We start from the raw sequence: 122,338 nt of genomic DNA, 5'->3' as shown, positions 1-122,338 counted from the left end.
TACAGCATAGTAAAGGCGCAAATATAAAACTGTACCCCACCACCACCACTCTACAAGTAGCTGAAAAATATGTAAAAATCTGAAAGAATCTCCCACCTATCACTTACCACCCATTACTGCCAATGAAGTGTAAGTCTCCACCCGAGCACACAGGTAGTCAATAAACACATAACAATATCTCATATCACAAAACAAGTTTTTTCAATTGTGAAATTAGCCACCTACTTCTAAAATTGGCAAACACATGATACATAAGTCTAAGACAAGCCTGTTTTCACAGTTTGTAATTGCAGCAAAAAACTAAAACTGATAAGACATTAGCAAACATTAATCAACAAATGGACAAAGTTAACGTCTTGTGTGAACTATACAAAATAAGCTATATCTCTTGGAACAGGTTTATTAATTTCAAAATCACATTTGTTTGTGAAGATAACTATCTGTAAAAGAACGAAATTGAATTGGTCAAGAGGTCTGTTTAAACGGTTGAAAACAAATAGAATTGCAACAGATTACACAGTCATATGATAACTGAAGGCCAGACTGAGGTTGTTCTCATTGGACATAGGGATATGTGTCAAATGGAAACACATAAAACTAATCCCATTATTTGATATACTAAGAGATACGATATAATTTAATCTTTCTCATTCTTGAATTAATATTTTCTTGATTTAAAGAAGCTATGACTGCTACCAAAAACTGTATAATAGAATAGAATAGACCAGAATCTTTATTGCCACATGACCGAAGCCGGTGGAAATTGTTGTTGGTACAGCTTTGCTACAGACATTTTACATGTGACAATAACATACAGAATCTAAATACAGGACCAGAATGCATAATATACAAGACAGATTATTAAAATACAGGATGACGAGAGACAGTACACAATACAGAACATAAAAAGTCACTCTATAATCGAATATGCAAAAAAAGCCCAGTTGATGCCCTGCAATGTAAACATAGACAAATGTAAACACAGACAAATCAGTACAATTTAAATGTGATACAGATTATAAAGCACAATACTGAGTTTTTGATGGTTGGGGGCACGTCACTTGTTGAGCAGCCTAACAGCAGTCGGGAAGAAGCTCTTGAAACATGAAGTTTTGGATGTCAGTGATCTGAAACGTCTACCTGAGGGGAGCAGCTGAAATAAGTTGTGCGCGAGGTGAGGTGGATCCGCAATAGCCTTGTTAGTGCATATGGTGGTACGTTGGGTGTACAAGGATTCAACTGAGGAGAGGGCAGTGCCAGTGATCTTAGAGGCCTTCGTAACAATGCGTTGAAGTCTTTTCTTTGTTAGGATGTCCGTGCTTCCGTACCACACAGAGATAGAAGATGTCAGAATGCTCTCTATAATGGCTGTGTAGAATCAGACAAGGAGGTGTTGACTGACTCCAAACTTCCTTAATTGTCTGAGGAAGTACAATCTCTGATGCGCCTTCATGATGAGATGGTCTGTGTTGATGTGCCATTTTAGAGAGCTACAGATATAGGTGCCCAGGAGTTTAAATGAGTCATTATGGCTATTTGTTGACCACTTATAGAGATGGGGGATTTGTGATCCTGTGAGTGCCTGAAGTCTACAATGACCTCAAAAGTTTTGGATGTGTTAAGTTGTAGGTATTTGTAAGCACAACAAGTGACAGCTCTAACTACTTCCAACCGATATCATGCTTCATTGTTTCCAGTAACGAGGCCGCTGATGGTGGTGTCATCTGGGTATTTGAGGATCTTGACAGTACTGTGCTGTGATGTGAAGCTGTTTGTGAACAAGGAGAAGAGAAGCGGGGAGAGTACACAGCCTTGTGGCGCACCTGTGTTGATGGTCAGAGGATGGGAGGTAAACTCATTCACCTTGACTGATTGACGTCTACATTGCAGGAAATCCGACAGCAAGTAGCACATGGCAGGGTTGATGCCCATATCTATTATTTTATTGAAAAGTTTAAGAGGGTTCATAGTATAACATTTAAATATACCATTTAAATGGAATCAGAACGGGATCAGATCCACTTGCTTTATCTCAATGGATTAATTAATTAAATTACCTTATGCACTTTAAAAGATTATTTATAATCTAAGAAGGCTCTCCATATCTGTTTTTTTTAAAACATGGACCCCAATGTATTTATACTCATGATGATATTAAGCATACAGACCTGGTGGGTTAATTATTATCATGGTATATTATTTAATGGATGGCTCTTTCCCCCTTGCTAATTGCTTAAAAGGAACATAGACAATATCAAAATGTCAAAGAATATTTTGTTGCATGTTTGTCATACGTCTGTAATACTTTCTTTTAAAAATCCCAATATATTGGCACAAAATAGATTGTTTCAAAGTGTAGGACCAACCATTATTTGGAGACATAAATTTTAAAATCAACAAAGTAGCAAAGGGACTAGTAGTCACTAAGGAACAAGTAATAGGTTTATTCTATGCTGAAAAGAGAAGAAAGAAAACACAACGTTTCGGCCTTGGAGCCTTCTTCAGGTGTGAGCAGGTGAGGTGCTCACACCTGAAGAAGGATCCGAAACTTTGTGTTTTCTTTCTTCTCTTTTCAGCATGGAATAAACCTTTACTTGTTCCTTAGTAGCCACTAGTACTACTAGTGACTGAAATTCAAGCAGTGGTTGATCAAACTTGGCTTTGGTCAGCAATGACCGCGGTTTCGAGCAGAAAGGTAAGACAGCTGAATTCCTGAAATAGAAAGTGAGGAGGGATAAACACTTCGTTGCCTGATCAGAATTCTATTCAAATGTTATGAGTAGATTTGCAGGAAGCCTTAAAGGCAAGGAAACCCACCAATATCCATCAATCCATTTCCTAACAGCTATATTCAATATGTCGTTGTGGGGAAGCTGATGTCCATCACAGAGCACACACAGACACAAACACAGACACACACTCACACCCCGTCACAGACCCACCAATATCGATGTGCTCAAAATTCAAGAAAAAGGAAAATAATCCTTTGTAAACAATTGATCTTCTCCTACATGGAATCAAACTCGTATGTACAGTACAGTAGTTTAAAATATATACTGTACAACTCATTCTTTTAATGTAAGTTTCCTTTAATAATGTAAAATGTTACGTCTTTTTATATAATATACTTTTGCTTTTAGTTTCATATACAATTGAAACTACAGCTACGATAAATTAAACAGTAAGACTGCCTTCATCATTCTCTAATAACATTAACGAACTTCAATATTGCAACAGGCTAAGCAAGGTTTATTAGCACGGTGGATAGAATTATTACAATCTAATAAAAAAATTACACTTTTGAAAATGAGGAAATAACATATTTCAATATGCAAGGTAGATGTTTGACTGGTTAGTTCTAAAAGTAAAAATGAAGAATTTAAAATTATTGAACATTTCTTGAAACTAATAGACTTCGAAGTAAAAGATTCATTCTCTGTTTATTATGCAAAATGTATCTAAACTACAAAAATGTTCCATATTGAAACACATTCCACAATTCTATGATTTCAGAGGAATTATGTCTATTAATTGGAACTGTAACTTTTCTTCTCAGGAACAATAATCAGACCAGGTTAACTGTACTAATTTATCTTTGTTTCCTTGTACACATTTAAATATTTTCATAAACAAGATGATCTTCAGGTACTGTTTATTGCTGATTCTCAAATAAAAGCAATAAGCACTGTAAAAACAATGGATTTCCTTCAAATGGATCTCAGTGCTGTTTGCTGTCATGACCCACGTTATCTATTCCAGACCTTTTCACATACAGACATGTCTGTTAGTGACCTACACGATGTCATGCAATCTGCCTGATTAAGAAAACTCTCTAAAACCATTCATCTGGTGATTGTATTAGCAATACTCTCTATTTACTGTACATATGTTCCTGAGAAACCCTCAAAAGTCTTCAAATTCAGAAAGTTTTTTTTTAATCTCCGCAGAGTCACTAGTACAGAGGAGAAACACTCTAAGCAAACTGCTGTAACACTAAAGCAGACCATTTTTCACAAAATATTCGCATTTTTCTCTTGTCTGGCATACTCTAGCATTGTTAGGATCTCTAACTAAGGTGCTCTATTTGCATTTTTTTGTGCACAATTCTCTTTTATTCCAGCAGACATAGCAAACATAAACCTGAAAAAAATCAAACTACAGTATAACGTGGAGCCATCTTGTTCGATGAGCATGAGGGGGCCGTTGTAACCATGAAAAGTATAGCAACCATTTTCAAATGGAATGAAGTTGAAGTTTTTATTATATGCATTTTGCTTTTGCATCTTTTCAGTGCTGTGGACTACATCACATATAGTATTATATCTGTCTTGCGATTCTGTATTAGAATCACTCGGCTACCTGAATATTCCAGCAAAAATACTTTCTGGAAGGATATAGCAAATGAAGACTGATACCAGTAGTAGTTTGGCCTGACTTTTCTTCCCCTTTAATCTTTTTGGGGATAGGCTTTTGAAAGTCTTTTGAAAGATGATTTTTTCTGGAGCACTCAGTTGGTGGGACGGATTACATATTGCACAGCCAAACATCCCAGCAGAGGAGTAAAATAATCCATAACTAAGAAACTTAATTACTCAGAAATTCTAAGGATAAAAGTCTAGGTGCATTCAGAGCAAATTCAGATTTCTGTCCTTCTCAGGTTCACTGGCTCGGGGGCACTGATGGGTTGTTCACAGGAAACATTTACCACTACACTAAATTCATACATTTGTTTGTTAATAATCAGAAATAAATCTGTGAAACTAAAATAGTAATATCATTGTTTCAGTGCACCCAGGTAAGAAATGCATTAGGCAGATAAGTAAAACTATAAAACTGAATAACTAAATTATGGCCCAGATACTTTCCATACTTTGTTTTATTTGATAGGGTAGGTTTCCGTGCAACACTGTTAATTCAAACCACATTACTCTGAAGTGTTTTTTCAACCTAGATTTGTGTGTACAGATTTCCTTTTCCTAAGATCCTCATCTTAGATAGAATGCAAGAGCTGAAGACAAAAACAAAAGGTCCCATCATGTCCTATGACAAAGGAGCAATATTTCAGTTCGTTAAAAATAAATACTATACATTATGAGCAGTTACTAACCTACCCACATTAACTTCATTGCCAAGTTCTCTATAGTGTGTGTCTCTTGATGGGAAGTAATCAACTCTCATTCATGTGAAGAGTAATTACACAGTCAAATCTGTTGAGTACCATTCGTACTTCTGTTTCTGTCACATGGTTTCATTCAGCTCTAGCATGAGAATGCACTGAGACGAGTCAGCTGTTTTTCATCGAGTGGGAAAATCTAATCGGCACACATCTCTGTATGAAAGGTAATTATAGGTACTTGGTGAGGTCTGAAAAAATATCCAATGAGTCACTTGAGCTGTTTCATTAAAATTAGAAGAAAACTTTGAAGATAAACTAGTGACCTTGATGAATTCAACCCCAGGCCTCTAGTCAATGTTTTCAGAAAAAGACATTTTTGTGTCAGTGCTTCTAAAAGTCCCAGTGCTGCTATTTTTGGAAGGTCCATTACCTGTGCAGTTCTGCATGCTTTGGCCGAATCATCAATACTGTGCCTGCTGTGTGATCCTTCACTACCAGACAGCGTGTCAAGAATTCCTAAACATGGAATTTTGGCTCGAGAGTTTTCTTTAAGACACTCATATTACTTACTGACCCTGTGCCGAATCCACGAGGTAGTGCGGTTTAGGAACTGTGAAAGAATTAGCAAAATTACAAGTTTGAATTTTAAGCATCTCGGCATGGAGACGAGACGTATTTTTCTCAGATTAAAATACTGCCTATAACAAGTTAAGCAGTCTTTGCATGAAGCAGTCTTTCCATCACGCTTTAGTAAATGGATCTTTGTTAGAATGAGAAACAAAAGGGGCACTGGGAAAATGAAAAGATGGTTTGAGTTTCTTTACTAAAGTGCTCATAAATTTGTTTTATTATTTGTACTCCACTTTCTGGGCCGCACACAGAACCCTTCTGACAACTTAAATTGTGTTTTCTGTACAGAGTAAACAAGCTTGTTTCAGTGATGGTGATAAAGTAAATACATAAAACAAATAAAATCTACATTTACTTGCATAATTGGCTTTCCTTTTTAAAAAAAAACTAAATGTCTTGGTCTATATGTACCTCCTGTTTTCTACCCTGAATTCTTAAATTATACTTGTGTTCCCAGAAAAACTGTAAATTTTGCCCTTCAAGTCTTGGGTAATTGCACTGTTTAAGCATTTTAACTAAGGAGATTTAAAAAAAACACACATCCATAAAATTGCATGCACTTTAGCCCTCACAGTTATGGTAGCACCTGGGATTATTAGTGAAATCCAACATACTAAAGACGAAAACTGTAAATTTGTATAAACATATTAACCTCCAAAATGTTTTTGTGGATATTTTAATACAATCATTTCTTAATGGGATTTTTCTCATTATCAATTACTTCTGCTCTACTGCTGCATATACTGTAAACATATCATTCTTGAAAAAGGCAATACCTTTGTCTTTTCCTGGTCTTTCCCACTTTTGTTACTCTGCTGTTAAAGTCCCTCTATACAGTGTTAGCATTCATTTTAAAACCTCAAAGTAATTTAGGTTGTCTTCTGAGTGCTCATTTTAATGCCAAACTCAAACTCTCTACTGTACCTATAAGTCACTCCCCTTCTTGATGGTGTTCCATGAGTCCAAAGAGTAGTGACCGTCCCTTTGAAAGTTCACCTATTTTTAACATTTTAATTTTTAATGTGTAAAAATAAACATACAGGAAATTGAAAAATAACTAAAATGTCTGTTTTGTTTGGTTACATCTAGGAAACTTGAGGCATTCATAGCTTTCTTTCCGTATCCAACCTAATCATCGTCATCATAAATATTAGCCATGGTTAGAATTGCTATCATGCAGTGCTGGGGCCCTGGGTTCAATTACGGACCTGGGGTGCTATCTATGTGGAGTCTGTATGTTCTCCCTGCATTTGCATGGGGTGTCCTCCCACAGTCCAAACACATACTGCTCGATGAATTGGCTTCTGGGTGTTCTGCTATGAACCGTTGTGCTGTTCCGTGTGAAACCTTGCACCCATTGCTTGCCAGGATAGTCTCTGGTTTCTACACAACACTGCATTGGATACAGCGGTTAGAAAACGGAGGGCTGGACATTAATCATTTGGATAAGCCACTGGTTTTTTGTTGTTGTTTCTTCTTTGCAGGTTTTCAGGAATAACTCTAGTGTGTCATTGAGTTTCAGACCAACTCAGAACTGTGCCAGCAAGAGCAGAAACAGCAAAAAAAAAAACCAACATACTAATATACTATGAACCTATTAACTAAATAGAAAAGCTGGAAGTTCTGACTTTATATCACAAGATGTAAGGGTTTTTTATAACCTTTTTTATGTAAATAAATAGTATCACTGCATTATTTTAGCCACCAGTTTTAGTTGTCTCAAGTAGCAGGAACCTTCTAAATGAACCAAGTAATGCTGCACTGAGATTATATCTTCACCAATCTTTAAACAAGATAGTTGCATCATTTCATTATTTGTTTTTTAAAACCTTTATTAAACAAAAAAAGCAAGAGCCTTTGAAAAGGGATAGAGCATTTACAGAAATTGAAAGCTTTTCTCACACACATACACACACACACACCTTGGCGACTGCATCTTTCATAGATGGGCAGTCACATACAGTTCATAAGCGAGTCTGACATGAGATGTAGTGAGTTTCCTGTTACTGCCAGCCCCTTTGATGCTGAAGGTATGCTGTTGGAAGGAAGAATCGGCTGCATATTTGGATTTGTGTTCTCTGAATCATCCATTTTCTCACTGCTATCATCCCAGTTAATGTGGAACCTAGTGACACGGGGGTTTGAGGCCAGGATGTTTCTCTGGAGCTGGAAAATAGGAAATAAATGGATACTTCAGAAGGAAAGTCTATGACTGTTCTAGTTAATTTACTATTGTCTGCAAGTACAATCAAATACTCTGGAAAAATGTCTGCAGGATATACCAGTTTTGTTTAATACAAATCAGGCAGGTACAATATGAGTATAGAAAATAAACAACCCAGCTGTGATTACTCCCATTTCTACTGTATATTAAACTTAATGATGTTTGCCTTGAATCTCAGAGTAATAAAAACAGTGGAATTTCATGACCAGCACAAATTCAATAGCACATTTTATTAAAATTGAACAGGACAATGCAGGTGGAGGTGATTCTTTACTATTGACTTAAGTTTGGTATTCTTTTAATAATAATAATAATAATAATAATAATAATAATTGCTTACACTTATATAGCGCTTTTCTGGACACTCCACTCAAAGCGCTTTACAGGTAATGGGGACTCCCCTCCACCACCACTAATGTGCAGCATCCACCTGGATGATGCGACGGCAGCCATAGTGCGCCAGAAAGCTCACCACACATCAGCTATCAGTGATGGAGTGGAGTGGGTGAGCGCCCCCTGCTGGCCCCACTAACACCTCTTCCAGCAGCAGCCTTAGTTTTCCCAGGAGGTCTCCCATCCAGGTACTGACCAGGCTCACACCTGCTTAGCTTCAGTGGGTTGAACTGAAGCTAAGCAGGTGTTTTTTTTAACTTTTGAACTGCTCTCAGGTCACTGTGATCAGAAAGAACTATATACATCTAACTTTTTTGGATAAGTGGAATTCTGTCACTACGAAATATTTTATTAGCAGTTGGCTAGTGATATTAATTATACTGTACCTATACTATATATACCTAAGTAATTATACTTGTCTTTTTCCAATATAATCCATTGGTAAATATTTTAGATCTGCCTTGTACAATATGTGGCTCTGTAATGAAAATTAAAACACTTTAAAAGTTCATTTGAGGTTTTTTAACAAATAGGACACTGAACTTACTCAATAGTCTTGGAATATTCTATGTATCATGTTAGCAGTTGAAGTTTGATTTTTACAACTATCTTTGAGGAATGAGAAACAGTCTGAGCCTTCCACCTTGGGAAATTGTTTTTGGGAATTGATTTTTAGTGCATTAATATGAGCCTGTTTATATTATGGAAAATGAAGATATTCTTATGAGTCTTCATTATGTAGCAATAAAGGTTTGCAAGTTTTCTTCAGTGATTCTGTCCAGATAAGGGCACAAACGTACTGCTATTACACCTCCTTCACTGCATTAGATTCCACTCCTTGTATCATTCTGCTTACACCATGGATATGCCACTTACATAAAATACCTGTGCTTCCATGTCTTCCATTTTTATAATAAAAACATTATTTTATTATATAACCACTCAATTTGTAATCACCAGTTGTTTGAGACTCAGCTTTCCAGCAATGGATCCTTCACCCTTTGAAGAGAATGAGAGCTACAGCCCTTCCTCTTTTGACACACTGCCAGTGCCACAGAACCTTAGAGGAGTGGGTTAAAGAAGCAGGACATCTGTCTCTCAAGGATATCGCTGCAGGTGTCGCTGTTCTGCACAACCCAGAGGTGACCCACTCTATCCCCAGTGCTACTCTGCCAGTGATGCTCCGCTGAATGGGGTATCAGTTGACTATCAATATTATCCAGATTTGAACCAGCAATGTGTGAGTCACCCAAGACTAGCTTTAACATACCACTTTCACTTGTACCAGGTTGACACTATTCCATTTCATATTAGATAGGATAGGCATGAGTGTACTAAAATCTGAACAAATGGATATTTAACTGCCCCCGAAAACCTTCAGACATTTTTGATGGAATATTTTCTTTCCAGTCCAGGTAATAACGACTTATCTGTCAAGCCACTGGTTTGCTAAAGTGTGTGCAGCTCCTCTCTGCACTGCTGCAAATGTTTAGGCGCGTTTACCTTTGTGAAATCAGGCTTCACAGGCGGGTTTTCTCTCAGCTCTGGGTCTGTGTATTCATTATTCACATAGTACCCCACTCGAATGAACTCCTGAGCTCGGTATGTACAAGTTATTAACACTACAGTTACACCCACGGCATCTGCATCAGGAATCAGTCCTGGATTTGCTGCGTCAGCCTGAAATAAAACAAAAGAAAAACATTTTTAATCTAGAGCAGATAACTGATGACATGTGCACAGATTTGTGACTAAGATGTCTCATGCAAGATATAAAGGATTCTAACAGGAGAGTTTGACAACTTCTTTTTTCACCTTAAATTAAATTCATGTGATCATCTTCCACAGTGCATTAAGTGATTAATTAGAAAAAAAAGCACCTAAAGGTTAACACAAGGATCAGAATTGCAGTGCTCAGCTCTGTTGACCAGTTTTCAGATGGTAGTAAGCACATACACACCTGCAAAAACAGTCAATGAATGTTAGAGATGCTTTAAGTTTTTAAAAAGAAAAGGTTCTAGTAATTGCAGTGCATATTGCATAAAGTACACACTAAGAAGCAATAAAGGCCAAGCTAGTGAATCTGAGCAGTGCAATGTGAAGCTCACAGAACTGCAGTGTGAATGATATCTTTCCATCTATCCCAGCAGTGCACAGCTTCGTGAATAATGAGGTAAGAAGAGTAACACAATCCTCATGAAGTTTAAACTGTGCTGTAAGTGGAGCATGCGGTTTCTATTTTAGGATTCCCAGCAAAGCTCATTTTACCTGGCATTGTTGGTCAGTTTCACTTGTTGGCAATTCTGGTCTTCTTAGAGAAGGGGTCTGCTCTTTTAACACAGCTTTTATTACCATATGGTCAAATCTGACCTTTAACCAACTAAGAATTCTTTCAGAAACTTTTAAACAGACTATTTTATAAAAATTGTCCAAACTATAATGAAGCTAGGACACAGTCAGACATTTCTTGAGCAGCTATTTCTCATACTGTATGTTGTAGGCCCATAAATGACAAATGTCTAATACTACTATGTTTTTTAAATGCAAATATTACAAATTCATATTTGTATATTTGTCTCTCACAGTTAAAAGTACATTTTCAATCCGAGTTGTAATTCTGAGAACATTTTGCTATATTAATATTTCAGGTACTGACAAACTAACAAATGTGGACACTGCTTCAAACCCAATACCAAACCGCAAAAGAAGGTTCTGGATAAACAGCAGTTTAATCCACCACAGGTTGTAAAAAAACCACAGGATCTTGTATATAAGCAAAAACCAGACCCAGGGTGTTCACTTGTTAGCGTTTTCTGAATAAATCTGCATAGCTGCAGTTAGAATAAATAAAAAACTGGGATTCTTTATTTCTTAAAAAAGGAAAACTTGAAATTGTGAATTATCTTCTATCTTATACCCACTGAATTTGGACCCGCCAGCTGTTCATGACTTGGCTTCATAGCTACACCCTCTGTATCGCACGGCAAGATCCATGGTGCCAGACAGAAGCAACGTTGTTCTCACTGATGTCCCAGGACTCCCAGAAGAAAAGTTCAACTGAACACCACCCAACACCTGTGTGCCAGTAGCACACACCTGCTTGACAAAATCCAGGTTACGCCTGGAACATTAGTGGATCATTATTTTTATTCCCAGACTTTCACTCCATCAATAAATCACTAAAATGCTGTGCCACACAATTCAGTAGCCCAAGGAGTTCTTGAAATAAGCTCTGAAAACTTAGAATAAAATGGAGTTAGCCTGTGTTCTGGACTTTTTCCAAATAAAACAGAAAACAATTATTATAATATTATAAAGTGTGTTTGTGTTTCTGTAATTAAGAGTACTTAAAAAATTAAAAATGCACTCTGGAAATGAACAGTAATGAAGTGTTAGAAAACACACAACACTTTATCATGCTCAATACAGCAAAAATGTTATCAAGATTTATAAACGCTTAGTAACTGTGAGGCAGCATGAAAATACAATTATTTTGCAAAAGTAAAATATTTTTAAAAATCATTAATTTAAAAATACTGCAACATTAGAGGTGAACAGATGATCAGTACTGTAAAGTAACATACAACAAAGATAAAAAAGTCAGACAGAATATCACATATGTTCAAATAATATATTTTTCTATCATGCTGCCTTTTTAAGCCAAATACCAATTTTATTAAACATTTAACACTCTATTCACTTCTGTTTTTGGTTTTGCATAGCTTTAAATTGACATCTCTGTTTATTATTCAAGGTTACTTATCCTATTTCATTGTTTAATAGTACAAGTAATAATAACAGTAATAACACTACATATCACTTAGCTTTGTTGTTAAAAACAGTGATTCCAGAATCAAAAATTACTTTTCTTTATTCCCTGTTCTGGTGTTCTTGGCAGCAGGTTCCAATCAATGTAATGAATTATAGAAAATTAACTGCCACTCTTGAATTTTTGATAATTTTAACATTCTTAAGACTGGTACTTTCATTCACTTGACAAATGTTCTGCGCAGCTCAAAAATACAGGCTTGCTCTGACAGCATGCAGCACATAGATATCAATGCTAACCAATAGGAGCTCAAAGAATTAGTATGTTGCTGGTAGAAGCAAGGAACAGCCAATAAACAGGCTTAAAATCGCATCTCTGTAGTGCAAACATCTGCCACAATAAAGCTGCTCTGTGTCATCATAAAAGGTGGAAGATGTGCATATTTGAATACAATATTTTAACACAAATTAAAAATATCTCAGTGCATGTGAGGAGGCGATAGGATCTTCTATGCCCATAAAAATCCTTCTGGTAACCATTATTAAAAAATGCTGCATAAAACCAATATAAGTCACACAAAAGGTATATAATGGTCAGCCAGAGACGGAAGTCATCCTGATGTTGATGTACACTCATCATCAATACACTTTAGAAGTGCACACTATTAGATGTGTGTGAATAATGACACCAATAGCAGTCAATATGACATTGTCAATAAACTGAATTTACAGTAGAAAATTACCTGAAAAACAAACATGTGTCTCCCAGCAGGCACAGGGCCTACCAGCACAGAATCCAAGACCTGGTCGTACTCTTCACTCTCTGCAGATCCTACGTAAATTATTTTCCACTCCAGATCTGTAGAAACATAAAACAAAAGGCATGAGGATTTATAATAACCATTCAGTCTGATAAAGAGGGAATATCGGGGTAGTTCTTTAGCAAACAGTATAAGAATTGTGTTCCATGTAAGGTACTGATCTGAAAGACTCAAAATAAAGTAATAAAAGATCTTAGGTCTTCAGAGTGATTTCAAAGTTGGACGTTCATTATTTGAAAGTTCAGATTTTGACTGACGTGGCAGGAAAGTGGACTGCAAAGGTCGTGCAGACCTCAAATGCAACATTTGAAAATAACCATCACAAAAGAAAGGAAGAGTATTAAGGAAGATAATACAGGCTTGCATGTTTTAAGAAATGTACATGTTATTTACAGATTTTAAAACATTTCAAATATCCTTCAACCCCCCACCATTCCTGCTCTACATCAAAGTGGATGAATACATCAGACTTAGTGTGAGCACTGTAACTTTGCTGCACTTTGTATTACACCTATTTCATTTCATTGACACCAATTTGTATGGATTCATACTGACAAGAAAAGAAACCAGGCCACTTTTTATCAATTGTTAAAATTGATAAAGCAAGAACTTTGATAAAATTATTATTAAGCTATGCAATGCTTTGCATATTTACAGTATTCCTAATATGTTGAATGTGACCTATATATAGGTTGTGGTGTACTGATCATCTGTTTTGGCAGCCAAAATATGTGAGCACTCAGGGGCTCTTCTATCGATATCTGAGTGACCAAGCAGGAAAACTAAATCATGTTAAGAGACACAAGGCCCTCACAGAGACCACTCTGCACTTACAGGCACATGGTGAACCTGAAAACTCTTGACTGTACTGCAAGGTTTTATTAGATTAAAGCTTAACTGAAGGTCTGCATTCCAACAGTGCTTCCTGTACATCCTTCTTTCGGTACATCAAGAAACACCTACAGGGAACTGGAAATGAACAAGCTGTTAAGCAGCAGACTTCCATGGCAACGCCTGACAGAGAATTTGTGGTATCATTAGACAAACACACAACACCGTGCCATCTGACTCCTGCAACACAGTACAGCTACTCTTAAATCTCTAATCAATACAACAGCGGAATCCGTGATGATACAAGACACAGAACTTTTCAGGGGACACATAAGAACTTGACCCATGATTTAAAAACATAACAAATGAAACAAGCAAATGGCTGACCCATAAAACACTTTCAAATATAGATGAATGAAGTGAAATGAACTGGGAAAATGTGGCCTGCACAAACCACCTGTACAATCAGGCGAAAGGAAAGCTCCTGCAATTGAAGGACGCCTGCGCTTGGTCTGTAAATTTCTTTTACTGTTGGGTACTACTGTGGCACTTTGCTGTTTATTTTTCCAATTCCATAACTGTATCCTCTGTAATTAAGGGGGAGGGTGGGAAGACACAGCCTTTTCTCTCCTTCTACATACACTTGCAGGCTTTTTTGCAGTCCAGAAATACAGAAAAGATTCACCACCGATATAATTTATTTCCAAGACAGCAATCTTGTTCTTCTGCCTTTTCCATCACATGGCCACTGTGTCACATACATGTTACACACGCTACAATGAGCCTAAATTAACCCACTGTAGGGAGCAAAATTTAGTTCAATTTCAGGGGAAATCTGACTTTTTTTTTTAGAGGTGAACCTCTGTTTTCTATATTACAATAGCTACCTAATGAAAGTATAGCTTCAGCACTTCTAATAAAAGACTGGATACCAAATAGCAAGGAATTCTATTCTATAATTCTATCGGAATTTCATAACTGAATAAGAGTTCATAATTTGCATTGGTCTTTTTGATCCATAAGCTGTGCGCAGCTCCTAGCAGCTGCTCTCACAGTGTCCTGTGGCTGTGATTCGAAGAGTCCCTTTGCATCAAGGAGGTCACAATGTGATATTACAATGTGTTCCTACCTCCCACCACTCTCCTTCTGCTCTTCCTGCTAAATATCAAACAGTTTACCAAAGGCTACAGTTAAACTTATTCTAGCAGGCTTTCAGAGTAGGCAAAAGAGTAGTAAGAGAAGGGTCAGTTCTCTACAAACAAGATGTTAAAAAGTTCTTTACATCACCAAAAGATGTAAACTGAAAAAATATCTTGATAAAACAAAGTTGAACTTTGAAAGGTTGAAGTTGACATGGACTCTTTTCCCAGAGTTCTCAGCAAATCCTATGGCCACCTTGTAAAATGTCTGCACTGAACTGACTTGAAACACTGCATAGATAATTTTACCTTCCACATATTACGTCACGCTTTGTAATATTTTAATTGCTTCACATTATCACATGTCACAGTTACACTGTGAACACGTTTAATCTTTATCGTCATTACTAATCATGAAAGGGTTAAAACTGGCTTCTTTTTTTTGGCTATACAAACCTAGGACAAAAAGTTGTGCATGCTAAAAAAAAGCCCTCAAACTAACACAGAAGCAGCTGTGCATACAGTTTTAACTCTTTTCTTTGCTATGTGATTAGAATAAGCTATAACAGCAAGCAGCAACGACAGCCCATTAATGCTTTTTTAGTTATTCAGTTAATCTGCGGGAGCTGAATGTTTGCAGACATAGATATTTTAAACTGTAGTAATGAATCTTAAAAATGTGATGAAGTGGGAACCAAAATCAAAATGGTTCATCTTCCAAGATGTAAGTTGCTTATGGTTTTCAACCAAGTAGCCATATAAAAAGGATAAACACGTAAAAGAGCTGCTTATTACAAAGAGGAATTTGAACCGTCTCAGAGTTGTGCGTGGCACTTATTTTCAGAATTCAAATGTCCCAGTTTCTCACTCTGGAAATCTGGTAAACTGAAGCTTGTTTTGGAGGGAAAAAAAAGTTATGAAAATGGCAGTGCAGCTTATCCCATAAGGTCTCGATAAAGCTCATGTCAACAATACTGTAAGACAAATTCATGATCAACCTCCTTCGTGGTTTGGGGCCCCATTATCATGCCTGACAGATGACTTGTGAACATGCACTGTCACGTCTGTGAATGGCATTGTGTGACAACACCCTCCCAGGAAATCACCAATGGGAAAAACTGATATTGTTCTCTCCATCTTTATCTACTTTTAAAGCAAAGAGCTTTTTTATGTTTCAAAGTGTTGCTATGTAGACAAAAAAGCTTTACAATACAGTTTAATGCCCATAATCTACTGTCGACAGACAACAGAACAAAGGACTACTCACCACACTAGAGGACAGCAAGTCATTTCTAGCAATGATTATCACTTTGAACCATCCATTATTTTCAACATCTATTTCTGAGGTCTGTAATTATGCAATATCTTGTTAAAAACTAATTGTATTTTGAAACAAGATACAAGATAAAGTGAGACCTAGGTACACTGGCCAACTGGTTGCATTAAAGGTAAACAGATAAATGTATTTCTTTCTCTCTTTGACACCACCTTAGTTCTAATTTCCAAATTATGAAAAGCAGTTGGCTGCTTTCAGCACCTAAGGCACTGGAAAGCACCTATAAAATTTACTGCAAGTAAGCATGCAAATAAACCTAAGAGATGTGAAAATAGTTTTAATACTTCTGGATTGTGGGATTGCCAACAAGCTATTGATAACCTCTTAAGGTATTCATCAGTCCCCTGATTGGAAAGCATAAGACTAAGCCTATGACCTTAAAGTATAAGGCTGGTTTTCTCAAACACACACGCAAATACAGTACTCACAAGATTTCTATCGTCTCAGAAAATCATAGTGGTTTGTGTCATTAACCAATCATCTCGCATAACATGGAATTTTAAGACGACCCTCTGGTAGATACACATTATTGTAACGTATTGTAACTTTTGCTGAGAAAGGGTACATTTTGGAGGTTACATAACAATGTCTGGTTCAAACACTTCTAGCTTTCATTTAAATGAAGGGACTGTGAATGTGTCGCTGTTTACCATTAATCAGTACTAAGAAATATTATTAGACTATCCATAATGGGTGCTACAAATTCCGTATTAGCCTAAAGTATAAGCAAAGTGACATTTAAAACACTCTCAATGCGACTGCCCACGCCAACGGTGAATAAATATAACGAGGTGGAAAAAATGTTCAAAGGAAATATTTTTCCCCACAGAAAAAAAATGCTGCCCCGCTCGCGATTTGACACATACTGTAACCCGCCGCACTGACTTCACCCACGCCAATTACAGCGAAAAACGATGATAGAGAATAATATTACTTCAAAAACGTGGGGCGACTAACTTTTACTGTATTATTGTTTTTGTACTCTTACATACAAAAAAGTTTAAAACTGTGTTAATTGGCATGGCGATTAAGGAATCCTATCTGACAAATTGAAAAATTCCACTTACACCAAAAGCGTGATAAAACTAAGCTTTCCATCGGACGCATAAAGATTATAGTAACTATAAATATACACAGCCAATTTAGACAGAATACGGATTATTGGCTATAACTAGCATCAATCCTGGTAGGAGCCTAGCCAAGGATTGATGCTAGTTATAGTTACAGCCTACTTCCTTCCTGTGGCGAAACATGATTGAGCACTTCATACATTAACCAAGATAGTTTTAACAGATTCATTTTTCGCAAGTTTATATTCAAATAATTTTATTTTAATGTTTTTAGTTACACGCTTTATTTGTAAAAACAAAAACTTCTATAATTAGACGTGGTCATGCTCTCCATACATCTAGCTAACTACGATTGTCAGTGGGTCTACTGTCACTTTGCTTTTATTATACAAAAGAAAAATACATATTTTTAAATGCACTCATACCATACTGTCCAACAACTAGAATATTCCTGACAACATGGCTACCTTATCCGTAATACAGAGCCTAAATAAATCGATTACCTGAGTCAATGATAACGCGACCCCTCGGTGATAGAATACATTCCATTACAGAATTTCTAGATATCCGCGTTAGAGTCATTTGAAAATAAAAATAAACACCACTTACTAGTACTCCGTTATGCACAATTGTTAATTACAAAACTGTTACATATTTATTAGCAAATCCAGGCCTCGCAACCTCCAATCAATTGTTTTCTCTCTACCTTCTTAGCAATTTACAGTTTTGAAACAGAAGTACACTTACTTACCTTCGGGCAAATCTTCAATGCACTCGAAAGTAATCTCAAACTGAAAAGGATTGAAAAAGGGAGATGGGTTATCCAACACTACTACATTGTTCACCTGAACCTTTGCCATATTTTGCTACACGAAAACTATTAAGTGCGGAGTCAGCGCTACAAAACACGGCGCTTTCTAGTAAACACGCCACCCACGTCAAATACTAAGTATCGCACAGCGCAGCCAACTAGTAATCCAGTTTTTTAAATAGAAGTAACGCCGTCAAATACCGAATATCTCCGTTTTTCTGTGCCTACGGGTGACATTAAATTGTACATGACCGGCTGCACAGCTCAGAGCTGCGAGAGCAGCCTTCAGCCCAGCAGATGATCCTTGGGAAGGCGGAGGATTTGGATCTTTTTGCACACACAGTACAGTAAATTATTTGTAACTTTTATTGTGGGCGCCACCTGCTGGTTAAATAAGTGATGCATGCACATTTTCCCGAAACATTGTTTTTCCTTTGCTCAGCTTGAACACAACCAAACCTATCTTTCACTTTAAGAACTACTTCTCTCACAATAATAGTTTTAAAAAAGGCTGTTTTTTTAGCCCGTAAACTTCGCAGTTGTTGCTGTATACTATCTAATGATTTTTCTTCCCTTCCCTCAAGGAACAGGCTAATGGAAGAACTGCTAATACAGACTTTAAAATCCCTTTACAGTAACAGTGATACCATAACTGTGTAGGATGTGAACATCTTAATTAGGTAATTAGGCACTTGTTAGACCAAAACTCTTTTTGCATGCACCGGCAGAGCAGGTAAATCCAAAATACCATTCCCGCATCTCTGAATCGTATCGTTTGCAATGTTTCTGGTGCAGAAAATGCTCTAAAATGACTATTGTTCCCATTATTGGTCGATTATAAAATGGCTATAAATTGTTGACCCATAGCACACACCACAGGGCTCACCCATTTACAGACAAGATTCTAATAATTAGTTGGTCTGCTCTAAGCCAATATCTGTTGAACAACTATGAGAGAAAATGGCAAAAATGGGTGAATATATATCCAAAGTCCATGATACAATGAGTACCTACATTTACTTTCATAGCAGGTAATGATGATACCCCTCATCAATATATAGCTAGATCCTATGGCAGTGACAATAGTGTCATATATCATAATTATTGTGGAAAAAATGTTTTTTGCCTTAAAATGAAAGTATTAGTTATTATGAAAGTATTAAAATGTGGACTTGAACCCTGAACTCTAAATACAACAGTGATAGAGAAGCTACTAGGCACCCCCCAAAACCATGGACAAATGTGTGCTTGGAATGACAAAACCCTATATTAAAAAGAATGAGTTAGAGCACAATGTGTCATCACTGTCAAAGTAAAGACACTAAAATGGTGATTAATTGGACCAATGGATCATTGTTGGACCAAGGAATTGTTGGACTAGAATTCAATCGAGTGATACAAAATAGTTATGAAGAGGTCCTGCTTTCAGATGGCCACGTGAAATAAAAAAGTTTGGAAGAGCAGGTTGCATATAGAAAGATTAAGGCAGATTCTTTGAGTGCAAAGTCAACAATAAGGTAAATCTGAATATTATTGGAACAGTACAATAATGTGTGTTAAATGTATTAATTATCATACTTTTGCCCTTCTTTAGTTTGGAATATAAATGATTATGATGATTTCCATACAATGATGAACCTCTCCTTTTTATCCCAAATCACAGATTTCTTAATATTTAATGTCATTTGCAATTAATATATATATAAATGGATTGACAAAATGTACTTGTTTGAATGAAAAATACAGAGTATTGCATCAGATTAAATTCATATTATATTAAATAAAAATGTCAGTAAAATAAACCTATCATATCACTATTACCCATTTCCAAAATTGAAGTAGACTTTCACAACTTGTTATTTTAAAAAAAATACTGTTGTATCTTAGGTCTTCAATAGTCAGAAATGTTATTCTCCAACCAACTGTGAATTACAAACACAGCACTTCATTGTGGGAGTCCATTTGATCAAATGAAGGAAAAAAATACTTTGCCAAACAAGTACCGGGGTGTTCTTTGTAACTGGCAGGTAGATTGAGGCTTTGAAATATATTGCACCACATTTCTTTTGAAAAATCCAGGAGGAGCATACTTTTATCAAGTGTAATGTCATCCTCTTTTAGTCAAGGTTCTTGAAATCAATGAGTGCCTTATGTGCTTTGAAAATTCATTCAATGCCCTGATATTTGCAGTTGGCCTCACAATAAATGAACCTGTTCAAAGAACCTTTGCATAAATTTGTCTTTTTTCTGCAGATAAAGGTGGAATCGAAATAAACAACTGTCAATGTTTTTAAGCTCTTAGGCACTTCTAAGCTCTTCTCTGACTTCTAAAGTCAGAGAATTAGATAATATTACTATAAATAACAGACGATATTAACAAAATATGTATCTATATTAATTAAATATGTATTTAATAAGGCTGGCATGGTCATGCAATGGTTAGCATTGCTGCCTTGTAGCACTGGGGCCCAGGGTTTATACCGAACATGGGGAGTTATCTGCATAGAGTCTGTATGTTCTCCCCAAAATCATGTGAGCTTCCATCCACAATCCAAGGACATACTAGTAGTTAATTACTGTAGATTCTGGGAAAACATGCCCTGGTGCAAGTAAGTCCAGGTCTGTGTTTGTGTCTGTGTGTGCCATGTGAGGGCTCGGTGTCCTGTCCAGGGTGTACCCTGCCCTGTGCCTGTTGCTTGCTGGTCTAGTCTCCAGCTCCCCTGAAAACATGAATTGGACACAGTAGTTAGAAAATGGATGGATGGTATCAAATAGAACAGGAATCAATGATACATATTTAAACAAAGTTTCATACATGTTTATGAATATTTGTGATTGCAGTGGTACAGTGATATCAGGGGGTAATAGAGGTGCAATTATTATTGTTTGTTGTAATAGTTCTAATGCACTTTGGGCACCTAAACAGTTCTTTGCAAAAGCTTAGATGTCTCTTACCAAGTTAAATATTTTGAAATTTTTAAATATTCCATGTTCATTTTACTATTGTAAAATATGAAACTGTAGCAGTTCTTTTGTGTGTGCAGACAACCTGCATGAATTTTTATTGGAATATTCGTTTTTAAAGAGGACACTAGGCAAAATATAATCATTTATTTAAAGGGGACTCAAACATGCTTCAAGAGAACTATTTTTCCTCAGTAACTATAATTTAATAGTGTGGATTAGTGATTAGAGATCCTGAGTCTTTTTCCCCAGTGGCTTTAGCAAACCCATACACATGTACAGTACTAAGATGTGTATTTAAACAAAACAGATCATTGTATAATATGTAATTTGCGTTGGAGAATAATTGTCAGCCAAATTAATATTATTGTTATTAATAATAATAACAGCAACAGCTAATTAGGCTGGATACGGAATGAAAGATATGAATGCCTCAAGATTATCAGTTACACCTAATCAAAATACTAATTTTAGCTATTGTTCAGTCATGATACTTAAACGTGAGCTCTTTCTATTAATACTGTATTGAAAAGAAGCAGACTATTGATTTACTTTGCATTCCCTTACACATGGGTCATAAAAGACGTGAAATGAATCTAGGAAAATAAGTTTATGTTTCATTTGCCCCGAGATTTTATGTGCCGGTGTTGATTAACATGTCTTTTTAAAGTCTTCTATTATTTTTTAAAATGATTTTAAACATAGGACATTTAGAAGAAAAAAATGTCAAGCTGATTTATAATAGTGTAGTTCTGTTTAGGGTCGGTTTGATCGTATAATTACAGTAACATAATAAGAAAAGTTACTCTTGCCAATGAGAAAATAGCTTCTGCAGCACCTATTTATAACTTTGGATAATTCACTCGACAGCAGAAGAGAACCATGTAACAAAATATGCACGAAAAGGACCCTGAAAAGTGTATTCTCCAGAACATCTAAATTAAGGACAATATTATTGAAAAAAGCTTAATAACATGGAGCGTGTCATCACCACCATGTAGTGTGGTCAAAGTGCCTACAACTCCAGCTAACCAGCCAGGGCAGGCTGGTAAACTAGTGTGTTGCTAAGTCTCTGTTTGCATTGGAAACAGCAACGATAGGTAGGAAAGGGGTGAAGCTCTTTTGTACAGAAAATAAATATGCCTAACTGCTATTAAATACTATAGTGAGCATGCATTTTTCTATTGCTAAGTAATATAAAGCTATTTTAAGGCATTAATGGAAACCTGGTTTATTTAATTTCCACGAACGATATGAGGCATAGAATTAAACTTCCCTACAAAACGAATGGTTCAAACCAGGGTGCTTTAACCCTCGATATACATGGAGCGACTATAAAGAGCGAACAGGGCTGTTCATTGGAGGAATTCCATATCATCACTTGCATTCAAAAATAAATTCGTTATCTCACATAAAATTAAAAAAAAAACGGTATTAAAAGCGCTTGGAATCAGATATTGAAATGCAGTAAAAGAAGATTTGTTTCGGCAAAGAAAAGGCGTAGGATAACAGGTACAGTGCTATATGTCTTGTGATTTGTACAATAGCCCTTTATTTTCTACCGTGTATCCACTTATATTAAAAACGACTGGCTATACTGTACACTGGCATTGTATGTGCACGCCCTTTGTTATTGTTCCTTGGTATTCTCAGGAGCAAAAAAAAGGCTGAACGTAGCGGATAATTTGTAATTGTGTTTAGTTTGAATTAATACTGATGAAAATGTCCTTAGTTCTGTAACACGTCATTACGTCAAGAAAGCCGTAATATTCAGACAATACACAACGCTCTTTGGTCGTGTGCTTATGCAGGTTCACGCAGTACCAGCGCAGGTAATGTTTAACAGAATTTATAAATGCCAGAGAAAAGCTAGGATTTGCTAGCGAGGGTTGCGGGTTGTGCTCATTTGCTCAGCATCACTTGTAAAGCAAATACAGTGAACTGTATTCTTCCGGGATGGGGTCTGGCATCACTTGTTTTTTACTACCAGCAATATTGCCATCTGAGTTTGGTTTGCTTAATTTGATTTGCACACTTTGTGTTTACATTTATATAACCTGGGTTTGATTTAACTTTAATAATTACTTAAGTAATACCAAATACTAAAGGCCACTGCATCATGTACTAAAAGGCTAATTCTAGTGTCGAGCGTTTTCTAAGGACACTGCAGTACCGATAGCTCCGGTCTATGTTGTCATGCATTACAGAGGCCTTATTTCCCAATGACTTGCCATTAGTTAGGCGACAGTGCCAGTTTACGTGAAATATTACTTCACAACTAAATCACAAAATAAATCAGTGCGCTCAGCTGGTAATGTAAAGAACGACCAACGAACGACTCCTGCGAAAGTGATGAAAGTACATAAATACTGCTTGATGTTATTTAGTGTCAGTTCACGTTGCTGGCTTTTCCGAATCATTTCTTGAAAAGGCCTAGCCGGATGACACTGACCGGGGGACCAGCATTTGATAATCACTTTAAACAAGATACTTCTATTAACATATTGACTTACTGTATATACAGTATTGAGGTAAATTAAGATCTCAAAACGGGACGCTGGGTATCATAACTGAACAGTTTGCAGTATTTTGTTCTTGGTGATGGTGGAATAATCTCAGTAAAATTATAGTTTAAATTGGCTTTATAAGAGCAATGAAGTTGTTCCTGCATGCAAAGGATTACAGATAACTTTTAAAATTCTTAAATGGCATCCCAGATCCCATGTGAAATAAGATATAAAACCAAAGCAGACAGACAAGATTTCATCATGCTGACATTCATAATGTAATGGTAGAGAAATTTAGCCCCGAGACAATTCTTCCGTACCTTCCAAGGCTAATACTGTTATAGTATTGTCGTATGTGATATTGTGAGGACAAATGAGGTTGTGACTGTCATTGCAGAATTATACAGATAACAAAAAAGAATGAATCCCCTGCTGTACAGGCCTAAAGAATTTCAGAGCATCAGCTCACCATATTTTTCTCTTATTAAACTAATATACTATATGTGGCACAGTAGATGAGAATAAATTATGAAGCACTACACTGTTTGCTTTGCTATAGCATGTCCAATTTAAAAATAACCAAGCAAGTTATTCAAATAATAGCATATGTTTTACATTTAACAATTCTTTGTACAAACTAGTATAAGGACCAGATCCATCCTATTCTTTCCTTAATAATGTATATAGGTGCACATCATAAAATGTAATCAGTACAATTCTAAAAACATTTTGTTTCATATTTTAAATGCCCATTAATTCAACTTCCCAAATAACACTTTATTTTAGGGGTTATCTGTAAACCATGTATTATTCTTTATTAGTTAAACACAGCTTGTGCTAGCAAAACATGCCATATTAGTGAAACATGAAGGGTATGTATAATTTATTAGTGATAAAAGGTAAGAATTATTGAGCAAGTCTTTCAAAAGGAGTTGTCCGTCATCTGTTAAGTTCTTGTATGTCACTCATAAATAACTTAACAAATAACTCATAAATAACATGACTTATAATCTGACTCTTAGATTAAAGTATTACCCATTGTAGGTATTTTGTGCAATAATCACAAGCTAACTTATCACTCCTGTTTCAAATTCAAAACCTCCTCCTTGAGGAAATGTTTAGTAAGAATGCAAATCTACATAAAAGTGCCTGCCTGAAATATACAGGTCTTCAAGTCAAATTCAGAGAAGTACCGAAGAAAATAGTCCACAGACATACTACTAACATTTGGGCAGTAATAAATATTCTCCTAAATTACAGCCAAAATAAAGCCTTGGCTTTCCTTTTGACATTGAAGCAGAGAGCTGTGTTTTATGAGATGAAATGAGAGTTTTATGAGATTAAAGACTTTAAAATCCATACACATTTAAAAATGAACAAAGTGGAGAACTAAATTGAAATTATTGTTCAATATAGGTTAAGATTTGGCTTGTTTCACAGATGTAGCTTTTTTTTATATGATGAAAATTCTCAGCACTGCCTCGTGCTTTGCAATACCATATACCTGGTACTTCTTACTAAAATGTTAGAGACTGAGCAGTTCTATCTCATTGTTATAATAACAATTTATACTGATACATACCTCCTATTGTATGTGTGTACCACCTATTTTGAACAATATATTTTTTCTTTTCCTTTAATGTTCAGTGGAAGGCATTATAATTAGCTTAAAAAACAAAACAAGACAATGTAAATTGTTGTAAAGCATTAGAAAATGCTGACTCACACACTTTCAGAGACAATGCAACATTTCTTTCTTTCAAAAACAGTGCAAAACATCACATGAATTCTTTTTTAGTGATGTGAGAGTTTTAAGAGTGTGGAATTGTGCAGGACATAATTCATTCAAGTGAAATTTGTGCACAAAAAGGAGTACTAATCCTAATTTATTTTCAACACCTCACAATATAAAACAAAAAACAAAATTTTGACATTCACTGTTGAACTTACGAGTATCTGATTAAGCCAATAAAAACATCTGTCAGAGCGGCTCTTTTTAAACATCTGAGCTTGCAGGTTTTCATTGCCAGTGAACAAAGCAGTGTGACTAGAAGAAGGAAATGTTGTCTGGTTGTATTTTAAATGAAGACTCATTTGTTTGAAGCAGTAACACTGTGAGTTCATATTTAATTTAAGGAATAGGCCATGAGCTGCAGTTCTACATTTAATCTCAGAATCCTTAATGAGGGTATGTTTTAAACTTTGCCATTCATAAATATCCCCTTAAAAGTGTCACCTAAGCCAGTGTACACAAGGATCTTGTACAATTCAACTAAGATACACCACAAAGTTCCTCTAAAAAGACCCACATGCAGATCTGTTTGAGTGTATGACAGATTCTTACATACAGTACAACAAAAGTTTAAGGGAAACAAATAATTTGTACATACAGTATATCTGTAAAAAGATGGCTATACATATTTTACGGTTCATCCTTACTATGTTGATGGCATTAATAGTTGTAAATTAGCTGATAATGTTTGTAGTGAGGAATTCTGAAAGGATTTGAGTTCTACTTCTAATCTGAAGAAAAGTGTATGCGGAAGTTATTTTACTCAAGGTAATGCAAAACAAGTTGAAAAACTAGGAACCTCAAGTTAATTAGTTGTTTGCCTTAACCACAGGAGCACTTAAATGCAAGGATTTTTTTACAGAGCTGCAGCACCTTTTAGAAGGTGTTTAATGTGCAGACTTGAACTTTTAGGGCATTTACTGCTTTATTCTACCATTTTAAACTCAAAAAGTGCCTTAGCAGGAAGATAAGGAGAAGTTTAACAGTTTGTTTTGCACTGGGCTATTGGTCCTTACAGATATTTCTTTTGTACAGAGAAGTTGCACTTGTTCATGTAACTTGAAGAACTGTTCTTTGTCTTGTCTTTCCTGAAGAAGCAGAAAGACCACTTACATGTTGGTAACAAACTGGATAAAACTATGTGCAGAATTCTTGTATGTAGTTGTACCATGGTTTGCTGTAAGGCCTGACATTGACATATTACAGTGATCTGTACCTATAGGTGTCATACATACGGACAGTAACAGTCAACTGTGTTATCCCTTTCAGAAAGCATAGCCATCTTTATTCAGCTTTAGAAGTCAAAATGCTTAATTTAAAAATAAATAATTATCATAGGAAGATCCTGGTTACCATGGTGGTGCAGTAGTAACCGTTGTGGCCTCACAGTGCTGGGGTCTTGGGTTCAGTTTCGGGTTATATACTGGGTTTAGAAATTAGACATAAGCACATCTATTATTGCCTTGCAGCGCTGGGGTCAATTCTGGACCTGGGGTGCTATCTGCATGGACTTTGTATGTTCTTCTTGTGTTCACATGGGTTTCCCCCAGGTGTTCCAGTTTCCTTCCACAGTCCAAAGACATACCAGTAAGGTTAATTGGCTTCTGTGAAAATTGGACGTGTTGTGAACGTGTGTGCGTGTGAATGTCTGTGTGTGCCCTGTGTCGTACTGTTGTCACACCCAGGGTGTACCCCACCTTGCTCCTGTTGCTTGTCAGCATAGGCTCCGGCTCCCCTGCGACCCTGAATTGGATGAAGCAGTTAAAAAAATGGATGGATGGAAGATGCTAGTTAATAAGGTACATTAAAAAGGTTTTTGATATTGACAGAACAAGCAAACATCCACCAGCTCAAAGAAGTTTCCGTAAACATGTGTTGCTCACAGTGTGCTACATAATGTTTTTCAATATGGGAACAGAGTATACATATATATTTTTTCCAGAAAATGACCTTAAACTACCTCTAAAATGCACGTTCTCTCAGATAAGTAGTAGCTATTTTTAAATTGGTCGGTCACGTTTGCTAGGCTAGAAAAAAAATCTGACAGGTGCTTGTTTCCAACAGTTTGGTTTCACAGTATCCAATTATATGAGCCTATTACGTAGCCATACAGCAGTGTCATTAGTTTAATTTTAGATTTAGAGTAAACATAAAGCCTTATGTCAGCCAAGGAAGAATAAATCAGTTATAAACAAGCCAACTCTAACTGGTCTTGTGGCTTTCTTCTGAAAGTGAAACATGACATGTATGAAATATGTCAGCATGTCAGTCATAGAAGTGAAGAGTGCTATAGTTCATATAGTTCAATTTCTATCTTTCATGAATTTGTGATGTACTTGCATTGTAACTTTGGAAATGTTTATTATTTGTATTGTTTGGTTAACAAATGCCTTTCTGTAGGCATCTTCCAGAAAAATTACACTGGACATAAGCCCAATTATTGCTGCCTTGCAGTGGTGGGTTCAGTTCTGGCCCTCGGATGTTATCTGTTTGGAGTTCAAATGTTCTCTCTTTGTTCATGTCGGGTTTCCTCTGGCTGCTCCAGTTTCCTCCCACAGTAAAAGACATACTGGCAGGTAACTGGATACTGTGAAAATTGTCCCAAGGTGTGAATGTGTGCATGTCTACGTTTGTGTCTGTGTGTTTGTGACTGGCATCCCACCCAGGATGTATCATGCCTGCACCCATTGCTTGCCGGGATAGGTTCTGGCTCCCCTGTTACCCTTAATTGAATTAAGTGATTAGAAAATGGATGGATGGAGACATACAATTACTTCATTATTGTGTTAATAACTGGAGGAGAAGGAAGATATTGAGACAAGATATTCTTTCACAGCATCTGAAACTATACGAAATAGTAATCCAATGATCTACTTAACATTTCTTAAATAAGTCTTATTTTTAATGTTGTTTTATGCCATACATCCAAAAAAACATTTCAGTATAATAAACAGCTGATCAGAGTGACTGGTTTCTTTAAAATGGTTATTTCAGGTTCTGTTTTTATAGAAAACAGGTTTTATTGACCATGACTGTCATTGCTGAGTCAGGTGCAAAACCAGAGTTAACACAACTCGTGTCTAAAATGCTCTTGTGGGTGGTGAGTGTTTAAGTTTTTATGGGAGAATGTGAGCTGTAATACTTTACAGCTGGACAGTTAGGGTTACAACATGAGTGAAGGTCTGGTGGATTAATTAAAAAAAACTGACATCTCAATGAGAGTCAGCTTCTGTGCTTTGTGTCACTAATTATTTCACCAGCACTGTGATATAAAACACAATAAAAGTATGTGAATGATAATAATAATAATGCTTGCATAGGCAGTGTTTGACAGGCCATCTACAACAAAGGTCATTGTAACATCTAGAGCACAGAACAGTCCTACCAATAATACCCTTAGGGGCATAACCTTGGTAAAAGGCAGTAAGCAGAGATCTCATTCACTTTGTCACTTCCTTCTAGAAAAGTTGTTGATCTCCAGTTTTGACAGGAATGTGGCAGTGGATACTGTGGTGCTCAGGCCAAATCCAAATTGCTGTGATTGTAATTGAACAAAATCTCAGAGTAGGATAAATTTTTTTATTGAATATGTGCTTAGTCATGCCAAAATCTGTGGGGGCTTGTGCCAATTCATTTCATTAACAGCAGTTAGAAATGCCTTGCGCCAAGTGCAGTAAAGACCTCTCCACAACCTTTCATAAGATGCAATTTAAATTGTACTAGTGCTGACAAACAAGAATAGACTATTCCCACAAGGAGACTGATATGTTTCATTGACTGAAAAGTGAAGTCACTCTGTTTGGGACAGAGTACTAACCATTATCATGAGTAATTTCTAATACGTTATGTCCTCTACATAGATTTAATATATGAGACAGTGCATGACAATGGGAGTGATCAAATACATTTTTGCTGTCTTTTGAATATACAGTGGTATGAAAAAGTAAGTACACCCCATGCAAAGGTTTGCTTGTTTTACATTTGTGGACAAAAGGATATTTGATCATCGTTTCAGCAATACTGATAGTAAAGGTGATATAAATTTAAAAATAACATTGAAAAATCACAATTTGCACTCATTTGTACTATTTAAATCAACAGAAATGCAGTTTCCTTTGTTAGTACACCCCTACCTTTATCATTGTATCAAATGCCTAAAATTAGAATCAGGTGCACCAAAACAGGTGCAAATGGTTTGGTCTTAAAAATTGAAGTGTGTGGCACATCCTGCCAAGGCCAGAAGAGCTTCAGGGAGCAAAGATTGTTTATGGTAAGGGTTTTAAAGCCATTTCCAAGCAATTTGTAGTCAATCACTTCAATTTCAGTGGTTTGAAATGTTCTCCCTTTGTAGATGATCTTTCAGACAATCTATCCAGGCCAGGTCGTCCCACCAAATTCAGCTGAAATTCAGCTGACCGAAAGATGCTGCAGGAAGTGTCCTAGAACCATCTGAAGTCAACCATCTGAAAGAGACTGCACAACTTTGTCCTACATGCGAGGTCAGGAAGGAAGAAGCCTCTGCTGTCAAAAAAGAATATAGACTCACGACTGAAGTTTGCCAGACAACACCTAGGTTAAGATCAGGACTGTTGGAACAGTGTGCTCTGGATGGATGAGACAAAGGTAGAGCTGTTTGGCCACAATGCCAGATGTCATGTTTGGTGAAAACCCAAAACTGCCTTTGACCAAAAGAACCTCATACCAAATATAAAGCATGGTGGTGCAAGCATTATGGTTTTGTGCTGCTTTTCTGCCTCAGGGCCTGGCCAGCTTGCCATCATAGAGTCAGCCATGAATTCTACATAGTACCAGAGAATACTTGAGGAGAATGTGAAGCCATCTGTCAAAAAGCTGAAGCTGAACTGTAAGTGGACTTTGCAACAAGACAATGACCCAAAACACTCAAGCAAATCCAGAAAAAAATGGCTCAGAAAGACGAAATGGAGGGTTATGGAATGGCCAAGTCAAAGCCCAGATCTTAACCCCATAGAATTGCTGTGGGGGGACTTGAAGTGGGCAGTACATACAAGAAAGCCCTCAAACATCACACAGTTGAAGGAGTTCTGTAAGGAGGAGTGGGCAATAATCTCTCCAAGTCGATGTAGGCGACTGATAGACTGATAGACAATTGCAAGAAACGCCTACAAGAAGTGATTTCTGCCAAAGGGGGCAACACCAGCTATTGAAGCTAGGGGATGTACTTATTTTTTCCACAGCAGACAATTGCATTTCTGACTTTGTTTTGTTAAATAATTTTCATTGTTATTTGTTAAATTAGATCACTTTGATTAATATTGTTGAAATACAGATCAAATATCCATAAATGCAAATATGTTGAAAAACACACACCTTTTCATGGGGAGTGCCTGCTTTTTCACAGCACTGTATACAGCTGTGCTAAACTGTAGAGCAGATAGATTAAGATAAGCCAGTTAAAAAAAGTGCTATAGGCTCCTGTTTGTAATATTTGGTTTGAAGAAATCCTGCCGTACAGTAGCAGTCAGCAGTGAGGACACATATTTAGAGTATCCTTTTAGCTTGGTGCTGCAGTCTTTCAGATTGATTTTTCTGTTGAAATACAGAATGCAGGTTTATCCAAATACCTCCTACTGTACAGTAACGTGATCAGAGTCATTTCGAATTAATCCAGTCCAGATGGTCCCAGATGATGACAGCTGAGAGAGATCGGAAGAGATGATTTGAGGCTTCCTTGCAATGAATGGTTTTTTGTCATTTGAATGGTAAAATTAAAACATTATTGATGATGACAGAATCTAATGCATTTCTACCAGCTTGTTTGTGCACAGGTCAAAATGTAGTCAGGTAGCTCAGGATATTTCCATTCCAGAATATAAAATATAGCTCCAAACTTCATAAAGCTTCTGAAACTGGTAATTTATTTGATATGACAGGATGTGACTGTGGTACACTTTGATAAGGCACTGACTGTTGTGACTACGCAATCAATGAAAAGAGTCAAGTGCTTATCATTCTTAACATGATGTTTACTTACACTAAATCATGAGCATTATGTTTTATCTCATTGCATATATGGAAAGGAAAGGAGTGATTACTATTATAAACAAAATACATAGTAAAGATGGTTTATTTCATTTCTCCTTTTTTTCTTATGAGAATTGAGCTTCTGTTTTAACTCGCGTTATAAAAACATATACAAATTTTGGTTCAGTCGCCATATGATTTTTCTACATTCACAGTATTCCAACACAAACAAGATGTTGTACTGTCAATCACTTAAGTCTGTATAACTTTAAACTGTACAGTTTAGTTATTTTAGTTTTATTTTAAAAAATTGACCACCAGCACTAATTGGTGTCACGCCCTCTGCAGCCAGAAGGCGCTCCTTCTCTGTCCTGTCCCTAGTTTCCTGCCTGCTGTCCTTCCGGTCCCTCTCTTTCCCTTGGGCTATATATTTCCGGGTCTTTCGCTCTGCCCTCGCTCAGCATTGACGTTCGGATGTCCTGAGACCCGCCTAGCACCAGGTTGCCCCACGTCCGCTACCTGAGGGCATAGGTTTCAATATGGCATTCCTGAACTCTCTGCACTATGAGCCTGGGCCTTTTTCCCGTTCTGCCGCTACGCATATGGGTCTTTTTCCGCTCTCCTGCTCTCCATGGTTTGTCCCTTTGGACGTCCGTGACAATTGGTAAAGATATTTGAACTATGATTTCTATATTGAAGGCTAATTAATGTTATGTTTCTTAATCTCAGTCATTATTAAAAACATATTTAGGCCCTTCACATTGTGTAAGGTTGAATACCTGACTCATGACTCACAGAAAAGCAGAGGCATGGTGTTATAACTCAGAAAATGCAAAGTAAAGCAATTTACCTACTGTACACATTTATCTTTTGCTGCAATGGACAGTCAGACTGTATGTGTCTGAACTATGGCTATTGTCTGCAGAATTAGGCTGAGTGATGGATGATGTGTTTTCTCTGTTATGTGTGGTCCTGAGTTTTTTTATTAATTAAGACATGTTACTTTTGCATTTCTATAAACTAAATATTGGAACCAATGGCATTTGTTTCATTTCTAAGCATGTAATAAATAACAAAGATAATAGACAGATAGTCTTTTTCCCTTCGAAACTCATTGCCAACTCCTGCAAAAATCTATTTTATGTCTAAATCTTATAGACAAAATATATTTCAAGTATGCACAGTTCAGCATTTATTGCTTACAAAACCTGTACCTGTGTAGTGGTTAATTAGCTAGCCCATATTATTAACTTTTGTTTTATTGAATTGCCTTTTCTGTCTGGGAGTATTATTCTCTTATTCGTGAGCAATCAGAGAGATTATCTGGATATTTCTCTTTGCTGAACGCAACATATAGTACTAGTGCTTGTAATAGAAAGAAGTCTCCCCAGATATCTGGCCACAAAATGCAGTAATAAAGTGGAACTGTCCATGCCGTTTCATTCTAAAAAATTACATTTCCTTTTGTCATTGTGTTTTGTATGGTCAAGGCAATTGCTTGTGCTTTTCAATTTGATTAAATGTATCTAAGAGAAGATTTAGTTTAGGTGACTATAGCAGATATACAGGTAGTAATAGGTTTATTCCATGCTGAACGAAAGAAGAGAGAAAACACAACGTTTCAGCCGTGGAGCCTTCTTCAGGTGTGAGAGACAAGGCAGTAGGCAAAGGTAGATCTAGAAAAAGATTTGGAGGAAGGCATAGTGATCTATAGCAGATACAGTTTGGAAGTTAAAATTAAAACTGCTGTCTCAGCCACACCAGGAAAAAGCTACGATGTTCAAATACCAAATCCAGTTCTCCAAAGTGCCAGTCTGTTTACAGAGATGATTTGTGCTTCGAAGTCTCAGGGAAGTTTCAGGCTCATTATTCTTTTCATTTCTATGCTAAAATACCCCAAATTATGTTAATCTGAAACCTGATGTTAAACAAGCAGTATCTGCCTTGTCAAACTCTTTAGATGTTGTTAAAGTACAATGGACTGCACTGAGCTCCAGGGGATGTAATGGAACTTTTTACATAACTCTGACAAGACCAAAGTTATGCATATTGTCTCTCCTTGTCAGCTCTGCAAATGTGTCAGTCTTAGTTTGACTATGGATGGTCCTGGAATCAGGCCAAGGTGGGAAGTGAATTCTTCAGATCAGGAACCTTGGTGTCATCTTTGATCCAAGCTGTGCATTTGAATCTTGTGTTGGCAGTGTTGTGAAAGTCTTTATCACTACTACATTACTCACACCCGTTTATATCACTGCCAGTCTGATGCAGAAAGTACTGCAGCAGTACTTACTGGCGTTTCTACACCCTTTCTTAACACACCGATTCTGTTTGCTGGTGTTTCCAAACATGTTTTCAACTATACTGTTTTTTTAATGCACAGTTCACTCCCTGTACTCCTACATGTCACTTGCACTCTTTGGACTCTGGCCTTCTTTCAATTCCTAAAACAAGGCTGCTGTATGAGTGTGTGTAATCATATGCCAGGTCACCTCAGATCTATCGTGTAAGTCGGTACTTTCAAATCCAGCCTTAAAACTTATTTTTCTACTCTGCCTGATTAATTTAGTGTATTAATGTATGCACAGTTTTCACTTGTTGAGTGTTTTATTGTGAAGTGCCTTAAAAGGATACAGTATGTCTGACCATGACAGGTGGTAAATATAACAAAGTTTGCTGTTATTTTCCAACTATTAGCTGTATCACAAGGCCTTATTAAAACATTCACAATGACATCTTATGTATGCAATGCATTACCAGTACAGAATGGAACTGACAGTACCTTGTCTGTATCAGGTAGCTTGGACTTGTACAATATACAGAATCCATATATATTATCCTGGGAACAGGAAGGTTGGAAAAAAATAGAGAATCATCATATAGCTGAGGAGGAAGGTTTAAAATATTACTGTATGCAAATATTATGTATCATTATACAGAGTGATTCTGAAGTTAGTTGCCTGTTAAAACACCTGTGTCATGAAAACAGTGGTCTTGTCATTCCATATTTAGAAGGTGTTCCCATGAACACGAACAGTACCTACCACAGAATTCTTCATCAGCTCATGTCAACCATCATTAACGTCCATGAAACCTGGATGAATTGTATGGAGGTAAAGAACTGCACAAAGCTGTTCAGGCTGTTATTAATCCATTGGTTTTCGCTTACAGGCTGCCTCCTGTGAGTCTCAAATAGAACCATTTTGTTAAACTAAGGCAGTTTAGCAATGTAAAGATCAATAGGCTTTGCAAGTTTATGTCACCGAGTTAGAGAATTGCCAGTCTTTGCACTGGCAGCTTGGTCTTTGTGAAAGAAGAATATTATTCTCCAAAACGTATCATAGAACACAAAATATATGTGAGACTGCAGCACTCTTAGCCCCTCTATATAAATTGATAGTATGTTTGTGTATATGACTAGTGTCTTAGAACTTATGCCTTACTGTATACCTTTTAATTCTGCTTGAGAAAATCCCTGAATATCTACAAGCCATGATTTTTAAAAGGTGTAACCCACTAGAGAAGTTCACTAATGAATTTTAAAATGCGGCATCTCTAAAGAGAATGTAGAGCTCTGTGCTGTCTGTGCCACACACTGCTGCTCTTGGGATTTGGCAATGAGAAAGTGAGAACTTGAAACTAGAGGCTTTTGGGTTTGAGCGCTGTAGACAAAGAAGACATTCTTTACAGAGTAACAGGGGGCAGACTTTTGCACAGCAGCTGCAGGAACAGCACTTGTACAGCTGTACCAGCTTGTGAGTGCCAGTAGAGAAGTTTCCTCCAGAGTGAACCACTACAATAGACAGACTTACAATGTGCTCACAGCCACATGCCCAAAACACTATTCTTTATTGCAGGATTACAGAATACATTACGTCACAAAATAACGCTTGTTTTGTAAAACCAGTGCTGCTATTAGAGATAAAGGCAATTTCTAAACATTAAGCCTTAACATTGATAAATATTTGAAGTAAATGTAGGGGATCACTGGGTGTCTAGTCACTTAGCAGTGATTTGCTACCAGACAGTGAGATTAAACAATGCTGCTCCAAAAATGTGCATTTCAGTCAGATACAGCTGCTGAAAGTTCAGTTTAGGTGTAAATGTCTTTTGTATTTTTCATTTTTGTCACAGAACTCCCTGGCCTGTTCCTTATCTCGACACTCTCCAAAGATAATCTTGTCCTCTTAAAAATAGCGGACAAAGCTTGAATGAAAACATTATCTGCTGAAATATCCTCCACTTCTAGGAAGGGAGCTGTAAAGTGAATGGGCCACTTGTGCTTGGTAAAGCCTCTTGTGCTAGCATACTAAATATCTGCTCATCAATTGTTTCCAAGTAGAGCACATAAATTGTTTCAATGATATGTCCAGCAGAAAATAGCTACAATAAGCACAATACAATATACAGTTGTTTGGTGTAACTGCTATTGTGTAATTGTGTAGATTGTAATTTGGATGCATTTATCTTTATAAAAAAAGCTTCTTTTGTTTTTTTCCTGTCCTTTTTAAGAAAAAGTCTCTCTTGCTTTATGAACAAGGTGATAATGCACACTGATATACAAACCATTACTTTTGAAGAAGAAGCCATTTATTTTCTGCATTTTTATTTTGGTCTCAGTGTGTTCTGTTTTGTATAGTGTTTTCTTTTCACTTTTCTCTCAGACTGTACTGTTTTTTGCCATGATGAACATCTCAGCAAAATGAGCTAGAGCAGAGGTAAGAAACTTTAAAGTTAAACTACTTAAATCACACAAGACGGCTCTTTGGGTGTGTGGAGCCCCGAGTCTAGAGCTTGAGTGGTATTCCTGGTCTGTAAGGTTGCATTACTGGTCTTTTGGCTCCTGAGTTTTGGTCGCTGGCCTGTTTGCAGTGTGACTTTGGGGTGTTAAGTGATCCCTGAGAGACAGCAGAATGAACCCTTTCCTTGAATGAAATGGACACGTGTCAGTATTTGCTATGTTTTCTCCCTTTTTTCAGGCTTGAAAAAGCTTTTCTGAAGCTGTTTATATTGGATTGCTAGTAGCCTATGTAACTTAAAGCTACAGGTTAAAAATTACAACAAAGTACACACAATGTAGAAATTAGGGAAACATTCAGAGAAACACTGTTAACATGTTGTTTATTTATACTGATTAATAATGCCACTATATGTTTTTCTGTGTTTTATACATAATACTAGTTTTGTTGATTTATGTTGTATTTTATATTTGGTATTTGTACTCATTTTGTTTGTCTTTCTATTATTTAAACATTCTCAGTGACAGTGAAGTGTCTGAAAACAGCGATTTAAGCATCTCAAGAAAGTAAAACATTGTTAAGATTTCAAAATAATTAGTAAAATTAAAACAAAAAATAACAGGTCGAGATGTCCTGAAACTGAAGGCTTTGTTAATGTTTTATTGTTTAATAAATAATGAAAACAAAAACTAACTACCAAATGTGCTGAAACTGAAGGGCTTAGCACAGTATGTAGAAACACTCCACAAAGGTGCTATTCTGGTGCAAGTCCTTCATCACTATCTGAAATCTTAATATAGCTCTTTACACTTGCCAAGTAGGAGTGTGTGAAGTCTTAACCCTACAGGGCATGGCTATAACAGTCACAGAATAATTAACAATGCTTCTCTACTAACAGATCCCTGCAAAACATAAAACAGGAGCTCAAGGTACAGCCATACGGGGTGTTAAGCACAGAATGTGTAGATGTGACGGAATTGTGATGAAAGCCTACAAAGAGCAAACAGGTCTTTCGATTTGAAATTGTTGGAATGAAAGGAAAAAAAGAGCCAAGTACAACAAAGGCTGATAGATATTCAAATAAGCTTGTATTTCTGTGTGAGATGTAAAAAAGGCATGTTTCCTGAATGCTGCTGGGGGTAAAGGCAGGGCTGTGATTGGAATGTTTGTCACCGAGAGTTGCAAGCAGGAGAACGTGAATGAAACCCAGTGTAGACACAAAAAGCTACTCTAACTCAGGGGTGTTAGTGTCATTGATGAAAGTAATTTCAGCATTTGAGTCAATTACTATGGGAAGTGTGTTATAACTATACAAACTTAGCAAGTGAAAACATAGTTAAATATTTAAGAGAAAATCTGCATACTTTTGTGCTATGTGATATTTATGTATTTATGTTATGTATTATATAATATTTTTTTTAAAGAGAAACAGTATTTTACAAGAATTTCATTGAAAAGGGTTAAAATGATTAGCGATGTTGTTTTCTATTTTTTTTATCCTAGGTTTGAGTCTGGCTTGGAGCAGATTTTCTGTGAAGTTTGTATGTTCGTGTTGTGGGTATTGTATTGTGTTATTCTCCCACAATCCAACAAAATGCAGTCTGGGTTAACTGACATCTATAAATAGTGCTCTGTTATGTACTGATGAAAGGACCCCATCAAAGATGAGGTCCTGTCTTTCTGCCTTTGTCAATTAAGTTAGGATCTAGCTCACCAGGACAAAAGATGAAAGTATCAATTTAGTTGCTGAGTGTAATTCAAAGATGTGACAGACTTTACAGTGAATACCAGTTGTTACAGTACAGATTTGGAGTTGTTATTTCAGTTGTTTTATTTAAAATGTATTTTTTAAATAACTATTAAGACAAAGGAAAAAAAGATGTACACTATGTGCTGGTACAATACTTGAAAACTTGTTTTCAATTGCAAGTGACCTATGTTTGTGGTCTTAAGTCTTAGTGTTAAGTCAGTAAATTCAATATTTAAAAAAATGCTAAAATGATGGTAACTTAACAGTTTTCTAAATCCTTTTTGGAACTGGTCTGAAGAAAAATCTGGAAGATATGCAAGAGGTAGCATATCCTTGTTTTCAATAACTTGCAAGTGTCACTATGCTATTTCGAATGCAGCAGCCTTCCTGATCATGTAGCAGACTGTATCAAAGACGCCCTCTTGTGGTGAAGTGTGGAGTTGCCATATCTCTTAAGCCTTAAAGATTAACTGCCCTTCTTTTATGTATTTAAAAATTCAAATCTCATTTAATAAACATTGTGCACTACTTCAGAAGGCTTCTAGTAAAGTATTTCAATCTTATTCCCACTGAACTAGTAGGAAAGATTTAAGATTTAGATTAAAATTGAAAAGATAAAAGATTAAGATTCCTTAGTTGTAGAACAATGGAAAGTTTTGAAAAGAGAAAGTTTTAATCCTGTTCAAAAATGTTATTCTTTGACATCCTAACTATATTGAACAGAACTCTTCTTTAATATATTACTAGCCGACTATGCAGAGCTGTTCTGAATCATGAGATCTACTAAAATTCATATTTTGATTCACAAGAAGTATTAGGGAGAGTTTAATGTAAAACAACAGGACACTTGCAGATTAAACGAAGTCACTCATAAGAACTATGTGGTTTTCAGAAGACATTATGACATCTTATGACAGGCTTTTAAGGCAGAACTGCAACTCTATTTTTATATTTGGAGGTTAGAAAGAATCAGCATTGATGAGTGCATTTCAAACCACAGTAAAAGTCAAATGTAGACAGTGACTTAGAAAACCTCAGGTATGCATGGCACTATATTGTGTGATTCAGAACGAGACTTCCGGGGATGTGAAGAGGCCCTATTACGTTGTCTACAAGCCGGCTTGTGAATATATCTCTTTTAATCCAATAGAAATATTGCTCTCGACTTCAAGATGGTTTTGCCGATTAATCGAACTTGCTTGTTAACTCTGCATGCAGATCACTTTGGAAACTTTCTGAGGTGAAATATCTTCTTCACAACCTGTACTTATCCTCTCTTAAGACTTAAGACTTACAGTACTTTCATAGAGTTCACGATTTTGTGCTTAATTAGAAATTTGTATTTTTTTTCTATTAATTATGAATTATTTTATATGATTTTTTCAGTTATGTGTTTTGTTGCTGAGTTTTAATAAATGGTCTGAGAAAAACTGTAGTTCCCTCCTAACACTGAAAATGTTCTCCTTGTATTTGCTTGCAGAATTTATTTACATTGAGGATGCTGTCCCTGTATGTAGTCTTGTACAAGATGTATTGCTTAACTTGGAATGCATGACCTGAGATGTATCCTCATTCAGAAACTGTGGAAAGTTTGCAGTTTTTCCATTATTTAACTATGTTTACTGTATATCTCATGTTTACTTTCTCAATTTTTTCATACTTTACCATACCTTGCTATGCTTTTTAGAGGATAACATTGTGCTTTGCTACAGTTTGATTCACAATGGAATACCACAACACAGTTTTATAAGGGCTGTAACTATGCATGTTCATAATAACTATTCTGGTCTGTTGGTTTTTCTTTATCCCAATCTAGGACAGCTACAGGAACACCTGGAAACATGTCATTTTCCATTTCAGAAATTTCAGATCTGCAGTGTAATTTGTTACAAGTCTCTGAGGATAAGGGTATAATATCCCTAGGGATTCTAAAACCGCACTAGAACACTAGTTAGCACTATACTTACTTCTAGTGCCGTGTAGAATTAATTGACCCTCGTGGACAGATCTTTAATGTGTGCCGCACTTCAAATGACTTTTAAAAGCCATTGCTGAACAGAAGATCACCCAGGGGAGCAATGACCCAGTCAGCTGCAGTCCTTTCAGCTCTTCCTGCTCTTTACCACACCACACAGCCTGCCCCATGTTTCTGTCGAAGTTATGACCTCAGTGAAATAATGGGTACAGATCGCACTGCAGAGTCAGCAACAAAGGCTGCGGTTTGCAAGTACAGGCCTCAATCCCACTGTGATGAACCTTACTATTTCATTTTGAGCTGCCATTATCATGAGACACTGGGCGTATGCACTAGCTTCCAAATGTATTCATGTCTGCGATGAACTGCAACTAAAAGAGAATTTAGCATAAAACTCGAGGAATGCAATAAGCAATTTTGGCGAGAAATGAATCAAATCCTAAAGACATGAATTTTAATTTTGCTTGTATAAGCAAAAGATCTCTCCGAAGCAGTTACGCATATTTATAAATGCGTAATGCTGAAATATATTCATACTCCAGCAATCAGTGTTTTGTAAACAGTTCATTGGCTTTGATAACCTTGAGGAAGCACTTTCTGCAGCTTTTTAATAGGTTATTAAAATACTCATGAGGGATGTTTGACTTCTCCATTAACAACTACTCCAGCTGCTCCAGTTGGCACGATCTACACTTTTGATCTGATTTCCTCAGCTCAGATTGTAAGGTTTTTTTACTATTCTGTGATATCCAATCAAGAGCTGTGTATACCCCTTATCCTTTTGGTCATTGAGGGTGAGGTGTGTTTTGTACTGTGACCTTATTGTCAGGTTTGAAATGTTGTTTGATCTGACAGGAGGCATCAATTCTTGACAAACAAATCCTGGTTGATGTTGTAATCTTTCTTTTCCTCAGTATGACGAGAGGACCAGAAGATGCAAACCAACCCTAATCCAGAACAGATCCATATCTATTCTTCACAGAAGGGATGACATTATTTTTCAATATGTATTTCAGCACACTCTGCTACTCATAATCCTGGTGAAATCATCCAGACACTCAATCTGGGTTTCATCCAATCCTGTGGTCCCATTTAACTGGAGAGACAATTAGTTGTTGTTTGGTAAAAATCACTTTTCTCTTTATGTTGCCATGTAACTCTGCCACAGACCCCAGATTCATGTGGTCTGACTTGACTTGTAGTCTTGGAAACATTATATTCTCATGATGCTAGCACTTTCTGAAAGATTCCTAACTGTTGACCTTGTGAGCTATCCTCCCAAACTAGTTTTCTGACTGCACGTTTGAGGACCTCTCTCTTTTGTCCTATTCTAGCTAGTATAGCAAGCATTGTGGTATTTAAACCTGTTGATGAAGGCCACCACAGTAGACATTGGAATCTCATGTGAATTTAGCAATTTTTCTAGTTGTCACCAGAGTTGATACTCATTTACTTTGGATTGTTGAACAATTCTATCCTTCCTCCTTGATTCTCTGGTAGGAAATGTGACTGAAATAACATTATGAGATGAACTTTATTTTCAGCATTTTTACAGGGTATGAATACATTTACATAGACATACAGTATATAACTATTTTCTGACACTAATGTTAGTGAATTGTCACAAGAACAGGCCTCCTGAGACTAGTCTTCTAGCTCAGGAAGAAGGGCTTAAGTACAGGAGGAAACTTGAACCCAGGTGGGGTGAATTTCATGATAATGAAATCAACAAAAATGCATATACATCTAACTGTATATATGAAACCTGACTAGGCTCTATCAGGTTTCCCTCTACTCCGTCAGGCAGTTAGTATACTTCTAATCTCTAATATGAAACTTAAAGAAGTACTTTTCCTTTATTTTTTATGTTTCCTTTTATGGTATGTTTCGAGTAACCGCCCAAATAACTCTTGCTAGTCTTGGACTTGAGGCAGCTGTCTTTTTTCTCCTAGAAATTCATCTTCTACATACAAAATATGATCATTAATGGATTCTGAGTTCCATTACTATTTTTCCATATTTTGCTTGGCATCTGCCCTTACTTTCCATACATTTGTGAATCACAATCCAAACCCGCACCATTTAACTCTTTTTTCATTTCTTCTTGTTATAAATACTACTGGAAAATGTATATTCCTATTATTGTGTATTTGTATATTCATACTGATATTCCTAGTTCATATAAGAAAATAATACTAATAAAAATACAATATAATCCTCTTGCAAACAACAAACTCAGACTACAGAGTGACTTCATGTATAAGAGTCATATGTCAGGACACAGGGTGGTCACACTCTCTTTTAGAAAGTATGTTTTATTAGTCCTGTATGTTTTCGTGACATTTTTTTGTATCAGTCATTCTATACTAATGCAGATGCTGGTACATTCCAGTATTCATAATATTGATAAACTGAAACATCCAACGATTATCAGACAACTGGTTATTCATAGTAAACGCTACACAACCTGTAGCCTAATCTGGAAGCACAGCACACAAGGTGGGACTACACCAGGGAAACACGTTGGAATGTGTCAGGGTGTCTCACCTTGTGCTCTTTGAATCCGAGATGGGATCTGTCTTGCAAAGAATAAGCTGTATTTTGATGATGGATGAAATGAATATAAGAGCAGTCACATGCTTTCAGTCCACTTAATGCTATAGTAACTTGGATATGTTGTGGCCCAGTTAGCCACTATGCACTGGTATGGCTTTTGCCTTTCCCTTGCTGTTTTGGAACTCTTGTCCTGGAGAGTCATACAGTTTATCCCGTCTAATTTTCTTAAAAACTGTTAAGAGTATGGAAACAGTTATGGAGGTTCTGCATCTTCAATTAAGTGCAATGGATTTGAAAGGCTTTGAGACTAAAAACAAGTAAAATAAATCTGTCAGCTGAGAGTTTAAGAAAAGCATCAAGGTACACTAAACACTTAGTCTGACATCCCATGTCTCCCCAAATTGTCACATGATAACTGAACTGTAAAGAGCAGCCACAAATATATGCCTAAAGTGGGCAGAATTGAAATATCTGGTAATGATAACGGTAAATGCTAAAGAACTATTCCGTGCATACAGTGATAACGTAATGTGGTAGTTAGCACTATGGCCTCACAACTCACAGGTCTCGGGTTTGATCCTGGTTCAGGGTGACTGTCTCTCCATGTTCCCATGGAATTGTACTGGGTGCTCCTTTTTCCTTCTACATTTCAAGGACATGCACTTTAGGTCTGATTGACCATCCTAAATTGGGCCTAAATTCTGGGGTGTTTTTTTGGGGGGGAATCTCATTTGTCCCAGTAAAACGGATATTTCTTATAGAATGAGAGAGAAACAGAACTGAATGGGTATTCTGAACTGAATTGCCTCCTCGCATTTTTAGCCATTCCGAACTAATCCACTGAGTGTAAATTAGTAGGAAAGAGGACAGGATGAACAGCAGGGTTCCTGGTAATAGAAGAAAGAGCAAATCTTAGCTTTAGGAACTAGGAGGTCAACACCATGAAAGAGCAAATCAAGTTTGCGTGTAAAATATTTTGATTTTTTCAAAGCACAGATTATCCTCTAGAAAACTACATATACTATATTTCCTGTGGTTAGACATGAAATACAACAGAAGAAGATATAAATCAGAACAGGCAGTACCAATTTAAGACCTCAGGATAAGTTTTTATTCAGCTGAGCTTTCAGCTACATGAATCAACCATTGATATAATTACATTTGATTTGAACTCAGTGCTGAACCTTGAAAGATTTTCTCTTAAGAATCTTATTAATTCAGTGATTTTACTAGGTAACTGAGAGCTCCGTTGTATTGAAAACTACACGAACTGGAAAAGCTCTGCTCGATTGTACCTTGCTGTGGAAATGCACTTTATAGAGTTGCCACTAGGGAGCAGTGTTGATCCCTGTAACACACAGTAGCTCTGCTCTAACAATACAATTTAAAAAAATACTTTGAATTTGCAGTTGTGAAGATACACCTGCTATAATTACATTTTGGTACATTTCTCTAAATATCTTAATATATTGCATATCTTGCTATTCAAGAATCAAGAATGTCTCCAATTATTCCCAATCCAGCACTTTGATTTGGTATGCTTTGTTTCACCTTTTTCGAAACTTGAATTAACAGCAGGACACTGTTCTGCTTTTCTTCTCAAAGAAGAAATACACTGCCTGTTTCTGCAAACTGAGAATAAAATAATGGTTCAGTAGCAGGCTGTTAACTCACACCATTCCTTTTTTAACCACTTCTTCCAATTCAGGGGAACAAAGGAACTGGCATGCCAAACACACACTCACACCATTGCTATTTTTTCCAGAAGCCCATTTACCTACCAGTATGTTTTTGGGCTGTGAGAGGAAACCAGAGCACCCAGAGGGAAGTCCCAAAAATGCAGGGGAAACATGCAAACTCCACACAGATAACATCCCAGGTCCAGAATTGAACCCAGGACCCCATCAGTGTAAGGCAGCAATGCTAACCATTGCACCACTGTGCCACCTGCGTGATAATGGTAAAAGATACTGCATATGGTTTAATTCAAGAAATGTTATGTTACATTTGTACAATTCATCAATAAGATCTCAATATATTTTGAACAATTGTGTTCATTATTGTACCAAAAAAAACTGTGACTATGGAATCAGTTCAAAGCAGGGTAACTAAATATATTCCAAGCTTAGAGGAATATCCTTCACTGATAGGCAAAAATATCTGAATCATTTTAGTGTTGAACAGAGAAGACTACCAGGGGACTTGATTCAAGTATTCAAAATCATCAAAGGCAATGGAAATGTTAGCCCAGTGGAATCCTAAAAAAACAACAGTGAAATGTGAGCTATAGGACACAAGTGGAAACTGTAGCAAAGTGCTTTCAAAACTGAGAACAGGAGGGCTGTGAGAGTCTGCAACAAACTACTGTATGTCAATGCCAGTATCATCTTCAAATCATATAGAAAAAAAACCCAAAACCAAAAGGACTGTACCCATTCTTACCTTTGCCTATCTTTCATATTTTCATGAACAAATGAGTCAATTATACTGTGCATATTATGAACTAGAAGGATTTCTCAAGTTACTTATTAATAGTAAGCAGGCTTGTCCAGGATTACATACCATGTAAGACACCTATCAAAGCACCAGGCTAGAAAGAAAAACACATGATCTAAGCAACATGTTTTTATTTGATCATTAATATTACTTTAAAATAATTTCTGTTGAAAGCTAGGTGTAATGATGGATCAAGACGTTAATAATAACATGTTTTACAAATTGTAATGTATACATTTTGTTATAGACCATGTTTTAAACTTTTAACCTTTTATTTTTCCTCGGTCTTACCATACCTGCAAGCCTGTTCAAGTTCCCTTGTGCCTTTCTTTCACTACACATCTTCCCCCACTCCCACATTCATCACGTCTCCTTCTACATGGGCCAAACAGAGGATACAGTCAAAGCTAATAAAGTTCAGTCACCCCAGGGCCAGTTCATCACTCGTAATCAGTGGGCAGAGATGATTGCTGTCCAAAGTGGAAAGTAAAGGGCTCCCACCTAATTTGTCAACTGAACCCCTTAGTGCAAACTGTAATTTTTCTAATCTTATGAAGAACATGTTATGTTTAATCCTAGGAGAAACTGAGGAATGTGAGGGAGATATTCCAAAGAGCTAATAGCTTCAGAAATGGGAGTACTTCAAATGCCATTTCACTCATTCAGACAAACCACTGATGGGTCTGGGTTCACAGGTCTTATTTTTATTAAATGGAATATTTTGTAAGTGTCATTGTCTTCATAGATAAATACTGTGTTCTGTTTAATTTGGGGATTAGGGATTCATTTGGCTTGATGCTTAATTTGACAGGAACTGAATGCACATTGCAGGCTGGGAACAGACGGAGACCATCACTGTTCCAGAAATACACATAAATATTTTACCAAGGAACAAAAGCTGCAGTTGGGCAGTGCGTGTGCATTATCGTGCAGGTGTGATTATCTGCATTTTTGAAAAAATCTACAATAGTTTCAGAGTTTGTAGCCCACAGCCAAATAGACTGCACACAAACAAAAACTCCTCTCTTAGAAACAGTGTTCGTCATATTGATGGCGGACTCCACTGGGAGTGTGTCATTCTGTGAGCATATTGCGAGTAGCCTGAAGCAGCCTGAAGCAGCCTACAGCCAGGATTAGGGCCCAATAAGGAGCAGCTTTTCCTGGGCAGCCAGGAGGCTTTTCCTAGTCCTGCAATTTATTGCTTTTGCGTTTTGTATTATAGTGGTATTTTTCCCCCTTCCAGAGGTTGTAAAGAGATCCACTGAATCCTCCTGCCACAATGGTGTTAAAACACAATTAAGATAGAGAAGAAAAGAGAAGATTCGAGGAAGACTGCCTGGATTCCCGAGAGCCTGGCAGAAAATTCAGACCCTGCTGTTCACTCTTCAGATCCTGCGATGCCCTCCTTCCCAAATGATGGAGGTGAGTAAGAAATTTGGAAAAAAATATGAACACAAGACTGACATGCAGGTACTTTGTGTAATTGACTGTGAGGTTTGTTGTAAGGCCTGCAGATGTGTTAAATCAGAGGTTAGCAGTCATATCCTCTGTGAAATGTGTAAGAAGCTCAACCCATAGCACAGTGAACAGGACAATGCAACTCTAGAGTGACCTTAAGCCTCAAGCAAAGAGGAAGGATTTAATGATAATGATAATGATTTAATTTAATGTAAATTAACTTACATGATCTCAATTATACATTTTATATAATAACCCCCTCCCACCACTGTGTACTGTTCTGCTATCAGGTTTTTATAGTTCAATGAAAACCCACTTTTTGCATTTCCCCGGTAGAGGCACAGTACCTCAATTCCAGACACAGTACTCTTCCTTCTCCAACAATAATGCCCTATCAATCCCAGCTCTGCACCAGATGGACCCATATGCTCTGTGCTTACCAGCCTCTTCCAACACAATAGCTGTCGGTCTAAACTAAAATGAGACCCTAGCTTTTATGCACCAGGCTTTTTGCACTATTCCAAACGGGCTTTTGCTTATTTACTTTTAGCTAGATTTTTCAGGAAAGGGGCTGTTTTTGAGATAGAATTGGGTTTTAAATATTTTCTTATACCAAGAAATTATTTGGCCCACAGATGGTAGTCATGGAAACAATCCCATATGTCAGTTTCCCAGAATTAGAATACAAAGAAGTTTTAACTAAATTGCAGGAAATAAGTTTGATACTACTGTTTCGATACTGTAAACTATATTCATAAATCCCGGAAAAGCTATGAACTTGTATTGGAGAGCAACTCAATTGGTTTTTGTTTTGTTTTCAGCAAGTGGAAAAAAAAGAACCTGGAATTTATAAATGTAAACAAAGTAGGCTTAGAGAAGGAGAAACTAAAAAAAATATAGAACTACAATGGGGAAGATTCCAAAGAAAATCTGCATGGGAGATATACAGAAAGTTGAGCCATAAAGAGAACCCTAGGGAAAAACAAAAATATCAAAGGACCAAGTAATTAAAAGCTCATATGCTCTGCTGGGAGTATTAGGACCAAAATTCAAGAAATAGAAGCTACTGCATTAGGAGGCCATTATAATGTAATTTGAGCCTCTAAGCTGTGGCCAACAGAGTGTGATGGTGATGGATACATTATTAGTGGATACACTAGTATTTTGAAGAGATGGGAAAGATGGAAGAGGTGTAGGACTATTCATCAAAAAGAGCATTCAGGAACAGGAAATTTACTTTGTCTCAGAATCAACAGTACATCGGTCAGACTGATAAAAAACATTCAGAGGACATAGTGTTAGGTGTATGTTACAGACCACCAAATTCAGATAAATTAGAATGCCATCTTATGTAATGAAATCAAAGACTGTACTGTCTGTGTAAGTTATCATGGAATATTTTAGTTTTTCTCACAGAAAAAACAGCTGAAATGTCCAGCAGTTGGAACTAGAATGGTAGAAATAGTTAATGATAGCTTCCTTACTCAGTTTACACTTAAGAGAGAAAATGGTGCCCTTGTTTAGTGCTTTCAAACAGTCAAACAACAATGTAAAAAACAGGTGAGAGAACCATTAAAAACTGTGATCATAAATGATCATAATAGTCTACTATGAAGCTCTACAGTTAGAGACCAAGCAAAGAGCTTAAGAGAAGCATAATGAGGCAAAATATGTATACAGTATATATAATAATAAGAACTGGAAACCTTTAGATGGTAAAATGGAAATGGCTGAAGCATTTATTGAATATTTAACTGAAGTGTTAACTACTGACTTATAATAATGTTTCTCATAAAATGTTAAGGCGGTACTGTAGGTGTTAAAGGCAATGTATGCATTTGGTGTGAGAACTGGTTAATCGATAGAAACAAAGGACACATAAGGGTACTGAAGGGATACTTCAGCTGGGATGATTAGATTAATCTGACAGGAATCTGCATTATGATCACTGCTCTTCATAATTTGTATTGATTTTCTTTGGGAACTGCCAATATACCCATAAGGTTTGCAATACCAAAAGAAGAGAGTTAACAAACCTGGTCGAACATGTGATAGATTTGAAAACAAATATTAGATTGGATCCAACATAGTATTATGAATATTGATGATAATATTTAATGTAGACAGGTGCAATGATACATGCAAGCAGCAATTACAAGCTATAAATACAATATGGGAAACATAGAACATGAAGACGTTGCTCATAAAAATACTTAGGTGTTTATATTGACACATCATTTACATCTTACATGCAGTTTGGGGTAATAAAAAAACTGAATATTAGGAAATACAGACCGAAGTGCACAAATTAAAATTGCACATTGCACTACTAGGAGGTCATTTAGAATATTTTATACAGGTTTGGTCACCAAAAAAGTTTGCTGCTTTGGAATCAGTCCAGAGAAGAGCAACCAGATACATTCTTCATCTTAAAAGAATGCCCTTATCTTAATCTGAATGGAAATCCTCAAAGGCATTGACAATGTTAACCTAATGGTTGTCTTTATAATCAACAGTGAAACACAACCCCAAGGATATAAATATAAACTATGGGAAGGGCATTTACAGCGGACAACAAGAGACATTTCTTTACAGGATTGTGGGAATCTGGAAAAAGCTACCTAATCACATTGTGAAAACTGATACCCTGGCTTCTTCTAAAAAATGGCTGGATGTGAGCTTTGGATCAATTAACTGCTAATAACCAAATCAGCTAAATGCACCAAATGGCCTCCTCTCATTTGCAGGTTTTATTGTATTGTTATCTGACTCACCCAAAATTTACTTGTAATACATTCCTGATCTATTAACTATTGATGTTATTGCTTAATAGCAGTAAAGCACTGGCAAAATGCAATATAATTAATGATGTCAGATGGCCCCCTCATTTCTGAACTTTAGAGAAATTTAAGATTTTAAAAATGTTTCTCAATCACAGCAGCCGCAAAAAGCACTAAACATTGTGAAACAAACATTTTTTTTTTGCAGACAGACCTGTTTGAGTTTTGTCAATGTTTTAGAATTTGTTCCATCAAGCAGAACACTGGAACATGTCTGCTCAACTCAGTTGTTTGAAGAAAATAACAATATTCACGATGGTTTTTATGCCCACTTCCAAGATAGCAAAACAAGAGAATACCAACAGGTATGGAATCAGAAATAGTTGTGGATCTATATCTGTATATATACTTTATCAGTGACTTAAAATAGCCCCCTTAAATCCTCAAGTCTGGGTTTTACACTGTGATGTTTCTGAACTGTGGTTTCGGCAGAGGATCAAGGAACATCCCCCGTGAATGTGCAATCCGAAGTCCCGTATCAAAGCAATGGGAAGAGGAAAGTCAGAACAAAGAAGAAGAAGGGAACCATCACAGCCAACGTAGCCGGAACAAAGTATGAAATTGGTAAGCAAAAATAGCTTTAGACCTGAACTGTCAAACAACAGTCTTTGAGACATGAGACATGGTGCTGTGAGTTAGATTCTTCCTGTGCTCACAGTAATTGAACCTGTTTTGTTTTTTTGCACAACAGTGCAAATTCAACAATCCTTCCAGGCCCTTAGCATCTGGGGATATGAAGAAAAAATCTGTAAAACCTACTTGCAGTTCAAAGCCTGGAGTTTGACACCTCTGCCTCTGACATTTCGTATGCTCAGCAGTTTTCATAGCTAATGCTACGTAATTATTCTGGAGTGTTTTTGTTCTGTTGTTGATTGAATAAGACGCAGGAGGAGGACATTAGATGCTACTTTAACCTGTTTCTCTATTATTGCATAGAAAAGAATTACAAGTGTATTAAAATGTCTTTTGAAAAATACCACTCTTTTCCCTAACATCTCGGGAGTTTCATTCCAATGTGGATCATGTCAAGAATTTAGAGAAGTGCTCCCCTGACCTCTAGTGGGTATCCCTTTATCTGTATGGGATTTTGGTCTAACCAGCAGCTGTACGTAACAACCTGTAAGTGTTGTAGTTAGGGCATTTCTGTGTATTATTCCAGCACATCAACATGTTTTATTTTATTTTAAAATGTAAAAAATATGATTGTTAGATCTGTAATGTACAGCACTTGATGGAAATATATTGTGCATGATCATGTTCTCTTAGTGCTCCTGTATGGGGAGGCAGGACAGGTTTGGCAAACAGAAATACAGATATGAACACATACAACATACATGCTCATGTGCAACGATTTTGCACTTAATATTTTTTTGCTCTGTGTATTCCATCCATCCATTTTCTAACTGCTTTATTAGTTGGAGTGAAAGCCTATTCCCGCAAGCCAAGGGCACAAGGTGGGATGAATCCTATCCACGGTATCAGTCCATCACAGGGCACACATCGTCACAAACACGCAAAAACACTCAAAAACACTCACACCAGGTGATAGGGCCTGTTTCCCAGAATGGGAGGAAGCCAGAGGACCCAGTGGAAGCCCACGTGAACACAGGGAGAACATAGAAGCTCCACACTGATAGCACTCCTGGTCCGGAACTGAACCTAGAGCCTCAGCTCTGTGAAAAAGCAATGCTTACCACCGTACCAGGCTGCCCTGCTCTATAACATTTTAACATCATTTTATTAGCCCTACAATTTCTTGCATTAGGAATTCATCTTTTCACATGCCACAACTTGCTCTCCATGAGACACACAGAGAAGCTTGGGGTCAAAGTGCAGGGTCAGCCATTATACAGCACCCCTGGAGTAGTTGGAGCTAAGGGCCTTGCTCAGGGCTCCAACGGAGTAGGATTCCTCTGCTGGCTGCAGGATTTGAACTGGTAACCTTCCAGCCACCGGCACAGATCCTTAGCCACAAAGCCACTGCTCCGCCCCGATATATTCAAGTAATAACTTTCAGACAAAAATGTTTTTTAGTCATTAAAAACCTATTATACTGTGTTCTTCGGATTTACCATTTTAGTACTATAAATTAGAAGACTATGCATCAGATGCATAGTGTATTTAGCAAGTTAGAGTATGGGAAACATTCACAATGAAAGCCTTTGGGTGGTTAATGCAAACATTATGTACAGTAACTACATAATGTATTACCCATGGTTATCATAAGAAACCTACATATTACACAAAGCAGATGCAAATTTGTAATAATTTATCCACTGTAAGGTACATACTGTACAGTTACCTTGAAGAAGCGGCTTTTAATTAATTCCTTTATCTTCATTAAAGTCTACCCAGAACATCACACTGCACTGAACACAGATGTTTCGGACATTTCTTATTGAAAAAAGGAGTCAATTTTTGCTACAAAGAGGTGTGGTTATGTGTTTTCAACTGCCAAACGATGTTCTGGATGGAGATAAGGTATGGGTTCAATAACCTGCTCTTACTAGCCTGGCTTAAAATCTACTCCTTACTAACCTTCACTGCATTCACTTGGACAGTATAAAGGAAAGATTGGTCTTATTTACAGATTTAGATATTTTTTTCATAAGACCTTTGTTCATAAAGTCTAAGGTTTGTTAAACTAATCCTAAGGGACTACACTCTTGAAGCTTCATCACACATTCTGGCATTACAATTGACTGTCCCTGCGGCTCCAGAACCATTGAACCATTGAAGTCACTCATTTGGAGTGCAGACCGAAACAGAATGTCCAAACACAAAGGGCTTGGACTGTATTTTAACTGACTGTGACCAGGATTCCATAAACAGGAGAGCACAGCTGCCTGAACACTTCCAGGGTTCAGTGGTGCTGAATGCCCTCACTGACTTGTGCGCTGTGGGTGTGTGATTGACAACTGCATAACTCTTACACTTGAAGCCATCACAGATTCTTGGCTCACAAAAACAACCAGTTGGGCAAGTATTCCGTTATGTATGTATTTATTCCTTTATCACTTTTTCCATAGTAATTTGCAGATTCAATATGCAAGTAGAACAGCTAGAGGTCAGTAATATAATTTTCTGTTCTGATTTTTATTAAAAAAACATTACTGGATTACCAAAATGCAAGTAAATATCTGTGACAGGAAACATTCTCTGGGCATTAAATATTTAATGGGGCAATTATCCTCTCCAATTGGGGAGACAGATAGGGAGAAATTCTATCTTAATGTGAGATTAACTGCAAAAAATCAGAATATAAGTTGTTCATGTGGTTAGGTAGTAACAGTTATCAAAACCAATTTATTGTGACCATATATTTCACAGGACATGGACCCTATCCAGAGAACTTTTTTTGTTGGGCTTAGCTGAGCTATTAAAAGGTTCTTTTACCTTTGTCTTTTCAAGCACGTTCACATTGCAATCTTCAACCTGGGGCAAAAAACTCTCAGCCCGGGGCGAAGTGCTGCATGCAAGAAGATTTCAAAATTTTGGAACACTTCACATTTGTCTCTTCTATGTGCTTTTTTTATCATTGTTGGTGATGCCATAAGTGTCATTCTAATGTAACCTCAAAAAATGGGCCTTGCACTGTGTGTCTGTGCTGATAGCAAATTAGCTTTTTTTTGCAAAAACAACACAACTCTGTACAGTATGCTGTAAAACATAAAGAGAAAGAATAATCACTCTTGATGTTGGATATCAGTACACTGACTTATTACTTTTGCTACTTGTGCCTTTGTAACTGTGCTCAACCTAGGATGAAAATAGTAGCGTGAAATTACTCCCAGTCGCAGGATAAACTCTGTATGTTGTAGTGCAAGGCAAAATTCGAGCAGGGGTCAAATCAAAGTAAAGACCAACCCAGGGAGATTTGACCTAAGATTAGAAAGACATGTGTAAAGAGAGAAGCTCAGGAGGGAGCAGCATAATCTCCTACAAAGTTAAAAAGGAAACTAAAATGAGATGTCCTCACAGAGCTATATCAGGGTAGCACCCTCCTGGTGCACTTACAAAATATCGATATGTTTTGAATTTCTCAGTTATGGAAACAATTTGGGATTTTAAGACGACAGTTTAATTTTTAAATCCTTCTAGGATTTAAACACGGCGGAGTGGTACAGATATACTGTGGCTTTGATGAATCTGTTTGTAAGATTGTTTTAAAAAACAAAGCTGTCTCAATTTGCCAAAAATAAATCAGTTTTAAGTTTAATTTAATTTCAACCATTACATGCCAAACAGCTGTTTAAGCATGGTGACTAATCTCAAGGAAACATCTGGTGATGGAATTAAAATGGACCAAATTATTATTAAAAAAATTAAACACAAAAAAAGACAGTTTGTTAATGGTAGGATCACACTATCTTGAAAAAGCTAAGGACGACAAATAAGCCTTTAGCCTTTAGTTTTAACGAAGCAGTGGGATACTGTTTCATTGAGTGATTGATACAATAACTTGGAAAGTAAGAATTTAGCTAGATTAGATTGAGTCCATAACTCACATCATCCAGTTTATAACAAGTTCTGCTGAACTAGACCTCACACAGCCATTCTGATTGCAGAGTGAATAAAAAACTCTTCACAGTTCTCATCTAAGAAAGAGTACAAGCATGATATGAACGTTAGGACCAACAGTGAAGCAGACATTATTTACAAGAATTTCGGACGGAATCCTTAGAGTGTGCAGGGCCTTTTAGACTTGCATTGAAATAATTCAATTCTCAGACCACTGAAAGGTTCCATGAAATATTCCAATTCATGAGATCCAAGTATATGAGCTGTTAAATAATCAGTGATTTGTGCTGTACATCCATCAGCTTTTCTGTAAAGAAGGGCCACTGGGTCATCTTGGTCAGACACAGAGTTTCTGTTTTACGGTGAGCGAGATAAATACAGTGAAATGTGCCAGAGTAATTTTAAGCATCAGAAATTGATCAAGTGAGGTACTGGCACCAGTGTTAACAGACTGCAAGACTAATGAAGCAATATTTGTCCTATTTCTTCTATGGAAGAGAAGGCACAGCCGTGATACAGGATTTATAGTTAATTGGGTAAGGGAAATGAGCTAAAATTTATTACAAATGGAGTGGAGAGCTAACTGTTACGTCATCTAGGAATAAGGTGGGCGTCCAGGAAAGTATTGTAAGGAATCTCCATTCCTTTTTAAAAATGTAAGTATTTAGCAGCAGACAGAATTATATCTGCAGGTCAACAAGATATTTTAATAAGTTAATTAGTAGCTTGTTCATTAGTGTGTACATATTTTACATTAAAGTAATTTAATAATGAATGCCATTTTGATTAATGTCAAAATGAATGGTGTGCCTGTCTCTAATACCTTCAGTTTCCATTTGGGATTTACAGTAAGTGCATTAGAAGCTATTACTTCATCTCCTAAGAAAACATTCTATGAAGTACATCTATGAAGGACTTACAAAGAGATTAAGACCCATAATGACTGAGACTTAGGCTAATTCAAGATTTCCTATTCAGTCCAGTAGGATTAGTGCTGTACAACTGCAATTCATTAAACTTTATCTAGAGTATCTTTTTTTAAACTTCTTAATGTCAGCTCTGGCTCAGAATTCTTAAGACTTCCTGAGAAATCCAAAAGAAAGATTGCTTCTGATTAAAAGGAGCAGTAAACAAACATGAGTGATTTTAATTATATAATTAAGTAAACTGTTTTTTTTACAGAATTTCTGTTCAGAAGAAACAGATAACAGAATACATGTATTGTAAGAGCATAGTCATAGTAATAATGACTATTTTTACACACATGTGTCTTGTTTTGTAGTTCGCATTGTTATCAGTGAGATGGCATTCATGAAAACCAGGGATGAAGATGAAACAGCCAATCTTATCTGGAATGACTCTGCTGTGCAGCATGAGAAGATTGCTGAGCTCAGGAACTACCAGGTATGTAACATCTGTTTACATCAATTAACTTCCTAGTATGATTGCAGTATATTTTATTCAGTCGCTTCTGTCCATGTGATACATAAGAGGAAGAAGACCGAGTACAGTATCTTATAAGTAATGTAATTTTATAAGTAATAATGTTATAAATAATGTATTTTTAAACATTTTGTTTGCCAAATATTATGAAAGAGAATGCAATGACTTAGGTATTCTGCATTTACTTTTGTATGAATATAGTTCATACCATACAGTTCATACCAAGTGTTTGAACTGAGGAGAACGGGTGTTCTTGTTAAAAAAAGTGTTCACCTTCTTACAAGAAATGATTCCCCACTTTTATGCTCCAGGTTAGCAGCCTGTGACACTGCTTTACCAAGCAGCTCTGATGATGTGATGATTTGTGTTCAATGTTTAAATATGTTCCTCCATCCTTTTTTACGTTTGTGACTAAAACACTGTAATGTTCAGTGTGTATCTCTACAAGAAGTGTATGTACTGTATGTGATCTGTTTTGTTCTGTAATTGCTCAGAAGATAAGATCACTTTATTGCCCATATGTAATTTTTTGTATTAGGAATTTGTCTTTTTGCATACCACACCTTGCTCTCCACAAGACACACAGACAGGGAGAGAGAAGCTTGGGGTCAGAGCACAGGGTCAGCCATTTATACGACGCCCCTGGAGCAGCTAGGGTTAAGGGCCTTGCTCAGGGGCCCAACAGAGTAGGATTTCTCTGCCAGCCACAGGATTCGAGCCAGCAACCTTCCAGCCACAGGCGCAGATCCTGAGCCACAGAGCCACCTCTGTGGCTACACTCTCTCTGTTGTAGGGTGGGGTATAAATACAAATTAATCACATAGTTGTTAAAAAAGCATTACAAAGATAGTTCCCCTTTAGCACAAATTCTCATAAGGACAGAATATTGTTCACAAAATACTGCTCTGAGCAACCCATTACTGCAAAACAATGATTTCTTTCTGGAAGAGCAGTATTTAATGGCCATTATGAGGGATTTAGTGCTAACATGTAACAATAGAAAAGAAGAATGTCAGTTTTTAGGGGACATTTTTGTTAGGCCTCTGTCAGGAAGTAGTGTGTTGAGAAGGAGTGTGTAATTGAGAAAGCTAGGCCAGGCATGATTGAAGACACACGATGTATACTTCAGTCTGCTGGGTGTTTAACCTTCAGTTGTTCCACAGACAAACTAGAGATTCAGAAATAGAAACAAAAAATGCTGAGTGTTGAAAACAAAATGAAGATGTAGCTATTTTTCCAAAAGCTTCCCTTGTAACTCTGATATCTTCCTGACAGTCTGAAGGTAGTGCCTGACAGCCTTGGAACGCAAGCAAAGTTTCACCATGTTTACCAGTACCAAGATTTCTTATACAGTAGTTTCAGCACATCTTCACCACTAGAATTTTATGGTGTGGCCAGTTGGAAAAATGAAAAAAGTCACTACATGAATTAAAATTATATAATAAAAAATGGAAAACATCTTAAACACCCCATTGTTGATGAAAATCACTTTCAGAATAATCCATCTAAATTGCCTTTAAAGGTGAAACATCAGTATGAGTATGATTCACATTTGGTGCTAGAAATGAATCCTTATACAGTAGGTACATGGATGGCTTTTATGGACATGTAAAGTGTCCTGCATAACTCATCGAGACCTGTGGGGTTTCATTAGTTATTATAGGTGCAGAATATATTCTGTGCTACAGTACAAGAACCTGGATAGAAAGTGCTATTAGAATTTCTGTCTCCCCTGCCCCTGCCTGAATTGCTTGCTGCATCTGTGTGCCTTATCAATTTGGAAGGTATTATGATTTGGCTAGACTTGGATTGTTCCCAATTTAATTTAGAATTGCAGTGTCAGCTGAGATAAAGCATCCATAGCTCCTCCCAGCTGTCCATTTAAAGTCATTTCATCTGACAGATCTTTTGTCAACTATGCTGAGCAACGTGAAACTAAAAGATAGTCACAGCAAGAGACATTTTAATTTACTGGGTATAACATGCATGTTTCATCTGTCTTTAAGCTATTTTTGCTGGTGTTATTAATAGGTGGCAGGTAGCTGAAATGACTTGACTGAACACAGTTGTGTGCCTCTCAAAGCTTCACAATACAAAATGCATTATAAAATATGGTCTGGTAGCCTTTCTGTCCAGCAGTTTGTTTCAGTTTGTGATGCTTGTGTGGGACAGGTCTCTGAAATTAGAATTTTAATGTCCAAATTGGCTTAATTATTGTCCTGGATCCCACTTAATAGCTTTTTCGATGATTTGTCTTCTTGCCAATTATGAAATAAGGACGTTTTTTTCACAAAGTTGTTTCTCATGTTTTGATACCATCTGCATTTTTATTTTATTTAATTAATTTAATTTAATATATCTGCTCCATGGTATTTGAGTATTTATCAGGCTAAATCTCTTTTCTTTGTTCTGATGCTCTTGACTGTCCTAAGAAAGCAAGAAGGGGGGGTGGGGGGGCAAACTATACCAAAGTCACAGATCCGCCAAGGGAAGAGAAGAGGGTCTCACAGTATGGTACAGTATCTATTTTTTCCTTCTGGTTTAGCATCAGGGATAGAGGACAATTGTGGTACTCTATTAAGGAACAAGGTTAATGATGTAATTTCTATTGCTGGTTGTCTTTCTTTACATTCCTACTATGCGGTTGCTTTGTGCTTTAATCATTCAAGACAGTGGGCATTCCTCTTCGGCACTGGATCAGGTCTCAGATACTTACAGTGAATGTTCCTGTTTTGTCTTGGACAAAACTGGGGATTAAACCCTCCTACCAAATGGGCTGAAAACAGCCATAATCCAGAAAACTCATTAGAATCATGATGTTTAGAAATTTATTTATAAAGAATTTATTACTGTATGGCAGCAAAGCCTCCTTATCTGCAGAGAGAAAAAACAAAGAGCCTTGATTGCATTCCTCAGTATGTTTTATAGTTTTAAATGGGCTGTTATGGGAAATTTTAAATGTGAGCATTTTTAAATATTAATATTTCATGTAAAGTGCTAGTTTATATCCCTGCAGTGTTTAAACCAGATTTTGTAACCTGTGGACTGAATCCCAACTGGAATTTGCTGGATTTCTTATTATTCTGGGAGCAGACAGGAGTCATGTGCGAGTCAGTGATGAGTGGTGTCATGAACTGTATACTTGACAAATCCTAGTTGAAGCAGATAAAAGTCTGGTCTTTGCCATTTGCTGCATTGAGAAATTGTATGTCCAATCTGGGTGTGGTATTGTAATGTATGTGTTTAACCTCTAAAAACCTCAGTTCAACTTGATATAAATCATACTAAAGTAATGGCTATGTTTTTTTCTGTGATAGCCTTTGCTATTCTTTCACTGGATCCTAAGAAGACTTTTAAACAGCTTGAGTTCTAAGGTTGGTAAAATTTGTAGCCAGATTTGTAGTTGTAAATTTGTAGTTCTAGATTATTTGGGTTTAGGATCAAGTTTCATTAATAGTTAAAATTAATACAATAACCCTTAAATCAGTGGTTGTAACAGATGTTCTTCCCGGATTGTTGTCAACAGTGTCACTCTTCAGGGATGCTCATTTCCACCTCATTGTCTGCAAAACCAGTAGTTCAAGGAGTCCATTATTGCAGTATTTTATACTTCTTTTTCTGTTAACACTATTCAAAACAGCATGTAGAGGTTAGTTCTATGATGTTAATATATTATATGTAAATCAAGTCTTGCAGTCTCAGAAGCTATCTACTTTAGGGATTTTGGTATTTTATCAGGATATAAAACAAATTTTACCAAGTCACAGATTACTTGCATTAAATAGAGCAGTCGAGAATTGCAGTGGCCTACCTCTGATTGTGCCACTCATCAGACACTTCAGATATTTTGGTATTTGCTCTTTACTGCTGTCACAGTAAACAGCTTTAGAAATTTGGAGAAATTTTGTAAGCTGGTAGACACTGACAGCTGTACTTCTTTTCCCAGTTGGCTTCAAGCTCTCATTTCCTTTATAAAAATGAATGTGTTTTTTTGCTAGATCTTTTTTTAGTTCTTAGATTCATTTTTCTTACTCTTTAGGCTATTGGAATAGATTGGCTACTAGAATGTTCCAAACTCATATTGAAAATAAATTGACCAGGTATTAAATTAGCCTTTCTACACTATGAGAGATCTGAAGGGGACCTAGTTCTTTAAATTTTAAATTTAATTTCTACTCCTTTGTTTTGCAGCCATTATCTGGCAGGTTTAATCCTGACACTTCTGTGTCTTGGTGTTAACATGAGGAAAGTCTAATCTCTTCATATAGATTTCAAGATTTAATTTATAATAGTCTCCCCCCAGACATTGTAGATTTAGGTCCCATAATTAAGCAATTAATTACAACATGATACCTGATGGAAAGATTTGTAAATAGAGAATATGCCATTCTTTTATTTCCATTCTAAAAATCATAAACACTAAAAGGTAATTCCCTGTTTTTGCTTTATGCTGGAGCCACTATTTTTAGTGAGATGGCCCCTCTCATTTCAGTATGAGCTGCCTAGCTGGTTTGTGAACTCCTTATTTTGGATAAAACTAGCAGCTGTCCCTATATGGAATAAGAACAGGAATATTACAGGTGGGGAAATTATTCTAATATAAATTTGGCTTCTAGAGATTTTAATAATTAAATAATGTACAGTACCTTCTATTGTCTTCACAGTGAATTCATGACACTGTGATGAAAATGTATATACAGTAAAACTGATTTTTAATCCCTAGTGTATACTTTATTGGTTGGGTTGTGGACCTTTCTACATGGCTTGGGACTGTCCAGATGCGGTTAAGTTTTTTAAATAGATTTCTTCTTTCTCTCTAATTTAAAAAAGGTTTTTTCCCGTCTTATAGGTTCTCACATAGTACCCTTGTCTAATCCTGGCCTCTCACAGCAATAAAAAGACAGATCTAGCTGGCTGCCCACAGCAAAAAATATGTTGGTCCTGCAGTGGTAGCTCATCAGATTTCATATTTTAAATTTTACTGCTTGGATACATGATGCTGAGAAGTGGTGGGTATCATGATTGTAATCCCTCCCCCTTAGGGGCGCTCCGGCTCTTTCACATTTTACCTGATCTCCTGTTCCAGTCTCCCCTTTAAAAGCCAGACCCTCCCACTAATCCAGGCTCAGTTTTGGAAGATGGGCACCACAAGGCTTGCTTATTTTCCGGGTTGTCCGAAGGCAGGCCTTTTCCCCGGGGTCTTGACCATCAGAGTCTGGGGCTTGGAGCGCCTGACCCCGTTACCCTTTTTTATTTTCCCGACCCTTTGCCAGATCCCGCTCCAGCTTTTAACTTTGTCTCGTCTTTGTCACGAATGGACAACCCAGTTTAGGACATTTGCATCCCCTGGATTTCCTACGAACACCCCTCAGACTTGTTTGCATTAGACTACACCTCCCCGAGCACTGGCGCATCTTGGACACGCCCCCCTGTACTTCTTCCAGCCCCTATCCTAGTCCTTTTTTCCCCATGTTTCTCACTCCCCTCCGGATTATGCCATCTGCATAGGGTCCTGAAAGGCGCTTCGTAACAGTGGTCTTGGAGTGTTGGAGTTGATACAGTCAAATTTCTATGTGGTGGTATTCATGTGATATCTCACTAATTTGTGTTTGTGTCTCATTAATTTGTGTGAAGCCTGTAAGGGAGTAACACTGACAGTGGTGGTGGAGGAGGTGTAACTCTGTTTTCCAATTGTTTAACTGTTTACCATTTCAGAACTGATTCAGAATTGATTCTGAAACAAATACTGTAGCAAAACTGGTGAAAAAAAATACATTTGTGGTGTTTTGGAAATCTGCCATTTTTAAGGTTTTGCAGACAAAAAATACAACTATTGTTAATTGATTTAACTGTCCGCTTTAGATTGATTCTTCTTGAGCGTCCTGTCTGAAAAAGATTTTGAATTTATTCTTTTACTGAGGAGGAAGGCCGTAAATAACTGATTGGTTGTGAAAGGGCGACAATGTCTGACACTTCTAATTCATTTATTCCAAATTATCCAAATAATAATTTGGACAGTAACGACTAATTAAATAATGAAACAGCGATCCTGCAAGGAATGGATTTCTTGCTCCTACAGAGAAAACTGCTCTGAGCTTCTGTATATAAAATGTTATTGAAATAGTCAGCACTTCATTATTTTATGCATATTGTATCATATTAGGGATCACTTAGCTGTATTGTACTCAAATATCACTGTAGTTCTTGATTCACATTCCTATTTTTACTTTACTCTCATGGTATTTCTCACAGCATAGGAAAGCACTTCTCCAAAAAATTCAAAGGGTTGTTTAAGATCCCAAAGTCCTAATTACAAAAGACTCATCCGGATAACAGAGATACCTTTCATACTGTGAAATGCGTGTCCTTGTTTTTTTTTCCCAGTGATTTACTCTGAAAGTTTGCTGTCAGGCTGCAGTTCACATGAGCCTAATTACAAGCCCTGTTCAGCCTCATTTGGTCAAAGAACACAGAATCCCAGTTTTTTTTTGCATTCAAAGCAATTCATTCATCTGTCATTGCCTACAATTGCAGGAGCTCTGATGCAGAACCAATTATGATGCCCTGAGGAGCAGAAATTGATCGTCTTTTTTCTTTTTTAATTAAAAAAGATGTGGTAAACTAAATTAGGGTTAAGAAAGGTCTTACAGTCACCTTTTGTTTTGAGCTCATAATTGGCCAAAAATGTCAGAACATTGTAATCTAAGTTATTTGAGACATATTTCATGTTTTGTTTTCTACACCATTTAAGTTAAAAGAAAACGAGAGCTTTAACAACAGGAATTTCTTTACTTTCAATACAGAGAATTAACCATTTCCCAGGAATGGGAGAGATCTGCCGGAAGGACTGCCTTGCAAGAAATATGGCCAAGTAAGATTAATGAAAAAAATGCCATAAATGTGAGATTGGATATGACTACATATGAATACAGAAGACTATGGATCATATACTTCAATCATTTGCCTTTGTTTGAATAATTACATCTATTTGATTTCTAAGGAGCAAATGCCACTTTGAGTCTTTAATTTTTTCGCAGTTCTTTTGCAGTGCTAATTTAAGAATGAACTAGACAATCGAACCTCTTGTTATTGATTTCTAACACCTGGAGTTTATTTTCCCTTTTACAAAGCAGGTTTCTATTATGGGTTATAAACATACTGTAAGTATAGCTGAAATCTGCTTATCACTGCAATTAAATGTAGCTGTTCAATGCAGGTTTTATCCTACTCTTTTAATAAAGAAAAATGCATTTGTTAACTTCAGCTATTGTGATTCTTAATGATAAAATGTTTTACATTAAAGAAGGATTGAATTAAGACAGTGGTTCTCAAACTTTTTGGACTAAGTACCACCCCTAATCCAACCAAAGCGTCCAAGTACCACCTACAAGTCATCTTCTCATAGGAGAAATTATTATAATAATAAACTTAATTTGATATAGCGCCTTTAAAGGTGGCTTCTCAGAGTGTTTTACAGAAAAAAAAAACATTAACAACAACTAATAAAAAAGCACCATTTCAGTGAGAGGGGTGAGCCTGTTTAGTTGAGCAAAGCAGATGTGAATTAATTTTTCGAGCCTTGATACAGTTCACAACGGAGTCTAACAGATATTAAATCGTCAGGCATTTTCTTGACGGCAAAGATCTCGCGGTGGATGTTGTAATGCGTACATTAATTTCTGGAGCAACCAATCTAATTCGTGCCGAATCTTATGTCAATCTTATGTCGGCCTGTCATTGCTCTAGCACCGTCTGTACAAACTCCTACGCATTTTATCCAATCGAGGCCATTCTCTTCGATAAATTCATTCAGAAGCTGAAATATGTGCTCTCCTGTAGTTCCTTTTGGTAGCGGTTTACAGAACAGTAAGTCTTCATGGGACATGCCCTCAAACTCGTATCTAACGTAAACGAGCAAATTGGCCAAATCGACTACAGACTCATCTAATTGCAGTGAAAAACATCTGCTCATCTTAACGCGCTCTATCAGTGTACTTTTGATATAATCCTTCATTTCAATAATTCTATGAATGTGTCTTTCAGGGGGAGGGGGGCAGCAGGTCGAGCTGTTTAGCAGCCTTTTCTCTACACATAATACGTGTCAGCTCCTTTGCCAACGGTAAATAAGGTTCTTCAAAAATAGTGTACAGTAGCTTACCTGCTTTAGCAATCCGCAAGCTTGCATTTTTCCGCGTTTCCGTTTTTATTTCCGTACTTATTTAAAGTTTTTATTTCATGCGCATGGGAGCGAAACACAGAGAAGCTCGGTGTATTTTTCTCAAATTAGAACAGTTCTTAAATATTTTTCTGTTATCAGGCTTTCGTGTGCTCACAAGATGACCTGCGTTCGTAGCACGTATTTCTATGCATTCCTGTGTTTACAACGTTAGCATTGTTCCAAAATCACACACATTCTCCTTTCTCCTTATTTCCTGGAGATACAGTAGCTTTTTTAAATACAATTGGCCATTTGCATCCGTAGCACGCATTCCTATAGAGTGGTATAGAATTACAGAGTATCTCTTGTGCTGACTGAAGAATTAGCGTGCACTGTATCGTAGTACGTAGGCTGCGTATGCGACACGTATTAAAATACAAACCCATCCCGATTTTTCAGCACACACGACACAGTTCTAGGGTCATTTGGCGTACCACTTGGCGGCACGCCACGTACCACTGCCGGTACGCGTACCACAGTTTGAGAACCACTGAATTAAGACATTAGTCAGTATTCTTACCCATTATTACTCTTTAGTACTGTAAGTTGGTGAAAAACATTGGTGACACATAAAATGATAGGAATGTGGAATCTTTGGTCCCGTTTTGAAAATCTTTGTACTTTTCTTTATTTGTAGTTTCTTTACACTGAAAATATTTGTATCCAAAGATGAGGATTTTCTGTTTTTGGTGGAATAGATGTTATTTTCCTAGTAAATGCAAAAGTGTTAAGAGGCTAACTGATACAAATTTGTGAAACACATTTAAACTGCTTGACTACTGCTCACACTCACTTTTTTATTTAAACAAAGGGATGTAAGACAGTGATGAACCATCTTGGCAACAAATGTTTAACCTTATACAAACTATTGAATAAGAAGGACTGGAAACTCGTGTTAATAATTTAGTTTATCTAAAGCTGAGCATAATTTCTCTTAGAGATATGCTGTATGACAATCTCCTGATTGATCTCATCATGTTACTGTCTTCCAGCCATTTGAAAATAGTCTGTTTCTGCTTCCTCCCCTGTGTCTTCAGAATGATAAAAAACCAGCCTCAGGATTACAGCTTTATTCCCAAAACCTGGATCTTTCCTGCCGAGTACACTCAGTTCCAGAACTATGTGAAAGAACTGCGCAAGAAACGCAAGCAGAAGACGTTCATTGTGAAGCCAGCCAATGGAGCCATGGGTCATGGGTAGGACACAAATGAAAGGGTCTGACTGTCCTGTACACACTGGATAGCTGTCCAGTGTTGGAAACCAAAGCCGTGTTTTACTGGGCCGTTATGCAAAAGACTAGAGTAATTATTGTAATAGACCTGATTTTCCTGCTGGAGTGGTTATTCCCTACCATCAAGGCAAGGATGGAGTCACAGGCAGACCATTCCCTGAAGGTCTCAGTTTGTAATTACCGTACCCCCTTATCAAAATCGGTGAAGAGTAAGATCAAGACTGGTTCAGGTTATAAATAGAGTGTGCAGTCCTATCCTGCTGTGACACTATTCTGTCATTGACTTAAGAGATTGTGAGAAAGATATCAGGAACTCTTTCATGAAGTCATTTGTTAAAACCTCAGATCTTAGCAAAGGTCTATGTTTCCTTAAATGGTTTAGTCTATCTGCAGTACATATGCGTGCCATTCTTTTTTTCACAATTATCCAGTTAGTCCTTTCAGTTTTTACGTGACTCCTACATTTCTCTTGATCACCTCTTGTTTCGACATAGCTGGTTAGTTATCATACTTTCTGACAAGCAAAAAGAGGTTCAGAAAATGTTTCTGAAGAGCACAGGCTTCACACAAGGGAAGTGAAAGAATGTTACTCCTTGTCTATTTATCTGTTATTAAAACATCAGATTGTAACAACTGAAATGTGGCTCCAGGTCATTTCCTACCTTTTGACTTTGAGAAGTCTTTCAGAAAATATTTGTGCTGGGTTATTTACATAGTATGAAAAATAACAGACACAGCAATAGAAGTCCGCAAAAAACATGCGCAACAAATGAGAGATGAAATCAACAGCTCCTTTAGCAGCTGTTTATGTACTTAATATCATATTGCAAAATGTCAGGTGAGTTATTGTGCAATGTTATACAGATGTCTTTTGAGAAGGAAATCACATAATTGTAACTGAAAAGCAGATACATTCATTGACATTAATTTCTTGGCAAGCCTCTTGGCAATCTAACAAGAACAACCAAGAAACTGCGAGAATTGACAGGTGTAGTTACTGATGTCTGAAGGGGCAAGAGATCACAGTCAATCAAAGAATCGTGTGCAGCTCAGACTCCAGATTTGCTATTTCCTGTATGTGTACCATTAATCTGTACAAATCAGGACAGTAATGTCAGAAGACAGTGAAACCTCCTCTGTTGATTTCGAAGCAGCTTTTCACACGTCACAATACATAGTAGTGGCCAAAATAAGAGTCAAGACAATTATGACAAGATTTTTTTAGCTTTACTGTCATTTAGATAGATTGCAAGTAAAGAGATTATTAACAGAGTCATGTTACTTGAGGCCATTATTTACGAAAGAAAAGGAACTGCAAAGACTGAATTATTCTAAGACTTTAAAGCAGTGTAGGTAATTGAAAATGAGTTTAGCACTGGCTTTTGGTGAGGGGGTACTGAAAGATATTAAATTGAAATTCCCTCTGCAGGACACAGAAAATTAAGTTATATCTCAGTAATTTATTCTCAGACAGAAAGCTAAATTAAGTTATTGTTTGCAGCTTCACTGAAGCTGGTTAAAAAGTGTCAGGTTTAAATACAAGATCTCGAACGGGGCCAATTAAACATCAAGCGAAACTGTTTTGATTACCTGACATCGGTGCCTCATCAATCATGTCTTCTAATTTACTGCAAGAACAAGTGCCAGTTTAATCCTGTCCATTCTCCCACTCACTCAAAAGATTCCTATGCTCCTGAAGAGTTTGTATTAAACCTTTCAATGTCGAGAGTCCCGTTTTTTCCAGATTCTGCATTTTAAGTTCCTGAAATTTTGTATTTTAAGGATTCTGAAAATTGGCTTCCTGTGCAATTAATAATTCTAAAAGGAAAATTAATAACAAGATTACTCAAAATTGTTGTCTCTTATTTTTCTCTTTAATTTTAAAAAAATACTATCAATACATCAAAACTAAAACAGTTTATTTTCTTCATGCTTTGCGTACTTAAGTCATTCTTTTACTTGTGTCCATTTATTTGCATAAGGACCTTTGTTTTACTGACACCAAATATGGACGAAATAATATACTGTAGCCCAGTGTTTGAAGGCTTTTTCTAGATTTATACCTTTAAAACAAATGCCACTTGAAATTACAAACATATTTTTCTAACCAAGGAATTTAAACAGTGATATCCTTTTGTTTAAACACCAGTTTTCTCCAGTAAATATACAGTGAATAGTAGAATTACTGCCATTGCCTTATTTTTTAATGTAAGTCAATGTGGGAGATTCTTAATGTTTTTTTCATTGGTAAAATGAAAACCTGAAAGTCTTTTATAGTCTATTGTTTTAAAGCCTGTTCTTAAAAGAAAGTGTGTTCAACCTTCTTTGCATTAAGTGTGATCTGCATATTTTCTCAGCTGAATGCCATTGGCAAGGGGCTGAATGAAATAAACCATTGCAGCAGTTGATTTTGACCTGTGTCCCACTATTGGTTAATCTGTAAACTATCAAAAAACCCAGTTAACAGCAATGAAACAGAAATCAGGGCTCTGTCTTGACCTGCTTAGTGTAAAGCAATCAGGTTAAAAGCTGGCCTCATACTGCCTGAAATCCATGACTTCCCTCTGGGAAATGTAGTTCCTGTCTTCTTATTCCATCATAGATTTGTATAGGAAGATATAATTCCTATATATTATTCATAGGAACCCATTACTTTTTTCTCACTTAGGTAACAAATTTGTTCATTGTCATACAGGATCTCCTTAATAAGAAACTGTGAGAAGCTTCCAGCCCATGACCACTTCATTGTCCAGGAGTACCTTGACAAGCCCTTCCTCATGGAAGGGTACAAGTTTGACCTGAGAATTTATATCCTGGTCACTTCCTGTGACCCTTTGCGAATCTTCCTTTACAATGATGGACTCGTGAGGATGGGCACAGAAAAGTATCATGCGCCCAGTGAGTCCAACCTGGTAAGAAACCCGTCTGCCAGATGTGACTCATTAAAAATTGAGGGCTGTTTCCCCAAGGGGCTGTGGTATCTGGCACTTCTTGTTCTCACGTTCTCAAAGAGGATTCTTTTCCACACTTGCTGATACCTGAGAGTGAGAAGTGTCAAAGTGAGATTAATGAAGTGCACGTTTTTCACTGTTTTAACAAGGAGGGTGGATGAGAAAGGTGGGGAGGGTAATTAAATTGGAGTCAGGTGTCCATATAGTGCTGAAAATGAGTTTAAAGGTTTGGGTGTCTATTTGTCTATGGTATGTATTGCAATAAATATGTCCTTGTCCCATTTTGTCAATGAGCTCCCGTCTATCAAAGTAGTAGAAAAAAAAACCTAACCATCTTTAAATACAACTTACTGAAATGACTCATGGGTGCTATCTCTTTTATTTGCAGTTAAGCTGAGGAGATTTAGGTTCACTCCAAGGCTCCTGACATCTAGAATAAGCCCATGCCAGTTTGAGTCGAGAAAGTGTATTATGCTGACTTTTATTATACTACTTTTGAGGATTAAAAAAACAGAATCTTTGGCTAAGATGTTAAAATCTTGACACTTCTCAAAACCCATGTGATGTAATATGAAATTATTAAATGATACAGATTGATTTTTTTCAGCTAAGCATTTTATTGTTGAACATGTATATAAAGGTACTTAGTTTTGTAGGAGTTTAGGAATCTTTCTCAATCTAGCAACCATGTTAATTCTTTGCTTTCTAACTTTATGTTTACCCAGAGTCAGCTGTACATGCACCTGACAAACTATTCTGTGAACAAACACAATGAAAACTTTGAAAGGGACGAGACAGCTGACAAAGGCAGTAAGAGATCGATCCGCTGGTTCACAGAGTTCCTCCGCACCAATGACTACGACGTGGCCAAATTCTGGGGTGACGTTTCTGTAAGTGAGCCCCTCAGATGTAAAGCACGACTAACTAGTTAATACTGTACCAACACCCCAATTAATATTTTGTACTCCTAAATACTCATTCATAGGTTATCTTTTTTATTTTGAAATATAAATTACATTTTTAAATTTATATTAAAATTTTAAACTCAAATCAGTACCTTTCTTAAAATATATTAGAATCTAATATGTATATACAGTGTATAAAAATATATTATTAACATCGTACTGTAATTGTCTAAACAGTGCTACTTTTTATTTTCTTTATTATGATTGCTGCCAAGTTCCTTAATTGTATTTCATACATATTTTGAACACGTCCAAAAAAAACAAAAACAAACTTTTAATATTTTTCATGAAAGGACAAGAAGATGTTTTGCTAAGCAGTGTTTGGGTGGGTTGTTTAATACACGGATTGCCCTTTTCTACTGGAATAAAAATGATTGCAGCATTCAACATTCAGTACCTGATTTTGTATTCTGTTAATTTATGACCTGTGTTTTCACTTAGGATTAAAATAAGTCAGTGCAACTCATGTACAGCCTAAAGGAATTAAATCTCATGTTTCTTTTTTTTAAATCCTGTTGTTTTGCTGTAGCACATGGCAATTTGGCTGTGATATTTCACAATAAATGTGTTTGTTTCGCCAAATCATATCATTTGTAGGAAAAGGATGTATTTAAACATTCCTGGCCAGATTTCTGAAATGGCTGCATGACGGTATTTCCTGTGTTTGTGTTGGCATGGCAACAGGAGCTGGTGGTGAAGACCCTGATTGTGGCCGAGCCCCATGTCCTCCATGCCTATCGGATGTGTCGTCCTGGTCAGCCTCCTGGAAGCGACAGTGTGTGCTTTGAAGTCCTAGGATTTGACATCATTTTAGACCGGAAGTTGAAGCCATGGCTTCTTGAGGTAGATATTATGACAAGTGTTCCTGTTACAACTTCATTTATCCATTATCTATGTTTGTTTAATGTTGTGGTTTTTGGTTAAATTGGTCTGTTATCAGAATATCCCACACTCTATGAAGGAAAGTGCTACTTTAGTTTGGGAGTACAACTTACTGTCTTAAACCCAAACCTGAAAAAGTTCCTACCCCTTTTCGGTGTGAACCCAAATTCTTGGTTCCCTTTCCAGTGCCTTATTGGATTTGTACCATCATTCAAACGGCGGAAGGAATTTAATGTGGTGACATTTTCTCAGTTACTATAAATAACTATGCTTTCTGATCATTAGAAACTGATCCAGAACACTCTGGACCATTAACATTCTGGAGCCTATTATATAAAGAAGGCTTTTTAAAAAGCTTTTCTCGATGTACACTAGCAAAAAAACAGCTATGAAAAATTGCAGTCTGATATGCATAGGAAAGATAGCCATCTTTTCTTCAGATTCATCTGTCACGTTTTAATCAGGAAAAAAAAGATTAATGCAACACTACTGTCAGTAATAAAATGTCTCCTTAAGTAGATCTCGCTATGTACATTTATCAGCCTTACATCACAATTTACTGCCTCTTAAGAACTCTTTTGCATATAGTCCTGCTTCTGTTGCACTTCACTATAAATAGCCCTTGTTTGTCACTTTCTGCCACTCTGTGGAAACACAGGCAGTTGGAGCACAGAGCCAGAAGCAAGTGCCAAGAATATAGGTCAGCAGCAGCAGGTTAACAATCTCTGCAGAGCCGTGTCCATGCCCATTTCTTCAGACTTAAGACGGTGTGTAGGCAGAGGTCCAGTAGAAATTTTCTAAACATTAATGCTGTTCTGGTTGTGGTCACTGAAAGTCTAACCAAGATCATTAAAACCCACAGTGACTACAGGACATGAAATTATTTCAATAACAACACTATTATAATATATATGTTATTAAAAAGATAAACTAAATATGTGGGAAAGCTGGTGATTAAATGGGGTGTTTTTGTCACATTTAATTGAATCATTGCTGAATGTGTCTTGCATTAAATCTTTTTTTTACATTTTTTTGTGGATGAACAACAAAGAGACATGAATAGAGACATGCTCAATTATTGTCAATGTTATTTCCTGGGTGATTCTATGCTCTGCATTAAAAAATACAAAAGCATTATGGTTACAGTTGTTATTCTACTGGATTTCTTAGCACAACTGCCTGCCCCCACAACGTTCCTCATTTAACATTAATGTGAGATCCCTCAAAAAAACATCTTCTTGTTACGGTACACTAAAACTTAGTTTAACAATATTGTTATAGCTCACACTCAGATGATTGATCACAAGATATTTTCAAGTGAACTGTCCTGTGTATTCATTCAATTGTACCAGATTAATGATACAGGCCATGGTTTATAGGGCAATCCTAATCATATTTCTTTCCCAGGGCCAGGAGACATTGTTACAGAAATATGTTATATAATCTCTTTTAGTAATCAGAAATATGATCCTTCTTACTTACATGTGGTAAGCAAAGTTTTTGAATGTGGGCTTTAGCTAACCTCCTGCAGTGCCCAGTTCACAATACATAACTACAGATTTCTTCAATGTATTTTTCTGCATATCTCACAGTCAGATAGCTTGGTTTGGGTATGTATTGTCCAAGATAAACAAACAAAGATCTAAGCTTTTTCCAAGCATTTCAAGTATTCAGACTATGTTTTATAAAGATACCATATTATACATTACTTTTTACAACCATACTTCATTGGATGTTTCAGACTGAATATCTCATGTTACTTTTCTTTTTTGTCTCTGCATTTATTTGAAATGTTTTTTTAATTTAAATTTAATACAACTAGAAATGTCACAATGACTTCTCCCTTCCTTTTGTTAATTAATTTCTTTCTCAGTCGCTATCAACATCTTTCAAGAAAGCAACATGTTGCCAACAAGCCCAAAGAGGAAAACAAATTCTCTTAAGGGCAAATAAATGACCAATGTACCTGTAATGTAGATTAAATCTCAACAAAATGTGAAAGCATTTATTTTTTTAGCTTCTGTAAGTGCTTTATTTCGAGGAAACACTTCTGTTCATTCGCAAAAAATATCCTCCATTATGCACTGGTGTAAAGAAAACATAGAGGGATAAAAAAATCTGCATTCAGATTCCAAAATATATGGATGGACACTGATAAAGAATTGTTCATGCAATATCCCATTATTTCATTAATCTTTCATAAATGAATCAAAGATCAAATATTATCTTAAAGACTTAAATACTGAATGTAAAATAGAAGTAAAGTTTTGTGACCATTAGTAAAGTATTAGGGAGCAAAGGTGACGTTATTTCACCAGAAAAGTCTCTTGATTCACTTTTCTTTAAAAATATTTAATGAAGCTGTTTCTGGTAAAGCTTCTAGTTTCCATAGCTGAGACTATTTGCTATGCCAACAAAAGCAAAATATGGAACACATGTAAATCTGAGAAATAGGACTTTGAAAACAAGCAGATACAAATTGTGCATTTAAATTATGCTGTGTTTTGGGCTTGCTGCAATCTAGCTGCAAGATTATTTATTGTTTGATAAATCTGCTGTAATTTTCCAGTTGGCATAGCTGGTCTATAGTATACTTGTGGTGTTCAGCCTCATTAAAGTTGGGTTACTGCTTATTTGGGGTTTTACAAAAATACAGCTGCTTTTACAAATAAAATGGAGGGCAAAACAGAAAAGAACAAGTGTCTGGGGAAAGCAGGATAATTAGAGCCCTGCAAGGGCCCACAAGGTTTAACTCAAAGACAGTCTAGCTTGTTAGAAAGTGACTGCGGGCAAACCGGTGTGTGCTCATTGGGGTGCACAAACTGAAACATGTACTCTTATTCAGATCTTAGCAGGACTGAATCTATCCTTTATTTTGCAAACAAGAGATAATTTTTACCATGCTTGTTAAAAAAATACACATTTGTTTTTAGCTGTGAGAGGGGTTTGTTATTGGACCTGTAACCAATAAGTACTGCTAGTTAACTTTAGAGTGAATCTAGTCATTAGTATCTATTGATGCTTTAAAAGGGGAAACTTTGCCCTAATTGCTTGCCCTCTGGGGTGTGTGTGTGTGGACTGATTGGCACCTAATGAGGGAGGTCAGATGTGCTCAGAGTGTTTCTTGGGACGATGACAGCTCAGACTGCACCCTGCAGTGGTCTAAGCACTTTCCCTTCTGAATTGTTTCAAGATGAGTTTGTTTGTCCTTTTCTTAAAGCCAACACAAACCAGACTTCCCCTTCAGAATGAATGGAAATGATCTGCACCGGGAAGCGTAAACAAACGGGGTCTTTTCATTGCTCGCACGGACACAGTTTGATCTTGATGGGGTTCTCTTCACCAATGTGACGGCAATTTCCCCTTTGAATGGAGGTTCTCCGACAAACTAGATGGAACACTAAACATGGCTGCAGAACTGTAATTTTAGAAGTTTCCTGCTGACCACTCCAATTCCAAAGTGTCTTTTCATTCCTTATCCTTCACTGTTGAAATTTTGCAGTAAAATCTAAATGGATCATAGTTGCACAGTGGTCCAGTACAAAAAAGTAATCAAGCAGCTATTACTAGATTTTATAATAATGTGACTCAAAAAAGATCAGTTCCAAATAAATGGGGTTAGTGGATGCCTTTCTGGGCTGGTCATTTTGTCGATCACAGAATGACAGATACCTATATGAAGCATAAGATGGATGTTAAATTACTTGTGTCACGAAAAGCACAACTTTCAAATAGATGTTCAGAGATAGAGAAAACATACATGAAGCCATACATGAATTGTTACAAACCTGAAGATTAAGTAATACTGTAACTATTATCATAATGGCGAATATAAACTTTAAAGCACCATACAGCCAGTAACTGTCACTGCTGTACTATACAGTAGTTAGTGTACCTTTGTTTTTTTAATTGGTCACAGTGCCTTGCAAAAGTATTCAGAACCTTCCTATGATTTCCCATTTTGTGAAATTACGAAACACTTTTTAAATTAATATTTGATTTAAAACATGAATGCTTATACTAAAAACTTATAAGGTACTGTAAACATTTTCAGACCCATGAACTCAATATTTGGTAGAAGCATTTTTGGCAGCCAGATTGCAGCCAGACTGCAGTTTTTTTGGATAGGTCTTTACCAACTTTGCATTTCAACTTGGTGCAATTCTTAATCATTCTTCTGGGTGAATTTGTTTAAGTTCTCTTAAGTTCCTTGGGGATCGTTTATGGACGGCTTTACACAGTCGTAACACGACTTTGATTGGGCTCCTCAAGGATATTGACTTTCATATTTTTAAGCCACTCTAGTACGCTTTGGTATTGTGCTTTAAATCACTGTCATGCTGAACGGTGAAAGTTTAATCCAATTTTATGTCTTCAACAAACTGAAAAAGGTTTTCCCTTATTATTTCCCTGTATTCTGATCCATCCGTTTTTCTTTCAGTTGTAACAAGCTTTCCAGTTCTTGCTGAGAAGATGTATCTCTACACCATGGTGATGCCACCACCATGCTGGACTGGGAGATATGCTGTGTCAGACTTACCACATTGAATTTAGACAACAAAGTTCCAATTTGGTCACATCTGACCACAAGCGATTTTGTGACTTTTTTGCAGGATCACAGAGCTGCTTTGTTGCAAACTCCATGCAGGATATGATAATTTTCCATTTTGCCCTAAGGGAGAGTTTTGTGGAGTGACTGGAATACATTTCTGCCATTGCGGCCATCAAACTCTGTAGCTCATTGTTGCTCAAGTTGTCGTTGGACTCACAGTGACATCCCTCACCAGTTTTCTCCTTGCCCAAATTCTGAGTTTGGAGGAATGGCCTGAAATAGGTATTGTCAGAGTGATACAATGCACCTTTCATTTCTTGTTAATTGAGTAGACTGTGCCCACAGGGATATTAAGAGACTTTTGGTATATTTTGTACCCTTCTCATTATATGTATTTTTCATTGACTTTATCCTTGACTTGCTATGAAAACTCCTCAGTCTTCATGGTTGAGTCTTTGCTTAAAATTTATTACCTTATCAAGGAACCTCACAGAGACAGCCACTTAAATAATATTGTACCTTGTAAATGTGTACACCTTTATTAATTTACAAAGCAAAGCATTTCAATACTTATTCAATTATGATGTTTTGATTTTTCTCTTTCTTTTCATTTCTTTCTTTTTTTTTTTGCTTTAATGAGTGGAGTAGGTTGTGTAAAACAAATATTAATTGGTATTTTAAAGTGTCATGGCTGCAAGGTTTAAAGCAACAAAATCTATAATGTTGAGGTGAAAATGCAATTAAAAATGACCTGTCTTGTTTTGAGAATGTAATGATGTATGAGCAAAATTAAATCCAGTTGTTCTAGTAGCTTAGTATGGAACATCTTGTGTTGAGTCTCTAGATGGCAGTATTAACCTTATTATCTCCAAGAGCCCTTATTTTGGGACAGCTAATACAACACACAGAACTAGCCGATACAGATATCAAATGCAAAACTTAGTTTTCATATTTAGCACATCTACTCATATTAAGCAGCAATACAAAATCAGGGAAAAAAAAAACTGTGCTGCTTCACACTACAGAGCACTTTTAAAAAACGTAAGCCATACACACATTTGGAACACCATGAAGCAGACCTTATGTTTTTTAAGAATTTCTTTGAACTGGCCTTAGCCATATTTGTTTGGTGAACACTGTTCCAGAAAGGAACTGTGATATTAAAGATGCTTGTATGGTAATTCACTGGACCATATATGTTAAGCAATGGGTATTGAGTTTCTGCATTGGAATTACCCACTAGGAATATAACAAAAGGAGAAACCAGTGATTGCTAAGTAAGTGAAACCAGAGCTCATGCGTTCTAGGCTACTGGCCACATGGCTGCTTTTAGTGGATTTACTGAGAAGCAGTAGTCAAAAATATCATTCACAAATCTTTGTTCAGACTAACATCCAGATGTGCGCACTGAAAAAAAAAGTCAGAATAGCAAGAGATGATGGAAGAGATGGAAAATTTTTACTTTGGTAAATTGTATCTTGGTTGACAACTGTTAAATATATGTGAAAAAAATAAAGCAGTACGTACCAATATTCATTCCATTAGCCATAACAATATTGAATCGTGACTACTTTAAGTCGGGACATACATTTTAAAATGTTTAGAAAATTCGACACAGCTAATATTCCATCAGAAGGTATTTTTTAAGTGAAGAAAGACTATAAAATACATTTAGCATGGATAAAATAACCAGATGCAGTGAGACAGTGACAGAATTGAGTAACTGTGCTTAAAGATAACCAGTCCATTCATGTTAAACTTTTTGTGGCCATATTGAATTACTGTGATATACAGAGCTGCAAGGTTAATAAATATACTCTGGTGTGTTTTTGCTTTTCTCTGGTACTGTACTTTGCTTAAATATTCAATGTATAATGTAAAATACACTGGTTGCGCAACCTTATGTTATTGCTTTAAGGACAGTAATTGAGATCATTAGGCCACAAGTACATCAATGTAAATTGAAACCAAATGGTTTGTACAGTTGCAGAGCAGCTTAAAGAAGTGGAGTCAAGGAGGCTGTATCCCACAGTAGTTATCGAAATGTTGACAGATTATTTACGCATCAAAGATGCAGAAAGCAAGGTGAAAAAAACTCTGGGTTCATTGATTTTTATCTGTAGTTTTGTAGTTCAAACACCTAATCACAAATTTGGAAATGAAGGGAAAATGCTAGAACAAGAACTATCAAATGCTTAGCACAGTGTTTTCTTTTTTTGTGTTGTTTTTAGTTACTGTATGTTTCGTGATTATGGATTAAGGTACGATTTAAAGCTAAACTTTCATCTTTTCATCTGACATTTTTATTGAATGGCTCTTTGTAAGCTGACTCTTTAAGCTCCTGCCAGAGACACTTAAGGAAATCACTACATGGTTTTAAAGGCTACAGGGGTTCATTAGCCCCTAGACCAGCTTCACTTCCTCAATGAGAAGGGCCTGGTACATTGCCAGTTTAATTCCTTTCAGGATGACGAACTGACAGTGCAACAAATCACACTGAAAAATGAGACAGAAGCAGAAGTGTAACCACGATTACGAGGAACAGCAGAATTAGCTACAGTCTAATGAACACTTTTGTTAATTATATTTGAAGGGAATGTAAATGTAAATTCCGATTTTCTTTTTTTTTTGGCTGTGGGGAGGTGGACGGAGGGAAGCGGGGGCGGTGGATTAATTTTTGCTCTGACTGTTAGGCAGGACGTTTCAAATTCTTGTTGTTATTGCTGGATGCTATAAATCCTAGGGGCCTCTTTGTTGGACAACTTGATGAGCTTTCTTTGTGTTTTGTGAAACTGACCATCTGTGTGATAATGGCCTTCTACTGTTAATGTCGTATATATCAAAGCTGTTAGCACAGCATCTGATAGGGTTACGGTCAGTACAGTGTATTCACTGATTTAGCACAGTGCTCAAGGTTTCCCTGCTTTCAGCTTTCCAGTCAGTTGTGATGTAAATATTATCTTACAGTCCAAGTCTAAGCTTCATACACATCAGTAACCACCTTTGTGATGGGGATTAAAGTTTAGCTGGGATAAATTTACAGTAGCCAAAGAGAGGATTTAAGTTTCTCTCATTTTGTCTCTTTCCCTGCATGGAGAGTGGAGAAAGAAACAAGCTCCAAGGATTGTGGGGCGATTGTGGTCAATTAAAACCCTCCATCAATGTGATCTTTTCAAGATCGTTCTTGTCATCTCTTTTTTACAGGGAGAATGGAACCTTTGCACCACTGTGTGCAGTAAAATATGTCCAAATTAGGAACACAAATATTTTGCATTCACAGCTATGAAAAATAATTTGGTTCCTTCAAAATGACATTTGTACAGTAAAATCTCATGCAGAAATGTAGCTTTCAAATAATTCACTTTGCTCTGTTTTTGCTATAATAGTTTGTCTTGTCTTCACTGATACCCTATTTGTCCAAGAGACATTGTTGTCCTTATGCATTGGGTATTGTGGGCATCATATAATGGGGTACTAAAAAGTTATTCTTTCAAGCGAAATAAAATGCATTTGTTGGATATTAACTTGTGGACATCTTATTACTTGCAACACTTCACAGTATAGTAACAGTGTAAATACAATAAGGAAAAAATAAAGGTTGTTAACTGTAAAAAGAAAGGGTCATTTCATTGCTTAATGAGTGTAAATCAATATTCTCTTTATTACACTCTGAGGAACCTCAGGCAAACTGTCATTTGATCTCCTTTTAGATGCAAAGCAATTTAATCTGCCTTATTCATGATATCCAACCCGTTTGTCACATCCTGAACTTGTTTTATATACAGTATATCCTGGTTTGCATGTTTTTTTATATATACATGAGAAAATAACATGTTCCATTAACATGTAAATATTTAAGGTTAAATAAAAATCTATCTTAATTCCATAACTGGCTATAGTTTTGTAATAGAGTGACAGTAACATCGGCAGTAACCTCGAACAGCATTAACAGTGCTTTCTTGTGATGGGTGCAATAAAACTATTGATAGGAGAGCTGTTCCTTATGTGGAAGAAAGATGGCAGCAGCATGCTTCAGCTGAGACAGGTGGGATCAGTTGGCACTCTTGATGGTTGGAGACAGGTGAACTGACAACATGACAGCTTCTCTTCCCAAGGCAGGATGTGTTTTTGGACAGGTCAAAGGACAAAAGTGCCTGCGGGTTATTCCCCAGAATCTGACAAAAGCTGCCTTTCAAACCCAATTCAGCATCATTTCCCCCTTCTTCATTTTGAAATGCCATACATATTAGCTGAAAATCTTTAGAATTGGAAAAGAGTACAGATTTCTATTTCTTTGCATTACAGATCAATCGTGCTCCAAGTTTTGGAACAGATCAGAAGATTGACTATGATGTGAAGAAGGGTGTCCTACTCAATGCACTCAAACTACTGAACATAAGGTACTAATTCTGTTTAACAAGCACTTTGTATTAATCATTTTAGCACTTTTTGCAGGGTCATTACTTTCTTGCTGTAGACGCTGGCAAATACAGTATTTATAATGTTATTGATACGTTTATCTCACTATAGAAATGTCATTTTTTAAGTAATAATGAGACCTTCCACGTAATATATTCATGATAATGAAGTAACACTTATGGACAAATTAATTATTGTAGCTTGGTATATACCGTTTGGTATATACTATACTGTTGAGGAGAAAGTATATAGGGTGAAAAGATTTTATTTTCAACAAATTCCCTTAGTTTTCTTAAAAATATGTTTCAGTTTATTTTATTTCATTTTCCTACAATGTCATATATGTGCAGGTTTGAAAAGATACAAATATCTGCCATAAATGTTTATTTTTAGGTTTTAAATATAAAACTTAGAATACTGAAGCCAAAACATTTTGAATTCACAACATGAGGTAAATGTTTATGGTATTAAAGGTTGGTATGTTTCAGGTTTGTTTTCATTGTTAGTAGAAATAAATAAGAATATCATTAAAATATATAAGATGTTAAGTCTAATGTGCTTTATGACCATTCTGCTGCCCCTGACTTGTTAGTGTGAATATGACTGAGCATTGTCAATGTGGAAAATAAAAAAGAACAGACTCAGCTGATTGATTGTACCAGCCCTGACCCATAGGTTTGATTATACTATGAGCACATGTCGTCTACTATGCTAAATATAGATTGTGAACAATGGCTCTAAAATATTGCACAGTTGAAGTGGATTGATTGCAATGGGGTATATTGAGTTTTATGTTTAATAAATAGTGACACAATGAAATTGAACCACATTGTAAAATGATCAACTCATGGAGGCTAGAATGTATATTTAGGGTTGGTATTTCTCATGGTTACACAGAACACATTGCACCGCCTACAAACATGGAAATTACTAGTGTTAGGTAAGTTAAATTAAAAAATCAAATGAAAAAAACAGCTATATGAATAACACAAATTCTGTTTTCCTTATTTATTAAATACAGCAGTTTCATTAAAGTGTACTATCTTTAATTTTTAATAACATTTAAAAAGCTGAATGGAAACAAAAAAATGTCTTTGATGGACAGTAATACTCTTGATGAAATAATACGATATACAAGACTGCTAATTTGCACAGTAGTGAGAGTAATTTTCACATACTTTATACAACATAGCAGTCCACTTTTTCTTGAAAGATTATATCAGTGTAAAATGGAGCAGTTTAAATTGAAATTATTAAAGGGTTTGTAATTTTTTGTCTAAAATGGTACTTTGCATAGATATTTTAATAGCTAATTTATTTCTTCAGTACTTCTTAGTTAACTTTTACTAGCAAACAAAAATATTAACATGTAAAAAGTACAGTAACTGATTAAAAAACCAAAATTGCTCTGAATGCACACAAATTGACAGTATATTTTATTTATGTACAATATATGAAGTATCTTCTCTTGGATGGAAGGCTGTTTTGAGTTCTAGTGATCCAAACCAAGCATCTGTTCTGTGTAGAACTCTACACTTCTTAACCTCTCTGGCATCTGCTGAGTGGGCATTTGCCAGGCCTAGGCATCATCCTGGGGTTAAAAGAGCAGCAACACCTCCTGGTTTGGTTGGATAAGAAGAACGCTAATCATTGTTAAACCTCCCCATTCACATCTGTGTAATGGTAGCTAGGTGACAGCTGAAGTGGGCCCACAGAAATTGTGAAGAGATTGAAGACTATGTAATTAAGTACCATCTCAGATTTAGTGCCTGTGGAACCATCTTTAAAATCTTTAAAATTTTTTGTATTACTTATCGTATACACCTTTTGGTATTACCGATTTTTTTCTTTGCCTCTCAACTCACAGCAGCAGCTCTTGTATTGCACGGGGAGAATTAGGAGGCAAAAATAACTCCTCTGATTGACACACACACTGAGCCTTTCATGTTTCAACTTGTTGCAAGCCTTACAGTGTCTGCTGAGAGAGTTTGTGTCAAGTGGAGAAGCAGCGTTGTCTCTCACTGAAGTCATGGCAGTACTCCAGGCTCAGGGGTCGCTGTTTGCCTGCAAGCTGACTGACAGAACTCCACGCCAACCTTGACACCACAGCTCGGGCAATCCAGGTCACTGTCAACTGTTGACATGACCCTGGCTTCAACTAACAACATCTGGGTCAAAGAGCTTCTTGTGGAAGACTCCCGATCTTTATTGCATACCTTGCTACTCCTTTCTGGCACAAAAAAGTCTCATTAAAAAGATGCAACTTTTCCAAGAAGAGAAATATGTTCTAGAAAAAAAAACAGACCAAAAAAAGGACAACCTAATTTTATTGCAATCAGTACTGCAATCAATTCTATTAGGGTACCAAGATGAGGGTTCCTTTAAATATAATTAACATACTGTAGAATGATGAATTCCAGTTGCTACAGGAATAGCAATGTATAATAGTATAAAATAAAGACAGACTTCAAGCATCGGATTTACAGTTCTTTAGATTGAGGGGCAGTTACCCCTCAATCTAACAAGTACAATTTCTAACTTTTTACACAGAAAAAGATAAGAAATTAATTGAGCTGTTGGACAGATAAAGCTGTGCTTAACAGCTGTACAAATGGATTGCTGATTGTCATGTGAGCGCTGAGCAGGTCTCCCCAGGAAGATACTGATAGCAGAGAAGCCTCATTATGTTTTTGTAGAGAAGGTTCATTATGTTTTTACTGATCATAGAAAGCAAGAACCCGAATTAGTTGGGTTTTTGTTAATCGCATTACTTTCACTCCTCATTTCGCTCTTCAGAGCCAGCGATAAAAAAAGGAATTTGGCCCAGCAGAAAGCGGAAGCACAGCGGCGGCTGTATGGTCAGGGTTCCATGAAGAAGCTGTCGGCAGGCTCCTCTGAGTGGGAGAGACAGCGTCATACACTGGAGAGGAGGAAAGAGGAGCTGGTGAGATTCCTGACCACTGCCAGCACCCATGTACTCAGAATAGGCTGACAGAATGGGAGAGCCACACTCCTGTCCTCCAAAGCTGGAACATTTCCTGGTTTTCCAAACTATTCTGTCCTTTATTTGGCAGTCTTTTCAAGTCTGTTTATTGTTGATGTTTGAAAAGGTGTACTTTGTCAAAGGATGTTTAAACATAAAACACTTGGCAGGTTCAAGAAGAGTGTTGCAAGTTTAGTCATGTTCAACTTGGTCCTGAAGAAAAATCTTATTTTAAAAAAATAGACTGTTAACCATCATTGTGATTTATCGGCAGTCTTACTGTGTTTTACAAAGACACCTGAGACAATTTATTGTTTTTCTCAGTATATTAATGCTAAACCAGCAGATCAAGCCACAGAACCACCAGTTGATTAAGATAAATCATTAACATGTATCAAGGGTACCATACTGCAGTAACCCATGCACTTGGTACTTTGAATTTAACTTACCTAGACTAGAGTCTAAATGAAATTACATTTCTGACTCATCTGTAAATCACACATAACAGATCCCATATATGATGGCTGTTTTCTATATGTTAGATGTCAGATACCTCTGGCAAACAAAGGTTTGAGGTTTAAATTTGTGGTTGGTTCGGTTTTGATTTTATCTAGGCTTAGGTATCTAGAAAGTTTGTATGGAAACTGGAAAACATTATGCTGAATTTAGCATCATCACATTATTGGCTGATTAGATTCGATTGGTGAAAGATGATTCCCAATAACAGGCAGAGGTCATTACCCTATATTGTAGGAGGGAGGGTGAAATTAAAGTGGGCATTTCAAACTTCAGGGTGGGTGCCAAAGGCAGAATTAGAATTAGTACATTAGATTCCTTAAATAGTACTCAAAATGGAGCATACAAAATAATCAAAATTACTTTTTACCATTTGTTGGCTTTAATATATTAAGATCCAGAAGGAGGCTGATAATCCTCCTACTGAATATATAAATAATGAATTAGCTTTAGATATTTTCAGATGAGAAAAGAGCACAAAGAGCCTTTCATTGACTGTCAGAGAAACAAGCTTCCATAAAAGGTTTTGGTTTTATTGATCGGAGTCATGGCAGTCTTTGAGTCTCCCATTATTTACAACAGCCATGTTTGAGCTTTAAACTGCACGACATGAGGCTTTTCTTCTTTTTTCTCTCCAGAAAGAGAGGCTTGCTCAAGTACGCAAACAGATCTCACGAGAGGAGTATGAAAACAGGCATCTGGGAAATTACAGGTACGCTGATGTACACACGCTGCTCGGTTCTTTAGGCTTGTAGATTCTGTATCACTGAATTCTTTTCAAAGATGTCTGAGCTCAGTGTCAGCTCTGTTGCTAATGTTGAAACAGTCAAATGTACAGCTGAGATCTTTTTTTTTCTAAAAATCACCAATTAATTTTTCAGATACCCATGCAATTTGGAATTGCCAATTGTTTCTTTGTGCTGCGGCTCACATAGCTGCTGTACGATGAGAATGAGAGGCAGGCAGGTTCCTGCAATCTGCTCATCAGTGGAACCATTCATCTTTTGGCATGCTACAAGCTCTGCAGCAACTTAAAAGAGGGTTAGTGCCAGCTGAAAGAGGGATGTGTCCCTTACTGTGGGCACTGCAAGCCTGCTGGCAACTCAGTCAGGGATGTGTCACTGATTTCGCTAGGGTCAATCCCAACACTACCCTGGGTGATGCTCAGCCAAATGTGCACTGCCACCTGGTGAATCCCAATCACAGCTAGCTAGTGACATGACTGAGGCTTGAACTTGGAATATGTGGATCACAGAACTCAACCTACACATCTTTCTGTTATAATATGACTCTTATGAATAATCCCAGGGATATATGCATAACTAATATTGAACTCTCTTAATTATATACAAGATTTCAGATAATAAAGTCTATTTTTTAAAATTCACCAGTCAAAAGAAAAGACACTACTTCTAAGCATGAGTCACCCATTTCAAAATGGTTGTTGAGTCTGTGGCCCAAAATACATTGTCAATACAGCTGTTTTACATTCAGAAAAGCAGAATGCTCATTGTAGTAAGACCTTCGCAAGCCAACTGGTAATATACTGCTCTTTGGTTTTTATTTCAAAACAGCTTTGCCTGCGTTCTGGCAATAAATACCTGTGGTTCAAAGGGAACGCCTGGTATTGATCCAGACATTCTTTTTAGAAGAGTCTCTTAATGAACCTGTTTCCCCCTTGGGTCAAGTACTGTTTGGACATAGGAAATTGAGTTCAAAGAGAAACTCTGTATGTGGCCATTAAATAATCTACCACTTACCTAATGTTTTATGAGTAATTACTAAGATGAACATGCTGAAATAATGCTACTACTTCAAAGTCATTGAGGACTAATGACATGCAATGCAGAGCATTCATTAAAACGGTCTTAGTCTGAAAATTGAATCTCACCAAACATAATTCACAATTGTCACTTTAGAAGCTCCATCAGATCTCCAATAATGAATTCAATATTTACAATGTGTAAATTGAATAGTGTATCTTAAATTATACCATTTAAAGTTGCAACCTTTTACTACAGAAATAAGCAGTATTTCTGAAAACGTTTACTTGATAGAAAAATTGCAGTCAGACATTTAATAGAGGTATGTTTTGGAGTAAATTTCTTCACGGAAAATAAAATGGTGGACTATTGTTTTCTTTCCAGAATTGAATGGCATGATAGATTGAAGAAGTTAACACTTTGCTCTGTGCTGATGGTTGATTACATCTATTTCATAAGGATGACCAACAGTATATGTTAAAGTTTCGTGTATTTTACCACTTGCGGCAATATTCTCCTTTTCTCATGATAACTTTGATTAATTACATGTGGTAAATGAAGTCTAAAATTACAATGTCAACAATTTGCTTAATTTGAAAATTGTCCAATTTTTCTGGTTACAGTAGTTTGATTAAATACTTAGAATATATAAATCTGCAGAAGTAATGTGGTGCTACGATAGATTTGCATGCCATTCTGTATATTGTGTTTAACTAGACACACATTTCCTTTCAAAATGGGCTGAGTTTAATGAGTATAAATTGATCTTACATAATATTTATTATGTAAAGAAATTGAGAATTGTACCTCCTGTAAGTTCCTTTAGATACTATCATCAGCTCTTTAATAATTATAAATAATACATTTTTTATGCCACCATTGTAGTATTTGTTAAAGACAGGTCTGCACAAACAGCCAATGTTAAAAGATGCCTTGTGATATATAGGTCAAGAACAGCTGCCATGCATACAATGCATACAGTGTTTTTCCTCAACAGGGATATGACCGTAGGGCAAGGAGTATGAATACACAGCCTTTTCCTCATCTGTGACTTATAGGTCCTCCTGGATTAGAAAACAATTACCACAAGATCTTAACTTTACCATCTGTTAATCTTGCGATCACAATGTAAATGTGTGTATTTCAGGATTTGCTCATTGTAAAATGTCTGAAAGCCAGGCTGACACAGACTTGCGCAGAAAACTAATGTATAAGTGCTATGGGAATTTAACTAAAATATACAAAAACACTTATAGATCATAGCTAATGTAGCCATGCAATCATTGCTTATTTAGATTACTGTTACTGCTGTTATTACTAAAGAGCAATTCACAGATCGTGAGGTAATTGTGATCTTCCGATAACAAGAGCATTACAGACATCCTGAGTCCCCTGTGCTCTGAAGATAAATATTCCCATTATTTATTTTGTCTCCAGTCTTAAAACAGGCTCTGGGGAGTTGTTGTTTTAAAGAGCACATTACTTAGCAGAGAGGGGAAGCAGACACAGTATCGACATCTTACAGTTATATAGTGCCTTTCTGCCATCGGATTTTTGTCAAAATAAAGAACTGTATTTGCCCCTTGATTTTTGAAAAACCTTATCCACTGGTCAGGAAAAAAACTGCATGAATATTAAATACAAACTTTTTGTATTCTTTTTTCCAACAGACGCATTTACCCTCCAGATGACAAGCTGCTCTTGGAAAAGTATGAAAGCCTTCTCTCTGCTGCTTTTCAGACCTTCCTAGCAGGGCGAGCGGCCTCACTTCAAAAGGAGATGAATAATCCTCTGAAGCGAATGAAGGCACGTACAGTATCTGGGTGCCGTCTTGGTTCAGTGTTAAACAGCTCTTAAGATTCTTCCCCTCTTGTTTGAAAAAGAAAAGCCAACAACCTATGTTAAACTATTGCCAGGTATTTGTCATCTTTGTCCTTGTGTATAGATTTAAAAACTGCCAATTTGCAGAGGACGTGAAGATAGAAGAATTTGTTTTTGAGAGAATAGAACCTTTTACCTCCCTTGCTCTCTGTTGTTCTGTCATCCCTAACATTCTTCTTCAATGATATTTTTAATGATTTGATGGGTTAACAAAGCGATTAATGCTGCAAATGCCAGTGATTTTTGTGGATTTCTTTTCTGCACTTCTCAAGGACTGCATTGAACCTTAATGTTAGAAATTAGGAGGTTTGCTTTTTGAAGAACTTAGGACGGCAAAACCTTATTATGAGAGTAAAGTGATTATTTGGTTTTAAAACTGTAGATAAGCTGGTCCTTAGGAAGCTGCATGCAATATGGAAGGTTTGATTCATGGAGTCTCGGATTTTGGCTGGAGACATATGTGGAACACAGTTTTGGCATTCTTAGTTTGAGTGCTTGGCTTAGAGAAATAAGGCCAGAGTAGATTTGCCACACTATACCTAGATGACTCCTACTGAGTTGACGGCTGGTTCAGATGAATAATTATCCGATTGATTAATAAGAGCCAGTATCACTGTTGGCTTTTGACTTTTCACTGGCAAAATAATTGGAACTGTAGTGGGCATGCTGAGCAAACAATGTGTCATTTTAACACCATTATATCAAAATCTCTTCTTTGCATGGTATATCCCCAAAACGAAGCTAAGAATACATACTCCAGCATGAAGAAGTTCAAGTAGGTAGCTGCGTGAGCATGCGTAGGTTGCGAAGGAGCAGGTAAAGGTTTATTCCATGCTGAAAGAAAAAGAAAAGAGGCAATGTTTTGTCTGTATAGCCTTCTGAAGAAGACAGCTGAATAAGCCTTCACAGCCGAAACGTTGTGTTTCTTTTCTTTTCCTTTCAGCATGGAATATACCTTCACCTGTTCCTATACTCCAGCATACATAGGTACGGCAGTTTCATGAGTTTGAAAACATCCTACAGTAAAAAAAATGAGAAAATATTCTTCATATATTTTCAGTGACAGCAGTATTCCTAAAGAAAAGTGTTTTTTTATACAATAACTTTGTACAAAATACAATTTGTTTTATAGCACCCTTCACAACAAATTTCCACAAATGCTTTATCAGTACATCACAAAAGGTGGGAGGGGTTTTGATGCTGTTTCAGATTAATCCTGGTCACTTTTCTTCTCAGCATTACCTAGTATACATGTTCCACCTTTTAAGGAAATAATTAATGGATAAAATTGCAGACTAACAGCAGAAAAAAACACGTATTTTTGTGTTAAAAATATCTGATACATATTTCTTTGTTCCTCTTTGTAGCACTGAAATGGAAAGAGATTTGCTGATCTTGTTGCTTTGTTATAAACTGAGTAGATAAACTGATATTATTTAAATCACAGGAAGAAGACATCTTAGACCTCCTGGAGCAGTGTGAGTTGGATGACGAGAAGCTTATGGGAAAAACATCCAGGCAGAGAGGGCCCAAGGTAAAAGTCAAAACTATCTGTCCCCCCAGTGCTGCAATTTTACAATCCATAAAAACACACTTTACTTATCTCTGCACCTATAGTTACAATGAGAAGGCACTACTCTGAAAATATTCAACGTCTGTATCTAGCAAATGCTCTAGAGCTGAGAAAAAAAAAACATTAAGAGCTGTAATGGTGCCATCAAGGCAGTTTTCAACCATATTAAACCTCTTCAAGGGTAACTACTTGTTTGAACACAATTGCTTTTTACTCAAATTCATTTACACTTGTCACTTTCAATTGTAGGGAGCGTTAGCTGATTTCTCTAGCCTTGCTGGGTGCTGAGATGTCATATTGCTCTCCCATGGGTGTGTTATAAAAACACTGGGACACACAGGAAAAGTAAAACATTTAAATACTCTGGATTAACACGTTCACAAATTTGAAATTCAACAGTTTAAACTTAAAATACCAAAACCTATTCTTCAGGCCTAGCGATTTGATAGGCTTATGTTTCTAATCACATACTCCACATAAATTGTTTAAAAGTAGACACAGCCAAATTAGCTGATGAATAACAGATGCGAATGCTTTATTAATGCTAACAATGTGTTCCTTCCTGGGCATGAAATAGAGATGCAGTTCAATTAACTTTCCAGCAGAGGAAATTATAAATTCATACAATAAACAGGAGCATGAAGAACAGTACCTATTTGAGCTGAATTAATATGTCTCCATTGTTGTGTTAATCAGAACAAGACAAACATTTTCCCATCATCTATTTGCCGGTCAGCAAATTTAATAATTCTACCTCCCATAACCTTTACTTTTACAAAGTGACAAATGTTAATTGAAGAGTACTGGAAATGTGGGTGTTAATCCTGACATAATTTTTGAAATTCCACTGTTTTAGCCCTTGTCATCCATGCCTGAAAGCACCCAGACACCAAAGAAACAAAGGGACTACAGCAGCAATAGCAGCTGTAACAACAGTAGCTCCTCAGGATCAGAAGAGGATGAAAAAGAAGACCTCTCAGAGAAGAAAGAGAAGAAAGTTTCATATGACCTGGGAGAAAACAAGAACAAATCATTGGAGCGCTCCAGTAAGAAACAAACAGTGGTCTTTTGCTGTGGGGTAAATTACAACTGTGAGTTATCCTGGAAAATAAGAGGAAACAAATCAACATTTCCTACTGTTTTTAGTTTGTTTTACAGACTCAGTTCCTAACATTTTCCAGATGATCATAAAAATGATTTAATTGAAAAAGATTCACAAACGTTTGCTATGAACATTAACTATTTTCTAAGCAGACAAATTAACAATCCAAAAAAAAGAGATAATACAGTATAGGAATATTTAGGGATGAAGTTGCAGAATTGCACGTAAATGTCAGTAGGAATCTTATTAAAACATCTACAGTATATTCATCTACGGTATATTACAAAAGTTAACTTACTGTTTAGTCTAATTTATTCAAACATAAAAGAATTAAGCTTACATTGTAACCAGAATTTTGTGCCATAGGTTAAAGTATTCAATTACTCTAGAATCTCAGTTTAAATATTTAAAACAGCTTATGTTGAAAAGCTTGCAAATTTACTTTGCTTTGCTTTTATATTAAAATTATAAAGTTACAAATAATTATAAAGACACTGGGTAGTCTACACCAAAAGGCTAGTTCACACACAATATATATAGATCATGCTTTAAAATTAATTTGGACTGCCTCACACTTCAGAAAAGAAAACCTGTAAACGAATTCTTCCATGAATCTGATGAAGTGAGCTAGTAATTTGTCTTTAATTGTCAAACAGACCCCTTTTTGGTTTTGGCATTAAATCCAATTGTTGACTCATCTGCAGATTAGTAATTCCAAACCCAGCTCTTAATTACAGATTTATATTACTTACGATGGAACAAACCTCTAGCAAATAAAAGTCACAGTCAAATGACGCATTTGGAGTCAGGTAGGTGCAGGTGCAGCAAACATCAAATATGATCCAAGCTACAGTTTTGAGCAGCTGGTAATTAAAAAAATACCTGTAAATCTTAAAATAGTTCAATCTTTGTCAGCAATGGCACTATACACTCATTACAAAAGCCAAAGGGACTGATGTGTCACTGTTCTGTTTTTCATTGATATGAAGACATCAAAATCTCATTAAAACAAGCTTTGTGCCACTTTGCATTAATTAAGATTGAAGAGTACATTCATCCTGAAGATGATGAACTGATTGGCAAAAGAAACTGCAGTTTTTTTCATTTTTAAAACTTGTATAAAGGTGTTTATTTATACAAGTATAGCACCTTTAAAGGCGCTATATAAAAAAAAAGTTTATTATTATTGATTACATTTGCCTCAACTTGTGACCGCTGGATCCTCAGCAGTGTGTTCTTAATGTAAAAAAAAAACAGAAAGTACAGATAGACTTGTGTTAACATCTGTTCTGGCTGTCTTGGACCTTTATTAGGGTTATCCCTGTTCATTTAAATTTACTGAAAGGTGAAGGCAAGTGCCATCAAAAGCCATCTTTCTATACCTTACATGGTCATCTTTTTGTGGATTCCAAAGCCTTGGTACCGTAGCACATGAAAAACAAGCACTGTATAAAAGGGAAGTTTGTATCATGATGTAACACTACATTTTTAGTCTCTGTAGTTGTTCCAAGAAACCCTGTTAGTGGTATTGTATTATTCAGTTGACGTTTTCACAAGCACTTCTTCACCTATTACTTTAGTAGTTCATATTGCTATATTGGCGTATATAGAAACAAAGGCCCTATGCTCATACTTTTAATAAGTATTTTGATGTGTCACAATCCAATGAACTCACAGTGACTGTCTCATTCTCAGGCAGTATATAGAATGCTGCAGTTTAGGGATTACAGTATTAAAAGCACATAAAATCATATGGCTTGCCTTAAAAAGTCATTCTTGAGAAAATACATTTAGGACTTTATACTAAGAGTCTTTTTATGGAAAGAAATCTTTTGATACAGATTTTTGGTTCACCTTCAGGTTTTGAAAAATGTAAGTATTGTTGGACAATGGCTACAATATGTATTTGGACATCTGGTATGCATCTGGTAGGGAGCTGCTCTTGTGTGTGTGTGCGTATACATTTTTTGTGGCAGATTTCTCTCTTTGGACAAAAAATACTATTTCAAATGCTTCCTTATGAGCTTTTGTGACCTGGCTTGAGTTGTCTGACCAATCTGCTATGACCTTGACTCCCCCAGACTCAAGGAGACCAGCTGGGGGTAGACTAAGATAAGCTTTATAATTCACTAGATTGGCAAGTGGTGGCCTTCAGGTTGACTAGTGGAAAATCTCTTAACTGGCCAGGGGTCAAACTGGAAAGTATTCAATACTGCCCTGCTGCGTAATGTGTGGGTAATGAAATGGCCATGAAAGCATATGAAAATACGGATTTGATACTATATTTGCTTTAAAAAAATAATGAATTACTTGACAGCTCCGACCCTTCAATGCAACAAAAATAGTTTGTAATTTTAAAAGGTAACCGCTACACTGGTATAAATGATGTTAATAGTAGTTATGGCTTTTAAGAGAATTTCTAGAAAACTACAGTTGTCATGGTCTTGTTGTCTGCTCCTGCAGGCAGGATTCATTGGAAACCTCCAGTCAAGGCAACAAAAGCCGGACCTTCTGCTTCCCCAACTTTATCCGCACCGATCAGGCGCTCAATTTCGTGCCCGCGGTCGATATCCTCCCTAACAGCGCAGTCACCGACGAATGAGCCGAGGGCTGCATCTGCGAAGCCGTCCACGCCCACGCTGCGCCCCAGCTCGGCCTCCCGCTCCCACTCCCTCAACCGCGGTGGCTCCACGAGTAGAGTGCCTCACAGCAGCAGCCTGGGCACCATCCACTCCACAGTGGCAAGTCCATTTCAGCACCGTCTCCAAACAGCCAGCTAGACATGTTCATTATTGTCACATGTATAAATAATTAGAAATGTGTCATTTGTGGAATGGGCTGCTTTCCATAGAAATGAACTCCAGCGCAAAGCCAATAGGAAGGGAGGAGCAGTGGCTCTGTAGCTCAGGATCTGTGCCTGTGGCTGGAAGGTTGCCGGTTCGTGTCCCGCGGCCGGCAGAGGAATCCTACTCCGTTGGGCCCCTGAGCAAGGCCCTTAACCCTAGCTGCTGCAGGGGAGCTGTATAAATGGCTGACCCTGCGCTCTGACCCCAAGCTTCTCTCCCTGTCTGTGTGTCTCATGGAGAGTAAGTTGGGGTATGTGAAAAGACAAATTCCCAATACAAGAAATTGTATATGGCCAATAAAGTGATCTTATCTAATCTTAGAAATAAACTCCCGATCAAATCAGATTCAAAAAGTCAGCTATACAGATGTCTGTGGAGGAAAGCAGGGAAGTGGTACCTTAGACAGAAAGAAAGGCTATCACCTTGGATACAGTTCCATGGAATGGCAAAAATATTTCCAGGACAGCATTTCTGGGGTGCATTCACTTGCCTTTATTTAGTTTTCCTTTTGGTCTATTTCAGTTTGCTTGGAGGCAAGCGCTTAATTAGTTTGTGTTCACATCCAGAAGGGGTGTGGGTGTTGAATATATCTTAGCAGCAGCAACGCAGGACTTTCACTGCATTATGATAGCAAATGACTATCAGAAAAAGATACATGGATTGAGTAGGAATGAGGTGTATAATGACATTGATCAAATACACATTTCAGTCATCGGCTGATTCATATGGTGTTTTGCGTTTTAGGAAGTTTCATCTTGCATTTAAGGAAAGTTGTCTGTCCCTTTTGTTTCCTTTTGTTTTCACATCTTTAATTGCAAAACAGACTGCAAAGACAGCGGAGCATTTGGAGGTATCTTACTCTCATTACTCTAAAAATCAGAGGCTACCATAACATTACAAACAAAGGAAACATCCAGACAATGGCAGTGGCTGTTCAAACATTTTTTATCATGACTGAACCAGGCTTTAATGATAGCCGCTCTTTGAAATATCACTGGGGGATGTGCTAATTACCAAAGCTATTGTGTCTCAGTGCTTAACATCATAAAGAGTGTGTTGGAGGTTTTTTTGTGAACACTGCTGCTAAATGAAAAAAAATATGTGTAACATTTCATCCTAATTTATCTTGTTTTTTGTTTTGACTTGTTGGTTTTTTTCTTTATTCCAGGGAGAGCCTTTGCTGAACCTCAGAACAAAAGAACAAGAAGCAGAGCTGACAAGACAGACTTTGACTGCTCTGAATGAAATGCGGATCAGATTTCCAGGAAAAACTGAGGAAGAGGCAGAAATGATTCTTGATGATGTGAGTGCTTGACGCTGCCCCCTATATACTGGCATTACAGCAACGTCTATGCTACCATCTCCTTTATTGATGAGCTCTTCTCTCATACCTGTTAATCACACATCTTTTTTTCTTAGTGTGCAGTGTCATTGATCAAGGATTACCAAATATTTTAGCACCAGCCGGTGTCTAATTTTTAAATACTTGTTATAATGAAGACTTGATACTGGAGTTTCATTGCAGTTTCGGAGTTTTATATTGTGAGGTTCCTATGAGGTTTACAGTGATTGTAAAGCTATAGCATTCACATATTTGTTAATTTCGTTTTCACTATGAAATTTGGATACAAATGCTACTTTACTAGCTAAATCCATATTGTAATTTTAAAAATAATAATAACTATCCAGACCAATAAAATTAAAACTGCTGCTTAGTACACAACTTAAACAGATGGGCAATTTCCACCTGTCTGTAGGCAATCTTTCTGCATTCCCAGTATTAAAATTACCTCTATCTCAATGTTACTGAAGTAATAACTGGAACTGTCGAATCTTATTTACATAATTCAAACACTTTTCAGCAAACACACTAGAAATGCCAGATCATTAGAGAAACCGCCTTACTAAGAGCTGTGTGAACTTAGAACAGTCTTAGAACACAGTAATATGGAAGCAAATGAGTGGAAAAATGTGAAAAAGTCTTGTTGATTATCAGGTGAGATTAATATAAATTATTAAACAGTTTTAAAGTACCTAATATAATTTTATATTATAAACTAAAATCAGTGGGAATGTCAATTGGCACTTTCAAATTTCAGTTCAATGTGTGAAATCTGCATGTTCACACTGAAACTTACCTTTGGCGTTTTGTTTACACAGTGGGAGTGTTGGTTTTGTTTGTTGGGAGCATTTTATAGATCAGAAATGGCTGATGGTTAATTGTTACAGACAGAATCTTTAGTACAACAAGGCAGTTCAAATTCCCAACATGAACTACAGTTTAGAATCTTATGCATATCACCTTTTATCTCCTTTTTCTGGGTAGATTTACAGCAGTTAATGTCTTTTAGATGCTACCTCTAAATATACTATGTTCACCAGCTGTCAGAGCCTTTATTGTATGACTTGTCTCTGCTTTAATTATATAAAGTAGCAAAATTTAAGAAAACACACGATGAACAATAAATATGTTGTACAGTAGGAGGGACAGATATAAAAGAGAGTGGGGCGGGTGGATTGAAAAGTACTTGTATTTTTCTTTTGTCTTACACAGACATATAATCAATATTGATGAAGGGCTATATAAACCAGGTTGTAAAGAGTGAGAAAGATATGGAATCACTGCAAGATGTTCTGCTGCAATGTGTGGCAGGTTTGAATAGACTTGAGTGCTTCAGGGCCACTGATATTGGCTTTCATGCACTTCAGCAGATCATCACAAACTGTAGTGAAACCAGCACAATACTAGTTAATATCTGTAAGCAAAATATAATATACTGTGGATGTTGTAGTGCACTTAGTTGTATTGACTAACTGCCATATTATGAAATAAAAAATAGCTCAGCCTAATGTGCATCTGTATCCTAAAAATCATAGATGATTGACAATATACTGTAAAACCATAGCATATTCTTAATATCTTACACGGTGGAATTACAGATAGGCAGTGGCTCTGTAGTTTCTTTTCTTTTACTTGTAGTTCATACAGTTTGCTGTGGTTGGGGGGTAGTGTACCTGCAGAAATGTACCATTCTTCTAGGAAAATGTCCATGAAGGAAAGACATCTCGTTTTTTAAATTTAAGTACTTAATGAAAGCCTTTTTTTATTTTTCAGATACTAGATAATTGGAAATATCATAAACCAAAAGTGGCCTCTTACTGGTTAGTGAAGTTAGATTCGACAAAACAAAGGAAGGTAGGTATGCAGGCATGTCACGTGTCTCATAACAAAGGTGTTTTGACTTTCCATGAATAGACTGACCATGTGGCTCCCACCAGGCACACTTGGAAACAGAAAGGGATCTTAATGTTGTCCTTAAAAAAAAAACTAATCTTTAGAAGCTGTGCTGCATTTTGCTAGATTGAATATCGATGTTTAATTACACAGTTGTCCTAATGTGCAGTGACTTCAGTTGTTAAGTCAGTCAGGTATTAATTGGGTTTGAACAGTCCTCTGCCCTGTCTCTTAGAGTCCCAGGGATTTACAAGCCATACGGTCACGATATTCATGAGTGTACAGGGGCTGTTTCAGTTATGATGCACACAATTTTGGCTCAGTCTTGAATTGTTCACTGGTGTATGAATTACATTTTGCACTGTTACTTTTCTCTCACTAGCTCTGAATTCTTTAGTATCTAATGTCTAATCACTATTGAAATCTTGCATGCCCACAAACTATTTTTCCCTTCAAAAATTTAGAACGTGATGAAAGTATCTGCAGCTGTGTACAAAACCTTACATCAGCCTGTTACAAAATCTACTTATTATTTTAAATGTCCTCTGGTCATATCACTTCACAGGGTGAGTGTCTTTGGTTTTCGAACGTTGCATTTGACATCCACTTCGAGTGAAATGCTCATGTGAATGGTGAAAGCTGCCTGCTCATTAAAACTCTCAACTACTTTTATTGACTGGCATCGATTAAAGCAGACCCTGAAGTGACACTGAAGTGTCCATTAAAGTTCTGGGGTGCTGGTGGGAGCTGCCACTGCCTCTTAAACTGCAGATGCTAGTCAAATTAACTAGAGGCATGTGGCGGGTTAGTACTACTCTTCACACAACACTGATTATTATGCGATGCTGGGCAAGCCTCTGTCTTAAAGGTTTTGCTATATGTCTCATGGAAAATAATTAAATCTGGCATCTCGGTTGAACAATCACAGGTTTGTCTAATAAAAGGATTCAAAGGCCTAAGACATCACCCTGTTAAAAAAAAACCTTCATGACCAAAAACTTTTGACACAGTTAGCTTAAGTCTGACATTTGCTGCCATTGATAGATCCTTGCTACTGCACTGGTTTGGTATATACCTTCCATATCAGCTTGGGGTTTCCTACACTGCTGTATATCATTTCTGTTTTGTACTGAGCAGGCCTAATTACATTTTATTTGAAACCTAAGAGGTTTTCTAAAACAAAATAATTCCCATATTGCTTATTAATTAATCTGTTACCAGCTGTTTTAGTTTTTATTTTTAACTGCCTGCAGATACTAGTGAGTCTGTTTGCTTTTTTTGTCTCCAATATACCTTTTCTAGGTTTTAGACATAGTTCGCACAAATGTCCGCTTGGTGATACAAAGAATCTGGAGGGAGCCTGATGTCGAGAGTTTCCATTTATACCGCCTTTTCAATCGTGTGTTTAATCGCCTGCTTTGGAGCCACGGTCAAGGTCTTTGGAATTGCTTTTCCAACTCTGGGTAGGTCTTTTTGTTAATGTAAATGTTTAATGCATAAAAACGACTTCTTCTGTAAATTGTATCCCTATTCTATATACAGTTCACCTCTTAAAATTACATCACATGTGCTGTCCTGTTGACTGTTTTTCGGTCTTTCTCCTGCTCCCTGCCTTAACTTTTTGTGTTTGGAAAATGAAATAAACATACATGTAGCCGCTCACATAAAGTAGTAATTAGCACTGCAGTGATTTGCAATTGGGTAACCCAAAGTAAATGGAACTAATGTCTCTCTTGACAGCACACTACATGTCAGCTACAAATAGGTGATATATTAAGTCTAATTATTGCATCGGTACTCCATTCATTTAAAAACATAATACATAATTTAATATTATTAGCCCTTATTTGGAAGTGGGTCTATAAATATGCCTAGGGTATACAAATAAGTTATAATTTATTGCATGACTTTATATTTCAGAAACATTATTTCATATCAACTCTTTGTATCCACACAATACTGAATAATGCTCTCAACTATTCTTTCTTGATTCATTTTTATATCTGTAAACCTCAATAAATCTACATGGAAGTTTTTTTGGACTTTAAAATGATGCAATCACTTATTTTGAGGAGATTGCACAGAATCCAATTTTACTAAAATGTTTTTATCATAAAGAATGTGCTTTGTGACTGTTTGGAGGTGCCACTCCTCCACTGATCAGGATGGGTTTCTTCCTAATTAATTTGCTATTATTTAGATTTCCAGCAGGGGTTAAGCTTCCATTTTCTGCTAATGCCAACAACAATTAAACCAGGAGCCCCTCACTTGCTTTCAAACCTCTTTGTTCCCAAATTTTCCTTTCACAGCAAAGCCAATACCTCAATGATGCAGGTCTTCCTAATAAAAGACAAAAAGCTGTGCTTGCCACACCCTTTTATACCTTGAGAGGCAAATTAATCACTCACAGCTGAGCCTCATCACAGAGGAATGCAGCAAATCAGTACTCTAGTTTGCTTCCTGAAAATGTAGCTTTCACACTGGACAGGGTTGTAATGGGTAGTGGCATCTCAAAATTCTTGATCCAAAATATATTCCCTATACCCCTGCTCCACATTCTGCCATAGCTTTTAGTTTACTTATCTAGAAGCCAATCTCATTTTTATATGTAAAATTCATTTTTCCTGTATTAGATCCTGTATCATTGACTGCCTGTTCATTCATTTTGACCCATGAGTTGGTAATTAACTTTATTTTGAAGTGTTTGAAAAGTTTTGAGTTTATTCTAATGGAGATTCTTGATTTATAATTGTGATCCTGTTGAAATGTTGCATTTAGTACAGAATACTCATATTAGCATATTTTAATTGCAGTGTCTAAAACAGGTAAGAATATCATTTAATTGTAATGTATTTTTATTTAGAACACCTTAGCCAAGCAACTTGCAAATTCTCCCATTCTTGTGTTTAGATTCATGCACCTGTACTACTTAGACATAAATATAATTAACCAACACCATCACGTGTACAGTGTTTCATCTGAGGTTTTATTTCACTTGATCGCAGTGCATGTGCCTGAGGATTAGCACTAGTATTGAAAGCCATATGTTGCTTATTTAAATCAGACCAAGCTCTGAAGGAGGTAAGCAGCTCATTACAGATAATCTTGTTTGGTGTGTATTGTTAAGAAATGATGCCCATCTTCTGCAGTTTGCTTCACCTCACCCATCTGCTGTTGCAATTAACTTTGTAATGTACACTTAATAGCCCTGGCCTATATATTTCAGATGAATTATATTTCTTGAATCTAAGTTCAGTGTTACGTACATACAGTGTTAAAATAAGAAAGGGATATTGTATGACTTTAGTAAACAAAAGTACAGTATGTTTAGCAAACATGTTAATTTCTGTGCTCTTAAGATAAATCAGTTAAGATATATTATATCCATTCCAGAGTTTCAATATTATCAAACAGGAGGTATTCATCTGTTCATGTGTGCAAAGATATGTTTATGAGTGAGTAATTTAATCTTTGGAGATTTCCTAAATAAAAGCATATTGAAGCACACATGCAAATATTCTAAAGTTTTTTATTCTGTTTATAGATCTCAGGATGTTTAGGAAGCCAGAGGCATGAAAGAGAATCAAAATGCTTTACCACATCCAAATTCCTATCTTTTCTTTATACAAGATGTCCCAATAAGTAAAGATTTAAAATGGTTAGCTTGCTAGCTGGCTCTTCTACATTCCATTTTTTTGCATGAAGGGAAGATTGTTTCCGTGTCATTTATTTTAAGTTTTAAAGAAAGTAAGAGTTCCTTGGACAGGGGGCACTGGCTATGGTTCAACCATGCGGGCTGTTTTTGCAAACTGAGCAATGCCAGATGGGTCCATCAAATGCTCGCCAGAGACAATACTCCCAACAGACCTACAGTAGAACAAATTCCAAACTGAGAGATAAATATCAGCAAGAATGCAAATGACAAAACACAGAGTGGAAGTGTCCAGATTCACCAAGTCTGAACTTTCAGCAGGAGAAGTCATGAATTTCAAAAGTCAGTGAGGATTTTGGTTTTGAAGGCTCCACAGCCGAAACGTTGTGTTTCCTTTCTTCTCTTTTCAGCATGGAATAAACCTATTACTTGTTGCTCTAAATGTATCACTACCATTATTGAAATAACTCAAATCTGAGTTGTATCTGCTGCAATAATACATAAACTCACAGGGCTAGGATAAAAGCATGTGTATGCACAAAGGCATTATGTGTAATATCATAAGAATTCTGCTATTATTGCTGTACTGCTATTATAACTTGAAGGTTATTATATCTTTATTAACACCTTTGTATTTGTGTTAAAAAAATGGAGAGATAGACTGTTAACCTTCTGTATCTTTTGACTGCAGGACTTCTTGGGAAACCATTTTCAGCAAAAGCACAGAGGTGGTGACTCCCCAGGAGCTGCAGTGCTGCCAGAGGCTGGTGCAGCTGTGCAGAGAATGCCTCTTAGTGGTATATAAGTTTGTTGCTGACTCCCGGGGCTCGTTGACTGGCCTCAGTCCAGAATGGGACGACACAAGGTAAGCACTACAGAGTGGCTTGCTTCCTTGGTACAAAGCTGTGGGCTGTGAATCCGCGTCTTTGTAAAACGCTATGCAAATGAATTAAGTACCCATTTATTGATTTTGTATTAATTAACTTTTTAAAGTACAACGGGGGGTATTGTTAACATGAGATAATGACCCATAGTGGAGTGCTTCTAGCCTCATATTGAAGATACAAGCTTTGGTTAGCGTGCCCCCTGGAGCTAGCTTAATTCTGTAATAAAATGAGGCGGAATGAATGACCTTATGATAACTAGCTCTTGCTTACACGAAGCTTGATCTTTATCATGAGTTTTGCTTTACATTACATTATTTAAATGCTATTAAAATAAGCTTTTGCCACAATGCTTTTTTAAACTAAGAGCACATAATGAGATTCTTCAGATACCAAATTAAGTGTGGTATATACATAGCTTGTTATTAAAAATCCTTCTTAGAATTGATTGCTTTTTTGCATAGCTTTGTTGTATTTTTCCAAAGCCACAGTAAGCTTGTCTAATTTAATTGGTCTAAATCTAAGGTGAAGGAATAGCTTTAAATTATGAGTGTAATACCAATTCATAAGTACATTTCTTTAGACACAAATTAAAAATTTTTACAACTATTGCTGTATACCCCCTCTAATTTGGATTATAGACAATGAAGTTAGTGCATGATTTTATTTAAGGTTTGATCATTATAAGTGTTTCCCTTAATTCAAGACACCTTTCATTTCCATTCAGTTTCTATTGCCTGCCTATTTATGTTTCTGTTCATTTTTACAACTGAATTTACTATGCATGGGCTAAATAAAAATACAAATAAAATTAATACAATAAAAGCAAAGCTACTTTTTAGATTATATGAATAGACATAGAATAGAAATAGTCGCAATCAAACACCCTTGTGATTCCAGTTTTTAGATTTTTTTCAATCTGATGATGTACAGCTGAACTTGATAGACTTGTTCATTAAATACTTTCTTTTCTTCTCAGATAAATTCTATTTTTTTTTCAGAAAATCAATAAATGGTTACTGGAGACTTTGTATGAAATGTTACATTTTCCTGCAGTAATGGGCCCATCTTTCTAAGGACTAATCTTTCAATTTCTTCATATAAAAGAATGTACTTCTTTCTTTCACTTGCTATGCCTATGTTGAAGATCACAATTGGTTCAAGAACCAGTTTCATCTCACATCTCAACCGGGCAGCCTTCTGCCTCAGCTCTCCTGGAAGCAGGTTTTGAAAGCATCTTTGTTCAGTGTTTAACCTGTTCTCCAAAGTCTCATAAAGCTGCATCCACACAGCACCCACCCACAGCACTGTATCTGTGCACTTGCTGCAGTTATCTGGAGAGAATGAGCCTGCTGGAGATGACTTATTCTCACCCTCCCCTTGTTAAACTGTGCCTGTGGCCTCCCTGTAAAAGAATGTGTCTCTCCATTCCTCTCTCCACTTTGATATTAAGTGTACCTGACAATTGCTAGGTCATTCACTCAACAATACACCTCCATATTTTTTTTTCCACAAAGCATTCTGGGCATGCATCACCAAATATCCCCTCTTATAGAGAAATGAACCTGAACTTTCTTATTTTTTCATTAACTGCATCTGCCTTTTCATTTTTCAAAAATTGTAGCTGATTACCCTGCTGTTTTCCTGTTTCCAAAGCCCTTTCCAGACCCCCCTCCCCGAATTTCATCTTGCATATTGGCATGTGCCTGAAATCTGAATTACTACTGTTCATTCACCTCAAAGATGTACACATTTGTGAGTGTCCCTATTACAATTTGAAGAGGGACAAAGTATAATGCTACCTAGCCAGCTGCTCTCACAGAGTGGCCTACTCAAATCTGAGCACCACTTATAAGCAAGTGATTTCTTTCTAGACTATATATGTCTAATTGCTTTTACTTCTAATGGGGTTTAATCACCAAAGTTTACAGTAAAAGCTATTTTTCAAGTTTAAAAAAAGAACAAACCTTTATAATTCCTTATGATGAGAATAATTACTGTACATAACTAAGGCATTAAATCAAATTTAACATACTGATTGGAATATGCATGTTCTGGTTCAAATTTCACTTACTGTAAGTGGTAGATTATAGAAACATCTTGTTCATTTTTTTGTCACCATAATTTGATCATAACCTAACTCCTTTGCAAAGGTTTAGCACTCCTAGTATTTCAAAAAGACAGCAAACCATGTTGTTTTGAAAAATATGAAAGGATGAAGATTATGGAAAGACCAAGAAAAGATACTTGATTAAGGCAGTTTTCGCCTTTGCTGAGTTATACATAGTGAGTTTGGTATTAAATTCTCATATAGCAAGGTTTTACTCCAGTTTAAGAACTGCAGTATAGTGGGATTTCAGGTCTTGTTAAATGATAAGACACTGAATACCTTTGAAAAATGCTACATTGGTCCAATTAAACAAATCCAGTATCCTCTATGGCCCGGAGCTATGTATCCTGTTACATGTTAACTATGCATATAAAATCTGCAGTACATCTTCATAGTGCAGATACAGGTACACACACAGGGACAATTTTAAAATAACATTGAATATATTATTACGTATTATGGTGTTTAGCCTCAGGTAGGGTTCAGTGTGCGTTTTTTGAAGAAATCTTGACGAGTGTAAGTTGAAGAAACACAAAAACATATTTTTATTATTAATATGGATTTTGTATATTTTTATTTTTTGAATTTATATTACCTATTTCTTCATTAGAGGATTCATCTAAGGCTGTTGCTAAATTACCAGGGCTGTAATTCTTTCAGCTGCTATACAGTATCTGGATATAAACACCACATTAGCTCATGCAGTTTCACTTCATGACATTTTGCCTGAACTGTCACTTCTAGGGAGATATTGTTGAGTGAAAAAAACAAAATTCTTGACCTATTTAAAACAAATCCCCCAGTGTCTTGTAAAAAAGTGTTTATCAGTAAAATTCTTAAATTTATTTAACCTCTTAATTTCGAAATAATTTAAGCAGGATATTTTTTATTACACCATGAAATTCAAGCTTTCTGCTCAGAACATTAGGTCTGGACCTTCACACTTATGTGTATTACACATTCATAGTTTTTTCAGTCCAAATCCGTATTCCCACAATCTCACACCTTTCATCTCAGGTTCGCTAGCAACAAGCTATAGCAACAAGCAAGTGACATACATATTTTAACACAGACTGGGGGGAGGTGTATAAGAAGTCCTTTCACAGTACTGTATTTTAAACACCTGCTGTCACAGTTCAAGTGGGTTTTAATAGACAATGGCCAGGGGCTGTGAAGAATTACTTACTGAACATTCCCAAAATATTTATCTTGCATTGGAAAAGCAAGACTGGTGCTGTTTACCTGCCAGATAGTATTTGAGATAACCAGTAATATTTCAGCTTCTTTCAGGTCTTATTATTAGAAAATATTGTACATTTTAAAGGGCCTTCATTAGCTTGACACGGTTGCATTAGGGACTCCATTGAGTCTGTATTGACAGTTTTATAAAGGCTGGAAACGTCTACCTGAACAGGTAATAGAGCCGTTGCCTGACTAACTGCTAATTTATTGGACTGATGCTTTTATCTAAAGTAACTTATATTTGCTCCCATTTATACAGCTGGGTATTTTACTGGAACAGTTCAGGTGAAGTACGGTATATTGCTAAAGGGTAAAACCACACTTTGTACTTGAACCCACAACCTTCCAGTTACAAGTCCAGGAAAATAACTTCTCCAAACTGCTGCCTTGAGACCTGTGAGAACAACTCATGTGCCTACTTATAGTACTTCAGCCACAGCAACTAAGGTCATGGCAGTCCCTGAGTATCATATGCATGACTGTTTTTTAAGTATGGTAGTATAACCATATGCTATAAGAAAGAAACCCATGATTAATTTTAAGCTTCTGCAGTACCTGTTACTTGTTTCTTCATAGTTTTTCATGTTAAGGAGGTATATCTCCTTGGTGTGACCTTGGAACACTACTGTAGTTGCAGTTCCTTCACAATTGTGCACAACAAATATAGGCATTATAAAGAGCTGAATAATTAAAAAGAAAACCTTCAATAATCAGACCAAAGGAGACAAGGTTACAGAAGACAGGCCATGAAATCTGCCAGTCCAGACGTCACTTTTAAGGCAGACATTGACAGACAGAATACCTGTGGGCGCATACACAAACAATGTGTGGCACTGCACTAGCAGTGCGTGAAGACAGGATGGCTCAAGAACTCCACTTCTTACCCTTTCATTTTCCCCTCTCCCACTTGAATTGTGGAGATTAAGGCATTAGAACAACGTTCTAAAGAATTTATTTGACAATTGTGAGTGGCACACTTGAACAGTTTCAAGGACATTCTCCTCGCCTTGAATGAAGTTCTTTTAAGTCTCTCTCAAACTCTCACAGGTAGGATATGGTTCCATGCCTACAGTACCATTCAAGTACATTTTTAGATACTTGAAAGAAGCAGCCAGAGGGATTAATCTATCTGAGGAACAAATTTTAACAATTAAAGAACTGTAATCAAGAAAAAATGTAACAAGAAAGGTTACTACAGTGTGTTTTGGAGAGCACATTGAACTAAACAGTGTCAGTTATTTTACCTAACTTTACTAAATTTTCAAAGTAGCACAAACAGCATTAATTCACAAGTCAAATTTTACAAGCCGAAAGTATTTTCAGCCTTTGATGTTTGAAGTGCCATCATACATTAATTTAATTTTCTACTGAGAGGAGAGTTTTACTAAAAATGTTCTAACCTCCTCAGATAGTTATATTTATTTTGAATATATTTTAATGCATTAATGCCACTGGCTTGTTTTAGGAATCCAGTTAAATGTTTATGATATCCTCTACTATAGTCTAAATCTACAGCTGTGCATCACAGATGGAGCAAGGTACACATCTGCATGGATCCTCAAAAAGGAGGGAGACTTCATTTTTTTGTGAGAAATCCTTAATAAACGTGAAGCTAAAATAAGTTGGGAGAAATTGGGACCTTTTATGATGTCTCCTCTTGCTTAGGTGGAACCTTAGGGTAAATACTGCAGCCCTTAGTTGGAAGTCTTTTACCTGATAAAGCATGCAGTTGGGTTCAGCTGGTTTACCTGTCCAGATTTCTTACTTCTCTAGAGTTGGGATAGGCCTCTCAGGAGCTTAACAACTCTCTCTTAGTGGCTTTGCAAATGAAGTAGTTCATATGTAAATTCTCTTGGACAATGACATTTCCTTGGCATAGTGACATTAAACAGAATTCGAATCTAGCTTATAAAAGTGAGTTTTAATACTGGATTTGGAAGTACTGAACAGCTGCAAGAACTGATAACTTGTTCCACAGTTTTGGAGCAACACAACAGAAACCATGGCCTTTTGGGAACCTAACAGAAGCCAAAGTCTGAAAAGTGCCACTGATGTGGTATATCATTGTATGTAGGGTTAGCAGTTCACTGATGTTATCAGATGTTATCAGAAACCAAAGTATTCAGGACCTTAAAGATGAGTAACAGTATTTTGATTTTTATTCTGAAATCCACAAAAAGCCAGTGCAAAGTACTGTATGTACTTCAGTTTTGGTGTAAATACAAGTAGACAGTTTCTGAACTTGCTGCACCTTGTAGAGAACATTTTTGGAAACACCACCAAGTACTGCATTTTGGTGATCAAGCTGGGAGAAGACAAAAGCATGCATTCTCTTATCTGCATCAGACTGTAGGAGATTTGTACAGACACATGCAGTGTTACGAAGATGAAACCAGGTATCTTCACAGCACTGTGAACATGAGTTTCAAATCCAAATCCAGGGTCAAAAATGAACAAAAGTTCAAATAATATAAAATGTCAGGCAAGTTTGCTGCATATTACTTGTAGGATTTGTATAAGTACAGAAACAAAGTCTCAGATTAAAAAATGCTTTATTTTCAAAGTCTGCTAAATAAATGTTTCCTTTCTATGCCAAAATTTGACAGTTAAAAACTAATTAAAAGCTTCACATGAAAACAAATCCTTGATTATGACAAAGCATATAAACACTGAAGTTTTGATGTTTTTATAAATGTTTTCTCAAAACAAAAAAGTAACGCCACAAAGACTAACCTCCCTTTAATCATGCACCCCAGATAAAAATCAGATTTAATATTATTCGCTCTTGAATGCTGGCAACAATGATTAATGCATAAGAAGGTTGCAAATGTTAGGAGCAGGCAAATGATGACAAAAACGCCAATACAGAAAGCAGACTTCCAATCCCCAAACCTTGCACCCCAGTTCAACCACAAAAACTGAAAAGCTGCACAGATTCAGTAGCTGGCTGGACCACTTAATGGAGAAATCCCCATCTATTTGTGCCTGTCCAATTCCTATTTTGTGCATTCTAATCATCCCTCTTTGCTGTCATAGGTATCTGCTGCCAGTGACCTCACAGTTCATCATGAAATGGCCAGCCTCCAGTTTCAGCCGGGTCTCTTCGGCCGTGCCACACTCTCGGAACCTCTTTTCAACCCGGATGGGCCAGTTCTAAGATGAGCAGTTGTCCTGGTCCAACTACCAGTATTACCAGTCCATTGCAGGACCGTTAACAACCTATGATATTCAATCAAATTGTATCTGGTGTATAAAATTTGCTCGCTGTACAGGAAAAAGTCACAGTACTGTAAAGAACAAAATTTATTTTAAAATGTAACATAATCCATGAACACAAGAAAAATTCAAAGATACATTGTTGGGATGAGAGTAAAATTAACACCTTCTTAAAGAAAAACATGCGTACTTTTTTTCTGGTTAGAAAAAATGCAAAATGATTTTTGGTGCTGTCATTGAAGCATTTTGTTTGAAAAAGTTCACTTCTTTAGATGCTATTCCTTTTCTGTTATAGAAATGAGGTTAAGGTTCACAAACAGGGAAATTCCAAGCTATACAGTGTAGTTCAAAATATTTAGAAATTGAAATAGTGTGTAGCTTACTCAAAATTACTTTTCTTTTTCAACATTCACCAAAACTAAAAAACAAATCTTGCCTCAATAATTTATTTTAAAAATAAAAGGTTTACTACTTTCCTCCTCAGTTTTATTAAACGTTTACAACTGAACAATATACCAGTTGTGGTTCAAATATGGTTGGAATCAAACACTGAATGTTAGAAATATAACTTTTCTCAAATTATATTTCAGAAAAAAAAGTTTTAAGTGTGAATCTACACTTTTAGGAGACAAAATTTATAGGGAATGTTCTTTAAGAATGCGTACCACAGCGCTTAGAGCTGTTACTACTTCCATAATAGCATCTTCCTCTATCTTCTGCATGTTCAGTTTTAAAGATACTCTGCTGAGAGTGAGCAAATTCATTTGGGAAATACTTGAACCTTTTTTTCTTTAAGTTGAGTTTGTTTTTAGATACATGTATTTATTGTGTTATTTTACTTGTTTATATTATACATTTTAGAATACCCATGTTAAGGTGTTTATGAAGGAAAGGAGCTATTTTAAAATAGCATAGCTAAACTTTGTGGGTAATTTGTTCAGTTTTAACTGAAATGCTTTGTGTTCAATCAGAGTGGAGCAGATTCTACCATGGAGCTTTAGCAGCTGTGCCCTGTATTTCTCCATTAAACGTATGTGCCAGTGTAACCTTTGATAAGCCAATTATAAGCACAACCAGTTAAATAGTAATTGGTCAATTATTGAAACAGAAAATAAACTAAAGTAGAAAAATCTAATTATTATTTATAATTCCTGCAATATAACACACTTTCTGTATGTTAGTATTATACAGTATGTATATAAAATGTTGTTTTATATATTATTTATTATAATTTGCAAGTTCAGACAATATCATTGCTTAAAGTAGCAAATTATAATAGAGTTTTTATAATAATCCACATTCAGATGGAGGTGATCATAAATGTTTTTGCTCTCAATCCCTTTTTCCTTCTTCAGTGTCATTCTACAATTATGCCAAATTCATCTTTCCCGTGTACACCTAACTTTACAATAGGACCTTTCCTCAGTATGATTTTCAGTTTACATTTCAATAAAATGCTTTAAACACATTTTTTTCTCTTCATATTATTTAATAACCCTTTATCAGAGTGTATTTATTATTTTCTTAAGGTTGACAGTACGGGGGTAATAGCAGATAAACTGATGCTACCTTCAAACAAGTATGACTCCAATTGGGAAATTCCTGCAGAACTTCACTGCTTGTCTTCTGAACTGAAGTCTTTATACTGCATAATGGTTGCTTTTCCTCAAATAACATTACTGTCCAGACTTGAATGAAATTAGTGCTTCCCAGTCAGCCCCTGACAACCTACAGTATGATGCACTCACATTTACAGCCTTGTCTTACTGTCTCTTAAACTGAAGATCGAAAATAAAATTTTGACATTAACCATGAAGTCGTAAGATGCAAATGGTAATGGGAAAGCTATATATCTCTCCTTGAATAGTCTCTCACTGTGGCTGAAGTACTGCATTGTGCACTCTGGTTAATCAAAGCATTTGGTGCACAGTCCTGCTGGTGTTCATCATTTACTACAGTATGTAACACGACCTTGAATTCCCATTTCCTTGGCTCCAGAAAGATATAAACATGAGTGTTGGCCAACTCTGAACTGTGCACTTTTCCAAAAATATCTTGACATACTTTCTGCTTCCTGTGTTACCTGTGCTCGACCAACTAGAACAAATCTCTCGTTGGACAGTGAAGAAGCTTGTTAAGCAGAAGGTGGTTTCTGAAACTAGACTAGATTTTTATTTAAAAATGCATAAGCATATGATACAGTCTGTGGAGCAGTGTACATTGTAAACATCTGGAAACCTGAGATAAATGGTAAAAACTGTTGTGCTGAAAGTACAGGTAACTGGTCTGTGACTGGAAGAATTAAAGCTTAGCTCAAGATCTTGTTTTTTTAAATCCAGTCTTTTCTATATAATTTTGCTAACATATACAGTGTGTGTAACACAATTTTATATGTAATCAATTCCACTTTTTTTAGTTAAATTTTAGTCTTCATGGCCAATCAGTGATCACTGATATTCCTTGCTCTATACAGTATATTAGCAAAACATTTAAAAATATTTAGCTCAAAATAAAACACCAGCAAGATGCTCCACTTTTGTAAGTTTAAAAAAAGTTAATATACCTGAAACGCTGCGTTTTCTGTGAAAGCTAAATTGTGACACTAAAATTACATCCTTCACACACTGCTATCAAGACCAAGCAGTTTAAAGAATCTGTTTCTCAGCTGGAACCTGCTCTGCTACATAAAGATAGCGGTCAGGCCACGAAAGGTACAAGTTTGTTCGGTTTCTGCAGTCCTTCAGATTCTGATAACATTTTAAATCCACCTATTCCTGGCCTTATTTTATCATAATTTTCAAATATTACATCATATTGTCTTGTGTGATATCGCAATGGTCAGTAATAGTAAGTCAAAGTGGTTTCCAGTTAACAACAAACGTGCACTTTTCTTTTTGGGCACAGGTTTGTGCATAGAACGTACTGCATATCTTGATTAATGATCCTCATAAATTCTATACTAAGATTTTGTATACAGAAACCTTTGTGCACTCAACAAATATCCTTTTAAAGCTCTTTTTTTTTTCAAAAGATGTTTTGGAGATAAAAGGCACAGTGCAAAAAAGTGCTTATAAAAAAAACAAGAGATGTGGTTATGCAGAGACAAATAGAAAATTAGTTAGGACTGAGGACATTACAAGTAAGGAATATGGAAGATGAAAAGGAAGAATAACTATTTCATAGTGCATTTTCATGGTACCTGCAGTTAGCAAGCAAGAAGGAGAAGGTGGCATGTTGGATTAATGTTCTGCTTTGCTTGATTAGCCTTCACCCTGCAGACCCTATTATAAACCTGCACTGATGAAAGGGAAGAGAAACCTTTTTCATCTGCTGAGTCTCCATTTATAGCAAACTGCATGATTCAGATAAAGTTAGTTAACTGCAGTCCTGGTAGTAAAAGCAGAGCCAGAGAGACGCTTGAATGAGTTATCTTGTTGTGCCAGGCTTGGGCTGCTGTCTTGGATCATACCTATGCTGTTAATAAGCATAGACACTTGTGCTCTTTCCAGCTTTCCAACATGCAATCTCTGTCTCAGCCACAAGCAAGGAAAACAAAGCTGATGTCATATTTCAGCATTTAAACTGCACTAACTCGTCTGATCTTCCCTAAACATTGCAATGCAACTGGCGTCTAACCGAGCAATTCTCCCCAAGGCACGGAATGTGGTTACCGTTAGTTTACAGGGAGAAGATGAACCTATCTGACACAGACAGCAGGAAGACTGCAGATTAATTCAGCTTTCAAATCACTTTAAAATGAGAAATAATTTTCCAATGCAGCTTTTTAAGAATAAAATGAAGATGTTAAATGTTCTTAACAGCACAATTCCTGTTTTTCTTTCTATCATACCTGCTGGACAGCAGAGGTTTTAAGGTTCCAAGAACCTCATGACTAAAAGAAAACAACTTCTGCTCTTCTGTAACCTTTCATATATTTTTATGCTCTTATTTGCTGCTTCTAGCCTTCTCTATAAAAAGTCCATTCCTTTAGTGTTGATAGTGTTATTAAAGTCAAAAGGAAGCAGAAAGTGAGGTAAAATGCTGCCTACGGATTATATATTTTTTTAGTCCCAGCAAGAATTGAGTGATCTGAATTGATTTTATCAATATGTTTTTTCCAGCAAGGCTCAGAGACATATGACAGGTCTGTTCTGCCCATTAGGTGACTGCTGAGCTAAGGGACATGAAGACAACCGGCTGTTTGCTTGAGCACCAGTAGAGGTCTTTGGGACTCTTTGTACTCAAAGAATCGACACTAAAATACAGACATAAGCAGAAGGCTGCCAGGAGCACTTCCTCTTGTATGCTGCTATGATTTCTAATAACTAGGAAAAATACACTATCACTGATCAGAGCTGCCTTCAACTACAGAATACTGCATGATGTAAAATTGGTCTTCTTTCCCTCATTCTAGCAAGAAACCAGTGTCAATTCTCTTGGCTAATGTAAGGATGTTCCCTATATTTATCTTTAGAAACAAAGAAGCTGACAACCAAGCTTCCTTTACTAAACACTCTAGCTGTCCTATTACTGCACTATCACGGTCTCAAAGCCACCTAGAAGAGAGGATGCTACCCCACTGCTTCTTTGATTCCTCGAGCAACGTACACTGAAACTACAGTAGCACATCTTTCTTGCAGTGAATTTCTTATTCACCTGATTCTCTGGGCACAGACTCAGATTCTCAGAAATACATATTTGTCACCCCCAATTGCAAAAGACCTCTTTTTGACCCTTGCATTCAAATGTCTGACCTCGGTCCAATCTCTTTGTACACCTCTATGTTCCATGGACAGGCTTCATATGCAGTTGTCTTTTCCCAGATTTAAGCAGAAAAACTGACATGTTTTTTGCATTTCTGAGTATCATGTCTGAGTATGTGAACCACCAACTATGGATGCCTGTCAAATATTCCATAGCTTTACATTGGCATGCCTGGTACTGGTGTCACTTTTGGCAGTCTCAACCTGCTTTAAGAGTACAGTACTCTGCTGCCTTTCAAAATAAGACTGGCTTCTTTGCCCTATAGTTTCTATCAAACTCTACCTTCACGACCCCTGTAACCATTTTGCACAATAAATGTTAATAACTCCAAGCAAACTATTGGGAAAAAATGTGCTGTTTATTTTTTATCTGTCTTGTTGATTTAGATCAAATCCAATTTTTTGTGCGATTGCTATTGTTCTCATTCTTAATTATTTTCAATTTGTAAATTTAAAACGCTTATGTGAGTACACAGAAAAAAAGGTGATGCAATTCTGGTGTAAGCAAGGAAAGTATGCCTGGCTTAAACAAAAGCATATTCACATTCTTCTTACCAGCCCTCTCATTTCTGTGTAATTCATTTGAATTATTTTCACACCAACGAATCTCTGGGCAGTTTTTTTAATGCTTTGCAAATTAGGTTCCACAAAAAGAAAAAAAACACATCTGATTGATTGTACTGTATGTATGCCACAGAAAGCAGATTGTCAAATGATGTTGATTTAAAGGTATGTACTGTACTGTACATCAGCAAATGAAAATAAAGAACCCAGTCACTGCCCATGATATCCATTTTTCCAAACGTTTTTTTTTAGTTAACTCTTTAGGGTTTATTTAAAAAGTACAAATACTTAAAGGATTACAGTCTTTATACCTTCCATTAAATGTCTGACCTTTTTTACATGAGAAAGTTTCTGATGGCACAAGCTCCAGGAGAGAAGACTGATTTCCTCTGAAAGTGCTTTCAAACTTTTTCTTTGCTGCTGTTGGTTCTGCCATTTTGGGGATATTTTATAATACCCAGACCTCTGAAATCCTCCAAGTCTTGTTGCCTAAGTATTAACATTTGACATCTTATGTCAAAGAAACCAAGGTTCATCTTGATGCTGGACTCACATTTAGTACTTATCTTTCCAAAAGGGGAAAAAAAACATGACATACCATGACGTCTGCTCTACAGCTCATTTAACCTACGCCTTTGCCTCACAGAATAGACACATCCTAATTCATGGCTTTGTCAAATCACTTACACTATGTTTTCAGGTTATTCTCAACACACGAATAGAGGTTTTAAAAAAAGGTTAAACAAAAGCTCAGACAGATTTTTATGGGCAAAAAATAAAACTTGAAATAAGTAGTAAGGCCTGTCTGTTGAATTAGCCAATTTTAATTCTTTGCTTTCCTAGGGATTGAATTAAGCAAGGTCCACTTGGCCCTTTTACATTCTGTTTGACCCTCTTCTTCATATTTTTAAACGATTTATTTAGCTATTTCTTGCAAAGACCCTTTCTTGTGTCATAAGAAACACAAATCTTTGTCTTTCAGAATGTAGGATTCTTTCATTATTTTTGTCTTATTGCCAGTTCTGCAGGGAGAGGTAGGTAGTAAGGGTTTGAGGTTTTTGCAGGGAGAGGTAGGTAATAAGGCTTTGATATGTCTGGGTATGATAAGCTTGAAATGCATACAAACCTGAGCCATTTTCCCAGCTGTTATTTCACTGAATCTGCAGCATTTACTAGTCACAGGCTACTCAAAAGTGTCAATTTTGTTCTGTGATTGGTATTATATAATTCAGTGTTGGCTCAAAAAATACCATTTTAACACGCTCACAAAAATACACCTAAGTCAATTATGTATTACCAGGCTTTGCCATACATCATTTACTTTTTCAAATTCTCAGCTTCTGTGCAAACCTGCCCGAGACCACCTTAAATAATTGACAGACTGATGTTGGGTTTTTGAGTTGAGATAATTGGGCTCTTTACTTTCTACTTATGATCCAAGTATCTAAGCATTTCTCAGATCATGCTCTGCAGAATTACCCTTGAACTTCCACATAGCCGTTATAATTAAGAAAATGTACTATGCAAAAAATAAAATTTGAGACACCTGCAGAGACCTGCCGAAGCTAAATGCAATCACACACTCTATATTAAATTAACCTTTTTCAAACATTACATTCCACACAAGAAATAGCACTTAAAATAGTGTAAAGCATTCTAAATATGTTCATCTGCATTCAGAATCAACTTAAATAAATATTTGCACTGATCCTAATTATGAAGATTTAAAGTTTTACACTTCAGTGGAAGTAACAGGGAATATAGAAGAAAATCCCCATGGAAAAGTGCTTTAAAAGCTGCTCGTATTCTGGTTATGTTTTAAATTTACTAGCCTGAAACTAACTGGGAGCATGAACCTGAAGGCAGCCAAGCTTGTCTCATGTTGGAAAAAATACAACTAATAACTTCAAGGAGCAGATCGGCTTCCATTGGATCTGATCTAATTTGGATTTGGAGCCTAAATGAAAATAATTGATCATAATGAAAGCTACTGTGATTTGTATGGTTTAACCTCTCTGTAAATATATTCATACAAAATACAAATCCTATTATCTGTATTTTTAATAATAAAAAGGTTATAATGTTCTGCTTATAATGTCAAGAACCTTACTTGATCCAAACTCAGAACAAATTAAATACAGCTGCTGGAGGTTTTATATCCTACGGGTGTCTGATACTAGAATATAGAAGCACATCATTCTTAAGGTTAATTGCAACAAGAGTTATGTTAAATTTATGTTAAATTAACAGGTTTCCACCACCATCTTAGTGAAGTTGGTGACTCCAGTGTTGTTGTTAACAACCGAAATCCAATTTGAAATTGAAATCATAACAGTAGTAGTAAGTGAATGTTACCTGTAACTCTGTGTTGTGTTTTGAAACACAAGGAATGTCACAAGGGTAACTTTCTTCCACATGCATAACATTGATTGGTTAGGAGTCTTACTCTGCTGATCTGATCCTGAAATATAGGTATCCTTATTAATCAAGAATGAACTGGTATTAATACAGTATGTTCCTTACTGGGGTATCTACTACAGTACTATTCAGTACTATTTGTCAATCATTTGTAGCAGGTCATTCAGAATTCTGTAACTTGTGTGTTCCCTAAAAGTACTCTCTATCAGCACATAACTCCTAAGCTCTATGAAATATACTGTTGAGTTTGCTTTCAGATTCTCCCGCTCATGTTTAAATGGACCAAATGGTTTAGTTTCAGGTTATATACTTATCACAGGATGCTGATTCTAGCCTTTTTCCTCTACTGAAGATCAGGCACCACACAATGGTCAATAGAGTTTGTGCGCGGCACTGAGTCTGTGGAACTCATTGTCCAAATCCATTAGGACAAGGAGACTGTCACAAGTTTTGAAACTTGCTTAGAGACATTTTTTTTCAATAAAGCTTTGAATGTATAATTTAGCTTTTATTGTTACGTTTGTTGGGCTTTTCTCATTTCTTTTTATTTTGCTTTTAATAAGAATATTACAGCTGCCATTTTATACATTGCTTTGAGTTTTTTTAATTTCATTAATAAAATTATATTATCATTGCTATTATTATACCATGGTAATGGAAGAACTTCTCAATGTTAAAGGTGTGAGGTGTGACCAAAAATGTACACAGTTCATTCTTTGAATATTCCCATTGTGAAATGTTACAATCCACAATAGAGGCAACTATGTTGCAAATATATACAATAGATATACTTTATATGAGGAGTGGGGATGGTGGTGCAGTAGTTAGCAGTTACTGCCTTGTAGTTCTGGGATTCAATTCCAGACTTGAGGAACTACTGTATCTGTGTGGAGTTTGTATGTTCTCCCAATGTTTGCATGGGTTTTCCTTTGGTGCTTCAGTGTCCTTCCACAATCCAAAGACATACTGGTAGGTTTATTGGCTTCTAGGAAATTTGGTCCTGGTCTTAGTGTGTGTTTGTGTCTGTGTGTGTGCCCTGAGTTGGACTTGGGTCCTGTCCAGGATGTATCCTACAGTACCTTGCGTATCTTGCTTGCTGGGATAGGCTTCAGCTTCCCACAACCCTGTATTTGATGAAGCGGTTAGAAAATGAATGGATGAATATATATATATTAAAAGGAGTAACTACTGAGGTACCGAGGTAAAAGAAGATGAAAAACACAGAGGTGATTGTTTTGGTTGCTTCACAGATGATTTAACTAAGTACTTATAGACCTACGAGGCTGCCACATAAAATACCTGAATATTGGTCTGTCATTGAAAGTTTTTTTTATATTTTTGCATCTAAACACCCCTTTCTGATATCCCATTTATTATATGTCTTTAAATTAACAACCTATACTTTTAGATTTTTAAATCATATTATCTTTAAATAGTATCAGGAACCAATATTTTCAAGCTTTGGTTACATATATGTTGGATGCGATACTTTGCTTCAGATTCTAATATTATACTTAATATTTCTTAGCTCACATTAAAACCACAGATGTGCTTTAAAGAGAATCTACCTGGCATGAAGCCATGAACAATGCCTTTTCAGCTTCAGTGGCAGTTCAGACCTCTGGCTTAATTTTAAAATTAGCTCCCCTTTAACAGTGACATTTGGCTGTTATGACTTTGTCTGTCAAGTCCTGTGAATACAGCTTGAACCTGGAGCCACCTCTATTGCCCATGTATCTCCAGTTGTGAACGCAGGCTGTTACACCACCAATTCTGCTCCACAGTCCAGACTCAACCATTTTGAATAAAAAATATAACCGACATATGGTCAGTTATATTTTTGACTTACTGTACCTTCATGCAGAGTTCTGAGTTAATCAAACTGATGGCAAGGTCCATGCATATGAGATTTGACTAAATTAAAATTCAAGGTCCACTAATCCTGGATTTCTTGGACATCCGAAGAATTTCATTAGCAAAAAATAAAATACATCCCAAAAAGAAATCTTCAGAAGATACAATGACCAACTAGCTCTAGCATTAGAAGCAAATCTTAATAATGATAAAATGATCTGCATATGCACATAGGATAAATCACTGTATAATTTTATTATTGATTTTAATCACTGCAAGTAAAACTAAAAGATCAATATGAGTGGTAATACACTAATATTCTATTAGGCAGCAGCAGACTGATTTTCAGCAGCAGGAAAAAAAAATCAACTGGTAAAAAATGGTAACTTGTATTTGGTATTCTCAAGGAAGAGTACACACTATATGGCCAGTGGCTCCAATAAGTATTTGCATATACTATTTAAAGCCTACAAGCATATTGTAAAGTTAAAGAGAGATTGAAAAAAGTTACTTCCTTGAACTATGAGTTCTATTTCTCAAAGGGCATGCACTGATGTTTAATTGAACTCATCCTTCCTCACAGGAAATCCCTCTGGACAACAAACATTTGGAGATTTGTTCCCCAAAGGGAAGAAGTATGTCTCGGGCTAACTAATAACTAACTTCCAGTCTGCAATGACTAATGAGCTTGGGGGATTCGATTGCCATTACCCCAGAATAAAAAAAAAAGAAGAGTGTCTTTGTTATACATCCTATCTACCTGATTTTCCCTTTTGCATTCCGGAAAGACCTGTCTGTCACTGGTGATTTCTATTAACAGATGGTAATACTTGTTTCCAGCACTGTGCCAGCGGATAGTTTTCACCAGCGCAACAAACTTAATGCAGATCTCTAAGTTGGGCTGGACTTTCATTCTTACCATACTACAAATGAATGGTATCAGAAGCAGAAAACATATTCATGCAAATGTTCTTTTTTTCTAGTTGTACCAGCAGACAGTCTGTCACATAAATTAGGCACAGAGAAGGGGGAAAAGAATAGTGTGGAAAAATAAATCCATCAAAGTACAGCTGCATATTTCAGAGGACAAAAAAGACATGATTTACTCTCTGAAATCAAGAACCTATTATAAAGCACTGGCATGGAATTCCTGTATTCTAACTACAAAACCAAAGATTTCAATTTTGGACTTCTGGCCAAAACAAAATGTATGTAATGTATGAGTAACAAAGGTAACAAACCACCTGCAATGTTTTTCCTGTAAAAATGGCTAAAACTAAGCTGCACTTTGTTATCCTGGACAATGCTTCTTAACGACAGCATTTGTCTGAATATCTTAATTCCAGCCATGTGCATTCAAATGAAGCAGGCTCCAGGCAACTCATACACTGCAGAGGCTTGTGGTCCCTTTGTACAGTAGTTAATCAAGGAAGAATGGTTGGCAAGCAAGTGCATTGTCTCTGTCAATAGGGTAACAAGCAGAGAGGATGTATATCGATGAATGAAGTAATTAAAGCACTTGCTCTATGCAATGTACAAGTTCTTCTCTAGATGAACTGGGAGATGGCAGGATGGAGTGTCCCTGGGGTGATGACAAAGCACTGAAAGTATGGGGCTATCACATGTCAGCATCAGAAGACCTGACAAAAGTCAGCTGAGAATGAGCAAAATCTTAATGACACAACAGTAAAGCAATACAGAACTACAGATGTAATTTCAGAATCTAAAACATGGGAGGTACTATTAAAAGGGAACTACAGTCCCAATTTCTCAGACCGATTATTAAATGTCTGTAACACATTAAATTAATTGGTGCTATAGCAACATTTTACAAATTCTGAATTAAATACAAAATTGTGAACTTTATGAAAGTATTGTATGGCCACCATTGTTGTCACAAACTGCTGACGTGACGTGAAGCGACCCTTCCTGCTCATTAGTCACTGTAATGACTAATGTAATGCTGATGTACGAACTAATAAATACAGGTTGTGGAGCAGACATTTAACTCCAGCAATTTTATATCATGGTCTGCATTCAGAGTTAACAAGTAGGTAGTATTTGCTGGAAGGACCATTTCGAAATTGAGAGCAATATTTCAATTGGATTCAAAGAGATGTATTCACAAGCCCGCTTGTTGACAATATACTAAGGCTGCTTCACATCACCGGAAGTTTTGTTGCCTCGTTCTGAATCGTAGGACATGGTGCTGCACATACCTGGAATTTTAATCTATTTTGTGATGTAAATTGGAGGTTTTACACATTACTGTTATGTTCCACATCCCTACTCTAGAGGGCGCTCCTACCCCTTTCGGTTATGATTAGTTCCTATTATTTCCTGGTGCGTCTTGTTTGGTTTTTGGTTAAAAGCCTAGCGTCTCTGCAGTTCCGGGCTCAGTATTGGAAGATGGATGCTACAAGGCTCACCTATTTTCCGGGTTGTCCGAAGGCAGGCCTTTTCCCCGGCGTCTTGACCGCCTGGGTCCGGGATTCAGAGCACCTGGTCCCGTTATGTTTTTAGTTCCTGTTCCGGTTCTGACCCGGTTCCCGTTTTTAACCGTTTGTCTTGGATGGATCTCCCGGCTCTTGGATTACAGACTATGCCCCGACTTGCCTTTTGGATTTCCTTGGACTTGGTTGCTACCTCATTTCCCCCGTGCACCTGCTCACTACAGTCACCGCCCCCTGTCTTGTCAACCCATCCTAACCCTGTTGTACCTTCCTCTGTCATCTTTTATGGATTATACTGTCTGCATAGGGTCTTTAATAACACACTCCACAGGAGTCAAAACTGGCTCCCGTGACAATTACTGTGAATTTTTTGCTTTCATTGTGGTTTGAAATGCACTTATCAATGCCAATTCTTTCTAACCCCAAAATACAAAAATAGCATTGCAGTCTCATTCCGAAAGAGACAATATTCTAGCATGACAACATCCTTCTTCATGTAGCTTCATGCTTCATGCAGCTTGTGCAACATCAACTTTCTAGTGAGGTAAGAATATGACAGTCATGCCATTTGTGCCCTACTGACCAGACCAGTTAAGTATTTGTGGAATAATCTCATTGCCTGGAGGGGGGGAGTATTATCAGTCCTGGCCTCCCCAGAGGATAATTTTCTCCGACTGGGTTGTTTTCGTCTCATCTTCTGCACTCACATGTTGGTGTAAAATATTGTCAACTACTAGAAAATCCTGGAGAGTTCTCTGTGGTTGTTGTGAAGAGTGCTAGAGCAAATAAAATGATTGATTGAAAAATGATTGAATGGATCAGAATCCCACAGGACTGCATCTGTAACCTGGTGCAAATCATTCACCACAGATGTACAGCTTGTACTTCTTCTAACACTTGCTACTAGCCTGTCACTTTCACAGTAAACCTGCAGAAAATAAAATGACAGGGCAACTGCTATAAAAAGAATTGTCATTTTCCACAAAACTTTGTGAATATGTTACAGTTATAAGCGATATTATGCATTTCTTTTAATGCTACACTGATGGGTGAAGAGGACATAATCATTTTAGACTGGAACATAGGCCCTGATCCAAGTATCGAGTATTGAAAGGGACTGAAAAAGGCAGCCCGACACACTTCTTGAGAATCAACAATGAAACATAGAGAATTTGAAACAACGTGTAAGTGCATTTAAACCTGAAAACAGAAAGCACTTTTTACAGAGGGTTGTGGAAGCATTTAACAAAGCCATGATGTTGAAGCGGTTATGCTGGCTTCTAAAACAAACACTGGAAAGCTTGATTAGTTAACTGTCTCTAATTGAATTTGAACTCAAATACAAGATGCCTATATTTATGACTGTATGTTCTGTGAACACTGTATATAGCATAGGTGTAGAACAGGGTAAGGGTTTAAGATCCATTACTCTAGTCTTCAGAACTGTTTTCATATTACTGTGAGGCGGATGTATTAATCTCTGAAGCATTTTCATCATTCTAACCTTAGGAATTTCTTTAGCTTTCATCTCCTGTTGTCTGACTCCTATTAGACATCACTGTTCAATCTCTGCCAGTTTGCTTTAGCAATATCTGCTGCTGCCAGCAAAGCAAAGCCTGCTTTTCTTTCTAAAGCTGTTAGCTGGGACACTGTCTTCTCTAATGCAGAGGGTTTATATTAACACAGACAGCAATGAATGCAAATGAGACACTCTGCCATACGTTCGTTCACACAAAAAAAGAAAAAATGTTTTCCTATGAGTTAAAGTAAGGTTTCAACTTTGGTCTTCTGCAGTATAATTCCCTTGACAGCCTTCTAATTTGTTTAATATTATCAGCAGGGATCCATCATATTACATGAAATGTGGAGCACATTATTATTAAAAAGAATAGTGGAAGCATCTATAAAGTTATGCAGTATGATGTTATTTGATTTTCAGACAATGGAGTATTCAGTATATATTTGACTGTAGTTTCTGGATCAGGTCCATTTCTCATAGTTTTGTTGTAATAGTAATCCAGTTATTAAGGGGTTCTCATCCAGATTCAAATCTATTGTTTCTAGTTTGAGGGAAGATTAAGATTAATAAAAGGTCTGATTTTATGAAAAACACAGTAATCACAATGTTCAGTATAGCATCTAATTGTGTAGAAAATGGTCCTTTCTTAACATTCTTAAAAGGCTTTGATTATTAAAAGCAATATTTTTATGCCATTTATGTGAACGGAGCACAGCTAACTTCTCAGAAAAATTTAATTTTAAACTGACATTTTCATTTCATTTTCAATTTTGAGAACATCGCTTCTTGGAAAGTACTTTGCAGGAGGTGCTTTAATTCAGCTTAATACCATTCTATATTGAAATATATTTTTCTCTGTGTTATGTTATACTAAGTGACCTTGATCCAAATAGACCAAAAATGACCAAACGAAGATCACCTTTGAAACGGAATGGTAAGATCATTCATTTTGTCAAAACACTGTATGAAATTGAGAATTGAAAACTCAGTAGTGAGAATTTTTTTGTATTTGTCAACACAATGCAAAGAGATAAACTGGATATATTTTGTCATCCCTATGACCTTGGTGGAATACTTTTTTGAGTGAGAGATCTCGCTTGCAAACTCAGCTGTATCTTGATATTTCTTTTTGACAACATTGATAAACAACAGTTTTCTACAGTACTGCTACTTTCAAACTAGCCATGTGATGTAATATTCTCTAGTACTCTCTAGAAATGGCCTCTTTTATGGCTGGCCAAACCAGAAACACGATAAAGAATTCAGGTCGAGAGCTTTTCTTTGTCTGTTCAGACAGTATTTTATTTATGAGGCCTCTGAAATAAAAGTATTATAACAACTGGTACAGCTGAGCTCTTCTTTGGGATAAGAGAAATTTATGCCTAACAAGACAATGCTGAGGAAGTATTCATTCATCTGTGGATCACTAAAGGCTTATTAAACCTTGGCTCGTCTTAAACTGTATGAAGGAGTACCAGGCATGGAGTCTACTCATATGAATATTTTCAGAGGTATAAGCTCAATATAATATATAGATGCTCAATGGGTATCTGTTTTTTTCCCATTTGTGTCACATGGAAATATTTGTTGTCTTTGAACAGGTCATCAATGCCATAGACAGACAAAAAACCTGAGAGAATTAAAATGCATCAGAAACATCCTTTTAAGTAATCTTCCTTTGAAAGCCTACCGGCTCTCCTGAATCTACTGTCTGTAGTATGGCCTTCTGCACAGTTATATTTCCTCTGGGTCTTAGCATCTCCCCTACTTTTCAGTCACTTGTATTACCATGTGAAAAGAGTGGTCAACCTTGAAAATAAGGTTATATCCATGTCCCTGTGTTAAGTCCCTATATGTATCATTTGAAACTATGTGCGATTTAAATGTTCTGCATGTCAAACTTGCTGAGGCAAATCAGAACACTAAGATCACAAAAGCAAGTTGTTTGAGCAGGGAGTAATTTCCTCTCTGTCAAAGCTGCGATGATAACTGAATTAAATAAATCATGAGAATGATGTGAAGAGAATCTCCTTCACAGCATGCAAACAAAAAGGTGAAGCTACAGTTAATGGCAATATTCACTTACATTTGGCAAGGATTACACATTGACACTAACCTAAATTTAGTTTTAAAAGGGATATTCTGTACAGCAATGAGACAGCTGTGTTTTTAAATTCTATGTGCAGGAGGAAGATGTAGTTCTAAAATCTAACAGAGTACTACCTTGAGGCAGTGCAAAGCTATTGTATTGAGCTGCTCTGCCCCTTTTAAGAAATGGCTGCATTGAGATCCTCAGATCAATTAGCTACTAGCATCCAAATGGGCAAGATGTACTGAATGGCCTCCTCTGGTTTGTAACCTTTCTTATGTTCTTATACAGCTGAGGGGGCCAGTAAAACACAGTGATTAAGTAAAAGAGAATGGGTTTTAAAACCTCACTTACTACACCTGTTAGACTTGTTAATGCTGCATTTCTGGAGAATATAGCAATTAACATCTGTCACTGTTGTGCTGATGTCCTATAAATCCCTTGGCTTAGTATGATATGGGAGGAGATAAAAGTAGAACAGTTAAACTAAGAAGAAGGAGGCACTTGGTTACAGCAGTCAAGGACTTAGTCTGACAGTTAAAAAGCAAATGTACTGGATTAGAAGTGCAGGTGTCATGTTGTTGCATTATGTATTCTGTATGGTTGGTATGTTGAAATCAAGACATCAGTAGTTAGACGGCCCAGTACTCAACATGTACAATTTAAATTCTATTACTGATAAGATGTAAGAACTCTCTATTTTTTTCTCCAGTATTTTATTCTCTGAACCACATAAAAGATCTGATATAAACAAAGTCAAAAATTCAAACACAGCAATGTTCCCTCTAATTGTTAATGGCCTGTGTGCGCAAAAATTTCACATTTTGCAAATTTTTTCCCCAGTGACAAAAACTTGTGTGCACTAAATTGAGTGTATGTAAAATTGTAAACTTGAAATTATTTTTGTTAAAATAGTAATTCTCATAGAAGCGTAGAGATCCAAAAGACCGGGACAGTGATTCAATGAGTGTAGAGCAAGCATGAGCAGTGAGGTACGAGACTACGAGAGCATAGATATCGATGATCGAGTAGCATATCGATATCGATTTTCTCGTGGTCAATTTACGACCATGTTTGTTTTATTATCATCATATTTTGAGGGGAATTAAATTTTTTTGTGTGCAGTTCAATTTCCTACAGTACGGAGGCAAGTTTCTACTTGAAATGCAGTAGAGTGGCTTAAAAAAATGACTGTATCCATCCTTCACCTGTCACGCCTGCAGCATTCCCACATCCAGAGCCCATGAAGACCAGGTAGGGCTGCCTGTCTGTGTGTC

General features: G+C 36.5%; 2 protein-coding genes across 8 annotated transcripts; one reads left to right on the top strand and one right to left on the bottom strand.

Annotated features, from left to right (window-relative positions):
* Nucleotides 1–7,552: 7,552 nt before the first annotated feature.
* Nucleotides 7,553–18,474, bottom strand: LOC102689123 (histone chaperone ASF1). 2 transcript variants are annotated; one of them, XM_015355712.2, is made up of 5 exons: nucleotides 18,341–18,474; nucleotides 18,080–18,119; nucleotides 12,875–12,990; nucleotides 9,867–10,043; nucleotides 7,553–7,912 (listed from the first exon to the last, which is right to left on the bottom strand). In XM_015355712.2, the coding sequence occupies exons 1-5, from the start codon at nucleotides 18,386–18,388 to the stop codon at nucleotides 7,700–7,702; spliced, it is 594 nt and encodes a 197-aa protein (XP_015211198.1). In that variant the 5' UTR covers nucleotides 18,389–18,474; the 3' UTR covers nucleotides 7,553–7,699. The 2 variants fall into 2 exon arrangements, with proteins under 2 accessions (XP_015211198.1, XP_006635042.1); XM_006634979.3 differs by having other exon boundaries at nucleotides 18,080–18,474.
* Nucleotides 18,475–22,372: 3,898 nt separating this feature from the next.
* Nucleotides 22,373–106,869, top strand: ttll7 (tubulin tyrosine ligase-like family, member 7). 6 transcript variants are annotated; one of them, XM_069194285.1, is made up of 23 exons: nucleotides 22,373–22,615; nucleotides 46,162–46,340; nucleotides 49,365–49,521; nucleotides 49,649–49,780; nucleotides 55,020–55,141; nucleotides 61,984–62,051; nucleotides 64,436–64,594; nucleotides 67,325–67,541; nucleotides 68,306–68,470; nucleotides 69,230–69,388; nucleotides 78,285–78,379; nucleotides 81,195–81,342; nucleotides 82,536–82,609; nucleotides 85,331–85,466; nucleotides 86,989–87,075; nucleotides 87,971–88,160; nucleotides 90,680–90,957; nucleotides 91,886–91,912; nucleotides 92,231–92,365; nucleotides 94,178–94,258; nucleotides 95,600–95,760; nucleotides 98,641–98,814; nucleotides 105,222–106,869. In XM_069194285.1, the coding sequence occupies exons 5-23, from the start codon at nucleotides 55,040–55,042 to the stop codon at nucleotides 105,340–105,342; spliced, it is 2,577 nt and encodes an 858-aa protein (XP_069050386.1). In that variant the 5' UTR covers nucleotides 22,373–22,615; nucleotides 46,162–46,340; nucleotides 49,365–49,521; nucleotides 49,649–49,780; nucleotides 55,020–55,039; the 3' UTR covers nucleotides 105,343–106,869. The 6 variants fall into 6 exon arrangements, with proteins under 6 accessions (XP_069050386.1, XP_069050382.1, XP_015211188.1 ...); XM_069194281.1 differs by lacking the exon at nucleotides 49,365–49,521 and adding an exon at nucleotides 36,067–36,120; XM_015355702.2 differs by lacking the exon at nucleotides 49,365–49,521.
* Nucleotides 106,870–122,338: the final 15,469 nt, after the last annotated feature.

This window comes from Lepisosteus oculatus, chromosome 9, assembly GCF_040954835.1.
Source record: "Lepisosteus oculatus isolate fLepOcu1 chromosome 9, fLepOcu1.hap2, whole genome shotgun sequence".
Lineage (NCBI taxonomy): Eukaryota > Metazoa > Chordata > Actinopteri > Semionotiformes > Lepisosteidae > Lepisosteus > Lepisosteus oculatus.
Note: the sequence above shows the minus strand (reverse complement) of the source record. Positions and strands in the feature narration are given on the sequence as shown.

Coding starts and splice junctions, on each gene's coding strand:
- LOC102689123 (XM_006634979.3), bottom strand. CDS start 18,188: ATGGCAAAGGTTCAGGTGAACAATGTAGTAGTGTTGGATAACCCATCT. Junction 12,991..18,079: donor CATTGAAGATTTGCCCGAAG/GTAAGTAAGTGT, acceptor ATGTTTCTACAG/ATCTGGAGTGGAAAATAATT. Junction 10,044..12,874: donor GACACATGTTTGTTTTTCAG/GTAATTTTCTAC, acceptor GTTTTATTTCAG/GCTGACGCAGCAAATCCAGG.
- ttll7 (XM_015355702.2), top strand. CDS start 46,316: ATGCCCTCCTTCCCAAATGATGGAG. Junction 91,913..92,230: donor AGACAGCGGAGCATTTGGAG/GTATCTTACTCT, acceptor TCTTTATTCCAG/GGAGAGCCTTTGCTGAACCT. Junction 95,761..98,640: donor AATTGCTTTTCCAACTCTGG/GTAGGTCTTTTT, acceptor TTTTGACTGCAG/GACTTCTTGGGAAACCATTT.